General features: G+C 43.2%; 4 protein-coding genes and 2 non-coding genes across 12 annotated transcripts in view; 5 read left to right on the forward strand and 1 right to left on the reverse strand.

The window, feature by feature from the left end:
* The first annotated feature begins 5738 nt into the window (after positions 1-5738).
* Positions 5739-5820, forward strand: TRNAL-AAG. The gene has a single exon. It is a non-coding gene; the product is annotated as a tRNA-Leu (tRNA).
* A 178-nt stretch (positions 5821-5998) lies between these two features.
* POLR3E (RNA polymerase III subunit E) lies at positions 5999-37883 on the forward strand. 4 transcript variants are annotated; one of them, XM_039234413.1, is made up of 21 exons: positions 5999-6133; positions 12300-12373; positions 13652-13702; positions 16013-16090; positions 16809-16924; positions 17311-17393; positions 21617-21724; positions 22059-22108; positions 23756-23875; positions 24831-24916; positions 25269-25313; positions 25401-25492; positions 26482-26602; positions 29788-29869; positions 30958-31017; positions 31115-31272; positions 31781-31842; positions 32363-32889; positions 35208-35285; positions 36496-36621; positions 37278-37883. In XM_039234413.1, the coding sequence occupies exons 2-21, from the start codon at positions 12338-12340 to the stop codon at positions 37335-37337; spliced, it is 2139 nt and encodes a 712-aa protein (XP_039090344.1). In that variant the 5' UTR covers positions 5999-6133; positions 12300-12337; the 3' UTR covers positions 37338-37883. The 4 variants fall into 4 exon arrangements, with proteins under 4 accessions (XP_039090344.1, XP_039090345.1, XP_039090346.1 ...); XM_039234414.1 differs by having other exon boundaries at positions 37325-37883; XM_039234415.1 differs by having other exon boundaries at positions 22062-22108.
* A 13516-nt stretch (positions 37884-51399) lies between these two features.
* On the reverse strand, positions 51400-79601 carry CDR2 (cerebellar degeneration related protein 2). Of its 2 annotated transcripts, XM_039234457.1 has the most exons (5): positions 79225-79601; positions 69936-70048; positions 54721-54869; positions 54300-54464; positions 51400-53278 (listed from the first exon to the last, which is right to left on the reverse strand). In XM_039234457.1, the coding sequence occupies exons 1-5, from the start codon at positions 79301-79303 to the stop codon at positions 52414-52416; spliced, it is 1371 nt and encodes a 456-aa protein (XP_039090388.1). In that variant the 5' UTR covers positions 79304-79601; the 3' UTR covers positions 51400-52413. The 2 variants fall into 2 exon arrangements, with proteins under 2 accessions (XP_039090388.1, XP_039090389.1); XM_039234458.1 differs by lacking the exon at positions 69936-70048.
* Positions 79602-79736: 135 nt separating this feature from the next.
* Positions 79737-118447, forward strand: LOC120233278 (transmembrane protein 180-like). Its single transcript, XM_039234433.1, has 7 exons — positions 79737-80515; positions 83634-83808; positions 85056-85778; positions 93256-93410; positions 95016-95099; positions 100687-100809; positions 118123-118447. The coding sequence occupies exons 2-7, from the start codon at positions 83659-83661 to the stop codon at positions 118253-118255; spliced, it is 1368 nt and encodes a 455-aa protein (XP_039090364.1). The 5' UTR covers positions 79737-80515; positions 83634-83658; the 3' UTR covers positions 118256-118447.
* On the forward strand, positions 81807-81913 carry LOC120233302. Its single transcript, XR_005528784.1, has one exon. It is a non-coding gene; the product is annotated as a U6 spliceosomal RNA (small nuclear RNA).
* Positions 118448-138458: 20011 nt separating the features above from the next.
* METTL9 (methyltransferase like 9) overlaps positions 138459-143233 on the forward strand; it is a 46911-nt gene continuing 42136 nt past the window's right edge. Inside the window, exon 1 of one of the 3 annotated variants that reach the window (XM_039234395.1) lies at positions 138459-138537. In XM_039234395.1, coding sequence (XP_039090326.1) covers positions 138493-138537 — 45 coding nt within the window. In that variant the 5' untranslated portion in view covers positions 138459-138492. Of the gene's footprint in view, positions 138538-140451; positions 140832-143233 lie in introns of those variants that run through there. The other 2 variants (XM_039234394.1, XM_039234393.1) reach the window with 2 other exon arrangements.

Below are 143233 nucleotides of genomic sequence, written 5' to 3' on the forward strand. Positions count from 1 at the left end.
ATGTGTGGAAAGGATAGACAAGCTGAAGTTGAGTTAGGTACGAACCCATAGAAACTAGATATATTTTTCATAGGGTGGTTGTTAACTATAAAGTTTTTCCAGAACAGGAAAAATAACAGTTGAGTGTATAGCTAAGCTTGAGCTTAGTGCGTGGCATTTTACTAATTACTGCACAAATGAAATTATAATATGAATATTTGGAGGGCTGGGGTCAGGGAATGTTTGTGATCATGGAATTAGGGATGGTTAGAGTTCAGTTCTTACCTTATTCCTGACTGGTAGGAAACCAGTCAGGAATGCCTAAAATGGGGTGGGGGGAGACAATATAGTATGTTGTTTAGACATTCGGAAATAAACATCAGAAGAACCAGCCAAAAGTTGAAAGTGGTTACCTGGGGTGGAAGGGACAGGCAGGCAAACAGCTGGTTTTGATAACAAGCTTTATAGAATTGATATACACATCCACTTCTTTGATTAAAGAATTTAAAATACCCACTAAGTTGGGGCACCTGGGTGGCTCAGTTGGTTGAGCATCTGACTCTTGATATCAGCTCAGATAATGATCAAATGGTTTGTGGGATCAAGCCCGAGTAGGGCTCTGTGCTGAGATAACAGAGCCTGCTTGGGATTCTCTCTCTCTCCATCCCCTGCTCTCCTCTCTCTCAAAATAAATAAAACATTTAAAATAGAGGCACCTGGGTGGGTCAGTCAGTTAAACGTCCAACTTCGGTTCAGGTCATGATCTCACGGTCAGATCCCACATTGGGTCTGCTGACAGCTCAGAGTCTGGAGCCTGTTTCAGATTCTGTGTCCCCCTCTCTCTCTGCTCCTTCCCCGATTGCACTGGCTCTCTCTCTCTCAAAAATAAATATTTAAAATAGAATATCCAATAAGTTAAAAACACTAAATTAAATTTGCCAAGTTAAAAACTCACTATAGTAATTAACTATATTGAGCATCTACTATGTTTTATTGAATCTACGACACCATTGATCTTAAGATATACCATTACTTTATGACTCAGTAAGAAAAGAAACACTGAAAATAAACCATCTGCTAAAGATCATAGGATGCAGGTCAATTGTAGAGATATTAAAATGTGAATAACAAGTCTTAGAAACAATATACGGTATGTCAGACTTTGGGCTGCGCATATACAGTTATCTCTAACTCTGCAACAAGTGTCAGTATTATGACCATTTCACAGATGAGGAAAAATAGGCTTAAAGGGGTCATGTTGCAAAAGCATTTGCCAAGAATGTTTTAGTTAATCAGGAAAGAAAGTTGTGTACAGCTGTGTAGCCCAATCAGTTGAGCATCAGATTTTTTATTTCCGCGCAGGTCATGATCTCATGGTTCCTGAGATCCAGCCCCAAAACAGGATTTTCTCTCTCCCTCTGCTTGGGATTCTCTCTTCCTCTCTTTCTGCCACCCCCCCCCCCAAAGAAATAAACATTAAAAACAAAAAAAAGAAGGAAAGGTAAAAGTTTGAAGATCAGATCTGGTCATAGTTCCAATAGTTCAAACATAAACAATGCCACCTGCTGCTGCTGTTATTGACTACCAGCATCTTCCCAGGACACCAGGAGTGTGTTTGCAAAACAAAAATTTAAAGGAATTGAGGAAGGGTGCCACCACCAGCAGAGCCTGCAGCGTAATGTGACTCAACACAGGACATCTCAACTTAGGTGGGCATATGAGTGGTCAAGGGGTAAGGTTACCACATGCCCCAGTTTACCAGGGAGAGCCCTAGTTCACTCCTGTGTCCCAGTTTTCCTTCCAATTAAGCATTTGTTCCAGAAAAAAAAAAAGGGCTCTGTACACCGTGCTAAGGGTGTATGCTCTGCACAAGATTGAAGTGCATCTTCTGCAAGAACAAAGTTCCTTTGGGGGAGGGCCGGGTAATCATGTGGGTTCCTTGGTGGTAGTTAACTCTACACTGGCTAACTTTAGCAAAGAAGCAATTTGGGGGGAAGTAGCTTTTAACAGAAGGGAAGGTTACAGAATAAAAGAATCAGGCGTCAGAAAAGGAGGTACCCGGGTGAGTGTGCAGAGCGAGGAAGCAGAAGGTTAACGGATCATTTGGAAGTTCAGTCTATCACCCTGCTATTGAGCTAAACCTTCTGGTATCCAGATTCAGATTCCCAGGCTCAGGCCTCTGATTGATCCAACTGGGTCTTGTGCCTGCCCACTTAGCCCTGTGATGGATTGTTCCTCCGAGACCACAGGGAGATTTCCCCAAAGGAAGAACAGTATTGGAACCAGAAAATGGGGGAAAGGATTCTGGGAAGGCAAAAACAACAAATTCCCACCCAGACAGAGTATTCCCTTTAGCGAGGAAGAGGAAAAGGGCCTTGGAGATTAAAGGAGAGTGTTGAAGAAAATTTTCAGGTGGTTTTGTGGCAAGCCTATGTCAAAATTGCATTACAATCGTGCTGCAAGAATGCAAGAGTGGGTCCAAAGATTCATATTTAGTAGGAAAATATTCAAAAATGTACTTAATACAGTATCACTTATATAGAGTAAATTGCATAATCTGAAGTGTACAACTTGATGAACTTTGGACATTTACAGCATTCCGGAAAGCTCCCTCGGGCCCCTTCCCAGGCAGCAATACCCCCTCCCCGCCGTCCACTCCATCCCCACCCCACACAAGGTGACCACTCTTTTGGCCTCTATCCTGGTAGACACATTCTATAGGAAAAGAATGATTAAATTGAAAAGAAAAAGAATGCGCAGTCTTACTGAACATTCACTATGCTCTTGACTGACAGATGAGAGTCAATTAGGTGGGTAGAAAGCTAGCTTCACTGTACAAATCTGAATGCTATCGAATGTCATAAGAAGAAGCTTAAGCATTTTATCAGGAATGTTCTTTTCTTTCCAGAAGGAGATTTGTGTAGAAAGGTTTGGTCTCAGTCCAGATTTGGGATAATTTTCCTTTTATAGGAGCAAGAGAGTGAAGAATGGAGGGGATCCAGAACTGAGCCCCCATGCCCATCCTCACTGCGCACAGCTGAGGGTTTATGATATAGAGACAGCCAGCCTCCACCTGACAGTCCCTAGTTTGCGGGGGGGGGGGGGGTTAAATGGGTAGTGTTTGATCTGTGGTGCTTCTCCCCTCCAGCTGCCCCGTTAACCAGGGGCGGAGAAGTAGGCACACCAACGGATAGTCTAGGTTTCAGCCCTTCTCTCCATCTCCCTACTTAAAGCTGCTGGGACCGATTCTGTGGGCCCAGGAGTTCTGATGCAACATTTTGCTTTTCCTGCTTATTAGTTTCACACCTGATTCTCACAGACAGCTGTGTAGTAGGGCTGTGAGACTGCACGAAACTCCCAGACGGAGGCCCTGGGCTCTGCCTTTCAGAATTGACCTGCATCTGTGCAGCTCCCTGTTAAATACCCCCATCCAGTATGTAATAATAGGGACAGACGTGAATTGCTCCAGAATGTTCTGTCAGAAATATCTCTAGCTTCATTTGAGCCCCTACCATAAAAGGCGGGGGGGTGGGGGGGGTGTTATTTCTTACAATGGATAGCTACCAGGTAGCACTAGCTTTAGCAGGAAAGTGGCATTTATTGCCATGATAAAGGATGTCTCCAAGAATGTGAATCCCATTGGGTCCTAGGAAGGGTCTTGAGCTGGGAGCCAGAGAACCTTTAGGATCTTTCTATGACTCTGCTCTTATCGTATCATTGTTTCTATTTCTGTGCATTAGCTTTCTCTACTTCCCAATCCATTTCACAGAATATGGCCGCCCCAAATGCCCTTTTCTCCCTTGTTCCGCTAGTCCTGGACACTAATGCTTAACACTGTAACACTTAAGAAGGTCAAATTCACCAAATCAGGAACTCACCATGTCTCAGCTTAGATTCTCAAGAGAAAATTTGATTGGTCCAACCTGAGTCCTTTATTTACCATAGAGCCCACAGTCCATGGTATGGCTGGGCCAGGGGGTCACAGCACAATGGTGACTTCCAGGGATCCACTCTCTGGGCTGGTCAGGCAGTTTTAGAAAAGTGAGCTTAGGCAGAGATTTCAGCAGTTACCCTTCACCATGGGGATATTTCCTTTTGGAAAACCCAGCACACAACTCACAAAATCCCTCCTAGTACTAAAACACTGTGACTAAATTAATGTTGCTATTGATCTGAAGGACTATTCCTCATGTAGCTTTGAATCCCCCACAATGCCTAGCCTGTGTCCTCAACAGACAGCTGCTTCTGTATTTTTTAAAGATTCCTTTAAAAGCAACAAACTCTCCTGGTGCGATGAAATCTTTGCCTATCGATATTTATGTTAAAGGTAGGTGGGGAAAAAAACTGGGTTAAGGAGGACTCAAGGGAAGGAGAAATATTGAATGCCCAAATGTTAGGGTATGTGCCAACTGTTTATTAACTAGAAACTTGAATATAACAATGTAATATAATGTGAATATGTCCATATTCATATCACGGAATAAATTATATATGCATGGTGATAGACCTCATAATGTTGGAGTAGAAAAGCAAGTTGCAGAATGATCTTGGCATAATAATATTTATGTAAATGAAAAACATACAGAAGACCATTCTATATAGTGATTCCATATATTTTCCATGAGTGTGTATATATATGTATATATACACATACAAATATCTATATTTATATCTGTAGGTATTAATACAGATACAGACATATATATACACACAAAAATATCTATAACTATAGGCATATAGACATGAAAGTATAAGAAATGGATTGAATACACATCAAATCATAATAATAGTTATAGCCAAGGGAGGATGTTTGAGAAGGAGGCTTTATTTTTAATTTGTAATGGTCTAGTATATTTTCATTTGTTTAATTTTTAATTGTCTAGTATATTTAAATGGATTTTTTAAAGGATAGTGTATTCATACCATTTCCTGTGTACCTTTTAATAAAAAGCATATACATAGGAAAAGAATTGGAAGTAAAATGCCACAATATTAGGTGCATGGGAATGTGGATAATTATTTTTTCTTTGAACTTTCTCTGTATTTTTTACATCAACATGGACAGATATTTTAAAAGTATAATTGGGTGAAAAAAACAGTTGCAGATCAACAGTGATAGTATAATATTTATGTAAAAACCCAAACACAAACAGAAAACATCAATTTCCTATGGATATATATATATCCACATATCCACATAGCTATCTCTATCTATCTATCTATCTATCTATCTATCTATCTATCTATGATCTATCTCCACACAAATTCACAGCAAAAAATCCAGAAAGATAGATAGTAAGCTGAGAATAATGGTTATTTCTGTGGATGGGATTTAGGATGAGCGTCAAAGATAAAAGAGCATTTGTACCTTATCTGCAAAGTTTTCATATTTTGCAATACCTCACTTATTAGTTGAGTAACTAACAATTAAAACACACAACTTTTCAGAGGAAACTGCCTACGCCAGCTCCCTCGGTTTAGCCTTTTGAGCCCTCGGTGCGAATCACTGCAGCAATGCAACATTTCTTCCGGTGCTACGTGGCCCCTCCTGAGGTCAGAACACGGATCCTTAAACTGCTTTGTACTCTAAAATCCGTTTGAAACAAGTTGGGGTCTAAATATTGGAGCAAAGATTTTCTTTTAAATGCGTGATATATTTGAAACAGCTCTGCCGGAATCAGTTTAAAACATAGGACATGTCAGTAAAGTCTGCTTGTAAAAGTATTAAGTAGTTTCTCAGAAGCCAATTTCAACAACTGGGTAGCGTGGCCGAGCGGTCTAAGGCGCTGGATTAAGGCTCCAGTCTCTTCGGGGGCGTGGGTTCGAATCCCACCGCTGCCAAGATTGCTTTTTGTCCCTTCGGCCGGGCTCTGTTTCTGCTGTTTTTGTCGGTTCCTCAGCACCCCCTGCTGCCAGACCCGGCAGACAGCCGGTATGAATGGAGCGGCGGAGGGGGCGGGGTTGCGCGTTCCGGGGCGGCGCATTGTGGGTAAAAGGAAGCGCGAGGCCCGGCCCCGCTGCCCCCACGTGTCCGCTGGAGTTTCTCCACCAGCAACATGGCCGCTGCCTAAGAGAACAGCCGGGCCGCCGCCGCCTCTACAGCCCGCGGGTACCTAGGCCGTTGCCGCCGCCCGCGCGCGGCCCCCGCGGAGAGGTGAGTGCCGAGCAGACAGCGCACGCCCGGTCTTGAGCCGGGTGGCTCTCGCGAGGTGGGCCTGGGCTGGGCTGCCGGGTAGGCCGGGAGGCCCGCGCCGCGCCGAGCCCAGGGGCTCGGGGCCTCTCCGGACTCGGGCAGGAAGGATGGACAGCCGACCTCTGCTGATCCGGGCGGCCCGCGGGCCCAGACCTCGGCCCTGCCCGGGAGTCGAGGATGCCGCGGCCGAGGCTGTCGGCGGTGACTCAGGGTCTGGCCACCTTGCCCCGCCCGGCCCAGGCGGGCATCCTGTGGGAGCACCTGTCCCAAGGCAGCCGGTGTCCCGCCAGCTCGGCTGCCCGTGCGGATGGCTGCGTTGTTGGCGTGAGAAGGGGGCCTGACCACCCGTGAGGGAGGCGAAACCCATTGGACAGGGTGGCCCTTGGCCGGCGGCCCGCCCAGCTGGGCAGGGGGAGGGTACCCAAGCCTGCCCGGGCCCCTTCCTTGCCGCTGAACCAGATCAGCCTCCGCCCGGCCAGGCCCGACATTCTGTCATTCATCTATTCAGGCCACCATTCAGCGTTAACTGAGAGCCGGCAAAGTGCGGCGGATACGGCCCTGACCATTTGGTCGGAGGAGGTATCAGCAAGCACGTCAAGTAAACCAGTACATAAACAAGGTCGTTCAGTTCTGTTAGCTTTAGCTTTAGAATCGTTGGGTGATAGAGGAGATGATAGCCATCGCCACAGTTTCTTCGTCTGTGAAATGGGGATAATAGAATTTCCGACGTCGTAGGGCTGTTGATGAGGGTTAAATAGGGTAAGACGCGAGAAGCCCCAGCTGGCCGCGTTTGATTTGTGGCGGCGTTATATTCTCCTACATTGGAAGAAAACATGTTACCAAGTAATAACAAAGTTCCGCGCAGGTTACATTTATTACCTTGTTTAATTTTCACTGTGGTTCTGGGGAGGGTCGGTACTTTTATTATCCCCATTTTAGGGATGAAAATAGCGGGATTTTCCAAGATGAAGCGGCCTCAGGTGGACCACAGATGGGAAGTAGCTGAGGTGGGATTTGAACCACTGTCTTTCTGCTTTGCGTGTCCAGGCTCTTACCCACTATACCATACTGCCTTTTGCTCAAAAGGTGTGCAGCATAGTGGTTAAGAAAGGGATCGTTGACATCAGCCGGACCCAGGTTTCTGATCTGGCTCTACTTTCCTCCAGCACTGTGACCTTAGGCAAATTACTTACTCTCTGAATCTTCATTTCCTCCTTTCTTAATTGGGAACGATGAATCTTGACTTAATGACTATTGAGAAGACGAGAACATCTGTGAAGGGTCTGATGCTCAGTTAAGGGTTAATTAGTTCTTTTCTCGATGCTAACTCTTTAACTGAAGTAGAAACTGAGGGGACCCAGAGAGGGGAGATGCCTTGCCCAGGAGGCGCACAGGCCATTAGAATCCAGGCCTTGAGACTCTTTGCCTTGGGACACTTTCCTCTTAACTGCATCGTATTTTGTCCTCTCCCTCCAGTAGCTAGAGAGTCTTTGGAATTGCCTCTGCATTTATGATTGGCCGACAGGTTCGATTCCTGGGCACACGGGCATGCACCCAGGTGTGGCATTCAGGTATTTCCCTAGTCCCACCTGCTGTCTTTGTCCCCTTTCCATTTGTTGGCACCTCCCTGTTGGGGGAAATTTTGTGCGCCCAGGGCCATGGAGCCACTCCCAGAATGCCATTATGTATGGCTGCAAGATGCCCCGTTGAGGCCAAGGTGGTCATTGGTAGTCACTGCAGTTGGTTCGGAAACTTGACTTGTGACTGGGAGGCCTGCTTCTGCCTGGGCCACAGCCTCTGTCCGTTCTGCGGTATCCGTGAGGGCCAAACCATGAAGCCACCAGTCTCTGGTTGGGGCTTAGGCTCACTGGGTTAAGGGTCTGTAACCGCCTGATTTCACGTACTCATTTATTTCATTTGTACTGTATTGAGTGTCTACTTCATGCCAGGCACTGTTCTAGTCATTGGGAGGATAGTGTGAATTTTAAAAAGAGATAACAATCCAGGGGTCCCTGGGTGGCTTATTTGGTTAAACATCCAACTCTTGATTTCTGCTCGGGTCATGATCTTGTGGTTGGTGGGATCAGCCCCGCATCTGGGTCTGCGCTGAAGGTGCAGAGTCTGCTAGCCTGCTCGGGATTCTCTCCCTCTCTTCCCCTCTCCCCTCCCCCCTCAAAACAAACATACATTTGAAAAAAGATAAGAATCCATATAACAACTTGATGAAGTAAGTATAATCCTCTCCACTTTATGGCTGAGGTAACTGAAGAGCTGAGAGACCCATGTGGAGGGTACGTTCTAGTGCAGAAGGCAGACAGGTAGACTGGGTAGTTCCAGACTGTGATAAAAACCATAAGGGAAATAAAGTGTAGACGTGGTAGTGACTGGGGACCGGTTGGTGGGGGAGCTTTTTAAGATGGGTGGTCAAGGAACCTTTCTCCACCTGGAAGTGGGGGGGGCGGTGGTGGCAGTGATATCTAATGATAAAAGAGCCAGCTTTGAAAATACCTGGGGAAAATTGGTGGCGTGCAAAGGTCCTGAGACAGACTGCGGCCTAGCCTCTTGGAGGCCCAGCAAGTGGTTACTTGGCCTTGTAGCTAGTTGAGAGACAGCCACGGGCAAGATCATATAGGGCCTTGGGGCCATGGAAGGGAATTTGGATTTTATTCTGTGTGGCAGTTGAAGGGTTTTGAGCAGGAGAATGATGTGATTTACTTTTCTGCAGAGACCACTCTGGCTGTTTCTGGGAGGATTAGAGGTAGAAAAGAAGGGCCTCAGAGAAACTTGTTGAAGGGGTACTTCCTCTTCAAGTTTTTTGAGAGGGGGAGAGAGAGAGAAACAGAAACACTAGCTGGGGAGGGGCAGAGAGAGAGGGAGAGAGAATCCAAGCAAACTCCACAGGGTCAGTGTGGAGCTTGATGTGGGGCTCGAATCCACAAACCGTGAGATTATGCCCTGAGCCAAAACCAAGAGTGGGATGCTTAACCGATTGAGCCAGTCACGTACCCCCAAAGGTGTAATTTAAAATAGTGGATCAAGATTTATTAATAAGTGACACCTGGCTGGCTGAGTCTGTGGAGCATGCTGCTTTTGATCTCTAGGTGGTGAGTTCGAGCCCCATGTTGGGCATAGAAATTACTTAAAAAATAATAAAAATAGGGTGCCCGGGTGGCTTAGTCGGTTAAGCGTCCGACTTTCGCTCAGGTCATGATCTCGCGGTTCGTGGGTTCGAGCCCCGCGTCGGGCTCTTTGCTAACAGCTCAGAGCCTGGAGCCTGTTTCAGTCTGTGACTCCCTCTCTCTCTGACCCTCCCCGGCTCACGCTGTCTCTCTCTCTCTCTCCTAGAAATAAATAAAACATTAAAAAAAATTTTTTTTTAAATAATAAAAATAAAAAAAGTTTTTTAGGGGGAGATAAAATCACCTTAGAGGATTGTAACCAGCATGTTTAATTTTAATGAGCAAAGGTAGAAAACACCACTGCATCACATATAGTAGGGGCAGTTAGGGGTGTGTGAAGCCTTGGTTTAGTTACATGATTGTGTGTATGTTCTGGGTTGTGTATATGGAATGGATTTCTTACTCTAGGTTTTAGGCTGAAAACTTGGAAAGCCACCGAGTTGGATGATGTTGGCTGGGAGGCTGAAAGGAAGTGAGAACCCTGTGTCACCCTAGTCACTGTACTGTGGTGGGGGGTGGGTGTGGAGGAGTGCCAGGTCCCTCAGCCTCCCTGAGCTCCCCCGGGACTAGGGGAGAGGCCAGCAGAGCACAGCTAGGGAGCCCAGCAACAGCCGAGAGAGCCGGTTTCTCAGGAATGATTTCATCTGGGGAACCTCCCAGGCTATGCCTCTCGTACATGTGACCTGTTCCCTGACTCAGGTGGAAGTCCCCAGTCTCCGTAGAGGAGCGAGGTGCTTGACACACATCAGGGCACTTGGCAATCAGTGTAGATGTGGTGGGTCTTTGGGCTCTACCATTCGTCACCCCTGTCTCTGGGCTGGAGCAGGCACGTAAAGCTGTCGGTTTGGGGCTTCTGGTTTTCATCTAGTCTTCAAGCCAGAACTGTTGAGGTAGCCGGCTTCCAGCTAGTCTGCCTTCTTGCCCCCTCCGCGTCTTCTCCACTCGGAAATCTTTGGTAGCTCCCTATTAAATAGTCTTCCTGTGGCTGGTTTATTTAGAAAGCAGCTATGTGTGGAGTGCCTGCTCTGGGCTAAGGGGGGTACAGTAAGGGACAGAATAGAGCAGAGTCTCTGCCTGCGTGTAACTTACAGCGTAGTGGCAGCGGGCGTGGGGAGAGGTAATAAATACAGAGCTATAAACTGTCACATGGCGACGTGTGCGTCAGAGCCGGGACAGGAGTCACATCAGAGCAGGGACGGGAGTTGGAGGAGGGTGTTGCAACTTTGGATAGGATGGACAGGGAAGGTCTCAGTGATGACGTGACATTTGAGCAAAAAGCTGGAAGAGGTGAGGGAAGGAGCCTTGAGGCTCTCAGGGTAGAGCTATTCCCAAGGCCTGAGGTTGGGGGAGAGGGAAGAAGGGAGCCTTGGCAGGGAAGCGGCGGGGGGGGGGGGGGCGGGGGACAGGAGGCCTTTGAAGGCAGAGGTGTGACAGGCTCTGATGTGACTTTCAGAAGGATCACTGGCTCTGGCTGTGGAGATAGGCAAAGGTCATAAGGTCTGGGTGGGGCTGGGAGACCATTTATTTAGGCCATTGCTGTCATGCGGGCAGACAGTGGAGCTGGCTGGACTGGGGAGGTAGCAGTGAGGCCCAGACCCCAGACCTACCTGAAAGGTAGAGCTGACGGGAGTTCTGGTGTGGGGTTATGGGAACAGAGGTCTCAGGGGTGAAGCTGAGCAGGCCGAATCTAGAACATGTATCTGGAATGCATGAGATGATTTCAGGTGGTACAGCTCAGCCGTGGAAGCCCACTCCTGGTGAAGATATGTCCTTTTAAGTTTATTTTGAGAAAGAGAGAGCGAGAGAGTACGCACAAGTGTGAGCGAGAAAGCAAGTGCAGGAAGGGCAGAGAGAGAGAATCCCAAGCAGGCTCCACGTGACTTGGGCCTCGAACTTAGGAACTGCGAGATCATGACCTGAGCCGAAATCAAGAGTCAGACGCTTAACCAACTGAGCCACCTAAGTAAATGAGACAAAAATGGTGATGGTCTTACCCAAAACTAGGGGGCTGGGGGCTGCTGGAATTCTGAAGGTACCCATGTGGAAATATGAAGGGTCAGCCCGGAATTAGTCCCCTTCTGCTGTGGAGACCTGCGGCTTTTACTCTCCAGCTGCTTGAGGCAATTCTGGCCACCTGAAATCCCATGTCCGAATCCTTCTATCCCTTGGGTCACAGCCCAAATGCCCCCCCCTTCCCCTCCCTCTGAGTGAGCTCCTCTACCTGCAGTTGTTACCTGGAGTCAGATGTCCCGGCCTTGAAGTCCAGTGCATCCTCTTGTTCTGAGGCATGGCTGATACATTCAGAGCATCCCTGAGTTCCAGTTTCCCATTAGAAAATGGGGACAGTCAAGCCATCTTGCAGGTTTGTTGTGTTGAATACATTAAAGCATGTGAAGAGGGTCATTTTGTGTCTGTGACACAAAATGTGTCACACGTGACACGAGAATCCTCTCACACGGGCTTAGGCCTAAAGTTCACTCACTTGAAAGTCAAATATCAGAGTCAGAGTCACCCTGGAAAGCCTTGGGACTGCCTGCTCTTCCTCTTGGACCTCAGACTCGTCCTTAATGCTTCCTCGTGGCCCCCAATTAGTGCTCGAGTGTTTTCATCATGGCTGTGGACCAGCCAGCCTCCATCTTCCTGCCTGGCAGTGAACTCTACTTTGGGAATGGTGAAAAAAACCCTTAAAACTGATCATTTATTCTTCCCTATGGATGCAGACAACATGTGCTACCTCGGGTCCACCTGTCTGCACCCTGGGTTTAGTGGTTTCTCTCCCTTGTCTGGTGTTGGCCATCCATTGTTGACTCCAGGAAAGATGTTGAAAGAGGGTCAGTTTCTGTGTCTCAGGCTCTCCCCTCCCGGAGCAGGGCCCGTGGCAGCATGGGCACCCTGAGTGTTGGCTGAACGACTGACTGACATTTCAGGCCTCTTGCTCTCCCTTGCAGATTGAGTCTGAGGATCGTGCGGCTGGCCTCCCCCTAGTATGGCCAATGAAGAGGATGACCCAGTCGTACAGGAGGTAACTGCTGCTCTCTACCTTCTGCTGGGGTCAGCAGGGAGAAGTGCCAGCGATGAGTCCCCTTCTGTCCGTCCTCAGGCCAGCCTGGCATCTCTTGGCATCCCAGGGACCTCTAAGCCAGGCTGTTCCCTCTTCCTTCAGATGCCTGCCTGGCTGAACCCTTCACTTCCTCCCGGTCTCTGATCTAGCATCTCCTTGTCAAAGAGAATTCCCTGACTCCCCCCCACCCCCCCAAGTTATGTGGCATTCTCCTGTATGCCCTCCCTGGTCCCCCCAGACCCTTGACCTTGGCCGTGCCTTGTGCCTGATCACAATACTCACCATTCCCTGGACACAATCTCCTTCTACTAGAATGTAGGCTTCACAAGGGAGAGCTTCTATTCTTTCACCATTGTATCTGCAAAGCCAAGTTCAGTGCCTGTCACTTAGATACTCAGTGGCTATTTGTTGAATGTGTGAATGGGTTTGACAGTTCCCCCTTCCTGGGCCCACCTAGTAGAAGTCATTCACCAGTCGTTCACTGGACCCACTGCGTGCAGGGCCGTGACAGCAGTGAGGGAGGAAACCTATAGGCTCTGTGGGCAGGACTGACAGGAAGGAGTCTCAAGATGTAGGTGGTGGGGAGGTAGGTTCCAGAGGCAGCCCAGATCCGGACACGTCCTAGTGCCCCCAGGCGGGCCTTTGCACATGCTGTCCCCTCCACCTAGAATGCCCTTCACACAGGCCTCCCCTGCGCTGATGCCCTTCACTCCTCCTTTGGGCCTGGTGGTGGGAGAGAACATGGTTCATACGAAGAGCCGGGAAGCAGGGAGGTAAACCGCTGCGCGGTGGGGCGGGGGTGGTCATTGTTGAGAAGAAAAAAAGTTTGGCCGGATGGTTCTTGGAGGGGCTTGCGGACCACCCTAAGAGAGGTGTCACGGGTCATCCAGGGTAGGTGGCGGAGGGCCTGGGGAGGAAGTGCAGCCGTGTGGGTAAGCTCTCCTCTGCCCCAGCCTCATCAGAAACGCATTTAACCTAGTTCTAGGATGCATCCTGATCTGAGCAGCCCTGGGGAAGGTACATTTTTATTGAGCCTGGCAACTCTTGTCCCAGTCTCCCTGGGAGCTGTAGGGAGGGAGGCTGGAGACTTTGTTCCCTCTGTTTCTAGAGGTAGCTGAGCTGTTCCCTTCTCCCCCAAACTGCCTCTCAGAGCCACTACCCCTTCCTGAGAGCTGAGGAGTGTGGGCGAGCCAGGCACTGGTTCTGTCTCCTGCTTAAGTCTTCTTCCCTTATTCTCAGATCGACGTGTACTTGGCCAAAAGTCTGGCAGAGAAGCTCTATCTGTTTCAGGTAATGATGGGACCTGAGGGCAAAGGGAAACCTCAAGGTTTGGGGTGGTGGGTGAGGGGTTGGGGGAATGTCAGCCTCCTTGGGGTCCTGGGCACATAGTGTGCGATAAGGTGGTTTTCTTGGCTTTTGTGGGCAGGCAGGTTAATCTCTCGTTTTGCAGATGGGAAAACCAAGGCAGCTGTGAGAGGCAGAAGAGTCCTGCTTGGGCTCTGGGGACAGGCAGCTGCATTGAGGCCCAGCTCCATCGTGACTTAGCTGTGAACCCTCAGGCCAGGTCCTTAAGCCTGTGTGCCTCCGTTTTCCCATTTGCCAAATGGTGGCAGTAACACTACCTGCCCTGTAGGGTTGCCATTGGGGTGGGCTGCATCCATACTAAAGTGCTCCAAACACTGTCCAGCACGGGGCTCAGCACCACAGTCTATTTTAGGACAGTTTTGTCCCCTGTCTCCCTTCCTACCTGCATGCCTAGGCAACCACTAACCTGTTTTCTCACTGGATTTGCCTGTTCTGAACATTTCATACATACTGAATTGTGTCATAGGGTTTCTTTTACTTAGCATAATGTTCTCAGGGTTTACTCATGTTACAGCATGTATCAGTACTTCATTGCCTTTTATGGATGAATATTACTCCATTGTGTGGATATATACACCACATTTTTGTTTATCCATGCACTGATGGGTGTTTGGGTTGTTTCCACTTGGGGGCTATTATGAACGGTGCTGCTGTGGATAGGCATTGAATATGGACGGGTATTTTCATTTTTCCTGGGCATATCCCTAGGAGCGGAATTGCTGGGTCCATTAGATACTCTGTGTTTAATGTTTAGAGGAATAGACAGACTGCTTTGTACCAGTTTATATTTACAACAATATTTATTGTTGTAAGTATTTTGTCTCCTGTTGCCTGTGAGAAGGTAAGGCACAGGGACGCAGGTAACCTGTAGGGGGCCCTGGGCAGGGGGATGCAGAGGTAGCGCTCCAAGTGTGAGCTGGGAAAGGGCCCAGCCTCCTTCCTCCCCATGCCCCCAGGGTCTGCCTTTATAGGCAGTGTTGCTGGGGGCCTGTCCTTAGGCCTTCTGAACTGGTTTCCTTGACTGGTTGCAGAATGATGAGGGAACTGGCAGTGGTGACGGTGACCCCATATGTGTTTACGGTGTGCCAGGCCCTGGGCCCGTGTCCACCTTGTCTGCATCCTTCCCTGCCCCCAGCAGCCCTGTGAGGTGAGGACATTCTGTGAGGTGAAGAGCTGGCCTGAGGACACAGATTGCCAGAGGCAGAGCTGGGAGCGGAACCGAGGCCTGATTCTGTGCCGTTCACCATCACCCATACCAGCCGAGATCAGGAGATTACAGGGTCGCCCTGGACCTTGGCCGACCAGGAGCCTCCCAGGCTGTTGTGGGCAAGCCTGTCCCAGCCCGGGCCTTTTTCAAGGACTCAGTCCAGACCAGCCGGGCTGCAAGCTGTTTAACCGTACTGCCGCCCTAAGTTACCGCCCAGGAATTAGGGAGGAGTCAGTGTGTTGCTATTTGAGTGTAGTGTTTAGGAAATAATTGTTTCCTAGGGCCAGAGCGTAGCAGATCTGCAGTGGCCCCCACACAGAGGGTTCACTTTACACACTGCCTCGCCCTCAGCAGGCTCCTTCCAGACATGGTCTGGTCTGGGCATGAGGGTGCTCCAGATGGTGACTGTGTAGCATCCGTTCAGTGCAAGAAAAAAGGAAAGGGAAGGTGACCCCGGTGTGTGCAGAGTGAAGAAGTGACCTGAGAGCACTATGTTAAAGAGTGACATAAAATAACTTCACACATGGTGGCGCTGAAGCCCAGAAGGGGCTCTCTGAGCTGCTCAGCAGCAACTTTTTATTGCTGAAAAGTTCACAGTGTGGTGGAGAGGGAATGGGGGAGCGAGTCCCTCCTGAGCAGCCCACGACATGTCACCGGTCAGGTCTTCCCCTGTGCCTCCCGCAATCTCCTTTCCTTTGCCTTGTCCTTCTCCACCGGGATGGCCTGTAACTGGCAGCTAGGCTGTGGACCCTTCCTCTTGCCTCCGCAGCAGTACCCTGCGGGTCGCCAGAACCTTCAGGGCACTGTGTGCCAGGGCCACTTTGGGCTCCTGGTGCTTAGGCTTGCCCCTTGGAAGTCAGAGACATCTGAAAATGGTCCTTTGGGAGGAGGCGGGGTGGAGCCATGCGAAGGGGACCAGTGGGGGCTTCTGGTCTCTGCTTGGCGTTGAATCGTGGCTGGAGTCTCTGGGCCCAGCGCTGGGCCGGGCCGGGCCGGGCCTCGCGCACTGACTCCCTTCCCATCCCCAGTACCCTGTGCGTCCATCCTCGATGACCTATGATGACATTCCACACCTCTCGGCCAAGATCAAGCCCAAGCAGCAGAAGGTGGGCTGCCCTCTGATGGAGGTGGAGGAGGAGAAGGGAGGGGTGATATGGGTGGGGGCTGGTGGAAGAGAGCAGACGGCCCCCTGGGGACTAGAAGCCCAGAAAAAGAGGATTAGAGGGTTGAGAGGAGAACCAATCGCTTGCAGAGCCTAGAAAGCCGAGGAAGGAAAGTCTCTGGGAGGAAAGGGGATGGGCAGCTCCAGAGGGGCCAGGGAGTAACAAGGCTCGAGAGGAGTTAGGGACTGGGGATGGGGGGCCCATGCTCACAGGATAAGGCAGGAGCCAGCGGGCAGCAGCTCTGGAACAGGGGATAATCCAGTGCCTTGAGGGCTGGGGTGCTAGCAGCCAGGAGAACTGCAAGCGCACCCTGTCCGGCAGGTGACTGCAGCCCCCACCCCTAGAATTTTTAAGAGAAATTGGAAATGAGAATTTTTGTGAGAAACATCTCTTGATTTTTTTTAATGTTGGCACCCAGTTTAGATTTTGGAGAGTAGAATGGGAAAGGCAAACAAAACCACATGACCCCCACCCCTGCAGAAAGCACTCTGGCCTTTCTGTCGGGATTTGGGTTTATGGCCTTCATTGGAGACTGAGGCCTGGGGGCTTGCTTCTGGCCAGGCCTGAGACAGGCAGGGACTGGGGTCAGGAGGTGGCTGTGGCCAGGTTGGGGGGGGTCCTTGTGTTCCTCATACCTGGCGGGGGTGCTTGGTGCTTACAGGTAGAGCTTGAGATGGCCATCGACACCCTGAACCCCAACTATTGCCGCAGCAAAGGGGAGCAGATCGCGCTCAACGTGGACGGCGCCTGCGCGGATGAGAGCAGCACCTACTCCTCGTGAGTTCCCTGGGCCTGGTCTCCAGGCTTCGGTGTGCTCCACTCCGAGCCTTCCCAAGGCCTGCGGGACGCCTAAGTCCTTGTGGCCCTGTGCCGGGCTCCCCACCAGCATCCCAGCGTCCCATGCTTGGGCCTGGAGCAACCCTGCCCCGCGGCAAGTGTCTGCCCTGTGGAGAGGGGGATGGGGGCTTGTACCCACCACTGTCCTTGGCCACAGACCTCATCCTGAGCTTCCCTGCTGAGGCTCCCCTGTGCTGGGTTGGGGCCCGGGTCCCTGTCCCTGGGTACAGGATTTCAGAAGGTACCTGGGGTAGAGGGGCTGTGTCTGCCATGCCCTGGGTCCAGAGCTTCCTTCCCCTTGATGTCCCTTCTCCCTGTGCTCCCAGGAAGCTGATGGACAAGCAGACGTTCTGTTCCTCCCAGAGTACCAGTAACACAGCCCGTTATGCCGCCGCGCTCTACCGGCAAGGTACCCGCGCTGGGCCGCCGTGGCTCCTCGAGGCGTCTGGGGTGGGAGAGAAGCCGGATGGGGGCTGGGACAGGGGAGGCTGTCCCTAGCCTGGTACCCAGCTTGCTGCTTCCCACAAGCTGGATACCCGCAGGGGCCTGGCAGCTTGTAGAAATGGACAGATTGTGGGAGCTGGAATTGGCCACTGCCGAGGACTTCTGGCTCTTGATGCTGCCTGACCTGACAGGGATGGGGCGTCCGAGGCCATTGTCCTCCTGGGACACAGACATACACACACCGGAACTCCCGAGATAGGTGCCAGGATTTGGTTTTAAATTAAGGTACTTGCGCATGAGCGATTTTACTCCTAGACAGCATCTGTCCAAGAGAAATGCAATGTCCATCCACAGAAAAACTTGTACATGGATGTTCATAGCAACATTATTTGTCGTAGTGAAAACATAGACGCAATCCCTAAGTCCGTTAGCCGCAGCCGCCCAGCGGAACGTTACCTGGCCATGTGAAGGGAGGGCATGCTGATCCATCCTCTAGCAGGCTTGAGCCTTGAAAACATGATGCTAAGCGAGAGAAGCCAGTCACAAAGGGCCACCACACGTATGAGTCCCTTCACATGAAGTGTCCAGAAGAGGCAAGTCCGTAGAGACAAAGCAGAGACTGGTTGCCTGTGGAATGCGTTGTGACTGAGGGTGGGGTCAGGGCTTCCTTCTGGGGAGATGAAGATGTTCTTAGATTGATTGTGGTGCTGGTTGTGCAACTCCAGGAACATATGAAATATATTGAATTGTATGCTTTAAATGGGTGGATTTTGTATGCCATTGTGAATTATGGTTTAATAAAGCCATTGAAAAGTGCAAGGCACTGTAAGTATTTAGAGTTTATAAAAAAAATAGGTAAAACTAATTTGAACACTTAGGAAACAAACTAGAATAGACTCAAAAGTAGTATCAACTATGTTTTTCTTTTTTAAACCTGTGTTTCAAGGACATAGTTTGTTTTTTTGTTTTTTGTTTTTGTTTTTTTATGGAGAGAGTGGCATGTGCATGAGCCAGAGGGTCAGACAGAGCATCTTTTTAAAGTTTGTTTATTTTGAAAGAGAGAAAGCATGAGTGGGGTAGGGGCAGAGAGAGAGGTGAGAATGAGGATCCCAAGCAGGCTCTGCACCACCAGGGCTAGACTCATACTCATGAGCCCGTGAGGTCATGACCTTATCCAATGTCAGACACTTAACCAACTGAGCCACATAGGCGCCCTGAGAGAATCTTGCTCCATGCTCAGCGCGGAGCTTGATGTGGGACTTGATCTCACGACTGTGAGATCATGACCTGAGCTGAAAGTTGGACACTTAACCAACTGAACTGAGCCACCCAGGCACCCCTCAAGGACATAGTTCTTTTTTTTTTTAATGTTTATTTTTTATTTAAAAACTTTTTAATGTTTATTTTTAAAAGGGTGAGAGACAGAGCATGAGTGAGGGAGGGGCAGAGAGAGAGAGAGGGAGACACAGAATCCGAAGCAGGCTCCAAACTGTCAGCACAGAGGCTGATGCAGGGCTCGAACCCACAAACCATGAGATCATGACCTGAGCCAAAGTTGGACACCCAACCAACTAAGCCACTCAGACACCCCACGTTTGTTTATTTTTGAAAAAGAGAGATAGACAGCATGAGCAGGGGAAGACAAAGAGACCCAGAGTCTGAAGTAGGCTCCAGGCTCTGAGCTGTCAGCACAGAACCCCATGCAGGGCTTGAACTCATGAACCAGGAGATCATGACCTGAGCCAGTGTTGGATCTTCAACAAATTGAGCCACCCAGGCACCCCCAAAGGACATAGTTCTTCAAAGCCCGCCCTTTCAGGTGGGACCATTCATTTCTTTTAATTCTTATTATGGCAAAATATGCATAACATAAAATTTATCGTTTTAACCATTTTTTTATGTTTATTAAAATGTTTATTTTTGTTTTTAATGTTAGTTTTGAGAGAGCGCATGTGGGGGAGAGGCAAAAAGGGAGAGGGACAGAGGATCTGAAGAGGGCTCTGTGCTGACAGCAGATAGCCTGATGTGGGGCTCGAACTCCCAAACCGCGGGATCATGACCTGAGCCAGAGTTGGGTGCTCAACTGACTGAGCCACCCAGGTGCCCTTACCATCTTAACCATTTTAACCATTTTGAAGTATACAGTACAGTGATGTTAAGGGCATTTGTGTTGGCGTACAGCCATCACCACCATCTATCTCTAGAACTTTCACCGTCTTCCTGACATGATTGCATTTTTCTGTAGCCAAACTTACCTGTCCTTTTTTCTCCTGGGTCTCTTGTGTTGTTGTTTAGGATGCCATCTGCCATCCTAAGTTCATACAGAGGTTCTCCTAGAAATGTTTTTCTAGTATTTATAGTATTTTATACTAAAATTTTAACATATCTGAAAATTATTCTAGGTAGGGTGGTAAGATGGTTCTTTTTTAATTTTTTAAATTTCAGTACAATTCATGTACAGTGTTGTATTAGAGTCAGTTGTACAACAGTGACTCAGCAGTTTTATATGGGACTTAGGTGCTCATCACCATGAGTGTACACTTAATCCCCTTCCCTAGTTCACCCATCCCACCCAGCTCCCCTCTGGTAACCAGTGTTCTGTGTAGTTAAGAGTCTCTGCCCTTTTTTTTTTTTTTTTTTAATTTTTTTTTTTTTAATGTTTTTTTATTTATTTCTAGGAGAGAGAGAGAGACAGCGTGAGCAGGGGAGGGTCAGAGAGAGAGGGAGTCACAGACTGAAACAGGCTCCAGGCTCTGAGCTGGCAGTCAGCACAGAGCCCGACGTGGGGCTCGAACCCACGAACGGCGAGATCATGACCAAAGCGAAAGTCGGACGCTAAACCGACTAAGCCACCCAGGCGCCCCTATTTTAATGTTTTTATTTATTTTTGAGAGAGAAAGAGACAGAGCATGAGCAGGGGAGGGGCAGAGAAAGGAGACACAGAATCCAAAGCAGGCTCCAGGCTCTGAGCTGTCAGCATAGAGCCCAACATGGGCCTCAAACCCACGAACTAGCTCATGACCTGAGTTAAAGTAAGATGTTCAACCGACTGAGCCACCCAGGCACCCTCTTTTTTTTTCTTTGATTTGTTTCTTCTTTTTTCTTGTTCATTTGTTTGGTTTCTTAAATTCCACAAATGAGTGAAATCATATGGTATTTGTAGGATCTTTTGTTTCTTTACTCCTGACTGTGAGCATTCCAGTCCCTCTGGTGCCCAGAGAGCTTTCACAGAGCCACGTACCAGAGCCTTAGCATCTGATGTCTTCTCTTTCAAGCCCACATTGACTTGATAGAAATTGATGGTCTTTTATTTTTTATTTTTTTATTTTACATTTTTTTATCTTTGAGAGTCAGAGACCGCGCGAACAGGGGAGGGTAAGAGAGAGAAAGAGATACAGAATCCAAAGATAGGCTCCAGGCTCTGAGCTAGCTGTCAGCACAGAGCCCGACACGGGGCTCGAACCCACAAACTGTGAGATCATAACCTGAGCCGAAGTCAGACGCTTAACTGACTGGGCCACCCAGGCACCCCAGAAATTGATTGTCTTTGCACTGCTTCCCGGTGCACTGGTCTAATTCACAAGGAAGAGTCATGATCTTTGTCCGAGGCTGTATAGACACTCCTCCAGCTGGCCACACTAGGGGTCATTCCTCCAGCCACATTTGTACTAGCCAACTTCTCTGTGGATCAGGTGGAATTTTGATGAGCAGAGTTGGAGGGTGAGGAGGAGAGGCAGTTTGAGTGTGTGAGGAGCAGGGGGTGGGCATTGAGGGTGTCTGGAGAAGGCCTGGAGGGAAAGAACAGGTGTGAACAGTTGCCCGGTGTGGCCAGAGCAAGCAACCAGGGGAAAGGGAGTGGGGACCCACTGGGAAGGCACGGATTGCTTGTGGGGAGAGGTGTATGTGCAGGAGGCTTAAAGAAGTGGCTTTGAGCAGAAGAGTCTGGATTCACGTCCTGATGCGGTGTGTGTTTCGTGCATCCAGCAGGGCTGGGGGTGCTGGGAATGGCCGCTGGCCTGGTCGTCCCGAGGCTGTGGGACTAGGGGGCCAGAGCAGAGGTGGGAGGTGGTTTGACAGTGGGCCAAGGTCTTTGCAGGGGTCTAGGGCCCTTCACGACTACCGGGAGCCACGTGGGTGGGGCTGACCCAGGTTCCTGGAGTCGCGTCCATGCCCTTCTTCCGCTGCCAGGGGAGCTTCACCTGACGCCTTTACACGGCATCCTGCAGCTGCGGCCCAGCTTCTCCTACCTGGATAAAGCGGACGCCAAGCACCGCGAGAGGGAGGCGGCCAATGAGGGTGAGCTCTGGAGCCTCAGCCCTGCTGCTAGTGTGGAAAAAACTAGAGCGAAGATTTGGATTCTAGGGTGCTGAGCAGCACGGCTGGGTGCTACCACTGGATGCCCTATCACTCACCTCCACAGTTTTAACAACTGAAGCGTCTTCCCTGGTATCCGCGTGTCCGGGGGAGGGTGGGGGGCACAATCGCCCCCAGGTAAGAGCCACTGACTTGTGCAGCCGCCTCCGTCTAGAAGGGGAACTGGCAGATAGCCCTGCCTGAGGCCTTCCGTGCCAGTGGGGCTGGGAGTGGGGGCGCCACCGGAGGCTGCAAGCGGGGCCGCTTTCTCCCACAGCAGGAGACTCCTCGCAGGACGAGGCAGAAGAAGATGTGAAGCAGATCACGGTGAGTAGCTCCGGCCCCAAGAAGAGGGAGGGTGCGGCCTGCAAGGTGGCGAGCTGGCCTCGGAGCTCAGCTGCCTGGAGGCTGCGGGGCTGGGAAGGTCTCTGCAGGACGTGGGCTCCAAGGGGCAGACAGACCCCGAAACCGTGGTTCCTTTAGAGCTTTTCCTTGGTTACATGGCGGGATAACCGGGCCTCTGTCCAGCCTGACTCACCCCAGGGGGGAACGGGATAGCAGCCCTGGGCTTCTGTACAGTTGGGGGCCCAGGGCCCCGGGCGGTCCAGCGACCCCTCACCCTGAGCCACGAAGCCCATGTCCTAGTGGAGTGAAAACGCCTCATTAATTAACCGTGTAATTCTGTCTTTTCAGGGGTGTGCAGATGCAACATTTCTCTCTTAATTCTTATTCCTCTATTTCACACATTATTGGAAGAATATTGACCTTCCATTTATGGCTTATAAAGTTTCCTCTGTGTAAGCATAGTTAGGTTAAAATAAGCATCCAGAAAAGAGTCCTGCACAAATGTTGACCAGGATGACACACACGTGTGGCTAAAGTTGTGAGCATTTGCACATCTTTGAAGGATGGACAGATACTGACACAACCGGGGAGGGGGGTGCTCACCTTCACACCTGTTCTCTTAGTAGCTTATTGAGTGACCTTGGAACCCTCCTTCCTTCTCTACTCACCGGCCCTCGGTTAACACGGCACTCGTAGGCCCATGTCCCTTAAAGGAGCCGTATAGAATCCCAGGATGCTGGGGTGCCTGGCTGGCAGTGGAGCGTGCGACTCTTGACCTCAGGGTCAGGAGTGCAAGCCCCAGTTGGCTGTGGAGCTTAAATTCCAGGATTCCATAATCCTCTGTGCGGGTGCCCTTCACAGGAGGGGGGAGTCAGGGCTTCGTTCTGTCTGTACTGTAAGCAGCAGAAACCCAGATCTCCGTGGCATGAGGCCCCAGTGGAATGTACTGGTCCCTGTTACTGAAAAGTTGAGGGGTAGCTTCAGGTATGGCTGAATTCAAGTGCTCAGACTGTGTCAAGCAAGACCTGGTTTCTCCGTCTCCACCTCCAGGTTCTGCCTGCCTCTTTTGGCCTCTTTCTCAGACAGGGTGTCTGTCCCCAGTGGTACAGAGTTGTCCCCGCTCCAGGCTCACATCCTCCCAGCTTCCAAGACCCCAGGGGAAAAGAAACTTCTTTCTCATTACTTCTAACTAAAGTCCCAGACTGGACTCGTTGGCTTGGCCAACCCTGAACCAGCCCCTGTGGCTAAGAGGACTTGGTGCTCGGATTGTCCAGGTCTGAGTCACGTGCCCACTCCTGTGGCTGGGAACGTGTGTGGGGGTGGGGGTGGGGGAGGGATATTTGCTCCCCCAAACTGAGGGGGAGCTGGGTGTCTCCCAAAAGAAAACGGGGGTCCTGTTACCAGCGGGAGTGGAAATGGAGTGGGTGCCGGCAGGCGGAAGCCAGAGAACGCCTCTCCGGGGCCTGTGGTGGCAAGTCACAGAGGGATGTGGTTGGAGCTGTATTTAAGAGGCCTGTGTCAGGAAGTGGGGGTGGGAGGTGCCCCAGGTGTGGGGTCCTCCAGCCTCCTGGTGGGCGCGGGAGGCAGCCCAGTTGTGTCCCGGGCCTGAGGCCACCAACCCCCTCCCAGGTGCGGTTCTCCCGTCCCGAGTCGGAGCAGGCCCGCCAGCGCCGCGTGCAGTCGTACGAGTTCCTGCAGAAGAAGCATGCCGAGGAGCCCTGGGTCCACCTGCACTACTACGGTCTGAGGGTGAGCCTGGTGCCCGGGGCGGCCTCGCTGTCTCGCCTGGAACCGTCTCACATTCAGTGGTAGCCACTTGGTGGGAGCCTGGGGAGGGAGGATGAAGTCCTATGGGCAGTTTGTCCCTTGTTCCAGCCGGTCCACTGAGTGTGTGTCCCTGGGGGAGCAGGAGATCGAGAAGTGAGTCTGCTGGCTCCTGGGTCCGGGGTTTCGGCCCCCCAGACTCTCCCGAAGGGTGAGCATCTTACAAGCTCCGGGGTGGGGCTGGTGCTTGGTTATGGATTTTTATGCATCACGGGTCCTGAACAGAGGCGCGCTATTGAGAACCGGCCATCTCTTGACCAGGCCAAGTTCACCATGTATTTGCCAAGGGTGCTTTTGACTATACTTGCTTTTTATCTCCTGTGTTAGCTTTGAACCCAATCCTTGAAACTGTTGAGTAATGGAAACAATTGAATCAAAGCCAAAGACACCAGAGACTAGGGCTCCCTAACGTTTTTCTGGGGAAGGAACAACTCCCAGTTTCTCTGGAATCTTCTGAAAGATTCGTGTTGACGGAGCCTTAGAGTCAGGCTTCCAGAAGCTCTGGTATTTCCTTGTGTGTGACGGTAGGCAGTACCTAATGAGATAAGATGATGTATATACACAGCCATTGGACTAGAGCCTCTGGCACATAGTAGGTGCTCAGGGACTGTTAGCTGTTATTTTTATCATTGCTTTGAGTGGTCCTGTGTCACAGACAGGGCCCCTAGGCATGAGTGCTCGGGCTGTTCAGTCATAAAGCTGGAAATGGTTGAGGCCACATCACAGAGGCCTTGAATGCCATACTCAGGTGGTTGGATGGCTTTGGGGCAGGACAGTAGGTGGCTGGAGGGGAAGGTGGTACAGTGGTGAAAACTGGAGAGCAGAGGGGCTGGGGGAGGCGGTGGTGGAGGGCCCTCACACCCTGCCCCTCCACCAACAGGACAGCCGCTCCGAGCACGAGCGCCAGTACCTCCTGTGCCAGGGCTCCAGCGGGGTTGAGAACACAGAGCTTGTCAAGTCACCCAGGTGAGACCCTCCAGGGCAGGGCGTTAAGCCCATCAATGGCACTAGGACAGTCCCTCGGGTGTGGGGCCTTCCTAGGGACTGTGGCCCCTTCTGTAGCATGAGGGAGGAACATGGGGAGGGATCCTTTATTCTCGGGAGAGGGCCAGGAGAGCACGTGTGGGAAGAGATGGTTCTCCTTTCTCTACAGGTTTGGGGGAGGTGCTGAGGGAGGGTGGGGATGGGTTTCTGTCAGCCTTCCCACCCCTCAGCCCTCCCCTGGGGACACTTCAGCCTAGGTGCAGGGTGGGTTCGCAGGCAGGGGTGAGGCAGGGACAGAGCCGGGGAGCTGCTGACCCTGTCCTCTTCCCTGCAGTGAGTACCTCATGATGCTGATGCCGCCCAGCCCAGAGGAGGAGAAGTGAGTAGAATCGGGCCAGACACCATCCTCCCCACCGCACGCCTCCCCCACACCCCTTCCGTAACCCATCACCTCTGTTTTCAACAGAGATAAACCCGTGGCCCCCAGCAACGTCCTGTCCATGGCCCAGCTGCGGACCCTGCCCCTGGCCGATCAGATCAAGATCCTGATGAAGAATGGTGGGTGGACACCCCTTCCCCCAGGGGGCCCCAGCCCTGCCACCTCCTAGGGAAACAGTCTGGGAGAGACTGAGGTCGGAGCGGCGAGGCCGGAGGCCCCACCACCCAGAGCGGGCCCAGCTTTACAGCTCCGTCCTTGTGTGGAGGGAAGGCGCTGCAGCGGGCTCCTGCCCGGGCTCCAGGTGCTGCTCCGTCCCGGCCACTGCCCTGCAGCGTGAGCCCGGGCAGGTCACTAGCCTTCCGGAGCCTGTTTATCTATAAAAAGGAGCTAAGCTAGCTCCTAGGGGCTGAGACGAGCTTTCTAGGAGGCTTATGCGGAGCCTTGCACAGGAACATGAGCTCTGTTCGTTTGCTTGTACTGCTTTGAGGCATCCTCACCAGGCTCCACACAGTAGGGACTGGTCTCCTTTCTCACAGGACCTGGAGGGCTAGAGCCCTTAGAACAGATGTGAACCCTGAACCTCAGAGCCCAGTCCTAGGACCTGGGCTCCTCTTCTGAGATGCCAACTCAAGGGTCTCCAGGGGCCCGAGCAGAGGGGAGCTCCCAGGCCTGGGCTACCAGGGTGCCAGGCTGATGGCCTTCCTGCAAAGGACATGGGCCTTCCCCAGGCCCTTTCCTTTCTGGGCCTCAGTAGTAGTAATAGCCTCCCCTGTTTTTTGTTTTGAGTAGGCTCCAGCCCGACGTGGGGCTTGAACTCTTGACCCTGAGATCAAGAGTGGTGTGTTCTACCAACCCAACCAGCCAGGTGCCCCGTAATAGTTTTACCTTTAAGGAGCCCCCTGTGGCGTGTTTCCTCCAGGACTCAGTGAGGTACAGATGTGTGCACATAGCAGGCAGCCAGTGAAGTCAGCTGTTGATATTACCTGTGTCATCGGTGTTCTTCACGTGCTGGGGTGGTTAAGTGAACCTGAAGCTCTGTGGACTTGGCAGGGGAGAGGGACGGGCCCAGGCCCCCTTCCCTGTCTGATATCTTCTGTGTCCTCCTCAGTGAAGGTCATGCCCTTTGCCAACTTGATGAGCCTCCTGGGCCCCTCCATCGACTCTGTGGCTGTTCTGCGTGGCATCCAGAAGGTGGCGATGTTAGTCCAAGGAAACTGGGTGGTGAAGAGGTCAGTCCCTCTGTACTGGGATCATTTGATCCATTTAAATTCAGTACTGACGCTTTGGTTTTAAGTCTACCTTCGTGCTTTCTGTTTGTCCTGCATTTTATATCTGTTCTTACCTTCTACTGGATTCTTTTCTTTTATTCCGTTCCTCCCTGCTAATTTGGAAGTTATCCTTTCTGGTGGACTCTTAGTGATTCCTGTCCAGATTTCAGTGTGCATTCATAACTGATGACATTTTAACGTTTTTTTTAAGTTTATTTATTTTGAGAGAGAGCATGTGCATGTGCTTGGGGAAGGTGCAGAGAGAGAGGGAGAGAGAGAATCCCAAGCAGGCTCCACACTGTCAGCATGGAGCACGATGTAGGCCTCCAGCTCATGAACCGTGAGATCATGACCTGAACTGAAATCAAGAGTCAGATGCCCCGATCACAGTTTAATATTAATTGCTGTGTTTTACCCTCATCCAGAACAATTCGAAAGCCTTAGAATATTTTATATTTATTTTCTTCCTAACTCCTGTGCTGTTGTATTTATGTATTTTAACTTTATTAGCTTTTTAAATAATTTAAGTTTATTTGAGAGAGACATGAGTGGGGAAGAGGCAGAGAGAGAAAGAGAGAGAGAGGGAGAGAGAATCCCAAGCAAGCTCCACACTGTCAGCACAGAGCCTGACTTGAGGCTCAAACCCACAAAGCTGCGAGATCATGACCTGAGCCAAAACCAAGAGTCAGAAGCTTAATTGACTGAGCCACCCAGGTGCCTCTTAATTGTATTTTAAAACCCACAAGATATTATTGTATTTAGTCAGTATTCTTTAGATCTGCTCACATATTTATTTACCTTTTTATTGTGCTCATCATGCCTTTCTTCATCTGAGTTTCTGGGATGATTTCCTTCTGCTAAAAAGTGCTGTGGTATTTCCTTTAATGAAGGTGTGCAGATGATGAATTTCCTTGGTTTTCATATAGTTGGAAATAGGGTATTTTTTACTGAGTGTAGAATTTGAAGTTGAATGGGGCGCCTGGGTGGCTCAGTCAGTTAAGTGTCTGACTTCAGCTCAGGTCATGATCTCATGGTTGGTGAGTTCGAGCCCCGCATCAGGCTCTGTGCTGACAGCTTGGAAGCCTGGGGCCCGCTTTGGATTCTGTGTCTCCCTCTCTCTCTGCCCCTCGCCCACTTGTGCTCTGTCTCTCTCTTTCTCTCTCTCTCTCTCTCAAAAATAAACATTAAAAAAAAAAAAGAATTTGCGGTTGATTGCTTTCCTTCCACACGTGGATATAATTTCATTGTCTTTTCAGTCCCATTGTTCCTGGTGACAAGTCCACTATCTTTAACCTAGCTTCTCTCTTTTTAAGATTTTACTCTTGTTTTGGCTTTTTAACAGTTCATTAAGCTGTGTCTGAGTCTAAGAGTCTGAGTTTCCTTTCACGTATCCTGTGGGGTTCAGAGGTCTTGAGTTTGTGGCTTGATGCCTTTCAGTAGTTTCTCTTCTGTAATTCCTCCACCAGACTATCCGTTTCAAGAGGGTACGGACTCTCCCTCACAGCCTTGGTACTCCGTATAGTGCCTGGCACATCTTAGACCCTTGCTAAATAAGTGTTGCTCCCTGAATTCTGTTAATAAAGGCTCATTTTTTAGGAAGTATGGTGTAAGGCGAACAATCTATCAAAATGTGAATTGTTCCAAATTTTTTAAGTGATCATTGCAGCAGCTCCCATCATTTCAGTCGGTTGGCCAAGTAAATGGTAAAGGTATTCATGCTACTGCCACATGGTGGCGCCCTTACACTGGGAAACATGCTCAGTCTCTGTCTGTACTTTGTGGCTGTTGTCTTGTGCCGCACAAGTGTTTGGTTATAGAAGCCCTTTGGGTGAGTAGCACATACTCATTGAATGAGACACCCAGGTATATTTATGGCATGAATGAATGAGAGGATGCTGACCCAGAGAGGCAAAGACTTCCTAACCATCTGGCAGTAAGGCAGCCACAGAGCTGGGGTTTGAGCTCTCTGCCCGGACTGCCTGTGGCCCTGATGCCTCTGCCCTTCCAGCCTGGGGTGTGTCCCTGTGAATTGAAGGCCATGCGTGTTCTGTCCGTCCCAGGGCCTCGGGTCCTGCAGCAAGCCCACACTCCCACACCACGGCCTGTGGGCAGTGCTCCTTCTTTGCCCTGTCCCTTTGTGTTCTTGTGAGGAATTGATGCAAAACTCAAACTATTCAGTAAATATGGCTGTGCCCTGTGCTCCGCTATCAGTTCCGCGCTGTTTCTGTCCTCAGGAAATCTGTGGGGCGGAGGTGGCCTCCCTTACAGTTGAGTACAGTGAGTGCAGAGATCCAGGGCATGGACCCCATTCTTCCATTCATTCAGCACCCACTTAGCGGCTCCCTTCTGTCTGTGGCAGCGGTGAACGACACGAGCCAGGTCCCTGTCCCCTTAGTTATCCTGGGAAGGGAGGAGACAGAGCTCCACCTTGATGGAGGAGTGTTAGTTGGTCGCCAGGTGGGATGGAGAAGAGGAGGAGAGAGGCCTCCCAGCAGAGGCACTGCAGGCACAGGGCGGTCTGGGGTGGCGTGTGTGACACCCCACTGGGGTGTGACGGGGTCTGTGGCTCACCTCGGTCAGGGTTAGGCTTGTGAGCCTCAATACCCTGCTCGTTCACCCCGGGCCCTGACATTCTCTGAGCTTGACTGCTGGTCCCCTTCTCTCCAAAGGCTTTAGCCCCACTTGCGCCTCAGGGCCCATCCAGGCCCCGGCCCCTGACCCCTCTTGCCCCTGCTCGCACTGGCCGCCTCACCCCTTCCGACAGGTGGGGAAGGCCTCGCGTACCACTTCCCAGTCAGTCTCTTGGCCTCAGGCCTGCTGCATGTGGAGGACTCGCCGTCTCCCTGCGTCCTGGACTGGCCTCTTTCTGAGCCCCTGACTGCAGTGGGCCTTGGGGCTGGGCCAGTGTGTGCAGGGAAGGTCAAGAAGGGCCAGGAGGAAGAACTCTTGAGGGGGTGTGCGTGGGGGGAGGTGCTGCTTTTCTTCATACGTGTTCACAGAGCCAGGCTCCAAGGGTAAAAAGGGAGGCCCTGGGAAGCTGTATGAGCCTTTGTTGGACAGAGTGCTTGGCGCTGGGGGGTGGGCACTGCGGCAGGTGGGGGTGCTGAGGGATGGGACTGACCTGTGGCTCCTCCTCTCGTTGGCAGCGACATCCTATACCCCAAGGACTCCTCCAGCCCTCACAGCGGTGTGCCTGCCGAGGTGCTCTGCAGGGGCCGAGACTTTGTCGTAAGTGCTTGGGCTTTCTGGCCTTCACTCAGTCGGGCAGGGATCACGGGAGGGGTCCCGGGGCCGTGCAGGGATCACGGAAGTGGGGGCCAGGGCCGTGCGCAGCTTCCAGGGCCTCAGCTCCGGGCGGTGGGAAAGGGCAGGTGTGGCTCTGGACCCTATTTCTCCTTCAACTCGGAATCCTGGAGTCTTGGGCTTCATAGAACCTCTGAGTTCCTCTGGCCTGGGGACCCAAACCAGAGGCCCATAGGTAGACTCTGGCTAAGAAACAGGTTTCATTTGGCCGGAGTAGTGGTTTGTTTTTTGTTTTCTTTTTAAATGCTGACTTAAATTGAGTTTTACAATTCATAATCACCGTACAAACCACATTTCTAGCTTGTTGAGAATAATCGGACAGTCTGGTACCACTGGCCCAAATCCCTGTTGAGTGGGGCTGACCATCCTGTTCCCCACGGTCCCGGGCGCATCTGCTTCTCTCACGCGTGTTCCCTGCACTATTGCTGTAGGTGTTTGCTAGCTTGTTCCTCCGTTCCCTTGCCCTGCCCCACCCCCTGCGTTTATGCAGAACTTACGCCCCACCCCGGCCTCTCTTCAGAGGGCTTGAACCCAGGCTGTTGGGATCAGCACTGCCTCCCTTGGCCTCAGCTTTGTGCTTTGAGTTTGGGGAACTCGGTCTTAGCTTGTGCGCAGCGACCATGATGTGTTCCTGATGTGCCCTGCTCATGCAGGGCAGCCCTTGTGCTGTCTGGAGAGAGTGCCTGCGTTTTCCTTTCCCTGCTCCGATGTCCCAGCTCCTTTGGACAGCTAGTGTCTGGGTGCCTGTGCAGTTTATTTGGTCTCGGGTTCGAAGCACAGTGGTGATCCATGCCCAGGCTTGTTCACCAAAGCCTCAGCCACCCCTGCCTGTCAGCCCTTCTCTCCCAGGCAGATGCTGTCCGATGGGGCCTGGGAGGTCTGGTCAAGTCTGAGTTCTGGTCGGCAACAGCCTTCCCTCCCCTCAGACCCCCAGGACGACTGCACAGGTTTCGGGGGATCGTCTTAGGAGCGATCCATCTTTGCCCCCTGGAAACATGCTTTTTCTCCCTCAGATGTGGAAGTTCACACAGAGCCGGTGGGTGGTACGGAAAGAGGTGGCAGCAGTGACTAAAGTAAGTGATGTTCCCCATCAGAAGCACGGGTCCTGCAGGGAGCGGAGGCAGGGGTGGGCTTTCAGGCCTGCGGGGTTCACTCCATCCCCTCCCTCAGCTCTGCACAGAGGATGTGAAGGACTTTCTGGAGCACATGGCTGTGGTGAGAATCAACAAAGGCTGGGAGTTCATACTGCCTTACGACGGAGAGTTCATCAAGAAACATCCAGATGTGGTTCAGCGGCAGCACATGCTGTGGTCGGGCATCCAGGCCAAGTAAGGGCTTGCCGGGCCGCCCACAGCCACCTGGTCCCCTAAGCCAAGTGTGGGCTGGTGAGAGCATACGCGGGCCGCATGCACCCCGTCTTGCACACCAGTGGACGTGGTGGATTGATCCGGAACCCCCTGTTCCCCTCCTCCCCCCTCCCCCCTCCCCCCTCCTCCCTCCCCCTCCCCTCTCCCCCCCAACAGGCCTGGTATAGCCACCGCTGCTGATCAGAACTAGCAGGTGTGCTATTAGGGGTCGGGAAGGAGGGCTGCGGGTGGAGAGCAGGCGCCCGGGTGTGCGTGGCCCCAGGCAGCGGGACGGAGACCAGCCGGAGAAGGGAAGGCTGGGCCACGGCCACCCACCACCAGCCCGTGTGCTGTGGGGAGGGCCGGCTGGGCTCTGTGCACACGGCATCCTCGGTCACCAGGATGTCCCTGGCTTCAACGGGGGACGTTGCTTTAGTGAGGCAGGTGACAGGCAACATGGTTTAAAGTTAAAGTTTGTTCTTCTTTTCAGATTAGAGAAAGTCTATAATCTTGTGAAGGAAACCTTGCCAAAGAAGCCAGATGGACAATCAGGTGTGCGGGGGGGGGGCTTTGGACTGGGCAGGTCCCTAACCCGCCCTGGCTCCAGGCGGGCTGCTCTGCTGGGGCTCATTGGGGAGAGCCACACACCCCTCTCTGGGCCCATTGGTTTTCCTTTCTGTGCTTTCCTCCCCCTTCCCCACAGACCTCAGCTTAAGGCCTGTCTAGTGTCCAAATGCTTGGCCTCAGGGACTGAGGGCCAGTGTGTTCTGGGGCTCTGCTGGGTTCTGGCCCTTCTTGAGTCAGCGGCGGGGGGTGGGGGGGCAGGAGAAGCTGTCAGGGACCAGGAACCCATCCTGGTTGGAGTCTCCCAACATAGAATTCTGACTTTCCCCAGTTCTTTCTTTCCCCTCTGCTGGGGTAGCTCAGTCTCTGCTGGGTGAAGTAGGAGTGAAAGGCTGGCCTGCGCCATTTCCATCCCCTTCTTCTGGGGGACGGGGGGTGTCCGCGGGCGGGGGGCCCCTCTCTGTCCTGTCTCTGTGCCCTCCTGAGCAGCGCTGGCCTCTCCCCGCAGGGCCTGCCGGGCTGGTCTCTGGGGACCAGCGGGTCCAGGTGGCCAGAAGCAAGGCCCAGCAGAACCACGCACTGCTGGAACGGGAGCTGCAGCGAAGGAAGGAGCAGGCGCGGGCATCCACGGTCCTGCCCGGCGTGCGGATCAAGGAGGAGCCCATGAGTGAGGAGGGAGAGGAAGAGGAAGAGCAAGAAGCAGACGAAGACGAGGAGCCCATGGACACCTCTCTCGGTGGCGGCCTCCACAGTAGGCTGGCCAACGGGCTGCCTGGCGGGCGGGCGGCAGGCGGGGACAGCTTCAACGGACACCCGCCCTCAGGCTGTGCCGGCACCCCTGTGGCCCGGGAACTGAGGGCCTTCGTGGAGGCCACCTTCCAGAGACAGTTTGTGCTCACGCTGAGTGAACTCAAGCGCCTCTTCAACCTGCACTTGGCCAGCCTGCCACCTGGTCACACGCTTTTCAGCGGCATCTCGGACCGCATGCTGCAGGACACGGTGCTGGCCGCCGGTTGCAAGCAAATATTGGTGCCTGTAAGTAGAGCCTGCGCCGGCCTGATGGGCACACGGAGGAGGCCGCCCTCCGGCCCCTCAGGACGGCTCCTGGGTGGGCAGCGCCCCTCGTGACGGAAAGGAAACCAGCCCGGTCACTCCAGAGTGGCCTGTGCCCTGCTTGCTTTGGGGGGAGTCAGTTTGGAGGCTGCCTGGGAACTCAGGAGGACCACCGACCTTGGTTTGGACCTTGGCTCTCATGTGGTGGCTTTGTGTGACCTTGGACCTCTTAGGCTCTGTGTCATCCTCTGACGCGGGCAGATGTAGGCTTTGGTCTCCTGGGACTTGGGTGAGGGCCCCTGAGGTGTCTGAAGGCGCCAGGCCACTAGGCCTACCGCAGGGCCTGTCCGTGCAAGTTCCTGGTCTGGTTTCCAGCCCCCACTCTGCTGGCACCTCTTCCTGTTGGTTTTTCAGGATGATTTTTTTTTTTTTATAATGTTTGTTTATTTTGAGAGAGAGAGAGAATGACCAGCAGGCTTGGCACTGTCAGCAGGGGGTTTGATCCCACAAACTGTGAGGTCATGACCTGAGCTGAAATCAGGAGTCAGACGACTGACTGAGCCCGCAGGTGCCCCAAGAGGACTCCACTTCTATTATTGTTTGATTTTCTTTGCCATTTGTAGGTACAGAAACCAAGTTCCAGAGGAGTGAAATTAGCTTGTCTCATATACTCAGGAAGTGATAGAGCTGGAATTTGAACCTCCCTTTAGTGGCTGCAGTTAGAGAGAACGAGCTGGGGAGGGGCAGAGAGAGGGAGAGAGAGAACCCCAAGCAGGTTCTGCACTGTCAGCACAGAGCCTGATGTGTGGCTTGAACCCACAAACCATGAGATCATGACCTGAGCTGAAATCAATAGGCACCCAACTGACGAGCCCCCAGGTGCCCCAGGAGTGAAACCTTTCCTGCTTTAATTGAGATGAGCTGACTGTTTCACCAGAACCCACTGCTTGTGCGTGGGCTCTGGCAGGCCTTCCTGGCTAGAGGTTAGCTGGCCAGCATGGTTGGCACTTCTGGTGCCAGGCCTGCACGTGGCCGCTTGCCCCCCTCCCCACACCCTCCGGGCTTCCTGTCCCTGCATTGAAAGGGGCCCCGGAGCAGGTGAAGTGTAGGAGCAGAGCGTATGGTGTGGGCCATTTCCCTTAGCTGAACATGAGAAGTGTAAGGCTGTGGCTTTAGGAGGCGGTGCTGGTCGTTTCTCCTCCTAAGCTCTGCCAGGACTTGGCAGACCTGGTGACGTGCAGCTAATGTGGGGCTGTGGCTGCCTCATAAGGGAGCATTGACGTTTGCAGTCAGAGGTCAGAAGCACGTGCAGCCTTGGGTGAGGAGGTGAAGGCCCGTCTCTGTGTATGTGAGAAACAACCTAGGACGAGAGGCCTGGGACCCCGTGCTGGTGGGGCTGTCCCAGGAGATCTGGCCCTCATGTCAGGGAGCCACCTTGGTGTGGTTTCCTGTGGAAGGTATCGGGGTTTGGGGGCACTGTCAGGAGCACTTCACCCACCCAGCAAAGGGGTCTAGTTAGCACCAGGCTGTCCTGTCTCTGAGCCAGGCCAGTGTCAGCCAGGCCGTCTTGGGTGCTGTGTGGGTGGGAGAGGGCTGCTCTCAGGCATCCTGGCCCTGCTCCTCCCTCCTCGTGGGGCTGGGATCTCTGGGAGACCACGGCCCCGCTGCTGTTCTCATCGATCTCCGCCCCCCCACCCCCCATGATCCTGATGGAGGGAGCATATATCGTAGTCCCCTCTGAGAAGGAAAAGATCTCAGCTGTGTATGCAAGGATGCTGAAGTCCAGGGAGTTAGGAGTAGACACACGCTTGAGTTTAATCCCATTTTTGCTACTTATTAGATGTTTGACTGTGGACAGCATATAAATCTCTGAACTGGATTTTCTTCCTGGAGACTGGAGGCTACAGCCCACTGCTCCCACCTCTCTCATTTCCGATGATCAAATGAGATTGTACATTTTTGGGTTCCCCCACCTTGGCTTTATGTGGTGGCAGCCACCACTGTTGTGTTGTGTCAGGGCTGGAAACCACTCTACCAGGTGTCCTGAACCTGGCCACCCTTTTCTTGGTCCCCCAAGAAACAAACAGCAGAACTCCCTTCCCCACCTTGAGTGTATCTGGGGCTTTGAGGTTGGGTGTCTCCCACTCCCTCCCACTGAAGCCCTAGTGAGTGGCAGGAGCTGGCACTGGAACCCACGGTCTTAACGTGGGCTCTGTCCCTGAATAGGGCTCATGTGGGCTGGGAGGGGTGGGTGGACCCACGTGGTAAAGACAAACTACTAATGCCTGGGCCTCGGTTAGTTTCCCCCACAGACTGCTGCGTCCCCGGATGAGCAGAAGGTGTTCGCCCTCTGGGAGTCTGGAGACATGAGCGATCAGGTGAGGTGACCTCTGCCACCATCTCCCCAAGAGCAGGGAGGTGGGGTGAGGCTTTTGGGGAGACCCAGAGTATATAGCACACACTCAGATTTTCCAGCCACTTCCCAGTTTAAATATTCTGGCTCTGTGTCCCCGTGTAGTGTTAAAACAAGCTGGATGTGCCAGTCATTTGACTGGAACCAGTGGTCCCCTATTGCCATCTGAACCGGCTGCGTCCGAGTCCTCTCTAAAAAATCTACCTAGACTCTCAGGACCATCCCCCGAGACTTTGTTCAGTTCCGTAGGAAAGGGGCAGTATCCTTGGTATTTAAACTTGGACAAAGCTTTCCAGAGGATTCTGCCACCCAGCTGGGGTGGTGAACCAGTGACAGTCCACATTTCTCAGGGGGCCCCCAGCACTAAGAATCAAAAAGATTCCTTATCAGATTTCAGGTGCTGGATTTCTAAGTGGGAGAAATTGGTCCATTTTGCCTCCTGTCACCCTGACAGGAAGGGTCCTAAGCCTAGAGAATAGGAATTGAAACAGCAGCAGTGTCTGCATGGACCCTGAGGTCCAGAAATTTTCCTTCAATCATGAACTTGCTCAAACTTTAAGGATTTCAGATGAAACTGCTGAAACAGCAGTCTGCCGTCTTCTGAGCCCTACTCCTAGGGTGTGGGGAGGAAGGGCGACCCCTCTTCTGCCTCAGAGGGGCTGACGGGCAGGTGAGGACAGACAGAAGGGCCTCTGAGCGCATCTGCAGGGGCTCTTCCTGTGCCAGCCTGTGGGCTCTTGGCCAGAATAGGAGGCATCTGAGTTTTCTAGTCCTCAAGGGGTAGGAAATTAGAAGATTCAAATTGTGAAATTCTTTTAAGGAGAAGAAAAGTGTATTATTTTTTAAAATAAAGGAGACAGAGCTTTATGGGTAACAATCCAGCCCTGTCTTCATGCAGCTTAGATGGTGACTTTCCCTGCCTCTTAAATCCATTTTCACTCCTGTTTTGTATCCTGAAACCCCATGTCTAAACTGCTTATCCTCTGCTGGCACTTGCCTGGTCCTCCTTGGGGCCTCCGGGGACAGCAGATTGGGCAGATGTATTTGTTTCTACAGCAGTCCTGGTGCACACAGACTGCAATGCCAAGTTCAGGCCAGAGCTTTGGAGCTCTTGTTCGGGGAGGTTTCTCTTTCAGGTGACCGTTTCCCACAATAACATATTTTTGCTACTAAAGCACCGACAGGTTTTGCTTGAAATCTTTTCCAAAAATTACCGGGTACGCCGGAACATGATCCAGTCGCGGCTGACTCAGGAGTGCGGAGAGGATCTGAGTAAACAGGAGGTGGACAAAGTGCTAAAGGTACATGGGCTCTGGGCCACTGCCTGGGGGCGCCTGGCTCGTCCCTGCCTCGGGTGGAGGCCAACAGCCTGTGGAAATCCTACCCCCGTGTTTATCGGGTTTATTAACTCAGGCTTCCTCTGGTGCCCCTCCCCTCGCCCCCCTTCAAGCAGTAGTGCGGTGGGCCATCCCTTCAGGTGACCGGGCCTGAGTCCCCAACTCCACTCCCCTTTTGAATTTTGTACCACTTGGCTTTCAGTAGAATCAATTTTTAAATTTAAAAGGAAATAATGTATGCAGGTCCTTAAGTATACTACTTATAATGCTTTTATGAATGGACTACAGTACAAATACCATATTGGCAGAAACACTGGAACACAAAAAGCTGATGACCATTTCTTTACATCTTGATTTATTGTCTCAAACATTCAAGGCCGTCTGTAGTGCTATTTATGAGGCACCTTTGTTCTGAGTCAGCTTATTAGCAGTTTATCTTGTGCTTACAAAGCACATTCACTTATGGTTCCCCACTTTTCAAACGCCCCTGAGAGGAAGAGGGCCTGGGGCCCAAGCACTAGAGAGCCCAGCAGTTACCCCAACATTGTATCAGGCAGCTCTTGATTTCCTGTTTGTGTTCTATCCATTAATCATAAACCGGTTTGTGATGTTCTGTACAGGATAGAGTGGCTGCCTTTCCTGCTGAACACATTTCTCTACTCCACAGGACTGCTGTGTGAGCTATGGTGGCATGTGGTACCTTAAAGGGACAGTACAGTCTTGACAGTAGTCCCAAACAACTCGCCCAGTGCATCAAAGCCCCAGGAAGGACGGCGGAGCCAGCGGAGGTGGACACAGCCTCAACTGCTTCGGAAGCCATGGAGCAAGAGGAACTGACCGTCCCGCGGCTGGGGCGTCGTGCTGTCTGCTGGACAGCGGGGGTCACCCTCAGCCAGTGGCAGGGTCAGCTTCAGTTAGGTCGCTCCCAGAAGAGGGCAGCCGGGACCTTCTTTACAGTATAATTTGAAATTCCTGATGTATTTTGCTTATTATTTGGTTTCATTCTCATAATAAAGAGAGTGTATACTGACCACAGGCAGGCTGATGAAAATCATGGTTTAATATTTTACTTTTCAAACTTAATGCCAACAAGGTCTAAGTTATGTTTACAAGATGAACAAAACCTCAAGGTTTTAAATATTTTAAATGTCTAGAACCCAGTGTGTAGTTTTCAATTATCTATCTGCTAAGACTTCTGCCAATTTCATTAAACAAACCAAATCGAATTGTTTTACTGTTGGGTTTCTGTGGCCACTTTACCTTTTAAAACAACTTACTTTATGTAGCAGTCTCGACTGTTTACATGAACCATAGCAAAAAGTCAGAATCAAATCCATCTATTAGTGTTTGCATAAGGATGCAGACAAAACCAGGTAAGTATGGAACAATGTATAAGTGAGGTTATCACACTTTGATGTAAAAATTTTCTATTTTGTGTATTTTTAAAATAAATGCTAACACTAACCTGGCATCCTGGTACTGCTGTCTTCAAAGGGTCACAAGAAGGCAATGTCTGTGGTCAGGGCCTTGAGTCCGCCAGGGGAGGGAGCCCACTGTGGGGGGCAGGGCACCAGCTGAGCAGCGCCGTCCAGCACAACCATGCAGCCATAGGTGTAACTTGTAAATTTTGACAGTAAAAAGAAACTGGTAAAAATATGTTATTTAGCCTAATATGTAGCTAAAATGGCAACCTGTAGGTAAAAATGTTTGTTAGTACAGGGGCCCTGGCTCAGTTTGGAAGCATCTGGCTTCGGCTCTGGTCATGATCTCACAGTTTGTGAGTTGGAGCCCTGTGTCGGGCTCTGTGCCTCCCTCCCTCTCAAAAATAAACATCAAAAAAGTGATAAAGTAATAAAAAATGTTAGTACAAAAAAAAAGTACTAAGTTTTCAAGATCTGTTACCTTTATACTTATGACACTTGCAGTTTGGGCCAGCTGCAGTTTAAGTGCTCACTTGGGACATATCGCTAATGTCGACCTTATTGGATGGTACAGCCCTAGAGGATTAGGAAGACAGTAAGAGTAAGCTGCGAGGGGGCAAGATGTGAACTTTTACTACCTAGGTCTTTTTCCATGATCTGTTTTGGGCAATACAGCCACTGGCATCTGAAGGTTTAGGTGATGGTCTGTGCATGCTCCACACTGAAAAGAGAAACATTTGGTAATGTAGTTTAACAGGACATTTGTGTTCTTGGTACTGTTAACATGAGCCTGAAAAGAGTAAAAAATTACCAGAGTTGATTATGTCCAGCTGTTGTATAAGCACCTTACAAAGGAGAGACCCCCCTCGTGGTGTATGGGAGAGAACGCATGACCAGAGAGGGAGGTTATGGGGCTCAGTGGCGAGTTAAAAGTGAGCTGGAAAAATTAAAGTAAGATCTACCAACATGAACAAAATGGCATGAGCTTTAAAACTGGTTGGAAAGAAAATTACAACAGACTGATTATTAGAGAAGAAAAGGTCTAGGAATTTTCATGGTTGAACTATTCTCACATCTTTACTACAAGCACAAGGGTTAAACTCCAGCATGTAACAAGCCTCTAAATACTTTGGAAGCACTGGTTTAAAACTTGACAAAGAGAGTCACCTGGGTGGCTCAGTCAAGCATCTGACTTCTGCTCAGGTCATGATCTCGTGGTTTATAAGTTTGAGCCCCGCCATCAGGCTCTGTGCTTACAGCTCAGAGTCTGGAGTCTGCTTCAGATACTGTGTCTGTCTCTCAAAAATAAACTTAAAAAAATAGTAAGTAAAACCTGATAAAGACAGCATGCTATGAATACAAATCCTAAGTAGTAGATTGCACTGGCATGTTCAAGGAAAGAAAAAAGCTACCTTGGGGTGTTTGGTGGTTTGGTTGGTTGAGCGTCTGACTCTTGACTTCAGCTCAGGTTATGATCTTGCAGTTTGTGAGACTGAGCCTCGTGTCAGGCTCTGACACCACGGAGTCTGCTTAGAATTCTCTGTCTCCCTCTATAAAGATTTAAAAGATGTCTTGCAAAGTGTGAGGATACTGGGAATAACTACTGTTAACAAACATGCAAGGGTGGTATCAGGGCATCAACACTGCAGCTCATAAAGGAAGGGGGAAAATTTTCAGGGATCAAGAACTTTAATTCATTCCAGATAGAAGTTCTTAAAATTAGGAGTAGATGGATTCTCATTAACCTCAAACAGTAAAAAGTTATTATGCTAAATCAAACATTGGACATGCACCTTAGGATTGCGACATACTTACCATAATTATTTCATATCCTGGGTATGAAATAACTACTTAGAGCAGTTAGACAAAAGATAAAGTTAAAAATTACACAAATTGGTTTTCTTTTGTCTAGCAAAGAAGTTAGACAAAAATAAAGGAGCCAAAACATTTTTTTTCTGATATGTCAACAGAATCAACTAAACTAAAAGCTGTTCTCAATAAGCATTCAACTAAATAGCTGGAATCAATAGCTTTTCTATATGCAACTATAGTTAGAAAATGTAGCAGAAGATTTTTACATTCAGGAGGTGAAGCTTCTAAAGTCTGTCGGACTTAAACTATAAAAAAATGAGAACTGAGAAAAGACCACTGGAATAAATGGGAAAGCATAAACCCATGTTTTAGATCACAATCTGTGTCAGTCTGTATTTAATCTAATTTTTCAACTTAATTCCAATAACGATTTATCACCAAGAACCAGACAAGCCAACTTTAAAAGTTCATATTGCAAAAAGCATGCAACAACAACAAAAAGAATCCAGTGAAATTCTGAAGGAGCAATGAGGGCAATACTCTGACCAGTTAGGAAAATATCAAGCTGTATAGCAATTAAAAACTGCCACAGGTGAGGGGCGCCTGGGTGGTTCAGTCAGTTAAGCGTCCAACTTCGGCTCAGGTCATGATCTCACAGTTCATGGGTTTGAGCATCCAGCTCTGTGCTGACAGCCATCTCAGAGCCTGGAGCCTGTTTTGAATTCTGTGACTCCCTCTCTCTCTGACCCTCCCCTGTCCTCACACTGTCTCTCTCTCTCTCTCTCAGAAATAAACACTAAAAAAAAAAAAAAAAAAAAATTAAAAAAAAAAAACAAACTGCCACAGGTGCACAAGAACCAGATCCTACAACAGAAGTAGGTTCAAATTCATGTAGAAATTTAGTACTGATTTGGGTGATTTCAAGTGATGGGGAATAGGTGAAGTTTAGGAAGATTCTGGAAAGATGGTGGTGTGATGCAACTATTTTACTTATTTTTTTAAGTTTATGTATTTGTTTTTGAGAGAGACACAGACAGCAAGAGCAGGGGAAGGGCAGAGACAGAGAGGGAGAGGGAGAATCCCAAGCAGGCTCCATGCCATCAGCACAGAGCCCAATGTGGGGTTCGATCCCATGAAACTATGAAATTATGACCTGAGCCAAAACCAAGAGTCAGACGCTTGTCCAACTGAGCCACCCATGTGCCCCTGATATAACTATTTTAGAACCCCGGAGTCTAAAGGCTTGCAGCTTCCAGGGAGAATAAGGACTGTCAATTGCAGAAAATTTTGGTCAATTTCAGCTCTTGGCACATTAGTTGGTACTACTAGTAATTACTACTACTAGTAGTTGCTACCTCACCACAAGCCACATTCATGGAGCAACAGTTTGCAGGAACCTGGTGGGCAAATGATCCTGTTCAAACACCAGGACTGTGTGCTCTGATTGCAGCTTCTGACCAGAGGTGCAGAGGTGAGCAGCCACTGTTGTCTCTCCCCGCTGTTGTCCCTGCCCTCGTGTTTGCAAGCTTCTACATCTGAGGCTGAAGTGACTGCCAGGGAATTTTTAAAGGGCCGGAATGTTCCCCATTCCCCTCATTTTTCACTTTTTTCCCTTTGTGAGCTAGACATTAAAAACTAGGATAGTCAAAAAATGATTGCATATACAGAGAAAATTAGGGAGTTGACCATGCATGCCCAGGGAAAGGCTCACAAGAAACCTGAGAAGACCTCAAGTTTACACCTCAGGCTGACCCTCAGCAGACGCAGTCTGCAATCTAAGGAACAGAAACAATAACCAAGAAAACCAGCAAACCCTGGGAAAGGAGAGAGAATCTGATTCCCAGAGTTATTATATTATTAGATTCAAATGTCCAGGGTTCAAAAAGCCACAAGACATACAAAAACCAGGAAAATACAGGGCACTCAAGGGAAAAAGTTAATCAACAGAAATTGTCCCTGAAAGACCCAGTGGCAGGTAGATGAAACCAAGACTTTAAGACAACTCTGTTTTAAAGACATTCAAAAGAACTAGAAGATGTAGAGAAATCAAGAAAATGTGTGAACAAAATGGAAACAAGAGAGACCTAAAAAAAAGTAATAATACTGGGCATAGAATTACACAGAAAAGCACAGTAATGGAAGTGAAAATTTCATGAGAGGGATTCAAAGGCAGATTTGAGCAGGCAGAAGAAAGAATCAGCAAACTTGAAGATGATGGAAATTATTGAGTCTGAGGAACAGAAAGAAAAACAACTGTGAAGAAAAGTGAGCAGAATCTAAGGGACCTGTGTGACACCATTAAAAAGACCAATATACACATTGTGGGAGTCCCAGAAGGAGAGAGAAAGAAGTGGAGAATATATGAAGATATAATGACTGAAAATTTGTCAAACTTAATGAAAAGGCATGAAGATAAACATTCAAGAAGCTCAATAAACTCCAAATAAGATAAACTTGGACCCACTGAGACACATTATAATCAAACTTTCAGAAGCCAAAGAGAATCCTGAAAGCCTCAGAAAAGTAAATTATCACATATGGGCAGGTGGTAGGGGGGATCCTCAATAAGATAATCAAAACACTTCTCATTAGAAACTTTGGAGGCCAGAAAACAGTGAGCCAATATATTCAAAGTGCTTCAGCAACAACACTAACAACTGTCAACCAAGAACCCTAGATCCAGCAAACCTGTCTTCAAAAGTGAGGGAGTGTAGATGTCCCTAGGTAACAAAAGAAAAGCTGACAGAGTTCATGACCACTAGACATGTCCTGGAAGGTAAAACATAAAGACACTAGAAAAGAACTTGAAGCCATACTGAGAAGCAAAGATTTCAATAAAAGTAAACAAAGATACCGACAATTATAAAAGTCAGTGTAACCATAACAATGTTTTGTAATAGTACTTTTTGTTTTCTACATGATTTAAGAGACTAATACATTTGGGATGTCTGGTTGGCTCAGCCAGTAGAGTATGTGACTCTTGATCTTGGCATTGTGAGTTCAGGCCCTACACTGGGCATAGAGCTTAATTAAAAAGAGAGAGAGAGAGAGAGAGACTCATACATTTAAAGAAAATTATTTGTGTAAAAGTAATATTACTATAACTTTGATTTGTAACTCCAAATCTGGTCTTCTCTGTAAAACACTAACACATTTTTTTTTTTTAAAAAACACAGTAGTTTATGTATTTGGGCACACAATACATAAAGAGGTAGCTTTGTGACATCAATAATCAAAAGGGATGAGGGTAGAGCTGTAAAGGACCAGAGTTTGTTTCTGTTTTTTTAGGTTACTGAAGTTAAGCTGGTATAAATTTAAATTAGTGTTATAACTTTAGGATGTTAAATATAATCCCCAAGCCAGCCATGAAGAAAATAGCTATAGAATATACACAAAAGGAAATGAGAAAGGAATTTAAACATCTCATTACAATAAAAAAAATCAACTAAACACAAAAGAAGACAGGAATGCAGGAAATGGAGGACAAAAATAGCTGTAAGGCATGTAGAAAAAAACACAATGAGAAAATTTCCTCCTTATCAAAATTACTTTAAATGTAAATGGATTTAACCCCAATCAAAGGCAGAGATCAGAATAAAAACACACGATCCAACATGGATAGACCTAGAGGGTATTATACTAAATGAAATAAGCTACAGAAAGACAAATATCATAATTTCAATCATATATAGAATTTAAGAAACAAATGAACAAAGAAACAAACAAATTAGACTCAAATAAAGACAAAAAATTGGTGGTTGCCAGAGCAGAGGGTGGGGAAGGGATGGGTGAAGTAGATAAAGGGATTAAAAGTACACTTGCCTTGAGCACTAAGTTATAGAATTGTTAGATCATCATATTGTACATCTGAAACTAGTAACACTGTATGTTAATTTTACTTCAGTTAAAACGCACACATGATCCAACTAGATGCTGTCTACAGGAGACTCGCTTAAGACCCAAAGACACAAACAGGTTGAAATTGAAAGGATTAAAAAAAAAAAAAAGATATATTTTTTTTTAAAGGAGAAAACTTTTTTAAAAAATTTTTTTAAATGTTTTATTTATTTCTAGGAGAGAGAGAGAGAGACAGCATGAGCAGGGGAGGGTCAGAGAGAGAGGGAGTCACAGATTGAAACAGGCTCCAGGCTCTGAGCCGGCAGTCAGCACAGAGCCCGACGCGTGGCTCGAACCCACGAACCGTGAGATCATGACCTAAGCAAAAGTCGGACACTTAACCGACTAAGCCACCCAGGCGCCCCAAAGAAAAGATATTTGAGGGAGATTGGGAGACTTTAATACCCCATTCACAATAATGGACATAACAACCAGACAGGAGATAACTAAGGAAATAGAGGATTTAACACAATAAGCCAAAAAAATCTAGCAGATATATAAGGAACACTCCACACAACAGAATACACATTCTTCTCAAGTGCAGATAGGACATTTTCAAGGAGAGACCATAAGCCACAAATTAAGTTTCAACAGATTTTAAAAGATACACAAAGTATCTTCCTTGATCACAATAGGTGAATTTAAAAATCAGCAACAAAAAATTGGAAAAGTCACAAAATTGTGAAAATTAAACAACATACCTTTAACCACCAACGGATCAGAGAAGTTGAAGGGAAATTAGAAAATACTTAAGATGAATGAAAATGAAAACCCAACATACCAAAACTTATGGAATACAGCAAAATTGATTCTAAGGGGGAAATTTAGTGCTGTCAATACTCACATTAAAAACAAGGTGGGGTTCCTGCATGTCTCAGTCGGTTGAGTGTCCAACTCTTGATTTCAGCTCAGATCATGATCTCACAATTGTGGGGTCAAGCCCCACCTTGGGTTCTGCACTGGGCAAGGAGTTTGCTTAAGATTCTCCCTCTCCTCCCTCTGTCCTACCCTCCTTGTTATGTGTGTGTGCTAAAAACAAAAACAAGAGAAAGGGCATCTGGCTGCCTCAGTTGGTGGAGTCGGCATCTCTTCGTCTTGGGGTTGTGGGTTTGAGTCCTGCATTGGGAGAGAGATTACTTAAAAAAAAAAAAAAAAAAAAAAAGTCTTGGGGCCCCCAGGTGGCTCAGTTGGGTAAGCATCTGACTTTGGCTCGGGTCATGTTGTCACAGTTCATGGGCCGGAGCCCTGCATTGGGCTCTGTGCTGACAGTTCAGAGCCTGGAGCCTGCTTTGGATTCTGGATCTCCCTGTCCATTCTCCCCACACCACTCATGCTCCCTCTCTTAAAAATAAACAAACATTGGGGCGCCTGGGTGGCTTAGTCGGTTAAGCGTCCGACTTTCGCTTAGGTCATGATCTCGCGGTTCGTGGGTTCGGGCCCCGCGTCGGGCTCTGTGCTGACTGCCAGCTCGGAGCCTGGAGCCTGCTTCAGATTCTGTGTCCCCCCTCTCTCTCTGACCCTCCCCTGCTCACGCTGTCTCTCTCTCTCTCTCTCCTAGAAATAAATAAAAATATTAAAAAAAAAACAAACATTAAAATATAATAAAGTCTTGGGGCACCTGGGTGCCTTCATCCATTAAGCATCTGACTTAAGCTCTCTTGTGGTTTGTGAGTTTGAGCCCTGAATCAGGCTCTGCACTGACAGTGTGGGGCCTGCTTGGGATTCTCTCCCTCCCTCTGTCCCTGTCCCATACTTGCTCTCTTTCTCTCACAAAATAAACTTAAAAAAAAAAAAAAATTAAATCTACAACTTAATTTTACAACTAAAGAAACTAAAAAAGGTACTAAACCCAAAGTGAATGGAATAATAAAGAATTCAGAGATCAAGGAGAGAATATAAAAGCAATAGAGAAAAATCAATGAAACCAAAAGTTGTTCTTTGAGATCAAAAAATTGAAAAACCTTTAGCTAGATAGACTGAAAAAGAGAGAGGAGACTCAAATTACTAAAATCAGAAATAAAAGTGGAGATTCTACAGAAATAAAAACGACTGGGGCACCTGTGTGGCTCAGTCCTTAAGCATCTGACTTCAGCTCAGGTCATGGTTCCTGAGTTTGAGTCTCACGAACACAAGTCCTGCTTTGGGTGAGCCCCGCTTCACTCTCTCAATCTCTCTTTCACTCTCACTCTCTACCTCCCTCCCTCTCACTGCCCGTTGTGGGAGTCTCTCTCTCTGCCCCTCACTCACTTGCACCCTCTCAAAAAAGGACTATAAGAGAGTAGTATGGTTATAGGCATTGAGTAATATATAGAATTGTCCAATCAATATGTTTATACCACTATACTGGGGGACCTGGTTGGCTCAGTTGATGAAGCATGCAACTTTAAAAAAATTTTTTTAATGTTTATTTACTTTTTTTAATATTTTTATTTATTTCTAGGAGAGAGAGAGAGAGACAGCGTGAGCAGGGGAGGGTCAGAGAGAGAGGGAGACACAGACTCTGAAACAGGCTCCAGGCTCTGAGCTGGCAGTCAGCACAGAGCCTGACGTGGGGCTCGAACCCACGAACCGCGAGATCATGACCTAAGCGAAAGTTGGACGCTCAACCGACTAAGCCACCCAGGCGCCCCTAATGTTTATTTTTGAGAGAGAGTTAGAGAGCACAAGTGGGGAAGGGGCAGAGAGAGAGGGAAACACGGAATCTGAAGCAGGCTCCAGGCTGTCAGTACAGAGCCCAATGTGGGCCTCAAACCCATGGACCATGAGATCATCACCTGAGCCAAAGCTGGATGCCCAACTGACTGAGCCACCCAGGCTTCCCTGGAGCATGCAACTTTTGATCTTGGGGTTGTACATTCAAGACCCACACGGGTGTAGAGATTACCAAAAAAAAATTTTTTTAATAAGATTTAAAAAATAACGTAAAACCACTATAGACATTGCTGAGAGAGAACTATAAACGATTGTATGCCAACATATTAGATAGCCTAGATGAAAGGGACAAATTCCTAAAAACACAAAACCTACCAAGACTAAATCACAGACAAAATCTGAATAGACCTATAAATAGTAATGAGTTGAATCAGTAATGAAAAAAATCCTCCCAACAAGGAAGAGCCTGATGGCTTCACTGGTGAACAAAATACTAGCAAACAGAATTCAGGAGCACATTAAAAGGATTATACATCCTGATCAAGTGGGGTTTATTCCTGGAATGCAAGGATGGCTCAACATATAAAAATCGATCAACACAATATGCTACATCAACAGAATGATGGAAGAAAAAACACACGATTATCTCAAAGGAGGCAGAGAAAGCATATGGCAAAATACACCTTTTCGTGATTAAAAATTAAAAAAATACACACTCAACAAACTAGGAAGATAAATACAATAAAAGCCATATGAAAAACCCACAGAAGGTACTTGGGTGGCTCAATTGGCTAAGTGTCTGACCGTGGCTCAAGTCATGATCTCACAGTCTGAGTTCAAGTTCAGCTTAGGGCTCACTCCTGTCAGTATAGTGCTGGCTTCAGATCTTCTGTGTGCCCCCTCATGCTCTTTCTGTAAAGTAAACATTAATGCAGTGCTTAGGTGGCTCAGTCAGTTGAGTGTCTGACTTGGACTCTGGTCATCTCACAGTTCATGGGTTCGAGACCCACATCAGGGTCTGTTACTGACAGCTCAGAGGCTGAAGCCTACTTAGGGTTCTGTGTCTCACTCTCTTTCTGCCCCTCCGCTGCTGTCTCTCTCTCAAAATAATAAATGTAAAATTATTTTTAATAAAAACATTAAAAAAAAAAGAAAACCCCACAGTGAACATCATACTCAAATTTGAAAAACTGAAACATTTGCTCCAAGATCAGAAACTAGGCAAGTATGCCTGCTTTAACCGCTTCTAATTTAACAGTGCTCAAAGTTCTAGCCAAAGCAATTAGGCAAGAAAAACAAAGAGAAGTCACTCACGTTGGAAAGGAAGAAGTAAAATTAGCTTTTTTGCAGATGATATGATCTTACTTGTAAAAAACTCAAAAGACTCCATCAAAACACTGTCAGAATAAATGAATTCAGCAAAGTAGCCAGAAACAAAGTCAACACACAAAAATTAGTTACATTTCTATACACTAACAATGAAGAATCCAAAAAGGAAATTAAAAAACAATTCCATTTAAAATGGCATCAAGGTGGGGCACCTGGGTGGCTCAATGGGTTAAGTGTCTGACTCTTGGTTTCAGCTCAGGTCATGGTCTCACAGTTCATGAGTTTGAGCCCTGCATTAGGCTCTGTGTTGTCAGTGCAGAACATTCTTGGAATTTTCTCTTCCTCTCTCTCAAAATGGATAAACTTTAAAATAATAATAAATTCTTAAAATATTAAATGACATCGGGCTTACTGCTGTTAACATAAAGTCTGCTTCGGATCTTCAGACTTCCCCTTTCTCTACCTCTCCCCCACTTGCACTCTGTCAAAAATAAGCCTTAAAAAAAACTATCCTAAAATTCATATGGAATCTCAAGGGATACTGAATAGCCAAAACAATCTCCAGAAAAAAACTGGAGGATTCATACTTCCTGATTTCAACACTTACTACAAAGTTACAGTAATCAAGAGGGTGGTACTAGCATAAAGAGAGGCACATCGACCAATGGAATACAGAGAGCCCAGGAACAAACCCTCACATATATAGTCAAATGATTTTTGACAAGGTTCCAAGACTGCTCAATGGGGAAAGGGCAATCTATTTAGCAAACGGTGCTGGGAAAACTAGATATCCACATGCTAAAGAATGATGGTGGACCTTTCAGTAACACCATGTTGCAAACCTTCCTAACATTAGGCTCGGCAGTGATCTCTTGGTATGACACCAAAGGTACAGGTAACAAAAGGAAAAAACGAATTGGACTTGATGAAAATTTTAAAAAGTTATGCATCAAAAGACAATGGACACCTAGCTAGCTTGGTGGAACAGCATATGACTCTTGATCTCAAGGTCGTGAGTTTGAACCCCACGTTAGGTGTAGAGATTACTAAAAAATAGTAATAAACTTTAAAAAAAGACACTATCAATAGAGGAAAAAGGCAACCCCCAGAATGGGAGAAAATATTTCCAAATCATCTGATCTGATAATGGATTTTAAAAACATTAAAAAAATTTTTTTTAAATTTCGGGGGGAGAGAGAGACAGCGTGAGCAGGGGAGGGCCGGAGAGAGGGGGAGACACAGAATCCGAAGCAGGCTCCAGGCTCTGAGCTAGCTGTCAGCACAGAGCCCAATGCAGGGCTCAAACCCATGAACAGTGATATCATGACCTGAGCCGAAGTCGGATGCTCAACGAACTGAGCCACCCAGGTGCCCCTATAATGGATTAATATCCGGAATGAATATATATATAACTATTACATATAATACATACATTACATATATACATATTTATATTTACATCTATATTACATATACATTTTATGTTACACACATACACACACACACACACTCTTTTAAAGAGAACGACAACTTTAAAAATAGGCAAAGGATTTGAACATTTATCCAAAGAAAATCGCCAAACGGCCAAGTGCATCAAAAGTTGTATCGCTAATCCTTAGAACAGTGCAAATCAAAACTACAAGATACCACCTCACACCCATTAGGATGGCCACTATCAGAAAGCACATTTTGGGGAGGATGTGGAGAAACTGGAGGGAATGTACACTGGTGCAGCCACTGTGGAAAATGGTATGAAGGCTCCTCAAAACATTAAAAAACAGCAATTCCACTTCTAGTTAAAGGCCCAAAAGAATCTCAAAGAGATCTCAAAGAGATATTTGTACACACGTTCATAGCCGCATTTGTCACAATAGCTAAAACATAGGAGCAGCCCACGTGTCCACTGATGGATAAACAAAATGTGGCATATACATATAGAACAGTATTCAGCCTTAAAAAGGAAATTCAATTATGCTACAACATGGATGAAACTTTAGGTCATTATGCTAAGTGAAATTAGCCAATCACAAAAAGACAAATTCTGTAGGATTCCACTTAAATGAAGTACTTAATCACAAAGACAGAAAAGTATAATGGTAGTTGTCAGGAACTGAGGGGAGAATGGGAAGTTGTTATACTGGCCTAGTTTCATGTTTAAAAATGAAGAGAGTTTATGGGGATGAATGGTAGTGATAGCTGCACAACAATGTGAATGTATTTAATACCACTTAACTATACACTTAAAAATGGTTAAGACGGTAATTATTACATGTGTACTTTTACAAGAAAAAAATGTTCAGATGAATCAATTACCTGTCAAACACAAAAAGGAAAAGTATTACAAGATTAATATGACCACATAAAAAGTTTGCTTGACAAAATGACAAGGTAAAATTAAGATAAACAGAATATTTGTGATTTATAATTGCAAAGTGAATTTCCTAAATGCTAGAGCTCTTCAATAGGAAACACAGGCAAAAGACAATAGAAATGGCTTACCAGATTACAAAATATTCAACCTTAATAAATGAAGTTTAAACTACAAGGAAACTCCATTTTTCTTCCATTAGTTTGGCAAAAGTCAAAAAGTTTACAGGCACAAGTGTGAGCTACTAGGCATCTTCCTATATTGGGGTGTGGGGGGTAGTCAGTAAACTTCTATAAGATGGTAATAGCAAAGTGCTCTTTACCTCACTTCTAATGATTTACCTTCTAGATTAAAAATGTCCAAAGATATAGGGACTGCTGAAATGAATTTTCATATATGAATAGATAGGATATACATGTGATGTGTGTATGTGTGTATATATACACATCAGCGCACCAGCCAGAGGCCAGTTTGTCGTGGGATTTCCTGAGGAGCTTAAACATAATTGGATTATAGAACTGACAGCAGCAGCCTCCTTCTTCGCTGTACACATTAGTTAAATATACATATGGAGTTTATCTATGTCCACAGATGTAATACTATGGGATTATCATAAAGAATGTAAATGATCAGACAAATGTTTCAAAGACACATGGTTCAGTGAAAATGGAAGATACAGTGCAGGTTTATAGTATAGTCTTTTGTTTAAAAATAGGGAGGGATATAAACATACCCATGTACTAACATATGCACAGAATATTTTGGAAGAATATACAAGAAACTGGTAACTAACTAGTTGATCCTGGGGAGGAGAGGTGGTGGGAAGTCAGGGACAACAAGATGATTTACTTCACAAACTCTTTGTACTGTCTCAAAAAAGGATTTTACCCATTTTTAAATAATCCAAAAGCAAATTTAGACTCAGAGCTCACTTTAATTTTTAAATGATCAAATGTTTTGAGTCAAATGCTATTAATTCTGAGCCAGGTCTGGCATTTCTAAACTTGTGATTATATAAAGTATGTATATATATATATATATATATATATATACACACACACACACACACATTTGAAAATATTTTTCAACCATCTGGTAATTCTAATGAACATATTAACACGTGAATCCCAAAGAATAGGGAATGGAAATTTTTAAAAAATCATTATCAAATCTCAGAGATAACCTGTTGGAAGAAAAAAATCAGACAGTTGGTTAGAACTTTAAAACAGCTTCAGCTTAAAATAAGCAAGTGATCCATTTGTTCATTTTCATAGTTTTATTTGGTTTTTAGAAAAATATATACAAGTGTAACTTCAGTTCTCTTAAATAGCTTTAAATTAAAAGTATGCAAGTGAGAGGATGAGTAGATTCCCAAAGAACAATACTGTTTAATAAAGTAGCAGGAATTTCTGCATCAAGTCGAAAACATTTACAGGAACGACAGGAACTGAATAAGGGGAGCCTGCGGCTGTCAGCTTAGCCAGCTTGGACAACACAGGAGTGAGGGGTTTGAGCTTGCTTTTTTAGTTTGACTTTAAGAATGATTTACATATTTGCCTATACTAACCACTATAGCTTAGAGTTAAAAATATCTGAAGATGGGGGTGGGGGCCCGCCAGGGCCTATGCTAACAAGCCAGCCTGGGTCAAACCAGAGCTTGCCTCTAGATTGAATTTAGATTGAGTTGGATTTAGACATATTATCATTCCTTGTCAGTTACAGCTCTACTGGTAGCAGATGTAACCAAACACAAGGCTTTGAGCATTTGTTAATGCCACTGATTTTGGATTAGACCCCTGCTTTCTCCTGGACATTCACAGTATCCAACAGTGCTTGTGAAACCATTTCAGGTTGGCAGCCATCTGACTCCTACATGGTTTTGAGGAGCGAGGAGGCAGTAGCAGTTGCCTTAGTTTTGTTTCAACTCTGCCCTTTCCCCCAGTCCACTATACACACTCTATATACTACATATATAGTGACTCCAGGCCTACTTCTCTAGGAACACATCTATCCCTCCACTGGTTCTGGGGCTTTTTAAGGAATCACAACCCAAAGCAGCGCACCAGCCAGAGGCCAGGTTGTCATGGGATTTCCTGAGGAGCTTAAACGGAACTGGGTTATAGAACTGACACCGGTTCCCGTGGTTTGCTGCTAAGTAAGCAAAACAACGAGGCGAACATCATGAGCCACCTGGTGTTGGGGTTTACAAACACTGGTCGGAGTGGGAGAGAGAGGTGAAAGGAAATGGGCAAATTAGTCGTAGAGTTGGAGGGTGAATTAGGAATGAGAGGAGAGAGACCGGTATTTTGTTCTCTGTTCATCTATTTCTTGCTTTGTTTTCTTGATGCAGCTAAAGATCTCTTTAAAAAGCGCTTTGTATTCCGGAGGTGTCGTGGTGGTGGGAGAACTGACGGGCTCTGGGCTGACGAAGGCTGGTTCCCAGCCGCTGGTGCCCGCCTCAGGCTGGGCATTGGTCGCCACCAGGTCTTTGGCTAGAGCCCTGGAGGTCTGCACAGCCTTGTGGGACAGGGAGTCGTCCCCATGCTGGCACTTCTTCAGCAGCTCCTCATACTTCACCTTCAGGGCGCTGTACTGAGTGTCCACTTCATGCAGAAGGGAGATGCCCCTCTGCTTCACAGCCCTGGCCCTCCGGATGCAGGTCTCCTCGTGGCCCCTCACGATGTCCCCCCCGGCCAAGCTGCTCAGCACTGTCTCACTGCTACTGCGCTTGAGAGGCTTTCTGTGTGCTTCCGGCACAGGCAGGAGCAGCTCCTCCAGCAGGCTCTGGCTGTGTTCTTTGAAAGGGATGAACAGAGAGTCCGGCACCAGCTTCTCAACGCCATTCACAAACGGATGCTCCGACTGCAGCATCTGCCGCATCTCTGCCACCTCGGCCTCCAATTCCAGAGCCCGGGCTCGGTAGGCATCCGTGGCTCCCAGCTGCTGCTCCAGTTCGCTGTTCTCCTTCAGCACAAGCCCGTACTCCTCCTCCATCGTCACCCGCTTCTGCCGCTCCAGGCTCAGCTGGGCTTGCAGCATTGTCACTGTTTTCTTCAAGTGCTCATTTTCTTCCTCATCGGGGCTTTGCTGACTTTGTAAGGAAGTGATCTTCTCGGCAAACACATGATCATACACAAAGTGTCTAGGAGAAAAACGTTGAAAGAATATATTATGTAGGTTGACTGGGAATGAAAAGCGGGAGATTGATTTTTTTCAACTAAATATCTTTGAGGAACAGTGATGGTGTTAATTTTTTTTGCCTATTCCTAGGGTAGTGGCTAAAATGAAATTGTGTAAGGCTAGCAAATAAACATATGTAAGAAAACAATTTTTGTGACTACTCTTTTTACCCATTAAAAACCATTCAGAACACCTATTTTAAAAGCCCAGTGGTATGACAGATATCTTTCAAGGAAATGAGAATGGCCCAGTGGCTCTCAACCTTGGCTGTGCATCAGAATTATCTGGGCAGCTTTTTACTTGGACCTAGAGATTCTGATTTAGGCCTAAGGGACTCATTGGCACTGCAGTTTGAAAAACTCCAAAGTGATTTGATAAATAGTCAAGGTTGGCAACCACCAAAATACAGAAGCTGATCTCTCTTGGGCATAGTCCTGGGCAACTTGTAACTCTGTTTATCTGTGTGATGATTGTATCTGCCCCTCCCTGAGAGTGCAAGTGCAAGGGCAGGAGCGATGGTGTCTATTTTGCTCACCACTCATGTCTGGCATAGCACCTGCCATACAACAGGTGCTCAAGAAATAATTCTCAAATAAAGATTCAGTCTCAACTCTAAATTATAAAGCCATCTCTATAGGCAAAAAACTTGTTTTATTGACATTTCAATTTTTTCACTCTAATATGAGGTACAGCTCCCAAATCTATCACAAGTACTGCACCTTAATTTAAACGAAGACTTAACACATGAAAAGCACTGAAATGAGCACTCCCAAGACTTTCTAAATAAGCTTTTGCAGAATTACTAAGACTCAAGAACTCTGTTCATTGTATGTTTAAGTTAAATGGTTTTGCTCAAACCACTGGTGGTCTAATAATCAAGTAGCATTTCTTAAAAGGGTACTTTTAATCTATTGGAATCCAGGATGTGTCTCTGGCATGAGATGCCCCCCTGCTCATAATCCCACAGCAAGGCAGGCTCTTACTGGCGGAGGTCATAGAGTTCCTTCAGACACGAGAAGCTGGGTGCCGATTTCCCCTGGTTACCCTTCCCCTGGCTCTTTCTTCCTTGGCCAGATGACTTCAACTCCTCCACTTGGCTCTGGAGGTGATCAATGTTCGTTTGTAGGCATTCGATGGTTTCAGTCAGACTGTGAGGAACAGATAGAAGCCATTTGTTGCTTGTCATATTAAATTAAGGGCATAAGCAGTGAGAAGAGATTAGTTGTCAGCCATTCAAACTGGGTTTTCTTAATTGGAAAGGACTTCTATTTAAGCTCTATTTTCCATAAAGAAATAAGTTAAACCATACCCCGTCTGACCCAAACTCTCTATGGCCATGTTCTATTTTAGTTTATACTAAATGACGTACTCTAGGACTTCCTCAATGGATTCTAGAAAATTTACCTCAGAATCTTTTGCTGTGAGGCCTTGCTGTCTGCAACTAGCTTTTGATTGGTTTCTTCCAGTTCCCTTGCTGTGATATCTAATTGCTCGTAAACTTTTGCGTGCTGCTCATTCATCTGCCGCAGAAGCTCCACCTGCTTGGTCAGGTACTGTAAGAGAAGATGATTGTGACTAGGTTACACATTAAACAGAAAAAATACCTGCAGTATCCCAACACCAACTTGCCAATTCGCTAATACCTACTGGGTTTCCTACAGTTCAGTTCTGACACTACCTTCCTGTAGTGACCCCAGAGGTTAGAAGGGCTCAAGTTCCATGAAACTGTCCCACTTCAGACACCAGTTGCAAGGCTCAGAGATCACCTGTACTTCTGACAAACCAGCTATAAATATGAGGGTTTCCATGACCTCCTCTCAGGTTCAAAATTCACTACAACTCATAGAACTCAGGAAATCACTTTATTTACACTGACTGCTTTAAAGGAGAACTCAGGGAGACCACATGGGAGAGATGCAGAGGGCAAAGTACGGGGATGCAGAGTGGTGTGGGCTTCTACGCCCTCTCCAGATGCACCACCCTCCCAGAACATCGATGTGCTCTGGTTTCAGGCTTTTACTGAAGCTTCGCAGCATAGGCATGATTGATGATATCACTGGCCATTGGTGACTGAACTCAAGCTCCAGCCCCTGTCCCCTCCCCAGAGGTTGGGGGTTAGACTGATGGTTCTAACCCTCTGATAACATGGGTGTGTTCCTTCTGGCAACCAGTTCCCATTCTATCATTCAGGAAATTCCAAGGATTTTAGAAGCTCTGTGCCAGGAACTGGAGACAAAGATCAAATCTATGCTTTTTATTATACCACAATACTACAGGTTAATTTTATGAAAAGAAAAACTTTAAAACCCAATTAAAGTACTTATCTAGTAGGAAATAAACATAGGCCATCCTTTACACGTTTACTTCCCCTAATGCTTACCAATATCCTATTTATCATATAAGGCTGATCTACTCTTACAAAGCACAACATATGCATAAAGTTAAAACTCAACAAGAAAATCTAAAGTGAGCCTGATAATCCCACAAGAGAGAAAATTATGGAACACGTGATCAGTATTTAAGCAAAAATACCATGTATTTTTCTCTCTCTAAAGTAGATAATTTTACATGATTTTTTGCTTGGAAAAAATCAAATTTTCTTTTCCAAATGAGGTATCCTGAACCCCCTCCCCCCAAAAAGGGGAAAATAACAGTGATTTAATTAGAGATATTTAGCTTACTATGATTCAAAGACTCTTGTTATTTCTAATGCTATGAGAAGCTTATCACCACAATCCTCCTCATTCATAAAAAATTTGCCAGATTATTCTGGTACAGCTAAGACTGCTTTCTAAGCGGACCTTAAAAACACTTTTCCTGGGGCGTTTTATACAACTGTACAGTTGATGCTTGAACAATGTAGGGGTTAGGGGCACTGACCCCCACACAGTTGTACAAAATGTAGAACTTTTGACTCCTCCCAAACTTTAATAGCCTACTGTTGACTGGAAGCCTTACTGATAAACAGTTGATTAACACACATATCTTGTCCATCATATGTATTATATACTATATTCTTATAATGAAGTTAGAGAAAATGTTAAGAAAATCATAAGAGAAAATACTCTCATATTACTCTGTATTTATAAAAAAAAAAATTCTTGTGGAAGTGGACCCATGCAGTTCAAACCTGTCTTGTCAAGGATCAACTACACAACTTTATTGCAAAGCTAACAGATTTCCTTCAAAGAATGTGCTAAATGATTTTCAATGGGTTCTTTAAATGACAATGTGGCAGAGTTGAAAAACAAAGCATATATACCTTTTAATTAATTTTAAATGTTTATTTTTGAGAGAGAGAGAGCGCGCGCGAGAGAGCGTGCGCACGAAGGGGAGGGGCATAGAGAGAGGGAGACACAGAATCCGAAGCAGGCTCCAGGCTCTGAGCCATCAGCACAGAGCCCAACATCAGGCTCAAACTCCCAAACCGTGAGATCATGACCTGAGCAGAAGTCAGATGCTAACCCTAACCCTAACCTACTGAGCCACCCCAGGCACCCCTCTATGACCTTTTTATATATCTAATTATATAACTTGGTAGCAAGGTGTTAAGAAAACACTGAACTCTCCTAACTTCAACTTTCTCCTCTGAAACTCTCAAGGCCAAAAATGTTTTAGAGAATTCTTAGATTTAAAATTCTTAGATAAAATTCTAAAATTTTAGAACAACATGGCACACATACCATACACTTCATAGCATCCTCAATGAGGTACAGGCAGCACCCTATAATCAAGCACTAATATTTCTTTTTTTTAATTTTTAAGTTTATTTACTTATTTTGAAAGAGGGAGAGAGCACAAATGGGGGAGGAGCAGAGAGAAAGAGGGAAAGAGAGAGAGGGAAGGAGAGAGAATCCCAAGCAGGCTCCGATGCAGGGCTCGAACTCACAGATGGCAAGGTCATGACCTGAGCCACCCAGGCAGGCACCCCTAGAGCATTAATATTTCTGCATCAAAAAGTATGAATAAGGATTATAAAACAGCCTCACAGCAGTTCAGCTCAGGGTTTGCTGCCAAATGAATCTGCTGCAAACTTAAAAAAATCTTGTTTTACAGAGTCTTTTGGGTTTGGAATTGAAAACAAGGAATTGTGGATTGGTTACTAACCTATCTTGTAGGACTTAAAGTATTAAATAAGGTAAGTGAGCACACAGCACAGTCCCTGTAAAAGCTGGTGTTTATTCTTTACTCCCTCCACCCCTACCAGCTTCTCCAGGAGTAGGCCCTCAATCCTGCCCTCTGGTTAGCAAGATCTAGAAGGTTCCCAACGATGATGATGATGGGAAGGTATTCAATCCCTTAGGAACAAAGATTTAGAATACAGGAATACATATAATAGCTACAGAAATTTCACAAGCTACTTTTATATCAAGTAGAGGTCTTAAGTATTCTTCTGGAGGATTCACATCAACCTGAAAAAGGCTCACACATAGACCAGACACTAAGTATTAATTTACAACAGGAGTGGTCTCTGCCCTGAGACTAGAATATTCACATTCTCTCTAGGACACATGTGCCTTATAAAGGGCAGTGAGAGGTCAATTCTCACAGATATCTTTTGGTGGGCATTGGATCAGAGAAAAGAGCCTGGTGGGAGGCTGCTGTTTGAAGTTCTACTTTACCACTTCTAACCAGGTGACCTTTGGCAAGTAACTTAAGTTTTCTATGGTGAGATTTCCGCATCACCTACCTCACAAGGGCTGCTATAAGATTAAAGTATGCGAAGGGCTCGGCAGGCTATCTGGCATACGGTACAACTGCTCGATAAGAGGTAGCTATTCTCATCTTTACCTACAGTTACAGTTTTCAAACTTTAAATGTGTTAAGAGTCATCTGGGGTATTAAACTATAGGAACCTGGGCCCCTTTCACCTAAAATTCAGTAAGACTAGGGTAGAGCTAGCATTCTGCATTTTTAGCAAAAACCCCAGGTGACATTAGTACAAGTGGTCCATGGATCACACTTATTAGAGAAATATTGTTCTTGGACATGGAAAATCCTGAAGGTCTTTCCCCAACCCCTAACCTAATGTCTCTTTCTCTTGGGTCAGGGAGGCATCAGTATTCACTTGGATCAACAATGATTCTTAAGCTTCATGTTTACTGCTTCCTTCCTCAGGACTTGGTTTAGTCAGAGTGCTCCACGAACATTAGGCTGTATTATAACTGCCTCAGCAGCATGTTACCCTTCGATGTTCTCAGTCATACTTCGGGGAATAACATATTAGGTGTCTTGCTTCCTAAATTCTTAGTCTACCCAAGCACTTACTCTTTACAGATGGCTAGTATCATGTCCTACATTTTAACACCTTTTTAAGGGAGGGAGGCAAACCATAAGAGACTCTCAAATAATGAGAGCAAACTGAGGGTTGATGCAGGGTGGGGTAAAGGGGAAAGTGGGTGATGGGCATGGAGGAGGGCACTTGTTGGGATGAACACTGGGTGTTGTATGGAAACCAATTTGACAATAAATTATATTTAAAAAAATAAAACCTTTGTATTATGGATAATTTCAAACATAAGTACAGAAAAAAATGGTTTAATGAGCCTCCATCTATCCATCATCCACTTTTAACAATTATCATCGATTTGTCACACCTCTACTTTTCTACTCTCCTCATCTCCAATCATTTTAAAGCAAATCCAAGACGGCTTTTTTTTTAGGTTTATTTTGAGAAAGAGATAAAGAGTGAGAGAGAGAATATGAATCCCAAGCCGACTCCACACTGTCAGCATCTTCCCTGACACGGGTCTTGATCCCACAAACCATGAGATCATGACCTGAGCTGAGTCAGACGCTTATCCTACTGAACCCCACAGGTGCCCCATAAATCCAAGACCTCTTAATTGAGGTATATGTATTCATGTATTTCTAAGAGAACTATTTTTTTTTTTTTTTTTTTTTATGTTTTATTTATTTCTAGGAGAGAGAGACAGAGACAGCATGAGCAGGGGAGGGCCAGAGAGAGAGGGAGTCACAGACTGAAACAGGCTCCAGGCTCTGAGCCGGCAGTCAGCACAGAGCCCGACGCGGGGCTCGAACCCACGAACCGCGAGATCATGACCTAAGCGAAAGTCGGACGCTCAACCGACTAAGCCACCCAGGCGCCCCTCTAAGAGAACTATTTTAACTACAATTTTAATCATACCTAATTACCTCAATAATCCCCTATCATTTATGTTTCAGTATTAATTAATATTTTCCCAACTCCCTCTCATATAGCTTTTCCAGTTTCACCAGAAAGCTACTGATTCTTCCTTCACAGGGGTACCTTCACCTTAAAACTGCAGATTTGCCTTACTCTAAGCAAGCTCCCCCTTCCTTTAGGGATATGTTTTTCCTGCTGGCTCCATTTAATCCAGCAGTTCTTAGCATGGGGTCCTCAGACAGAATTCAGAGGGTCTGTGCACTTGGATGAAAGAGATATTAGGTGTTCCTGGTCTCTAACTTCTAACTGAAATTTAGCATTTCCTTTGATTTTGAATGGAGGCAGCAGGCCATCAGTAGTATGATGGGGTACCTAGGACTTCATCACCAACAGAAATCACATACATTTTCATATGTGATAATGACCGCAGAAATCTTGATTCATTGGTTACACTCATCACTATTTGAAATTACAGTTTTTAGACTGACATTAGATCCTAGTATTTAATGTTATTAATACAGAAACTTATTACTATATCACACATTCGTTTTTTCAACATTTTGTTTTTATTTTAAAAAAAATTTTTAATGTTTTTTTTTTATTTATTTCTAGGAGAGAGAGAGACAGCGTGAGCAGGGGAGGGTCAGAGAGAGAGGGAGTCACAGACTGAAACAGGCTCCAGGCTCTGAGCTGCCAGTCAGCACAGAGCCCGACGCGGGGCTCGAACCCACGAACCGCGAGATCATGACCTAAGCGAAAGTCGGACGCTTAACCGACTAAGCCACCAAGGCGCCCCCGTTTTTTCAACATTTTGATAGGCATTTCAGTTTAACAGATTCCCTTTGTAATTCTATGTATTTTAAAAGGATCATCACACAGGCCTCACTAGACAGCCAAAGGGACCTAGGACAAAAATATTTTATTTTCTTCTGTTAGAGAGAGAGAGAGAGAGAGAGAGAGAGAGAATGAGACTCTTAAGCAGGCTCCATGCTCAGCATGCAGTACAGCACAAATTTAGACCTCTGTTCAAACATAACCTGTTCAGAAGCCTTTCCAAACCACCCCCTCAAAAGCAGTCCATTAATTTGCCTCAAAACAATGCAATAATAAACCAAATTGCTTACTTGTTAGTATCCAGTCTTTCTAACCCTCCTTGAAAAGGGAAGCCTATTCTGTATACCTAGTCCATTTAGCACAATTCCTGACACACAGTAGGGACTAAAAATACTTTGGCTAAATGGCAATTTCTTTCTTTCTTTCTTTCTTTTTTTAAGATGTAGGCTCTACTCCTACCGTGGGGCTTGAACTCAAGACCCTGAGATCAATACTCATATGCTCTACCAACTGAGACAGCCAAGTACCCCTAAACAGCAATTTCTAGACTTCTAGACAACAGCTTATTGTGCTCTCTACACAACTAGGGCCACTGAAATGTTAAGAGACTTAAATGAAAGGTTTTGAAAAGGGATTTGGTTCAAGGCCTCTTGGGAAAAGTTCCTGTTAGCCACTAATTCTCTCCTGTCTAGCCCCATTTATAAACGATTCTGATTTACTCTCACGGCATGAATACCTCTCAGTAATCTGAAAGACCTTTATAATTCCTACCAGCTATTATGTGGGACCCAAGCTGTTGCCGCCTTTTAAAGATATACTGTTCAAATTAGAGTTGTGGTCAACATAAAGGAAACAAACATGCAAATAAGTACAAAGAGGCTAGGGCAGTCCTTCTTTATCCACTGAGGATACATTCAAAAACCCTCAGCAGGTGCCTAAATGATGTTTGGTGCTAAACCCTAAATATATGACTCTCTTCCCCCCCTGTACATTTATGCCTACCTATGATAAAGTTTAATTTAAATTTGGTATAGTGAGAAATTAACAGTAACTAGGGATGCCTGGGTGGCTCAGTCAGTTGAGCTTCCGACTTCGGCTCAGGTCATGATCTCACGGGTTCGTGGGGTTCAGCCCTGTGTCAGGCTCTGGGCTGACAGCTAGATCAGAGCCTGGAGCCTACTTCGGATTCTTTGTCTGCCTCTCTCTCTGGCCCTCCCCTGCTCATGCTGCCTCCCTCTCTCTCTCTCAGAAATAAATAAAACATTTAAAGTTTAAAAAACAGTAACTAATAATAAAAGAGAACAATTGTAACAATACACTGTAACAGAAGTTATGTGAATGTGGTCTCTCAAAATATCTCATTGTCCTGTACCACCTTCTCGTGATGATGGGAGGTGATAAAATGCCCATGTGAGGACGCAGGAGGTATGACACAGCAGGCGGTGTGACACAGCTGTTAGGCTAATAGTGACCTCCTGACGATCCATTAGGAGGAGAATCATCTGCTTTGGACAGGGGCTAACCACAGTAACTGAAAGTACGGACAGTAAAACCACAGATGGCGGTGGTGGGGAGTGCAGAAGACTAGCATATTAAAAAAGAAAACTACTGTTAAGTCCCCTTCATTTGACATATCAACCTGTGATAAAAACACAATGAAACCATTTACAAAGAGGTTGTGATGTTTTGGTCTTAGAGGATTTGGCTTTAAGAACAATCCGAAGAATGGCAGGGAGCTTGTTTTCACATGGTAGTAGTTTAATCTTATTATTATTACATCAAAACTAATCAGAAAAGCCCTTGACTTTTCCAAGGATCTGCATGTAATAGGTTACCGAACAAAGAAGTCTGACTAACTTGGTCAGCAACTTAAAAGAAATATTAATAGATCTCTCAGCAAGTATGGATATGGGGCCAGAGAATCCAGACTCTGTGTATGTGGTCAAACACTGCTTTACACTTGGCCTCTAAGTTTCAAATTAGTTTTATCAATTTTTTTCTGAATTTAGAAGGAAATGGGTTAGCTCATTTTCTGCCCTTCATTTAAAGGCATAGATATGCTACTAACGGTATTCGCCATTCAGAATCTTTGATACACAACCTCAAATAAATTTGATGGGACTGCCAATATCCCCAAATTCAAGTGGCAAAAACTGCTCAAGTACAAAAGTATCTGTCATATTAAACAGTGGAAAGGGAGACATTTAAGCAAAACATTGGGAGGGGAACATGATAGCAAACACACACACACACACACACACACACACACACACCCCAAATGTTAACTTTATAGGCAAAAATATCAAAGTTTAAGTTCTGTGGGTTATCATATGTGTGTCTTAGAATTTGCATAGAAGGTCACCTTGACTGTGAGTACAATGTTCAGGTTATGCACAAAAGCTATAAACAGGTCACCTTAACAATTGAGGCAAATCTTTAAAAAAAAAAAAAAAAGGCTGGCAGGATTGTATTAACACCTATTTGCAACTGTAGCCCCCTGACCTAGAATGCAGGGAGAGACAGACAACCCCAAGTAAAAATGCATAAGGAATGGAATGGAATGGAAATTTGGCTTTTATGCAGTGTTGGGATTATCCTTATATTAAGGATTACAGCCCAAATCCTCTGAGTTTAGTATCAAAATGACCTTCTACAATACTGAAGAAAGATTTCCTATTACCTTTGAAAAACCTCTTTTCCCTGATTAAAATATTTTATTTCCCCTGTAGGAAATTTAAGTTGGAAAAAAAGGGCAAAAATATGAAAATAAAAACCACTTATAATCTCACTATTAAAAGTTTGGCTTGTTTTTAAGATCAATTTTCCAGTAACTGAAAAAGATTTATTTTTCTGAATTAAGATTCTTTCATTACTAAAATTTTTTTTAATGTTTTATTTATTTCTGAGACAGAGAGAGAGAGAAAGAGAGAGACAGAGTGAGCAGGGGAGGGTCAGAGAGAGAGGGAGACAAAGAATCTGAAACAAGCTCCATCCAGGCTCTGAGCTGGCAGCGGGGCCCGAACCCACGGACCGTGAGATTATGACCTGAGCTGAAGTTCAACGCCCAATCGACTGAGCCACCCAGGCGCCCCATTACTAAAATTCTTAAAACATGGATAAACTGTGCAGTAATTTATACTGTCCAAAATACATACATTTACATAATCTCATCCCCTCAGAACAACCCTGTACTAATGTAGTACAAGCATTCTTATCACCATGACACAGTGGAGCAAACAGGATCTGAGAAGTCAGTCACATGCCTCAAGTTTCCAGCTATTTGCCACAGAATTGAGGGATCTCTAATCTTCTAATGCTGAATCTTCTAATGCTGAGGCCAGAGCTCCTTCCATCTTCTAAAAAATTCTCCAAAAACAGCTTAGCAATCATCAGAAGCACATTGCAAATTGTTTATCTGTCCTCTCTTAAGATACTGATTTCAACATGATGGTCCACCATGGATAAACACAGCAACAGCTTCAATGTTGCAAAGAGAAACAGGTGTGGGGAGGAGGAACTAAAACAAATCAATGAATGTAATATATAGAATACTGGTGAATGTAGTAAAGGAAGCATAAAACGACTTAAAATTCCTAAGGAAAACATAACCGCTTGATGAAAGAAGGAATGCCTCGAAGGCCAGACTACTTTGAGTGGGAGTGACAAGTCCTGTTGGGAATCATGCATATTTTCAAGCAGAGAGGTAACAAAAACACAAGGCTGTAGGCTTGCTTATGTGATTGTAGGAATCTTGAAGAGAATCTGATTGTGTCTGAGGGTGTCAGAGCTCATTACCCTCCAAAGTACTCTCTCCTCCCCCTCAACCAGGAGAGAAAAACTTACTGTGCAGATCAACACTGAAGAGAAGTTACATAGGCTGTAGGTATCTCTGAAGCCAATCATTACTTTCAATAGTTTAAATTTTTTTTTTTTTACATTAAAAACAATCTCTAAAAAAAATACCGATCAATTTCTACTAGGATTATTTGAAACCCACCAAGTCTTTGGAAGCACACTTGTACTTCTACTTTCAAGATACCCTCTGACAGTTTCCTAGTTGTCTATTTCTATAATGTCTATAACAAGTCCAGTTTGGGGGATTTTATCCTAGTATTATTACTAGTTCTGCAATATTGTTTATCCATTTTAAGTAGTTTGTACCAGTCCATTTTTCTGGATTGTCTCATTTCAAATTTTTCTGGGTGGTAGAATAAGGGCTGACTTTTTGTTTGCAATTATACCATTTACTAACTTCAAAAAATGATCATGTATTACATTTTTAACCAGGAAACCTCCCAATAAACATTCTGAAAAGTTAGTTTAAAACTTGTACAAGTCGGGGGCTCAGTTGGCTGAGTTTCGGACTCTTGATTTCAGCACAGATCATGATCTCACTGTTCAGGTTTCCAGCCCTGCGCTGGGCTCTGTGCTGACAATACAGATCCTGCTTGGGATTCTTTCTCTCCCTCTCTCTTTACCCCTCCCCCACTTACTCTTTTGTGCTCTTTTTCAAACAAATTAAAAAATTTTAAGAAAAAAAAAAAGTGTCCCAGTGGGGGGCACCTGAGTGGCTCGGTAGTTTGAACATCAACTCTTGATTTTGGCATAGGTCATGATCTCATGATTCATGAGATGGAGACCCACGTCAGGATCTGAGCATGGAGCTTGCTTAATTATTCATTCTCTCCCCCTCAGTCCCTCTTCCCAGCTCGCAGTCTCTCTCTTTAAAAAATAAAAAAACTAAAAACTAAAAAATTAAAAAAAAGAAAACTTGTACAAAGTTCCAAAAGGCTAAACTAATCTAGGTGTCAGAATGCTGGTTAGTGGCAGTCGTAACTGGCAGAGCTGATAATGTTCTCATTTCTTATCTGGGGTGTTGGTTGTATTTAATATGTTTACTTTATGAAAACTCATTGAACTATAATTTAGGATCTGTGTTTTCTGTATGTGTATTCCAATAAAAAAGTTACTTAAAAGAGAAAAAGAAACTGATGGAAGATCTGAATTAAGGAAAGAACACTTACAAAGTTTAGGGGGTTCCTGAAGGTTGCAATAAGAGGCACATAATGCAAAGATCACCTTTTAGTAGGGAATTGGGCTCTTTGGCTGCCTACTTACTTTTATAAGAACAACAAGCCTTCCTTATTTTAGACTACTTCAAGTCTATGTTGTGATCTGTAAGTCTACACAGGAGCAGATGTGAACTGAGCAGGCAACAAGGCCAGTTTGTAGGGGTCCTCTTGCTGGTAAGTGGGCTTAACCAGCACTGCCATTTCATCTCCCTATTTTGTCCCATCCCCATTGACTTTCATAAAGTGATTTATAAAAAGAAGAAAGTCAAGTGCAATGGCAGAAAAGAAATCTATGAAAGTGTTGTTCTGAGCCAAAATACAGCTTTGGATAAAGAGTAAAATGTTTAAAGCTACAATGCTTGGATCTAAGAACCAGGGGACTGCATGCTCTATTATGGAAACAAGAGATTCATGAAAACATTTCTGGAATATTCCAGGCTAAATTTATTTGAATAGCTTATATACATATTTAATTTTGTATTTATTTAATCATTAAGATGTGAACTGAGTATAAGCACTTCATTTCCATCATGCTTTACAACATCTTAAAGAAAACAATAGATGGTAGAATGTTCCTTTAGATTTGGAGAATCTCAAAGATCTGTGGATTTTTTTTTTTTTTAGAATGTTAACTATCTGTCTTAACTGTTTAAATTCCTCAATACAACAGGGGGAAAAAGGTAGAAAATAAGTAACTTAGATCATAAAGCAATTGTATTTGTGATCTCCTGTGGTGGTAGGAAATAGATATTATTCTCTTAGTATGCAAATATCCTTTTTTCATCTATACTTGGGAGATATTCTAAAATAAGTATCAGTTATAGAATTCAGTTACAAGGATTTATAGGTACTTTTCATAGAAAACATCATACAATGTATTAAGACTATGCTTCTGCACAAATACTGATAGATTTGATAGATATCATATATTCAAAGTATATGATAGTTTTCATGGATATGCCCCAAGACTACTACAGGACATCTTCTGATGAGTTGTAAAGCAAAGTCTATAACACAAAGCAAGTACGAATTCCTTGAGCATGTACAACATTTAGCTAGTTTTAAGAGTTTTTTAAAATTATCCTGGTATTTCCGGGGGGCACCTGGGTGGCTCAGTTAGTTAAGCGCCCAACTCTTGGTTTTGGCTCAGGTCATAATCTCACAGTTCATGGAATGGAGCCCTGAGTCAGATTCTGTCAGGTTCTCTCTCTCTGCCCTTCCCCCATTCACGTGCACATGCTCCCTCCCTCTCTCTCAAAATAAACTTTCAAAAAAAAAGAATGGTTTTTCTGCATTTTTAGGTTTCTGACAAACTGTATAGTAATTACCTCTAATTTTGGGCATGGCATGTTCTATGCTCTTTATTTTTATTACTTTTTAAAAAAAAAAATTTAAATGTTTTATTTATTTCTGAGAGAGACAGCATGAGCAGGGGAGGGTCAGAGAGAGAGGGAGACACAGAATCTGAAGCAGGCTCCAGGCTCTGAGCTAGCTGTCAGCTTAGACCCCGATACAGAGCTTGAACCCACGAACCATGAGATTATGACCTGAGCCAAAGTCAGACGCTAAACCAACTGAGCCACCCAGTCGCCCCATGTTCTATGCTCTTTTGAAATAGAATGTGCTAAAAGTGGCAGCTGGTGACTAATATCATTACAAGATATACCTTCCTAGAATCATAAAAGTGTATTTCCCACATAGCCAATCACATTATTGGCTATATTCATAAATCCTAATGAAGAGGCAGATCTACCATATATACACATCTTAATTATGGCTACTATGTAAAACTAAGGACACAGATTATGAATTTGCCTTAGTTTTGATGGTAGGTTTATTTGTATTAAAAAATTGAAGTTTGTGTAATTTTGATTGCTTAGAAGTCAAGAACTATATGATTCTACTTTGCATTTCTAGCACTTGGTTCAGTATATAATTAAACTCAGTAAGTTCTGATCACAGTTGTTTCTTTAAAATATTTACCTATTTTGGGGCGCCTGGGTGGCTTAGTCGGTTAAGCGTCCGACTTTCGCTTAGGTCATGATCTCGCGGTTTGTGGGTTCGAGCCCCGTGTCGAGCTCTGTGCTGACTGCCAGCTCAGAGCCTGGAGCCTGTTTCAGTCTGTGACTCCCTCTCTCTCTGACCCTCCCCTGCTCACACTGTCTCTCTCTCTCTCTCTCCTAGAAGTAAATAAAACATATAAAAAAATATTTACCTATTTATTGAGGGGGAGGGAGGGAGAGGGAGCGGGAGCATACTCATGAACAAGCAGGCACAAGTGGGGGAGGAGCAGAGAAAGGACAGCTCCTTGCTATCAGCACAGAGCCTGCAGTGGGGCTTTATCTCACAAACCTGTGAGATCATGACTGCAGTTGAAATCCAGAGTCAGACGCTTAACTGACTGAACTACCCATGCACCCGTGATCACTATTCTAAGGTCTTTTACACTCACACAAGAGTGGTTTTAATGTGCCAATTTGAAGGGAAGGAGTTGTAATTTAAGTGCAAAGCTTTTTTTTGGGGGGGGGGGCGAGGGAAGGGGGGTGGGAGCATGGAGAAAAGTATTCTAATCAGACAACTTTTGGGTTAATATCCAAAATTATCATCTTTACAGTCACGTGGCTTACACATAACTGGGTTACTTAAATGGGACCATTTATAAGATAACACCTTGCATTTTTAAAGCCTTAATCTAGTATATTTCATTGTAGTTGTTAAACTAGGGGGAAAAAGTACTCTTAGTTTTAAAAATCTACTAAAAATGTAAATAAAGATCATAGGAGGGAGAAAGAAATATCTATTTTATGATTAATTTTTTCTTTTCTTTTTTTATAAGTTAGCTCTACCCACATGGGGCTCAAATTTAAGACCCTAAAATCAAGAGTCGCATGCTTTATTGACTGAATGGACCAGGCATCCCTGAATAATTCTTTGAATGTCACAAGAAGTTTATTTATTTATTTTGAGAGAGAGAGACTGCAAGTGAGTGAGCATGAGCAGGGGAGGGGCAGACAGAGAGAGGGAGAGAGAGAAAGAATCCCAAGGAGGCTCCACACTCAGCACAGAGTTTGACTCAGGGCTTAATCTTATAACGGTCAGATTACGACCTGAGCCGAAATCAAGAGTCAGATGCTTAATTGACTAAGCCACCCAGGTGCTCCTGAATGGTATAAGAGGTTTAAACACATTATAAAATCAGGTACTATGATTTAAAAATTCTTCCATCTGGGGGCACCTGGGTGGCTCAGTCGGTTAATAAGCGTCTGACTTCAGCTGAGGTCATGATCTCGTGGTTCACAGGTTACAGCCCCGCATTGGGCTCTGTGCTGATAGCCTGGAGCTTGCTTCAGATTCTGCATCTCCCTGTTCACACACTGTCTCTCTCTCATTCTCTCTCTCAAAAATTAAAAAAAAATTAAAAAATAAATAAAAATTAAAAACAATAAAAATTCTTCCATCTAGGGGCGCCTAGGTGGCTTAGTCGGTTAAGCGTCCGACTTTCGCTTAGGTCATGATCTCGCGGTTCGTGGGTTCGAGCCCCGCGTCGGGCTCTGTGCTGACTGCCAGCTCAGAGCCTGGAGCCTGTTTCAGAGTCTGTGACTCCCTCTCTCTCTGACCCTCCCCTGCTCACGCTGTCTCTCTCTGTCTCTCCCCTAGAAATAAATAAAATAAAATTCTTCCATCTAAACCCAAATTTAGGGGAGGGGCTCCAATCAAGGAGGGAGCCTCAACAGTGTGGGTATTTTTTTAAGCTGGGTGGTGGGTACACAGTTGTTCACTGTATTATTCCTATACCTCTTGGCATATCTGAAATATTGCATAATTCATTTTTTCAAAGAAAAAAGTTAAAAATGAAGTATAATAGGGGCGCCTGGGTGGCTCAGTCAGTTAAGCGTCCAACTTTGGCTCAGGTCATGATCTCACAGTTCGTGGATTCGAGCCCCGCGTTGGGTTCTGTGCTGACAGCCAGCTCAGAGCCTGGCCTGTTTCAGATTCTGTATCTCCCTCTCTCTATGACCCTCCCCTGCTCACGCTGTCTCTGTCTCTCAGAAATAAATTTAGGGGCGCCTGGGTGGCTTAGTCGGTTAAGCATCCGACTTTCGCTCAGGTCATGATCTCGCGGTTCGTGGGTTCGAGCCCCACGTCGGGCTCTGTGTTGACTGCCAGCTCAGAGCCTGGAGCCTGTTTCAGTCTGTGACTCCCTCTCTCTCTGACCCTCCCCTGCTCACGCTGTCAATCTCTCTCTCCTAGAGATAAAAAAAAACATTAAAAAAAAATTAAAAAAAAAAGAAATTTAAAAAAACATTAAAAATTTTTTTTAAAAATGAAGTAGAATATTGACAACGTTATTGTGCTTCACATACTGGTAAATACTGGACCATTTACTACACCAAGGGTGAAGAGAGAAATTTCTTTCATCAGACTTCTTTTTTCTTTATGCTTTCCCAACATAGAAATCAACCTCCTCACCCTCTCCGATGGTTCTTTCAAAGTGCAGAACACGATTGGTACAATAACAGCACCAAGCCAACCTCAAAGTGTAACTCTCTTAATGAGTAAATTACCTCAATTTCCTGTAACTGCTCCTGATTGGTTGTGTACATTTGCTGAAGAGATTCCTCCAACTCTGTGTTCCGATCCAATAATGTCTTCCCAAGTTCAGCAGCAAGTTGGAGATCTAGCACAACAAATGAATCTTAGAATAATGCAAATGATCTCACTTCAACCTTTTATATATCCCAGTCCTTAAAATAAGAATGAATCAAGACCTAACCCAAAGTTTCAGTCAGATCCCAATAGAAGGTGAGATGGCACAGAAAGAAACCTGAGTTCTACCTAAAATTCAGTTGAACTGGGTTCCTCTACCTGGTAAGGTATGCTCCTGTGTATCCCTACGTGTAAAACTGAAGAACAGTGATCTCCCTTATGGAGATGTATTCATTCGTTCAGAAATGATCATTCATCACAGTGACTCCTAACATCTTAATTATTTCCTCATGGACTGAACTTATTCATATCCTCATTGTCTACTTTTTTCTGGAAGACCCTTGAGTCCAAGTATAGGCAGATCTTTCAATAGTTTCTAGAGTTCCCATGAAATCTGGCTGTTGTGAATCTATCAAAGCAATGTATGTATTAAAGATCCTGGCCTCCTAAGGAGACTAAAATTAAGTCAAAAAAAGGAAAAACAGGGGCGCCTCAGTGGCTCAGTCGGTTAAGCATCTATCTCTTGATTTCGGCTCAGGTCATGGTCTCATGGTTTGTTGATTTAATCCCTGCACTGTCACTGTGGAGCCTACTTGGGATTCTCTCTCTCTCCCTCTGCCCCTCCTCCCTTCAAAATAAACAAACTTTAAAAAAATACTTCAGTAATAAGAATACTGCCCCAGGTCTCTCATTTTTTTCTACTTCTCTTCATGTCCTTCTCCAAGATGAGCACATCAGATAAGCAATATAGTGAGTTTTTAAGGTAGCTTAAACTTTGATTTAGCACAAAAACATATTCCTGTTTTTAATTTTTTTAATGTTTTATTATTTATTTGAGAGAGACAAAGCGTGAGTGGGGGAGGGGTAGAGAGAGGAGGAGACACAGAATCCGAAGCAGGCTCCAGGCTCTGAGCTGTCAGCACAGAGCCCTACGCAGGGCTCAAACTCATCAACTGTGAGACCATGACCTGAGCTGAAGTCAGACACTTAACTGACCAAGCCACCCAGGATCCCCCACCATATTTCTATTTTAAACCTAATTTTTCAACTCTCTCTCTTCTTAGGTATATATGTACCTAAGATGGGATTTGTTTGTATTATACAGAATCCCAGAAATAAAAATTTAATGATACAAAAAAAGGATGCTAGTTCTAATGTAAGTAACTGAAACAGCTATCTGCATATTAAGTTTCATAGGAGTTCCTTCAATATAGTGAGAAATGCACTGAACTGAGTAGGAAGGTCTGGGGTCCAGTTCTGACTACCATTTACCAGGTTAACACTTTTAATATGGTGACTTTAAAGGTCCCTACACTTAGTATTGTCTAGAGAGACGGCGGTCCTATCGGTATAAGATTATAAAAAACAAATGAAATAATATATAAGGAAGTACTTCAGAAACTAAGCTGTACACAAAGTCAAAGTATTATTAGTATGCATTGATTCACAAATTAATGTTTTTATTGCTAGGCACCATGCCAAGTTTTGGCTATAGAATGGTGAATAAGATGGATGTCCCTGTTATCCTGACACTCCCAGAGATGAATGGGAAAAGCCAGATAGCAAATAAGAAAATAAATTAGCCAAATATGATAAATATTTTTCATTCATATGTGCATGCATACCTTCATTAATAGACACTGTTCTGGACACTAGGGATAGAAGAATGAACTTAGGTAAAAAATTCCCTGCCCTCATGAAGCTTATATTCTATTGGGACAAACAACATGATAAAATAGAAAATAGACAGCAATAAGTGCTAAAGAGAAAAAAATAAACCAAGTTAGGGGGATGTGAAGAATGTGGATGTGGGAGGTTGAAATTTAAGAACATGTGACCAGGGTGACATTAGAATTAAGAGGTGGGGGCACCTGGGTGGCTCAGTTGGTTGAGCATCCAACTTCGGCTCAGGTCATGATCTCACAATTTGTGAGTTAGAGCCCTGCATCGGGCTCTGTGCTGACAGTTCAGAGCCTGGAGCTGCTTCAGATCCTTCTCTCTGCCCCTTGCCCACTTGCACACTCTCTTTGAAAAATAAATATTTTTTTAAAAAGGAATAAGATGTGAAGGAACTGAATAAATGACCCGCACAGATCTAGAGGACCACCATTCCAAGCAGAGGCAAAAACAAGTCCAAAGGCTCTGTGATTGGAGCTAATGAGGCTGAAGCAAAGTGTGCATGGGGGGCAGAGAGGGTGACAAGTCAGAGGGGCTCTAAGGTTGCCAGGCCAGCTTGTATAGGACCTAACTAAGAAGGTCAAGATTTTGGCTTTTACTCTGAGTAAAATGGAGCCAAGTGAAGGTTTTTGACAGTATGAGTGTCTGCTGTGTAAACCAACTGAGCAAGATAGAGATGGAAGCAGGGTGACAGGAGGAGACTGCAATCATCTGGGTGAGAGATGGTGGCGTCTTGGACTACAGTGGCTGAGACGGAGATGGAGACGGAGACAGGGGTAGGAATCCAGATACGGTTTAAAGTAGAGCTAAAAAGAGTTGTCGACCATTTGAATGTGATGTGTGACAAAGGAAAAAATATAGAACTGGTGATAATGAATAAAGTATCTATTTTAGAAAGAGAGGTCACAAGAAAAGTCTGAGGTCTGAGGGGACATTTTAGCTGAGGCTTGAAGAGTGAGGAGTAAAAAAGTCAGACAGGTACTTCAAGAAAGAAGCTGGCATAGTCTACGACCTGACAAGAAGCCAGTGTGATACAAGCATGAGAGGAAGAGTGGTAAGAGAGGAAGCTGGAAGGTAGGCAGGCGCATACAAGATCTTAAAGCCATGGTAAACAAAGTTTAAATTTTACTCTAAGTATGATGGAAAGTCATTTCACTTAATGTCATAAAATATTCATTATGAAAAAAATGTTTATGATGAAAACCAGGAAACCCACTACATATGCTTTTTAATTTTTAGGGGTACTTGGGTGGTAAACATCTGACTCAGGTCATAGATCTCATGGTCATGAGAACAAACCCCACACTGGGCTCCATGTTGGGTGTGGAGCCTGTTTGAGATTCTCTATCATTCTCCCTCTGTCCATCTGACTCACCTCCTACCTCTAAAAACCAAACAAAAAAAATCCACCTTTAAACCTAATTTTTAGAGGTTGACAAATAAGGTTTTATGTTTATTCATCAGTGTCAACATTAAAACTTAACCTAAAGTGGTAAAAGAAAAGCAGTAATTTTTGTTACATGGTACTGTCCACTAGAGTGCATAATTAGTATTCTGCATGATTAGTTTTTCCTCATTAGGAATAAACAAAGCAGTGAAACCTACCACACACCAGCTCATTTTAAAACATCTTACACCCATTTATAATAAAACAGTATATATGTTGGTAGATAGGTGTTAAAATACATTCTCTCATGATTTAAATATTAAAAAGCCTATTAAAGAACTTAAGACTTAAGATAACAAGTCCATGAAATAACATCTTCTATTTACAAGGCAAGGAACCTTTACAAACAGCTCAAAGCATTTAAGAGATACTAACCTTTCTATCCTTTCAATTTAGCCCAGATTTTCAAATGAAACAACCTGAAGCACAAAGATGCTACCTGACTGACCAAATCTACATGGTGAGTCATAGCAAAACAACAATTACTGTCAACAGTTTCTGACTTCACTTACATCATCCTCTACATCTTTATACTGGGAGGTCCACACACCTCTTTGTTTGGGGTGGAGAGTAAATTTCCCTCTTTGAGGTACTTAATCTTTTCATTTGTTTTTATAGATGGCGATGAGAAGCCAGAGTTGAGCTACTTGTCTTACTGCCTGCTCTGCCAGTGAAATCACATACAACCCCCAGGCAAGTTAGTATCTTGTTTTCACTAAACGCAGAAGGAACTATATACCGCGTGTAGATGCTCCCAAATAATTATTTTGTACTCACAGGGTGTGTAATGTGTATACACAGTGCCCCCACAGAAGCCCACCATGCTTATTAAAGACAAAGCATTAAACATTACCTAGACATTACTTAAGTTTCTCCTGGCCTGTTCTAAGGTGGTAATTACTCACTGGGAAGGACCAGAGACTCATCAAAGGTGTTCTTAACTAGAGATCCAAACCTGAGCTAAAACCTCTTCCAGAATCCAATCTAACTAGAGGCCATCTTCAACTACTTGCATTCAGTTAAGAAACTACCCACCACTTAATACGCAGCCGGGAGCAGCTTTCCTTCTCCTGCTGCTGCACAAAGAGAGGCCAAGCACAGCGATCTTCCAGTAAACAGCGAGAAAATAATTTGAGACTTGCCCTTATCTCGATCCTGATATCCAATTAAACAAAGCCCCAACCTGGTTCAGTAACCTGAAGTCTCAATCTGCTAAATATTTCATAGATGTTTAGGATAGAATTCTGGCAAAACAAGTCTCAACTACAAGTAAGTGTCTGTGAAGTCACACTGCATAATAGGATATTACTTCATCTGTTAGTTTAAAAACAAGGGTCTTTTTTTGGTCTTAAAAAAAAATTCATTTCCTGTTGTGTAGCATCTGGCTTCCATAACCAAAAGAAGCCAAAAGCTGGCAGGAAGCCCAAAAAGCATTTGTAAGTAATTAGTGGGGGGAATAGGAGAATATTCAATGTCCTTATATTTTAAAGTAAGACACAGTATCATTTTGAAGCCTTATGTACTTGATCATCTCTAGTTTACAGCAAGGATTTTCATTTAGACGTTGTCTTTTCTAAATCCTATTGAATTTACTGATCTAGGCAGCCACTAAAAATACCACACATTGGGGCGCCTGGGTGGCTCAGTGGGTTGAGTATCTGACTTCCGCTCAGGTCATGAACTCACGGTTCGTGGTTTCAAGCCCTGTGTCAGGCTCTATGCTGACGGCTCAGAGCCTGGAGCCTGCTTCCCATTCTGTGTCTCCCTCTCTCTCTCTCTCTCAAAAATAAACAAACATAAAAAATAATAATAATAAATAAGGGTGCCTGGGTGGCTCAGCCAGTTGAGAGTCCAACTTTGGCTCAGGTCATGGTCTTGCAGTTTGTGGGTTGAGCCCCGCGTCAGGCTCTGTGCGGTCAGCTTGGAGCCCGGAGCCTGCTTCAGATTCTGCGTCTCTCTCTGCCCCTCCCTGCTGGTTCTGTTTCTCTCTCTCAAAAATAAACACTAAAAAATTTTTTTTAATAATAAGTAAAAATACCACACATTTCCTGTCAGTTTGAGAATTACAGCCTGTCCATATCTTCATATATTTAATATTTTCACTAATCTTTGCATGTGATAATAATCTATTTTAACAGTATAAACTGTAAGGTTTAAACAAGTACTGTACTCAGTGCTATTCCTTAAGCAAAGGATTACCTCTGGCAGCTGAGTGATTTTTTTTTAAGGATCTTTCTTCCAGAATTCTGAAACCTTTAAATTCCCTGTATTTTTATTTTACTTCAGTTTTTCATGAACCATGAGGACAATATATTCTCACGTTAGCTGAAGTCTGCAGCAGTAATTCAACAACATTAAGGCTGAAAGCTTTTCTTATTACAAAATCAGATGCGTCATTTGGTGATGCTTCTGTGTAACGCCTGTTGCCAACGTTACTATAATTGGGAAAGTGAAAAAGCCGAATATAAACACCAAGAAAAATGGTGGTGCCAGTTTTAATGACCCTTCAACAATGATTCAGCAAATTAGTTGTACACATGGAAAATGTACTCAATCAGGAAAATAAGAAGTCAGAGGATTCCTTTAAACTAAGATTTCATTTGCTGATCCATATAGTAGAAACTTGAAACGGTATTCTAAGCTTGCATAGTTCACCAAATGACAATTATAATAGCAGCTGGACTGAAAGAAAACTCAGTCTCTGAAATCTTTCCACCTTGTTCTCAGGGGCACATTTCAAAGCAAGCACCATCATTACCTGCACAGAAGGCTCCTGCTGTCCCAGAAAGGATCTTACCCATAGAGATCATTGTCAGTATTCTTACTGTGACAACTCAGGTCTCTGACAAAAGACAGTCTCTTTATCAAAGTGTTCGGCAAAAGCAAAGGGTTTTCTCCTTCTGCCGGCACAAGCTTTACATGTTTCTAACAAGGTATAAATGGTGGACCAGACCCTTGTGAGGTTAGAGTTTTTCTGCAATTTTAATTTAAAAAAGAATGCCCCACCAAACTTTGACATGGTTTATCTATTTAAATAATACTTCTATTGCTAAAGGAAACAAATTTGTAGTTTAATGACTTTGAGAACAGGATCTTAAAAAGTTGTTTTAGCAACTCTCTCTAAACAAGGCTTGCTCAGTAAGGTTAATAATGAGGACTTTTTAAAAAAGTTTTTAAAGTTTTTATTTATTTTTGAATGAGAGAGAGAGAGTGCAGGGAAGGAGCAGAGAGGGAGGGACAGAGAGAGAGAATCCTAAGCAGGCTCTGCACTACCCACGCAGAGCCCAATGTGAGGCTCAAATTCACAAACAGTGAGATCATGACCTGAGCAGAAACCAAAAGCCGGAAACTTAGCCAGCTGAGCCACCCAGGTACCCCAATAATGAGGATGTTAAAAAAAAAAAAAGTCTGCACTTGATAAAAATCCGACTAGATGGGCTTATCAATCTGTTTAACAGGACAGACTTGCTCCCAAATCATATTCAGCAGCAAATACAGGGCCTACCATGGGCCAGGCACTGTAGTTGGGCACACGCCAGGAGGCAACATCTCCAGGCTTCTCTAGCAAACAGGTTCCTACACCATCAACTCCAAGGACAGGATCTTGTCTATCCTACCCTGTGGATAGGCATTGTGGCCCCAGTGCCTAGATGAGTACCTGGCACAGAGTAGATAATACATTTGTCAGAAATTAACATACTTAAAAATTCGTTAGAAGTTTAGGTGTTCTTTAACATAATCTTTAAAAACTGGGACAGAGGAACCTGGGTGGCTCAATGGGTTGGTTAAGTGTCCAACTTCAGCTCAGGTTATGATCTCACAGTTGATGGGTTCGAGCTCCATGTCGGTCTCTGTACTGACGGCTCAGAGCCTGCAGCCTGCTTCAGATTCTGTCTCCCTTTCTCTCTGCCACTCTTCCACTCGCGCTCTGTCTGTCTCTCAAAAATAAAAATGTTAATTTTAATAAAAATAAAAATAAATGAAAACTGGGGCAAAGCTATCCTTTTATTTATTCACATCGCAGATGTTATTCTTTTACAGGCCACATTCATAAGTTATGAGACTGCTGGAATTTCACATCTACTCCTACCCCACACACTTGGTTATGACATACAGGGCTATGTCAAAGTCCACTGTAATTAACAGATGTGAAAGTCTTCTGAAAAGCAGAGAGCAAATTCCAAATGCAAACTGACATCAAGGAGGTTTAGATCTGTGCTCATTAAGGTTTCATTAAACACCTGATTTTGTTTTTATTATCAGAGGTTAAAGAGTTCCACGTGTAACCCCAATATGTTGCATTTGCTTCCTGTAGATTTAAGTATTACAACTTAAATCTGCTCTTAACAACTTCCCACAGGGTGCAAGTGCAGTGTGGACTAAAGCACCTGATGGAAAAGAGCCATGAAAACAGTGTGAGAGACTCAGTTCACCAAATATTAAAACTGAGCCTCTATTATGTGATCAGTATTATGCTAGATTTTTTAGAAAGGGCCTGTATAGATCTATGCTTGCTAAATAAAAATATTTAGCTTCAATTATATTGTAGGGAAATGTTGCAATGGTGCAGTAATTGACTCATTAATCCTAGAGAAAGTATCAAACTAGGCCATCAATCCTTATGGGGAATTCTGAAAAGGGGTTAAAATGTAAGACAAATTTGCCTTGTGGATAGTGAGAACATGATGGCAAATCATGCACTACTTGGCCTATAGTTTGGACTATAAAAGTGAGCTTGTGAACCACCCTGATTCAAGTGACCATCCACGAAATAGCAAAAACAAAAAAGGAAACCCACCTTCCCCCTCAAAAGAGTTGCTTGTTTTCCTTTTCTAAGTACAAGCCACTCAAACCCACACCCTTCCCCACCTCCACCCCAAGTTCAATGATGAGCATGAACAAGAATCATGGCCATTTAATATTCAACTAAATGAGATGTTAATTTGCAGTGCCATTTTAGAGCTGAGAAAGTGGATTTGCACAGAATTGCAGAAGCCGAAGATGCCTGGAAAAAATACCTAAGGAGTATCCGGTATGGTGGTTAAAAAGTTGGCTCTGGAGTTTGGAGGGGAATCCTAGTTCCCCTAGTAACAGTATCTACTACCTCCCTAGCTTGACAGGCGGACTAAATGGGCATCAGTGTTAAAAATCCACAAAAAGCGTTCCCCAGTTGCAAATGCCCGCTATTAATATGCAAAAAATAGTGCGGGCACGGACTCCAAACTGAAGGCTGCTTTAAGATTTTTCTCTGAGACATCTTCAGCAAGAAATCCGAGGCAGGCCCATATCTGAAAGCCTATTTTCAACTAAAAAGCGAGTGTGCCAACTAGGAGAAGTGACAGAGGCAGAAGTGCCTCAAGTCATTTTCACTTGGCATCTGGTGTACGATGCATAAGCAAAAAAAGTTTTTCAGCCTTCTGACATCCAACTTAAGAAGCTGTAAGCCCGTGATAAAGGAGAGATAAGTTCTGGGCAGTAGCTAGGTCTCCTCTTTCCGAGTGTAAGTGTATGCTTACCCCCACGCTTGACTTGAGGGAGATCATTTGACGGGTTAGCCTCGTTTTCCTCATCTGGGAAATGGGGAGAAGAGAAGCTGCCCTCCGATTAAGGTGTGGGGTGGATGAAATGCGTTCCGCCCCACAGCCCTGCTATCCCTACCACCTGCAGCAGCTCCCACTGGGCGTGGGTCGGGGGTGCCCCCCTAGAGGCGCGGAGGCCGCGAGACGGGAAGGGGCCAACCAGAGCCTCCAGGTAATGCGGTGAGGATTCAACTGCTAATCGCGGAGGGGTTCCCAGCGGTGCCCCCGCGCAGTGAGCACACCACACGCAGGGATGGTGATGGTCACTGCGCGGAAGCGGCCTCCCGGTGGGCTGGGCGCCCTGCCGGTCCCCACGCCAGGTGAGCGCCGGACCTTCCCGCACCTGACGTCCGCCCGCCGCCAGGGAAACCAACTTTTTAACGGTTTCGCGCCCGGGAACCTCCCGGGCCAGGCCGCCCACCCGGGGAGCGACCGCGCCCTCACCTTGCTGGAGGTCCCGGTGGTCATACCATGGCTCGTCCTCCTTCATCTCAAACTCTTCCACCAGGTTTTCCGCCAGCATCTCGGCCGGCTCCTCCGGGGACAGCGGCCCCCGCCGCCACCGTCCCGCCTCAGCCGCTGCCCCGGGCGCTCCGCCGGCCCCTCCGCCTTCAGCCAGAGCCGCCTTCGGGCGGGACGCGCCGCCGCCCAAGCTCCGCGGCGCCGCCTGACCGGAGCCGTTCCCCGCCGCCGCGGGCCGGCTTGCCGACTCGCTTCGTGCTGCCCAACTGCCCCAACGGCCGGCGATCCAGCGCGAGCGCCGCGGCCGGAGCCTCAAGCCGGTTTCTCACGCCGCAGCCGGGCCCAACGTGGCACTTTGGCAGAACCCTCCCTGGCCGGGGCCGCGATTCAAACCCCCGGCGGCGTCCCGGCCAATCGCGAGCGAGCCACTGGCCGAGCGGCAGTGACGTCGTCCAATCCTGTCTCACCGTAGGTCCGCGGGTCGCCCGGTCTCGCGGGCAGACAGCCAATGGCGACTCCGGAAGAAACAAAGAAGGCGGGGGAAAGGTGAAGGGGTGCGGCCGAGGGCCCCGCCCTCCCTTTTTCTGAGGGTCGCTCTTGGGCCAGTGTTCCGGGCGCTGGGTGTGGAGGTGGCGACCTCAGCGGCGCCTGTAGTGGGTGTCCGGCCGGCCAGTTAGCCAGTGGACTCGAGAGGCGGGAGTCCGGCCTCCGAGCAGTGGGCGGTTGTCCTGGGGGCACCCTTCGCGCAAGCGGAGGCGCGAGGCGTGCCGGAAGCCCGGGGTTCGCTGCCAGGATGGCCCCGTTTGACTCTCAGATTTGCTCTTCTTGATCTGGGGAAATTAAGGGTCGGTCGGCAGTTTAGGGCTATTAGCTGTCTTCTCCTTGATTATCTGAACTCTCATCTCCGACCCGCTGAGAGTTGTACTCACTTCCCCTGAAACAGAGGGCCCCGGACCTACTTGAATATCTGGCGCAGAAAAGGGGTGCACTTGAAAGTATCTTCTTAAAAAAAAAAAGTTGCAAGCACCTTTGCATACGATTTTTAAAAGATTCATAGACCACCAGTTAAGGACCCGGACATTGCACCTGGAGGGAAGAGAATGCAGCCCTAACACCTGATGGCCAGCAAGGCAGTGAACTTCGTTCTCCATAAAGTTAGTGATACTGCTGTTTCGGGGGCGCGGCTTTTTACCATCATCGTGCAGACAAAACACAGAAACTCCTACATAGGGTGACAGACCAGAAGGTCAATGTTCTCGACCCTGATGTAAAGGTAAAGATACAGCTGAAAGAAGACAGCAGTGCTCTCTCTTATAGTAGAATGCCAACCAATAAATGTAGAAGGAATAATGGTGTTAGAAAGTAATAAAAGAGGAATGGTAAACTCACAAATGCTTTTTTTCTGAATCCAGATATACTAAAAGACAAAATGTTACTGATTATTTTTAATTGCTAGATTAACAAAGTAAGAAATCTAGGTTACCTTAAAGCCTTTACTGCCCTAATTGTCAAAATTCAGGTAGAGATATAGTCCAGAGCCAAAAGAAAATAATTTAAAGCCAACTGTCTTAATCTAAAAGTAGCTCACTACAAATAGAGGGAAAGAGAGATGATTGGATTTAGGATTTGCTGACGGTGGTTTGCAGAAGCTGAGGGCTAGACTCAGGCATCTGACCTTCAAGGGATTCATCTTCCATAGTCACTGATCCGCAAGATTGAAAGTGCTAGCTTTTTCTCCATGGCAAATAACTCATTTGACTCCAGATCAAATTGGACAGTGTAGTGAAACGTCCTTTCATTTTTCTCCTTCAAAAACAAAAAAAGAGAAAGACGTGGAGAATTAAAGTTACTGATAATTGTAAATGGCAAAAAAAAAAAAAAAAACCAAAAACCCCACCCAAAAAAACAAAACAAAACAGCAAAACAAAACCCACAACAGACTATGTCTTTAGGATTAGTGGGTTCTTTTTAAGAACACCTTTTGGGGAAACTTGCACAAAAATTGCATTCAGAAAGACATGTTAGCTTTCACTGTTTGAAGCCATGCTTTGGAGGGGTCTCCATCATTCTTTTACAGTCTACATAGTGAAAACAGAGGTGCAATCATGAACAGCCTCTTCAGTGACGTTAATATTACTTGGTTTAGTAGTAGATTAGTGAATAACAACCCAGGTTGATTCTAAAAGGAGGGTTTTGGGTTTTCATTTAATAATTCATGGGTATATTGTACACCTGCCCAGCCTAATCACTATACTATTTTGCTACTTAAACTCTTCTGTTATGAAACCTTTTGTGGTAAAGAAGAGCCAGTGTCAGAAGTCTTTTGTTGCTGCTCATAAAGATAAAATATTCTTCTTTGTGTCTTGTTGCTACAGTAAAATCAGGTAAGGAGAGTTTTTAGAGAGCAGTGGTGGCTTTAAAAAAATTCTAAGTGATTTTCAGTTTGATACTTACTGAACAAGTATTTACTATGATGAAAATAGTCTAAAACAAAATATTGATAGTTCCTTTCCAAATGAAAATAAGAGGGATTTTACTTCCTTCTCAGTATATATAAACAAAGAGTGCTTACTTCGGCAGCACATAGACTAAATTTGGAACAATGCAGAGATTAGCATGGCCCGGGCTGAAGGATGATGTGCCAATCAGTATATAGAAACAAAGAGAAGTTCAGGCTATATGAGTTTTTCATAATGTTATTAAAACCTTATATTCACATGTTTCAGACAGGATGGGTGCTTAACTCAAAATCTTTTTTAAAAAATTTTAACTTAGTGAGTTTATGACCCTTTGCAAAATTCTGAGTTTATAAATATCCACCTTCTGACTTAATGATAGATCAGCGCAGAATGCGTGGCAGGCTTCTTGTTTCAGCATGCCTGAAATAAAACTAAGAAAAAGAAGAGTGCCTACATTTTGGTGGGCTAAATTTGTATCTTGGCTTTTGGTTCAACTGAGTGCCTTGTTTGGGCCTTCAATCTTCATTCTCACTTAGGCCAAAAGTAACTCCCTAGAGTGGGGTCTTCACTGGTAGTTCCCAGTTTTTTCAAATCTGAAAATTGTGTTTAAAGCCAAAAATGTTGGCTGACCTCTACATAATAGTACTTGTGCTTTTCAAGTGTTTGAGCACTGCATAATGACAATAACAAAAAAATTCAGGTGAAATCGTTATAGCAGGATCTACAAACATTTAAAGAATACTAGTACACATAGGAGCAAAATAGTCTTTATTCAGTCTACAGACAGTGCTTCGTCTGCATATGGGTTTAATAACCCCTTTTAATTGTAGAGCCCTACTTCCCATAGAATTAGAATCATTCTTGGATACACCCAATGCAAAGTCAAGCTCAGAGACTTAGATAATTTGGTCATTTGAACCCCGCTTCTAGCTTGCCCTCTCCTTCCCTAAGAGATTGGGCAGGATAGACAGCAGTACCTGCTTAATTCCTGGGGCTATAAAAACAAGTAACATCTCTTGAGTTATCTGAATATTTGTCTGTTTTGTGATTCAGTAAGATAGTGGAGACCTGGCCAAATATTCCAGTAAGAAAGGAATAAAACAGAAAAATCATGGTATTGTCTTAAGTTATAGTCAGGATTAAAAGGAAGATGGATCTGTACTTACCTCTTGCTTGGTTAACCTTTTCCTATTTTCCAGTTGGATAAATCAAGTTACTGAAAGGGTAAGACAATAGGCCAAATTTAAGAGGAACATCTACATCAGAGCAAAGACTAGAATGTGTGTTTTTTATATCCATCTTAGATAGGTCCTGTGGGCCAAAGTTATATAGTCTTTCAGGAGAAGACCAAGAATAAATATTCCAATGCAAGTCTGTAACTAATGCATGGTCAACTTTATACTAAGATGAGGATTCTATTCCTTCTGTCTGACTTTAGCTAAAGGATGTCACCTCATCATTCTTTTTCTGTTGTTCCTTTTCTCCCAAGAAGGGAGGACAATAATGCCATAAACACATCTTTCTGGCCTCTAATTAAGCATATTCAAATTCATAGATAAATCTCACTTGAATAACTTGGAAGAGTTCATAAAAATATATTCACTGGCATGAGCCTGGCTGGCTTGGTTAGAGGAGCACGTAACTCTTGATCTTGGGGTCATAGGTTCAAGCCATGTATGTGTATATATACACACATATATACTCAAGTAGAGTCACACTATGCAAATTAGGGTTCCTGGCAACTTCTCAAAAAAGGTTGAGTAAATGGATAAGAAAGTAAAGTCTTAAATCTGATGACCTATGCACAGCTAGTGGTTTGGAACTCATAATTAAAACTAAGCCAGTGTCCAGTGGAACTTTGCTACCCATCAGCTATTCTATGCAAACAGTGGATTTTAACCATTTTCCTTTTTTTTTTTTTTTTAACAACAGGAGGAAGAATTCCTTTGCATAGAAAATGACACTTTTAAATATCAAACCCATTGCTTGGGCATATTCTATGATAACATTAGGGACTGAAATGCTAAATTCTGTCTTCAGTTTCTACTATGTGAAGCTGTTTTTACATCTGTACAAGATTTCAGAAGTGGCCTTTTACCAAGCCCAGGTGAGATGGAGCCCTTATTATCTGGGACAGAGTTTCTCTTTCCCCACAGTTGTGTTACTGTGATTTTCCAAAGAACTAATTCTTCACACAGCTCAAAGAGTTTTTAAGGAAAGGTTATCCATGTCCAAGATCCTCTGATTGAGGGCAAAGAAATTTTTAAAAGATTGCCACTTAAAACCTTAAAGCTTTGAGTTTAAAGAGTAAGCTTTGGTTATTTGGAAAATTCACTTATATGGAACAGTTAGAATTATTATTACGATCCCTTGTCTTGAAAAGGTCCATTGGTAATCCCAAATTGTACTGAAACTTATTACCAGTTATGTGGTCAGGGTGGATAAAGTTAATGGTCTTAAACCCCTTATATTTTGTAATGTTACTCCTTTATTACCAACAACAATGTATTTGACTAAATTAGCATTTTTGGCATTTTGCAATGGCAAACGTTGATATTTTAACTTTTCCTAATGAAATTGTGTAAAACTATGCCATACACATGGGCTCTCATTCTCTGCAGAGGCATGGCCCTGGGTGCCTTATGGGGAAGCAGTCTAACATGATTCTGGGGCCATCTGCCTTGGCTCAGACCCTGGCTCTGTTGTTTATAAGGTAGGTAAATTGATTAACTTCTCTGGCCATCAGTTTCTTCACTGTAAAGTAGGGATAATAATCACAGTCCCTGCTTCATAAGATTATTTTAAGGATTTAATTAATTGATTCATGTAAATATTGTACAATGACTAAATACAAAGTGAATGCATATTGCTTTTGGGGTAACATTACCTGCTGTTATTATTATTAAATTATGGGATATATGGCCCCTGCTAGTCCTGAAAGCAGTGAGGGTTTTTTTTTTTTAATTTTTAAAAATTTTTTTTAATGTTTTATTTATTTCTAGGAGAGAGAGAGACAGCGTGAGCAGGGGAGGGTCAGAGAGAGAGGGAGTCACAGACTGAAACAGGCTCCAGGCTCTGAGCTGGCAGTCAGCACAGAGCCCGACACGGGGCTTGAACCCACGAACCGCGAGATCATGACCTAAGCAAAAGTCGGACACTTGACCGACTGAGCCACCCAGGCGCCCCAGCAGTGAGGGTTTTGAGTGTGTGTGGCGTTTTCTTGTTTTGTTTGTTTGTTGTTGTTGTTGTTTTTGCGGATAATTTTGGTTACCTCACATTAAGTAAAAATTCAGGAGTCATTTTCATCAGTATAAACCACACTAAAATAATACCTGCTTTTTTTTTTTCTTCTAGATGATTTTAATGATCTGGAATGCTCTTAATGACCTGACTGGGTATTTTCATAACTCTCAGGCTGACTGCTGTTCTGGTCATCACAGTTCTGTTTTGTATGGTGCCCCTTTGTATTCGATAGCCTTCCTGCTTCCTTGGTTCCCTTGGAAATACTATCACGAAGGTGACTGGCTCAGTGGACTTCATCTGGTGGTGTCGTTATGTGCTTTTGATAGTGCGCTTACCTTTGTTCAGCAAGCCCAGTGTACACTGTTTGCAGAGATTTTCACTAGACATGAAAGTCGGCTTCGGCTTATTAAAATTAACCAAGTGGCATCACTAGTAGGATCCACCAGTATCCTCTTCGGTGGCCTCATCTCTGATAACATGGAAATGTTATTCAATTTTCAGGCCTTTGCTGTGCTCATTGCCATTCTTGCCACAGCCAGCCTTTACACTGGCACGTACCACATGAGTCGCTTGGGACCTAAAAGAAGCCCCGAGGAAAACCTTTTCTCTGAAAGTGAACAGGATCTCCCCTGGACCGCCGTTGTCTCATTGATGAGACAGCTCTTGACCCAGAAGAACTTTTGCCTTTTTCTGATCATGAGTTTCTTTCAAGTCTTCCGTTTTACCTTCTTCAACAACTTCATGATGATCTTTGCAGATAATCTCATTCCCAAGGATGTTCTTCCTTCTTTCCTAAGGAGCATCATGTATGGGGCAGCCTTTATTTGCCCACAGGTATGTGATGATTCTTCCCATATTTTCCTCTGGGGATTAGAGGTCTAACTCCAACCAGGCTGAGGAAATTAAAAACCTGATTAAATCAGTAGTTTGACAAAATGATGCACATAAGAGACCCAAAGAGAATATAGTCAGTGATACTGCAATAATGTTTGGTGGCAGATGGTAGCTACTTTTGCACTGAGCATAGTATAACATACAGACTTGTACAACCACTATGTTATACACCTGTAACTAATGTAACATTGTGTGGCGACTGTACTTGGATAAAAAAAAAAAGAGAGAGAGAGAGAGACCCAAAGATTCAGAGCCCCAGTTCATTTCAGTATTCAGTTCAATATTTCCATTATGTTCAGTAGAAACATAATAGAAATAAGAAGTGAAAGGAAAAAAGAAAAGTGAACCCAATGAGAGCTGAGCAACATGATATTTGAAACATCTTAGCTATTGAATTTTGTTCTTCTAAACTTTCTCACTTAAACCTTAGCAGAGATATGGAAGGAATTAAATGGCAGTTTTGCTTTATAGGGGCAGTTAATATTCCTGTAACCATTATAAGAAAGAAAGTTACTGATCAAGAATTCTTGAGGCTCCTGGACGGCTCAGTTGTTTGAGTGTCTGAATCTTGATTTTGGCTCAGTTCATAATCCCAGGGTAATGGGATGGAGTCCTGCGTGGAGCCCTGCATTGGGCTCTGCGCTTTGCATGGAGCCTGCTTGAGATTCTCTCTTGCTCCCTCTGTCCCACTCTCCAGCTCACAGTCTCTCCCCTTCTCTAAAATGTTTGTTTTTTTTTTTAAAGAATTCTTGAAGCCAGGTTTCAAAACACTTGGCTAAAAGACTGAGTCCTGGAATTCCAGAGCATTATTGAAATTCCATTCTCATGACCATTACTGGAAAGGGCATGTCCTCCTTCAAAAAAATAAACCAGCCTGCTGGGTATTTTTTTTTTTTACAGCATTTAGAGAGTTGATGAATCATATTGCCTTCCTTCACCTAAATATATCACCCCAAAATATGACTTTACATAGCCTATGATACAGGTTTTTCCCATTTTCATAATTAAATGATAATTAAAATTAGTTACCTTTTTAGAGAATAAGTCATTCAAGATAGATGAGTTTTTACTGTTTACGTGTTTACCTGGTTTCAAAAATATTTAAACCATGTTGGATAGAAATAGTTCTAAAATATTTTAAGTGTTGACATACTTCCTTATACAGACTTTATAGAATGCAGTTTGTCTTTTCAACCATTAGCTCCAGGCCTTTGTCATGGTTTGGTTACTGTATATATCATAATAATGGAAAGTCACATTGGGTGCTTACTATGTGCCACAAACTATCCCAAACACCTTGTACACATTATCTCACCTAATCCTCACAACCGCCTTCAAGGAAAAGACTCTTCTTATCCTTACAGATGAGAAAAGGAATGTTCAGAGGCACCTGCTTTTAGAGCTGTGAACTTTTAGATTCTGTCTCTAAAAATATACTGTATTTACATGGTTTACATAGCAGAGTATACCAAATGAGGTACCATTTTTGGCTTATCAGAATAGTCCCAGGTCCTGGGTATGTATACTGAAATGATGCTATTCCTTCAGGACAATTTGACGTTTGTCTAGCTGTTTGCTCCTATGTTTAATGACCTAGGATGAGGAGCTGTTTGCATTCCTATCTCTGATTTATCAGATTCTAAAATACATAAAATATATATCTTCCCATTTTTAATCATGTACTTGCCTATAGTATCTCCTCCAAGTAAAAAAAAGTTTGTTAAACTCTTATGTTAAAAATAAAAAGAGTAGATATGGGGTACCTGGATGGCTCAGTTGGTCGAGCATCTGACTTGATTTCAGCTCAGGTCATGATTCCCAGGGTCATGGGATCAAGCCTGGCATCAAGCTCTGTGCTTAGAGTGGAGCCTGCTTAAGATTCGCTCTTTCCTTCTGCCCTTTTCCCCCTCTCATGTGCATTCTCTCTCTCTCCCTCTCTCTCAAAATAAAAATAGGAGTGCCTGGGTGGCTCAGTTGGTTGAGCATCTGACTCTTGATTTCAGCTAGGGTCATGATCCCAGGGTTGTGGGATTGAGCCCCACATTGGGCTCTGCACTGAGCGTGGAGCCTGCTTTGGATTCTCATTCTCTCTCTCTCTCCCTTTCTGTCCCCTCCCCTCCTTCTAAAATTAAAAAAAAAATTGATATTGTTTTGACTATTCTGGGTACCTTGAAAATCCATGTGAATTTTATTATTTTTCTCTTTTTTTCAAAATTTTATTTAAATTATAGTTAGTTAACATATAGTGTAATATTGTTTTCAGGAGTAGGATTTAGTGATTTATCACTTCCATATAACACCCAGTGCTCACACAAGTGCCCTCCTTAATACTCATCACCCATTTAGCCTACCCCCACCCACCTCCTTCCATCAATTCTGTTTGTTTTTTATCATAAAGAGTCTCTTACAGTTTATTTCCCTCTCTCTTTTTTCTTTTTTCATTTTTCTTTCCCTACCCTTCCCCTGTGTTCATCTGTTTTGTTTCTTAAATTCCACATATGAGTGAAATCATATGATAGTTGTTTTTCTCTGCCTTACTTAGTTCGCTTAGCATGATACATTCTAGCTCCATCCACATTGTTGCAAATGGCAAGATTTCATTCCTTTTGATGGCTGAGTAATATTCCATTATGTATATGTATATTTACATATATACACACCACATCTTCTTTATCCATTCATCGGTCAATGGGGATTTGGTCTCTTTCCATAGTTTGGCTATTGTTGGTAATGCTGCTATAAACACTGGGGTACATGTATCCTTCTGAATCTGTATTTTGTATCCTTTGGGTAAATACCTAGTAGTGCAATTGCTGAGTCATATGGCAGTTCTATCTTTAACTTTTTGAGGAATCTCCATACAGTTTTCCAGAGTGACTGCACCAGTTTGCATTCCCACCAACAGTGTAAGAGGATTCCCCTTTCTCCGCACCCTCATCAACAATTGTTGTTTCTTGTGTTGTTAATTTTAGCCATTCTGACAGGTATGAGGTGGTATCTCATCAGGTTTTGATTTGTATTTCCCTGATGATGAGTGATGTTGAACATCTTTTCATGTGTCTGTTAGCCATCTGGATATCTTCTTTAGAAAAGTATCTATTCATGTTCTGCCCATTTCTTAACAGAGTTATTTGTTTTATGGGTGTTGAGTTTGAAAAGTTCCATATAGATTTTGGGTAAATTATAGATTTATCAGATATGTCATTTGCAAATATCTTCTCTCATTCCATAGGCTGCCTTTTAGCTTTTCTTTTTTATTGCTTCCTTCACTGCAGAAGCTTTTATCATGATGAGGTCCCAATCGTTCATTTTTGCTTTTGTTTCCCTTGCCTCTGGTGACATGTCTAGTAAGAAGTTGCTACAGCTGAGGTCAAAGAGGTTGCTGCCTGTTTTCCTCTGTAGAATTTTGATGGTTTCTTATCTCACATTTAGATCTTTCATCCATTTTGAATTTATTTTTGTGTATGGTGTAAGAGAGTTATCCAGTTTCATTCTTCTGCATGTTGCTGTCCAGTTTTCCCAGCACCATTTGTTGAAAAGCCCTTTTTCCATTGGATATTTTTTTATGCTTTGTCAAAGATTAGTTGACCATATAGTTGTGGGTCCATTTCTGGGTTTTCTATTTTGTTCCATTGATCAATGTGTCTGTTTTTGTGCCAGTACCATACTGTCTTGATGATTACAGCTTTGTAATACAGCTTGAAGTCCTGAATCATGATGCCTCCAGATTTCTTTTCTCTTCAGGATTGCTTTGGCTATTCAGGGTCTTTTGGGGTCTATGTGAATTTTAGAATCAGCCTGTCAATTTCTACAAAGCAGACAGATGGGATGCTAATAGAGATTGCACTGAACCTGTAGATCAGTTTGGGTGGTATTGCTATCTTAGCAGTGTTAAATCTTCTGACCTATAGAGTGTTTTCCATCTATTCTAATTTTTAAAATTTTTTTCAACAATGTTTTGTAGCTTTTAGAGGATACATTATCCCCTTCCTTGTTAAATTTATTCCTGAGTATTTTTTTTTTTTATTTCTAGGAGAGAGAGAGAGAGAGAGAGAGAGACAGCGTGAGCAGGGGAGGGTCAGAGAGAGAGGGAGTCACAGACTGAAACAGGCTCCAGGCTCTGGAGGAATATGCTCCCATATTCCTGAGTATTTAGATAGGGACACCTGGGTGGCTCAGTCGGTTAAGTGTCCGACTTCGGCTCAGGTCATGATCTCACGGTTTGTGGGTTCGAACCCCACGTTCGGGCTCAGTGCTGACAGCTCAGAGCCTGGAGCCTGCTTCAGATCCTGTGTCTCCCTCTCTCTCTGCCCCTCCTCCACTCGCTCTCTGTCTCTGTCTCTCAAAATAAAATAAAGACATAAAAAAAAAATTTTTTTAAAGTTCCTAAGTACTTAGATAGATTTTTAGTGAAGACCTGAGAGGCTATTTCAGAACAAAGTACATGAGCTTTACTAAGTGAATAGATTTAGTGGCTTTATTATTATGATTCCCATAAATGTTTTTGTTTCCTCTTAGTTCATAGACATGTTCTGGGTAGAGATCACCAGATGGTTGAATTCTGATGGAGTGAAGGGCTATTGTGCTTCTGAGAAAACCATAACAATTTTTTTCTTTATTTTTTTAACAAAAGTAATACGTATTTGCTGTAAAGATTCATAGACTATTGAAACATCCATGATTTTTTTTATATCCTGCTTTTTAAACTTAATAAGTTATGGAAATTACCATGTCATGTATAAGTCTACTTTTTAAAAATAGCTGTGTTGGGGTAAATTACATCAATGTTCCATAACTGAACCGCCAGATCATGACCTGCACCAAAGCTGGATGTTCAACCAACTGAGCCACCCAGGTGCCTCATGTGTTGTAACTTTTAAAAACACCACTAAAGTGGGGGCCCCTGGGTAGCTCAGTCAGTTGAGCATCTGACTCTTGATTTCAGCTCAGGTCATGATTTCAGGGTCATGGGATTGAGCTCTGAGTCAGGCTCTATACTGAGCATGGAGCCTGCTTAAGATTCTCTCTCTCTCTCTCTCTCTCTCTCTCTCTCTCTCTCTCTCTCTGCCCCTCTTCCCTGCTCATGCTATCTTTCTCTCTCCCTAAAATAGTAATAGTAATACTAATAATTATTATCTGTATTATTAATAAATAACTATAATTATATTTATTATTATTATTATTATAACAATAGCAACAACAATAGGTCTGTGATTCTTCTACATCCCACTCCCATCAGAGAGGCAAGATAGTAAATGGGTTAAGTGCACAGAGTCTACCAGAGGGAAGTCTTGCTCCCCTCTTACTAGCTGTGTGAGCCTGGGCAAGTTACTCAGTGCTTCTGTGTCTCAGTTTCCTCATTTGTAAAATAAGAATAAAAATAGTGCCTAACTAATAGAATGATTATGAGAATTAAATGAATCAAAATATACAAAGTACTTAAAATGGTTCCTGGTGCAAACTAAACACTCTAGAAATGTTAGCTCTGATTATTAAGACGCCATGAAGCAAATATTTTGTTCAGTTTTCTTCACAAGCACACACTGACTTTATCTGTTTTGATTTGGGTTTCTTTGGCACAGGCTGCCAACGTCTATGCTAAGATTCACTGTTCACAAACTGCTACTCAATAAACATGAATGGAGAGCCAAAATCCTCAGTTTGTGAAACACTTTATTTTAATAAATGAAAAAGTAGTATCTTTCATAATTTTTATCATTTATACCATTGGCTCGTATCTTTTTATATATTGGACATCATCATCATAACTAACAATTGAATACCTTATATGTTGAGTGTGTACTCGATGAGAGAAACATGGAACGAGAGACAGTGAGAGGCAGACACACACAGAGAGAGTGTTAGTTGGACGAAATGTTCCTTATGTGAGGTAACTTGTCCATGGCCACACAGCTGGTCAAGTGGCACAGCTGGGATTCAAACTGTGGGACATCTGATTTCAAAATCTTGCACTTTCCACTCTGCCACATATTCCTTACATTAATCATTAACTTCTTGCATTTTATATGTTTATGTATTAGAGAGTGAGAACAAGAAGCTTCATTTCAAACTTATCCACAATATTATTATCATGTGGAGGAATATAATGGGACCTCCTGGGGTGTTCTATGTACTTGCTCTTACAGAACTCTAAGAAATGCCTGGATCACATCAGTCTCTGAGCTATTGTTTTTAGTATGCAGAAAAGGAGCTCTTGTTCCCTGAAAATAGAGAAGTAAGCCAAAAAGTTAGGGGGAAAGAACCTTTTGTTTATTATAGTACATTTGCATTCTACTTACATCATTCAGAATTCTCTTGTAATTGTAATGTATGTACATTTAGTTAATGAAAACTTTTCAAGGCTAAACAGTGTACTTTTTAATTGAAAACAAAGAGTATCTTCTAATCTTTCTTAATGTACATATGCGTATTTAGCACAAACTTTTCACTCTAGAATAATGAACTTTTTTACTGATAGTATGAAATGCAGAGAAAAATGTAAGTCTGAGCCCTCAACATGAATTTACCAGAATTATAAAAATATGTAAGAGTAGGCAGGAAACAAAACCCAAAGAAATGTGGATAGAATCATAAACTATTGTTTATCTCTGGTACTTGATTTTTTGGATAAAAAGTACAGTTCAGATATATTACAGTAAGAAAAATAGTGAAATGTATGTTCATTTATTCAATAAATATTTGTTTTACCTACTATGTGCTAGGTGAATTCTGGACTTTAACCCCAAATTTTGTTTCATTTCATTTATGTATTTAATGTTTATTTATTTTTGAGAGAGAGACAGAAAGAAAGAGAGTGAGCAGGGGAGGGGCAGAGAGAGGAGACACAGAATCTGAAGCAGGCTCCAGGCTCTGAGCTATCAGCACAGAGCCTAACATGGGGCTTAAATTCATGAACCATGAGATCATGACCTGAGCTGAAGTTGGACGCTTAACCGACTGAGCCCACTCAGGCACCCCTAACTCCAAATTTAAAAATCTGGATTTATATTAGATTCTAATTGGACCTTTCACATCACCATAAAACAATGCTGACTGTTTCTATGCAATGGATTCTTTCATATGGTTGGTTTTAGTAAAATTTCTTCATAGTAGTGTGAAAATAGAAATGTAGGAAACCATTTCCTGGTTTGTTCATTTTAAAGGAAATAATAGCTTTTTGTTTGTTATTATGGAATATTACTATCCTTAATTAATTTTCAATAGATATATATGGTTAACAACATTTCTAGTCACAATAGATGTTTCAAAATAGTGAACACAAAATCGTGTTTCAACTGATATTACCATTCAGACGCAAACGTATTTTCTGCTGAGCACATTTATTTTGTCACCAGCAAGAGTAAGCATAATTCGTGGTGTTCCATCTTAACACGATGTCACTCTGTTTCCATTTCAGTGCCTTGTACTTATCAGTCAGTCCTGGCTGAAGAAGTTTGGTTACTATAAAATTATCTTAATTTCTTTCTACCTAGAAGGAACAGCCTCCATTGTCATGTTACTTCTTGGACAGCAATATTATTACTTTTTGGCTCTTTATCTCACTATTATCATGTAAGTAAACCCAAATGCCAATCGCAAAATTACACTAGGTCTCTCCATTCACCCTTTCAAGCAGTGAAACATTTTTTATCTGAACTATGTTGAATATTCATTTCTAGGCAGTCATTGTACCTTTCTGGCAAACTGAATGTTTACAGTTTCTTTTTTGAAGAGATTTCATACATTAGATTTTGCATTAAAGTTACATTACTCTTTTTAATCTATTAAAGTGCATCAGTTAGTAAATGTTGCTGCCAAATAAAGACCTGGACCCCATGGGGCACTTGGGTAGCTCTGTTGGTTAAGTGTCTGACTCTTGATTTCAGCCCAGGTCATAATCTCTTGATTGTGAGATTGAGCCCTGCATTGGGCTCCTTGATGGGCATGGAGCCTGCTTAAGATTATCTCTCCTTCTCCCTCTGCCCCTCCCCCACTTCTATTTTCTCTCTCTCTCAAAAAAAAAAAAAAAATCTTGCCCCCAAAACATGTTCTTTGCCTTTGTCCCCCATCTTGGGCAACAGCTCTACCATTTGTCAAATGTCCAAGTCAGAGACTTTGTCTTCTCTTTCTTCTTTGTCATCTATGTCCAATATGCTACCAGTTATTAGTCCTGATATGTCCTGAATCCATCTCTTCTCTGATTCCATTAGCTCAGGTCCTCATCATCTCTCACATGGAGCAGTATCTGGCCTCCCATGTGGTTCCCTTGTCTCCAGTTTCCAGTCCTTCCCACAACTTCGTCCACACTGCTCCCAGAGTAACATGTCATTCCTTAATGATCTTAAGTAGCTTGTCATTGCTTTCAAGATTTATATCATGAAATTATGACATATGAGATTTTTTGTTATAATCTCTGTTTACTTCTTCGTCCTCATTTCTTATCATTCTTCTAGTTCCACTGTACCCCACACCAAATAGGAATATTTTGTAGTGTAGACACCTCATGTCTAACATGCAGCATTCTGTGCCTGGAAAGCTCTTTCTCTATTTCTTGCCTGGCTCTCTCCTGGTGTTTACTTTCTTTTCTTTTTTCTTTAAATGTATTTATTTTGAGAGAGAGAGGAGAAAAAGAGAGAGAATGAGCAGGGGAGGGTCAGAGAGAAGGAGAAAGAAAATCCCAAATCCCAAGCAGGTTCTGCGATGTCAGCATGGAGCCCAATGCTGGGCTCAGGCTCACAAACCGTGAGATCATGACCTGAGCCAAAATCAATAGTTGATCGCCTAATTGACTAATTCACCCAGGTGCCCCATGATGATTTTCTTAGTCACACTTTCTTTTCTCTAGCTTACTTTATTCTAAGAATGAAGTATGTAATACATATAATATACAAAGTATGTGTTAATCAACTGTTTATGCTATTGGTAAGGCTTCTGGTCAACTGTAGGCTATTAGTAGTTAAATTTTCAGGGAGGCATAATGTATGTGCGAATTTCCCACTTCCCAGGAAGTCAGCACCCCTAACTTCTGTGTTAATCAAGAGTCGACTGTACATTATTTCATTTTTCCTTCTTATTAACAAAATTTCAACTTTCATTTGATGTTTATTTTTTTTAAACAAAATCTGTGCTTCCTAGTTATATGCATATTTTATATGTATGTTTTAAAATTATTTCTAGGGTAATTGTGCAAGCTTCTTTTTGCTTGTTTAACCTGCCATTAGCTGACGTGGTGGATGCAGATTTACTGAAGTTCAATCGGCAGTAAGTACATTTATTCAAATATCAACTATAAGAATATCACAGGGAAGCAGAACTGATCAGAGTCTGCCTTTTATTTTGTCACTACAAATCACCTATCTAAGAGATGATCATAAGAGGCATCATTGGGAATTAGAGAGCAGAACATAGTAGGATGTTCATAATTGTTTGCCCTGGGCAACTTCTCCCTGCTTCTGAAAGGGCATCATAATTTTTTATACCTCCGGTTCACACAGCCAGTGCTATGACAGAATTAGATCTCTAAAACCAAAGTGAAATCTCAGATAGCTTTATGTTCTATGTATTGCAGTATGCCTTATTACACTGGACGTTGAAGGCAAAATTGTCTTTTCTCTGTGACATTGCAAGAATTAAAATTAAAGATTAAAAATCTTATCTTTTTTTTTAATTGAAAAAATATAAGGGGCTGCTGATGAGAGGTTTTGTTCTTTGGTGTGGTTTTTACATCAGCTATAAAATTCACTTTATTGGTAAATGTTTTCTAATCCATGCCCTTTTTTACAGATTAGAGAGGAATGTGTTTCCTAACACAGGTGTATTCTTTTTTTAAATGTTTATTTATTTATTTATTTATTTAGAGCATATATGCGCATGTGCACATATATGCAAATGTGGGAGACATAGAGAGGGAGAGAGAGAATCCCAAGTAGGCTCCATGCTCAGTGCAGAGCCCAACCTGGGGCTTGATCTCACAACCAAGAGATCATGACCTGAGCTGATTATCAAGAGTCTGATGCTTAACCAACTGAGCCACCTAGTTGCCCCACAGATAAATTCTTTATTAGCTTTGTAGAAAAATTTAGACTACATGGCCTCTTTTTTTTTTTTTTTAAATGAAGTTTATATTGAGAAAAGCCTTGTCAATCCAACTGCTTGATGTCTTCTTTATATAATTCCTATTCTGTTTCAGGGTTTTGTTGCTAAGTTATGTTTGGAGGATAAGCAAAATGGTGAGCTTATAGTGCAGGCGACCCTGTCTTCTTTTATGTCTCTAGTGTCTAGAAAAGTGACTGACTCGAATCACTCTTTTTAACTGAAAATTTAAGGAGTACCTGGGTGGCTCAGTTTGTTAAGTGTCTAACTTTGGTTCAGGTCATGATCTTATGGTTTGAGTTTGACCCCTCTGGCAGGCTCTGTGCTGACAGCTCTGAGCTCAGAACCTGGAGCCTGCTTTGGATTCTTTCTCCCTCTCTCTTTGCCCCTCCCCTGCTCATGCTCTGTCTCTCTCTCTCCCAAAAATAAACATTAAAAAAATTAAATAAGTAATTTGACAAGAAGAAACCTCAGTAAACATCTTACAACTCTCAAATTCTTTTTGAATGAGACTGGATACAAGTAAATAAAATGTTTCAAACAGTTGGAAAGGAAAAGGCATCAGCATTTACCACACACCAGTGTGTGCAAACATTATATGGCTTTTGCTCATTCAGGCAGCCTTGTGTGATAGATATTATTTACTCCACAAATATGTATTTCCTCCTAATGTGTCAAGCACTGTGGTAAAGGCTAGAGATATGATATAGGAGGCCTTGCAACAGAGTCCCTCTAAAACATACTTTTTCTTATTTTTTCTTTTTAATTTTTTAAGTAATCTCTACACCCAACGTGGGGCTCAACCTCACGACCCTGAGATCAAGAGTCGCATGCTCCATGGACTGAACCAGCCAGACGCTCCTAAAACGTACTATCTTATGCACATGGCATGCTGTATGCTCCGATGAGTGGCTACTCTAGAGGATACCTGTGCTTTTCTGCTGGCATAAGTTGTATCCTTACCAGGAGTTAGCACTTTTTATTTCAGATCTGTTAAAGTCAGCTGCAATGGTTATTGTAATGACAACAGTTAAAGGGTGCCTGGGTGGCTCAGTTGGTTGAGCATCTGACCATGATCTCCTAGCCCATCTCCTCTCTGCCCCCCCCCCCCCTTAGAGAGAGTCTATGTCTCTCTCTCTCTAAATAAATAAACTTAAATACTTAGAAACTATAAGGTTGAGATGAAAGTTATATCTGTGAAAACTAAGTTGAATACTTGGATCTGACAAAGGTAAGGTATAAAAAAATACTATCAGATCTGATGCAATGAGAACTATAAATGTTTTAGGGGAAAGTCATAAAAACCTAAAGGTATTGTGTACTCAGGATGCCTTATAAATTGTCGCTCCTCTCTATAACTGACAGTAGAAACTGTAGATCATGTAATATGGATACTGTCCTCGCGAGAACAATGGCACAGCACTTTCACCCATGGGCCCTTACTCAAAGGAAAAACCTAAAGAAAAATTGATGAACCAATACATTTCACTTAAAACAGAATGGCTAATGTCTCTTCTTCTGAAAAGGATTGTTTTGGGAGTGCTTGGGTGGCTCAGTCAGTTGAGCATCTGACTCTTGATTTTGGCTCAGGTCATGGTCCAAGTGTCATGGGATCAAACCCTGCATTGAGCTCTGCACTGAGTGTGGAGTCTGCTTGGGATTCTCTCTCTCCCTCTACCCCTCTCCAACACACACACATGCTCTCTCTAGAAAATGAAAATAAAAAATAAAAAATAAAAAAGGATTGTTTTGCTCTAGCCAACTGTCCTCCTGATCATGTTAGATAAGAACTTAATACAATGAGCCAAAATAGATATAGTCCTCACATTTGTGGCACTGACAGCCTAGTGGGGAAGACAGACAGCAATTGTATTATAATATTATATTATCATACAATCATAAGTATCCTCATTTTTAGGAAACTAAGACTCTTGAGGGGTTAACTTGCCCAAGGTAATATAACCAGCAGATTGAAGAGCTAGGAGTGAAACCCAAGTTCTTTCTGTCATATCAGACTTCCTTCAGTTCTCTGGCCTCTTCTTTCTTCCTGTCTTTTTCTTTCTCCTCCTCTCCATTTTCTTCCTTTTTCTTCTCTTTCCCACTTTGGCTGTAAGGTTTCTACCATTAGTTGAAATATGACAAGATTTCACTTTATTCAGTCAATGCACTGGATTTATAGGTTTATTTATCTGACGTAACTTAGTTATCAAAAATGATATGGCAGGATGGCACAAAAATAGACACATAGACCAATGGAATAGAATCGAGAACTCAGAATTGGACCCACAAATGTACGGCCAACTAATCTTTGACAAAGTGGGAAAGAGTATCCAATGGAAAAAAGACAGCCTCTTTAACAGATGGTGCTGGGAAAACTGGACAGCAACATGCAGAAGAATGAAACTAGATCACTTTGTCACACCATACACCAAAATAAACTCAAAATGGATAAAGGACCTGAATGTGAGACAGGAAACCATCAAAACCCTAGAGGAGAAAGCAGGAAACAACCTCCTTGACCTCAACCACAGCAATTTCTTACTTGACACATCCCCAAAGGCAAGGGAATCAAGAGCAAAAATGAACTATTGGGACCTCATCATGATAAAAAGCTTCTGCATGGCAAAGGAAACAATCCATAAAACTAGTAGGCAACTGACAGAATGGGAAAAGATAGTTGCAAATGACATGTCAGATAAAGGGCTAGTATCCAATATCTATAAGCAACTCACCAAACTCCACACCCGGAAAACAAATAATCCAGTGAAGAAATGGGCAGAAGACATAAACAAACACTTCTCCAAAGTGGACATCCAGATAGCCAACAGACACACGAAATGATGCTCAGCATCTCTCCTCATCAGGGAAATACAAATCAAAAACCACACTGAGATACCAGCTCATGCCGGTCAGAGTGGCGTAAATGAACAAATCAGAAGACTCTAGATGCTTGTGAGGATGTGGAGAAACGGGCACCCTCCTACACTGTTGGTGGGAATGTAAACTGGTGCAGCCCCTCTGGAAAAACAGTGTGGAGGTTCCTCAAAAAATTAACAATAGAACTCCCCTACGACCCAGCAATAGCACTGCTAGGAATTTACCCAAGGGATACAGGAGTGCTGATGAATAGGGGCACGTGTACCCCAATGTTCACAGCAGCGCTCTCAACAATAGCCAAAACATGGAAAGAGCCTAAGTGTCCATCAACAGATGAATGGATCAAGAAGACGTGGTTTGGGGCGCCTGGGTGGCTTAGTCGGTTAAGCGTCCGACTTTCGCTTAGGTCATGATCTCGCGGTTCGTGGGTTCGAGCCCCGCGTCGGGCTCTGTGCTGACTGCCGGCTCAGAGCCTGGAGCCTGTTTCAATCTGTGACTCCCTCTCTCTCTGACCCTCCCCTGCTCACGCTGTCTCTGTCTCTCTCTCCTAGAAATAAATAAAACATTAAAAAAAATTTAAAAAAAAAAAAAAAAAAGAAGACGTGGTTTATCTATACGATGGAATACCACATGACAATGAGAAAGAATGAAATCTGGCCATGTGTAGCAACATGGATGGAACTTGAGGGTGTTATGCTGAGCAAAATAAGTCAGGCAGATGCTTCAGATTCTGTATCTCCCTCACTCTCTGACCCTCCCCTGCTCATGCTGTTTGTCTCTCTCAGAAATAAACAAAACATTAAAAAAAATAAGACAGGCAGAGAAGGACAGACACCATATGTTTTCATGTATAGTTGGATTAGGAGGAACTTAACGGAGGACCATGGGGGAGGAGAAGGGGAAAGATAGTTGGGGAGAGGGAGGGAGGCAATCCATGAGAGACTCTTGAATGCTGAGAACGAACTGAGGGCTAATGGGAGTGGGGGAGAGGAGAAGGGGGGTGATGCGTACGGAGGAGGGCACTTGTTGGGATGAGCACTGGGTGTTATATGGAAACCAACTTGACAATAAACTATAAAAAAAAATGATATGGCATGATCCATACTTAGAGTACATTCAAGTAATCCTTAATGAAATCTGGGCTGAGACACTTAGGTGTGAATCCCAGTTCTACTACTTACTAGCTCTGTGACGGTGGACAAGTTAATCTATTCATCCTACTCTAAAATAGGAATGACAGTGTCTTCATAGGATTGTTGTGGGGTTTACAGGTTTGCATTTTTTAAAAAGTAGGTTCCATGCCCAATGTGGGGCTTGAATTCATGACTCTGAGCTCAAGAGTCACATGCTCTACCAACTAAGCTAGCCAGGTGCCTCTGTGGTGGGATTTAAATGACTTACCACAGGGGTGGTTGGGGGCTCCAGTTGGTTAAGTGTCCAACTCTTGGTTCTAAATCAGGTCACAGTCTCACAGTTTGTGGGTTCAAACCCTATGTCAGGCTCTGCACTGACAGTGTGGAGCCTGTTAAGGATTCTTTCTCTCTCCCTCTTTCTCTGCCCTCCCCAATGTGAGCTCTCTCTCTCTTTTTTTCAAATTAAATAAATAAACTTTAAAAATTAAAAAAAAATGACTTAACAGTACAGGGCACATACAGCTCTCATTAATTGAGCATGTAAGAGTCTAGATCTCTTTGATCTGTTTCTTCATTGAAATAGTTTTGTTCTTCTAACTTTATAACCACTGTGACTAAGAGGTTAATATTCTATAGCTACTATACTATTTCTATTATTGTCTAGTTAGAGTCAAGGAGGACTTAATTGACAAAAAGGTCCTTGATTTCTGTGTGATACAGACCCATGCTATCTTTGCCTGTTTCAGGTCACCCCTTTCCTCAATGGTTTTTGGCATCAATGCTTTGTTTACCAAACCTGCTCAGTCTTTAGCTCCCATGATGATACTCTTTAAGCTAAAACAGTATGGATACGGAAACCCAGATAAAAGGTAGAGTAAAAATGCCTTTGAAATAATGTAAAGAAACTATGAAATGAAACTCAACCTTTTACATTGATTACTAGGCAATTATCTTGGACTTTGGATATTATTAGTCATTAATTCATAGATCTTGATTAAGCTATAGTAGAGAGTATTAATGTCAAAGGAATTTCCATAAGAGTATCTTTAAGGGTATTCTTTAAATTATACTACAGGGGCGCCTGGGTGGCTTAGTCGGTTAAGCATCCGACTTTCACTTAGGTCATGATCTCACGGTTCGTGGGTTCAAGCCCCGCGTCGGGCCCTGTGCTGACTGCCAGCTCAGAGCCTGGAGCCTGTTTCGGTCTGTGACTCCCTCTCTCTCTGACCCTCCCCTGCTCACGCTGTCTCTCTCTCTCCTAGAAATAAATAAAACATTAAAAATAAAATAAAATAAAATAAATTATACTACAAATATCAGGGTGCCTGGGTGGCTCAGTCGGTTAAGCATCCGACTTCGGCTCAGGTCATGATCTCATGGTTCATGGGTTCGAGTCCCAAGTTGGGCTCTGTGCTGACAGCTCAGAGCCTGGAGCCTGTTTCAGATTCTGTATCTCCCTCTCTCTCTGACTCTCCCCTTTTCATTCTCTCTCTCTCTCTCTCTCTCTCTCTCCATCTCTCCATCTGTTCCTCCCCACCCTTGCATGCCCCCTGTCTCTCATAAACTACCAAAAAAAGGGGTGCTTGGAATACAAGATGAATAGGAGCCTCTAAGGAGTCCCACAGATTATAAAATACTGTGGTAAGGGCTCTACCAGAAGCATAAAATTGTGCACAGTGATAATACAGACAAGAGATTCCTCATTCAGTCTGCCTGGGGCAGGGAGGCACCTCAGAGAAAAGGGGGTTCCTGAGCTGAGCTTTGAGTGCTGAGTTGGATTTCACCTCCTGAACACTGAAGAACATCATTCCAGGCAGAGAAAACAGCATGGAAAATGTCTGGAAGCACAAGAGAACTCTTAATAAGCTATTCATTTATTCACTGAACAAACATCATTGAGAGTCTACTATGTTCTAGGCTCTGTGATAGGGCAGTGAACAGCAGTGAATGAGACAACAGAAATCTCAGCCCTCCTAGAGCTCAGGTTCTAAGTGGGAGACAGGCAGACAAAAACTTAAATAAAATACATAGTATGTTAGTTGGCAACAAGTTCTTTGGTGAAAAATAAAAGAAGAAGGGGAATAAGAAGGGTTGGGGAAAACTGCATTTTTAATTAGAGTGATGGGGAAGGCCCCAGGAGATGACATTTGAATAAAAGCAAGGAGATGGGAGGGTACCTTGGCAGCTCTCTGGGGGAAGGGTATTCCTAGTAGAAAACACAGCAAGTGCAGAAAACAGAGAGCTACCATGCCTGGCTTTCTAGATCTCACAAGGAAGCTGGTGTGGCTGGAGCAGAGGAAGCAAGAGGAAGCCAGGTCTAGTAGGTCCTTACAGCCCTGCTTTGTTACTTTGGTTTCACTATGTCATATATGGTGGTAGTGAAGTGAGGCAGTGGAGGATTGATTTATTTTTTTTTTATTTGCTTTATTTTTTAGAGAAGTTTTAGGATCACAAGAAAATTGAGCAAAAAGTAGAGTACCTGTATATATTCGCTGCCCTCCACTAGGTACAGCCTCCCCCACATCAACAGAGTGGTACACTGGTTACAATCAATGAACCTACACAGATACATCATTATCACCCAAAGTCCATACTTTACATTAGGATTCACTCTTGGTGTTGTACATTCTGTGGGTTTTAATGCATGTGTAATGACGTGTATCCACCATTACAGTGTAATAGAGAATAGATTTACTGCCCTAAAAAATCCTCTGTGCTCCACCTATTCATCCTACTCTCCACCTTAACTCCAACAAGCAGTGATCTTTTTACTGTCTCCATGATTTGCCTTTCTCAGAATGTCTGATAGTTGGAATCATATACTATGTAGCCTTTTCAGATAGGTTTCTTTCACTTAGTGACATGCATCTAGGTTTCCTCCATGTCTTTTCATGGCTTAATAGCATGATTAATATTCCATTGTTTGGATGTACATTTCATTTATTTGTTCACTAACTTAAAGACATCTTGGTTGCTTCCAAGGTTTGGCAGTTATGAATCGAGCTGTTATAACCACCCATATGCAGCTTTTTGTGTGGATATAAGTTTTCAATTCCTTTGGGTAAATACCAATGAGCACATTTGCTGAACTGTGTAATAAGAGTATGTTGGGGCACCTGGGTGGCTTAGTCGGTTAAGCGTCCGACTTTCGCTTGAGGTCATGATCTCGCAGTTCGTGGGTTCGGGCCCCGCGTCGGGCTCTGTGCTGACTGCAGCTCAGAGCCTGGAGCCTGTTTCAGAGTCTGTGTCTCCCTCTCTCTCTGACCCTCCCCTGCTCACGCTGTANGAGCCTGGAGCCTGTTTCAGAGTCTGTGTCTCCCTCTCTCTCTGACCCTCCCCTGCTCACGCTGTATCTCTCTCTCTCTCTCTCTCTCTCTCCTAGAAATAAATAAAACATTAAAAAAAAAAAAAAGAGTATGTTTAGTGTTGTAAGAAAGAGCCAGACTGTTTTTGAAAGAGGCTGTACCATTTTAAATTCCCATCAGCAAAGTAATAAAGAGTTCTTGTTGCTCCGCCTCCTTATCAGCATTTGGTGTTGTCAGTGTTTTGGACTTTAGCCATTTTAACAGGTGTGTATCTCATTTTAATTTGCAGTTTCCTAATGACTTATGATGTGGAACATATTTTAATATGCTCATTTGCCATTTGTATGTCTTTGGTGACGTGTCTGTTCAGGTCTTTTGCCCATGTTTTAATCAGGTTATTCATTTTCTTTTCTTTTTTTTTCTTTTTAATTTTTTTTCCCAGTGTTTTTATTTATTTCTAAGAGAGAGAGCGTGAGCAGGGGAGGGTCAGAGAGAGAGGGAGACACAGAATCTGAAACAGGCTCCAGGCTCTGAGCTGGCAGTCAGCACAGAGCCCAACGCGGGGCTCGAACCCACAAACTGCGAGATCATGACCTAAGCGAAAGTCGGACGCTTCACCGACTAAGCCACCCAGGCGCCCCAGTTTATTCATTTTCTTGTTGTTGAGTATTAGGATTTCTTTGCATATTATGGATAACAATCCTTTATCAGATATGCTTTTTGCAAATATTTTCTCCCAGTCTGTGGCTTATCTTCTCATTCTCTTGACAATGTTTTTGGCAGAGCAGAAGTTTTTAATTTTTTTTAATTTTTTTAATTTATTTCTAGGAAAGAGAGAGACAGCGTGAGCAGGGGAGGGTCAGAGAGAGAGGGAGACACAGACTCTGAAACAGGCTCCAGGCTCTGAGCTGGCAGTCAGCACAGAGCTCGACGCAGGGCTCGAACCCACGAACCACGAGATCATGACCTAAGTGAAAGTCGGACGCTTAACCGACTAAGCCACCCAGGCGCCCCAGAAGTTTTTAGTTTTAATGAAGTCCAATTTATCAATTATTTGTTTCCTAGATTGTACTGTTCGTGTTGTATCTGAAAAGTCATCACTATACCCAAGTCACCCAGATTTTCTCCTGTGTTAACTTCCAAAATTTTATAGTTCTGTACTTTACCTTTAGGTCTGTGATATGTTGTGGTTAATTTTTGTAAAGGTATAAGGTCTAGATTCATTTTTCACATGTAGATGTCCAGTTGTTTCAGTACCATTTGTTGAAAAGACTACTTTTTTCCTGTATTGTATTACCTTTGCACCTTTGTCAGAGATCAGTTGATTACATTTATGTGGATCTATTTCTGGCCTCTCTATTCCATTACATTGATCTATTTGTCATTTTGCCAATACCATACTATATTGATTATTGTAGCTTTATAGTAAGTCTTAATGTCAGGTAATGCTGGTCCACTGACTTTGCTCTTCTTCAGTATCGTGTTGGCTATTGCCTTTCCATATAAATTTTAGAATCAGTTTGTTGATATCCACAAAATAACCTTCTGGGATTTCGATTGGAATTGAGTTAAATCTATAGATCAAGTTAGGAAGAACTGACATCTTTTCTTTTAAGATAGAAATTTTTAATTTATTTTTATTAATGTTTTATTTATTTCTAAGAGAGAGACAGCATGAGCAGGAGAGGGTCAGAGAGAGAGGGTGACACAGAATCCGAAACAGGCTCCAGGCTCTGAGCTAGCTGTCAGCACAGAGCCTGATGTGGGGCTCAAACCCATGGGCTATGAGATCATGACCTGAGCCGAAGTCGGACGCTTAACCAACTGAGCCACCCAGGTGCCCCGAAAAACTGACATCTTGACAATATTGAATCTTCCTATCCATGAACATGGAATATCTTTCCATTTATTTAGTTAATTTTTTATTTCTTTCATCAGAGTTTTATAGTTTTCCTCATATAGATCTTATACATGTTTGTTATATTTATACCTAAAATCTTTATTTATTTTTTATTGTTTGTTTATTTCAGAGAGAGAGAGTGTGTGTGTGTGTGTGTGAGCAGGGGAGAGGCAGAAGGAGATGGGGAGAGAATCTTAAGCAGGCTTCATGCCTAGCATGGAGCCCAATGCGGGTCTTCATCTTATGAGCCATGAGATCATAACCCAAGCTGAAATCAAGAGTTGTACTCTGAATTGACTGAGTCACCCAGAGCCCCTAAAGTCTTTCATTTTTAGGATGCTAGTGTAAATTGTGTTATATTTTTAATTCTAAGTTTCACTTGTTTATCACTGATATATAGGAAAGCAATTGACTTTTGTATATTAACCTTATATCTTGCAACCTTGCTATAATTGCTTATTAGTTCCAGGAAGTTTTTGTTGTTGATGACTCTTTTGGATTTTCTATTCTATGTAGCCAAGGATTTATTTTTTAAAGTTTTTCTTACAGGGACACCTGGGTGTCTCAGTCATTTGAGCATACGACTTTGGCTCAGGTCATGATCTCACAGTTCATGAGTTCAAGCCCTGCATCAGGCTCTGTGCTGACAGCTCAGTGCTGACAGCTCAGAGCCTGGAGCCTGCTTCAGATTCTGTGTCTGTCTCTCTCTGTCCCTCCCCTGCTCTCTCTCTCAAAAATAAATAAACATTTTAAAAAGTATTAAAGTTTTTCTTACACTCCCTCATTTTATTATGAACATTTTCATTTACAGATATACAAAAAAAGTTGAAAAAGATGTCTAGGGAAGACTCATATATTCACCAGCTAGGTTCAACTATTTATATTTACCTATATTTATTTTATCACATATATTTCTTAAAGTTTTATTTATTTATTTTGAGAGAGAGAGAGAGCAAGGGAGGGGCAGAGAGGGAGGTAGAGAGAATCCTAAACAAGGCTCTGTGCTGCCAGTGCAGAGCCTAACATGGGGTTCAGTCCCCTGAACTATGAGATACTGACCTAAGCTGAAGTCGAGTTGGCTGCTCAACTGACTGAGCCACCCAGGTGCCCCCTCACAACTTTTTATTATGAAAAATTTCAAACACACAAAAAAGTTGAAAAAATATAGAGAGAAATCCATATACCCACTCCCTAGATTCAACAGTTGTTAACGTTTTGTCATATCAGCTTTATCAGTATCTATGTGCATATGTGTTCTCAGAGCTATTTTAAGGTTAAGTTGCAGATGTAGTGGCACTTCATACATCTTATAATTTATATATATCTTATAGTTTAGTATACACCTCTTAGAAATAAAATCATTCTGACTGGAGAGTTTTTATCTGAGTAATGACCTAATTTGGTATACACTTTAACAGCATCCCTCTGGCTGCTGTGTTGAGAATAGACTGGATGAGGGAAAGGAGTAAGACATGGAAACCTGTATTAAGTAACATATGATATATCATGCTGATGAAAGCTGGAGGGAGGTAAGGCTGGAAAGGAAATCAGGGGCTGATTAAAGAACCTGTATGCTAGATTTAGATGTTCTTAATCTTATATATCAGGGTTTCCCAAATATGATTACTTTTTTGGCTTTTGTTGTATGATTACTCTCTGTACTGTTATTTGCTAAATATTTTTTTAAATTATGAACATAAAAAAAATCTTAAATGTCTTAAGTAATTTAGACACAAAATAATTCATTTGGTGGGTTTCACTCTTTTCTAACACAAAACACTTAACCATTAGACTAAAAAGAGCAATTGTGTAACATCTGAAATTTGTCAGATGTACTACCAGGAATACAGATGTTGTTCTTTGGGAAAGACTGCTATAGATAAAGGAAATCATTGGAAGTTTTTAAGCTGGGACAGACATAATCTGAATTTTGTTTTAGAACATTCTGGCAATTGTATAAAACAAGGATTAGAGAAGGACAAAAGTTAAAGCTTTGTTACTCGTTGCCTATTGTGTAACAAGTGCTTTGGATACAAAGTAAATGAAACAGATTGCTGCCATTAAGGAGCCTAGAATCTAGTAAGGGAGACATGAGGATAATTTCAGTACGGAGTGGAGTTATTATAATTAAAACTATATGCAAGATATAATGGTGGCTAAAAGGTGCGTATTATCAAGTCCAGGAAGGTAACACAGAGGAAAAGGTACTTCAGTTGGGTTTCAATGGAGGTGTTAATAGGGTAGAGATTGGAGGTAGTGCGGGAAGAGTAATGGTACATGCAAAGCATGGACATGTAAAATGACACTGTATTCATTCAACGAATATTTACTGAACCCTTACTATATATCAGGTTCTATAGAAGCCCTAAAGCACAAAAAGACAAAAGATGAAGCCCCCACTCTGAATAAGATCAGTGTCAATTACAGTGAAAATCATAATTCTATATGTTAAGTATTATTGATAGATGTAAGCATGCTGTGTGTGTACACCTAACTAAGCATGTAATTCAGACTGGGTCGCAAAGAAATGATCTTTCAGATAAATTTTGATAATGTAAAAGGAGTCTGTGCATATACAGAGAGGCATGAGATCATGTGACATGGCTGGAGGAACCTAAATGGTTTAGAAGGACTTGAGAAGTGTGGGTTTGATCTTAAAAGGAATGGAATATTATTATTATTAAATCAAGGAGTCATAATATCAGATTTGCTTTTGAAAACATCACCCTGCAGTGTAGATAATGGTTTGAAAGGAGGTTAGCAGAATTGCAAAGAACAGTTTGAAGGCCAATGAACTGCTTTTATATGAGAATACTAGTGTGGGCCTGAACTAAAGCAATGTAACATGGAAGGCAAAGAAGAGATTGACATGAGAGAAAGTGAGTTAGAATCAACAGAACTTGGTGATACTTCTTATAGAGGCATGACTTACAACTAGATAATTGTGTGTTGGGAAATGAGTTGAGTATACACAGGAATTAAATGTGGACTGTTCTGGACAGCATTTCTTCTATAGAATCTGAAGGAATTCTTTCTTAATCCCAGCTTCTATGTCTACTAAGTCAATGTTTTCCATCTACACTGGGGAAGTTGCTTGAAATCTGGGTAACATCAAAAGTCTCAAGCAGTGTTGCAGAAGAAAACCATGGTTTTCTTCTTTCATGGCTGAAAAAGGAGAGGAACAGAATCTGGGGTAGAAAGGATTCAAAGCTCATTTGTTGATAGATGTAAGAGAAATAATAAGGGGTGCATTTAACCTGTGTCCCTCTACATTTTTCTTGAGAATAGAGGCCCTAAAGTAATGTTTCTCAACCTTGTGGCACATTAGAATCACTTGGGGCTTGAAAAAGTCCTGATGTCCAAGCCATACCCTAGACCTGTTAAATCAGTATCTCTGGAGTGTAGGATCCAGGCATCAGTATTATTAATTTATTCATTTAAACAAGGTTTAATCACTATTTTTGAGAGAGAGACAGAGAGAGAGACAGAGACAGAGTACAAGTAGGGGCAGGGCAGAGAGAAAGAGACACATACACAGAATCCGAAGCAGACTCCAGGCTCTGAGCCATTGGCACAGAGCCTGATGTGGGGCTCAAACCAATGAACTGCAAGATCATGACCTGAGCCGAAGTTGGACGCTTAACTGACTGAGCCACCCAGGTGCCCGCCATCAGTATTTTTTAAAGCTCACTAGCTTATTCTATTGTGCAGCCAATGTGGAGAACCTAGAGATTTATTTCCTTGGAAACAGAGGCTCTACAGACTAATTCTTGTTGATTTGGGCATAGATACTTGACAACCAGGCACGTTGGCAAACTAGTCTCATGGTCCAGTAAGCAATTTTAGAGATATAAACTTATTTAGGGCACTCAAGGACCATTTATCTTTGAGCGATAACTTAACATTTAGCATCTGGTGGCCTTACGTAGCTAATGCTAATCTGAGAGTGTCTGACTGAAGTCCAGAGGCCAACTGCACACTTAACAGGATATGGCTAGGCTATTAGAGAGTGCTTTGAGATTCACAGTATGATGAATTTAGCAAATGTCTATTTGAAATAAATTTCATTCTTGTAGGGGAATTTTCTAATATCTGATTCATATTTTACTGTTACAATATGCAGAACTGTATGGTTCAAGGGTATTTTTCTTGCCCCTGCCATTTTTGAAAGATGGTCTGTGATTTCTTGATATAGTTAGAGAAATGTTGGTTCTAAGGGACATATTATTTTATCAAGTTTGATAGATCTATTTTCTTCTTACTGACCTACAGTAATACTACTCAGTAGCCCATAAATGTAATGGTCAGTTTATTGAGAATGGAGATTCATAAATGGGGTACTTGGGCAAGAAAACCAATGTGTACTCTCTCCTAATTATAGGGGGATAAGATACTTCATGTCATAATATTAGAAACTGCTTCTCTTAATCATTTTATGCATGGATCTTCTCTTAAAAGTGCAACAAAGTCCACACTTTTCACAAGAAAATAACAATGAAATTCTAGTATATTATATTTAAAAAGGCTATTCCTTCTATTTGGCCACTTAAGCATGCTTTGCATTCTTTCTTCTGCAAACATTTGTGGAGGAGCTACTAGGTGTTAGCACTGAGCTACAGTTAGCACCTGAGATACAAGGAGGCGTAAAGCATGAGGCCTTTCGACCCTTGGGAACTCACATGGCGTTAGTGGGGGAGGCAGGCCGGAAGGTGTGGTACAATAAGCTAAGTCCAAGGTTGAGATAAGACCAGAGTGCAAGGGGAACACCAGCTGGGCACTCGGCTGCTTGTTACAGGACAGTGTACAGCACTGACTCCGTGTGGTAGCATTGTCTTGCAGTCCTGGCCCAATTCCTGCTGCTTGATAAGACATTCTGGAATGAAAAGATGCATTTCCCCAGGAGTCCAAATCTGCCAATTTATTTGTTGAATTACACGTCATCTGTGGATACTCTGCCGGAAACCAAAACAAAATCCATCACTTAAAAAATAGTCTTCTAGGGGCGCCTGAGTGGCTTAGTCGGTTAAGCCCCCGACTTTCGCTTAGGTCATGATCTCGCGGTTCATGGGTTCGAGCCCCGCGTTGGGCTCTGTGCTGACTGCCAGCTCAGAGCCTGGAGCCTGTTTCAGAGTCTGTGACTCCCTCTCTCTCTGACCCTCCCCTGCTCACGCTGTCTCTCTCTCTCCTAGAAATAAATAAAACATTAAAAAAAAAATTTTAAAAATAGTCTTCTAGATCTATATAGCCAAGTGTGTTTAAAATTTTTTTTAAATTTATGTTTATTTATTTTTTAGAGAGAGAGCACAAGTGGGGAAGTGGCAGAGAGAGAGGGAGACACAGAACCTGAAGCAGGCTCCAGGCTGCTGGCAGCACAGAGCTGAATGCAGGGCTTGAACTCAGGACCACAAGATCATGACCTGAGGGGCAGTCAGATGCTCAACCAACTGAGCCACCCAGGTGTCCATAACTAAGTATGTTTTCAAATGCCGTTGTACAGCTTTTCCTTTGCTTCTCTTTTGTCTGAAAGCCTTAAAATACTTCAAAAATTACACTTGCAATAAAAGTTTAGAAAATGGCTTGTCCTGGGCCACCTGGGTGGCTCAGTCAGTTAAGTGCCTGACTTCGCTCAGGTCATGATCTCATGGTTTGTGGGTTCAAGCCCCGCGTCGGGCTCTGTGCTGACAGCTCAGAACCTGGAGCCTGTCTTTGGATTTTGTATCTTCCTCTCTCTCTGGCCCTCCCCTGCTCACACTGTCTCTCTCTCTCAAAAATAAAACATTTTAAAAAATTTTAAAAAAAAGAAAATGAATTGCTTCAGGGTGAATAATTGACAAATAAAAAGTAACCTCAAGGTTTTGTCTTTTAAGTAATGAAAATATTCTTAGTGTTTAGTTATATGTAGCTAATCATTAAAATCAATTTTAAAGCTGTTTTTGGAAAACAACTGCTTTCTGTAGTGATTTTCTATAGCAACAGCCTGGAAATTTTCAGGCAAGGACTCTCTTCTGCTTATTTAATGAATTTGGTTTCATATTAGGACTGAATTGGTGGGTTTATTCAGTATTAAAGATTAGGTTACCTAGACTAGAAGTGAGCTAGTCTTATGTATTATACTTGGTGCTGGTGAATTTTGTTCTTTCAAGCTGTCAATTCAATTAGCATACTGTTGATTCTGAAATACTTATTGTAAATTCCTTGATTACTGTTTTTTTAAGTTTTATTTATTTATTTTGAGCGAAGGGAAGGGCAGAGAGAGGAGAGAGAGAGAGAGAATCGCAGGCGGGCCCTGCACTGTGAGCTTAAGACTGATGAAGGGCTTGAACTTATGAACCGTGAGATCATGACCCGAGTCAGAGCTGGACACTTAACTGACTAAGCCAACCAGGTGCCCCTTTTTGATTAATGTTTTTACATTTCGTGACCTAGGAAGCCATTGAAGCATAGAGATTTGAATAGGAAAAACAAATAAACAAACAACCCTTTCTCTGAAAAGCGCATGCAGTTTACTATAAGGACCCCTGGGAGAGCAAGAAATAGTCAGCAGTTGGACACTCCATGCATTCAGAGCAAATTGTAAGATATGATTTCCCCTCCCACATCACTGTTTGGGAAGATAAGATTAAAAATGTATACAAAATAGGGGTGCCTACGTGGCTCAGTTGCTTAAGTGTCTGACTTTGGCTCAAGTCATGATCTTACAGTTTGTGGGTTCGAGCCCTGCTTCAGGCTCTGTGCTGACAGCTCAGAGCCTGGAGCCTGCTTTGGATTCTGTGTCTCCCTCTCTCTCTGCCCCTTTACCTGTTCAAGCTCTCTCTCTGTCTCTCTCTCTCTCTCTCTCTCACGAAATATAAATAAACATTAAAAAATTATTTTTAAATGTATATAAAATATTATAGTTGCAAAGAAGTGTGTACATATAAGCATATACATTTGTTGGGATTGCTAGAATTTGGGATAATCAGTTTTTAACAGTGTTCCATGCTAAGTCCATTTGCCAAGTAACATGAACATGAGCACGTGTAACATTCTAAATTAAGAACATTTGGCCTAAAAGATTATGATTTAAGCTAAATCAGTTTACTCATGGTGTATCAGAAATGGGGTTGTGATGGGAGATTTTGTTAAGGAAACTATCCACAAATTTGTAGGACCACAATAATATATATTCTGTGTCTTACCACCACAGAATTATCAATGGTTTTGATTTCTTTCCTATTGGCTGCTTCTTTTCCTCTGTATATAAGAGTTATAATGTTGTCATTTGCAACAACATGGAAGGAACTAGAGTATATTATGTTAAGGGACATAAGTCAGAGAAAGACAAATATATGATTTCACTCATATGTGGAATTTAAGAAACAAAGCAGATGAACATAGGGGAAGGGAATGAAAAGTAAGATAAAAACAGAGGGATGGAAACCATAAAAGACTTAAATATAGAGAACAAACTGAGGGTTGCTGTAGGGGAGGTGGCGGGGATGAGCTAAATGGGTGATGGATATTAAGGCACCTGGGATGAGCCCTGGGTGTTATATGTAAGTGATGAATCACTGAATTGTAGTCCTGAAATAATACTACACTATATGTTAACTAACTTGAATTTAGATTAAAAAAAAAAAAAAAAAGAGTTATGTTCCATTGCAAAGGGACCACCTGAGGACAAGATTATGTCCAAAAGAGGAGATAATCAACTTCAGGGTTTCGTTTGTTTGTTTTTGGGGGGTTTTCCCAGTAAATATTATACTGCTGCTTTTTCCTAGTCTTTTTTTTTTTTTAATGTTTATTTATTTGAGAGAGAGAGAGATTGGGCATACATGAGAGCAGGGGAGAAGCAGGGGAAGGGGGACAGAGGATCTGAAGTAGGTTCTGTGCTGACAGTGCAGTTGAGCCTGTTGCAGGGCTGGAACTCATGAACTGTCAGATCATGACGTGAGCCAAAGTCGGATGCTCAAGTGACTGAGCCACCCAGGTGCCCTTCTAGTTAATCTTTATAGGTGGAAACATTAACAATAACTCCCAATGCCTGGTGGCTCAGTCTTGATCTCATGGTTCTTGAGTTCAAGCCCCATGTTGGGCTCCATGCTGACAGTGGGGTGCCTGGTTGAGATCCTCTCTCTCTTGCTCTCTGTCTCTCAAAATAAAAAATAAACTTAAAAATAAAAATCCAAGATAAAAACACAATAGCCCCAACCTCTGGCAAAGAAGTGTAGGGATATAGACCCTTACCCTTCCACATCAGCAATGTGATCATAGTTAGTGTTCTTGACATTTGTTATAGTCCATTGACTTTCATTCAGATCTTCTGAATTCATTTCTGTGGAAAGTATATGACTTTATTCTTTTTTTTTCTTAATGTTTTTTTATTTATTTTTGAGAGTCAGAGAGAGAGACAGTGCGAGCAGGGGAGGGTCAGAGAGAGGGAGACACAGAATCTGAAGACAGGCTCCAGGCACTGAGCTAGCTGTCAGCATGGAGCCCGACATGGGGCTCGAGCCCACAAATGGTAAGATCATGACCTGAGTTGAAGTCAGATGCTTAACCAACTGAGCACCCAGGCGCCCCATGACTTTATTCTTTAAAAATGTTTTTTTTTCATCTAAATTCATATTATAAATTCCATTTTCTCGTGGAGAGATTTTTAGTTCACATTGAGATGAGAAACCCAGCTCCAAGCTGTGGAGCTTCAGGCAAATTTGTTTTTAACTTTTTTAGTTTATTTATTTATTTTGAGAGAGAGAGAGAGAGCGAGAGCGAGTGAGCAGAGGGGCAGAGAGAGAGAGAATTCCATGCAAGCCCCATGCTAACAGCATAGAGCCCAATACAGGGCTTGAACTCACAAACCGTGAGATCTTGACCTGAGCTGAAAGCAAGAGTCAGGTGCTTAATTGGCCGAGCCACCCAGGCACCCCAAACTTTGGGCAATTTAATTAACCTAGTTAAGCCATAGTGTCTTCTTCAGGGTTATTGTGAAAATCTGTAGCAGTGACAAAAAAGCGTCAAATAGGGCCAGGCACATACAAACCTGCAATACATGCGATGCCATCACTATTCTTACAAGGGGCTCATCAGGCTGGCCCTAGAAAGGAGAAGTTACCTTTCTCTTCTTGAGAGCAAAGAGGGACTCAAAATTTCCAAATCTTAATTCAGAAGTTTCTATATTGCCACAAAACAATATTATTATTTAGCAGGTGTAAGACAAGAAAATGAAGAAAAAGACACCAAACGACAATATTTTAGAATGTTCTAACCTGCAGGTAGGTACTTCTTTTTGTGAAAGCAGAACATTATGAGAGCATATCAGGTGCAAAAATTTTTCCATAAGTAAAAGTGCAATTGCTATTATTATAAGATAACATTAAAGATATGTGTTTATTGCCTCTTTGCCTCCACTACAATATATATACACTTTGTTGACGGTAAGGATCAGTGCTGATTTACTCCATAGGGCAAACACTTCAAACAGTAAGTGTGCAATAAATATTTATTAAGTGAACAAAGCTATAAGCGAGTCTTAGGAATTATTTTTCTACCAGAGATTCATTCAAAACTGTGAAGGTTAGAATTGACATTCTGAAAGCATAAAAGCCCAACTGGTCAATAGATTCAACCATATCCAGGTAGAGTGAACATAATGTGAAAGAGGAAAAGAAATTCTCTAAATCCTGGGCATCTTTTCCAGATTAGAATGACATTTTAAGAGAATGAGAGGGAATCTTAAGAAAGGAGCAGAAAGACCAGGGAGACTTTTGAAGAGCATCAAGTGATTCAGTGAAGTGGTAGGGAAATGACCTTTGCTCTGGCCGGCATGAAACATTAAAATGGTTGCAGCTTCAGTAATAACAACGTAACCCTGCAAGAACTAGGTCTTAAGCCACAACATGGTAGTTCTCAGCTTGCTTTACTCATCCCGTTCATCCCCCTGCCTTTTCTTGAACTTTTAGCCTAAGGCTTTCTGTCTGCAGTATTGTTAGCATGCTCACAGGAGGCTTTGCCTCTGCAGATTACCACAGGTGTCCCCCACGCCCCCGCGGCCAGTGAAAAAAAGAGAAAAAGACCGTTCTGTCTTGGAGAGCAGATGTCTCCCAGAGAAAGCCCTTGGCAGCCGAAATCCAATTTTTTGATATTTCCGAAACTGGGATCTGTTATAACTAGAAAATGCTGAAGGATAATGGGCTCCTGCTGCTAACCAAACACTCAGATAAGATGCACAGAAGTGCCTTGGCCAAGCAGAAACCAGTCTTTTCATAAAACACTGGGCTTTTGAGCACACATTTTAGTAATTCTGTGACTAGCAGCTCATGGTCATGGCTCTGTGGTTCTTTTCTCCTTTAAAGGTCTTGATGAGGCCAATTCCTTTCTTCTTTGTGTTTGAGAAATGTGTGATTTAGGCTGCTTCAAACTGAAACTTGAGTTTCCATTACTTTTTTGGCATCTCATACCCATTGTCTGTCTGGTTCTCTCTCATCTGGTCTTGTGGTTCTAATCAGTGAACAAAGGTGGTGAGAGAAGCATCATGCTTGTGTGCACCTACGTCTTGTTCAAAAGTACAACCATGACCTTGTCTTCTTCTCAATCTCGAAACCTGTGCTCAGCCGTTTCAAACCTCCCGTGTCCTTGTTAGTAATGGCCAATTAGAAATCACTGAATCTTTTCCCTATAATGGTCAGAGTCTGCCAATTTATGGTAATTTGGATATTCATGCCAATTGGGAAAGGTACATTATTCAAGTCACTTTGGCTGTAAGTGACAGAAGCCCAATGCAGGCTAGATTAATAAAAAGAAACTTGCCAGCTCCTGTAACTGAAAGGTCAGGCAAACGTGGATCTGGGTAGCTACTCGGATGATGATAGGAACCTGTTTCTCTGGCTTTCCTTCTATATTGAGTGCAGTCTTTTACCATATGGCTGCAAGATAACTCCAGGCTTACTTGGGCCCAACAGCCTAAGATCCTAAAGGAAACAAACATGTACATTTGTTCTATTCACACAGCAGAAGTCCTCCGGCCAAGGTTTCTATTCACAGAGCAGAAGTCCCCCGGCCAACCTTGAAAAGCTTTATGTGAGTCACGTGCCCATCCCTGAGTCAGTAGTTGTAGCCCGAGGCTGGAGTTTTCTCTGATGAGGTCTGACCTTGTGCCTGATCTTAGGGGTGGGAGCTGGGCAGTCAGTTGGTGTGGGAAAAGGGGAGAGGATTTTTCTTAAAGGAAGGAATGCAGGGCAGACACACCACCACATGCCCCCCCAAAATGAGTTTTTTCCATAGATAGTTTGGGTGGAGCAGAAGAGACACCACATATCAGTGGCACCCTTAGTGCCTCTGTTACTTCCAGAGGCTGTAGTAGGTATGTGTTGATGGCCCAGCCTATGACCCAAGCCTCTGTGTTTGTCTCAGAGCCCAGAAAGTAGCAGCACAAGAACAGTGGGTCGGGTAGGTCATTATCAATCACTTCTTGGACCAAGTAGGACTTGAGATGAAGGCTGGTCTTGTGGAACACTGATTGGGCCAGTCCTAACAAATGCAGTCCAGCCCAGAGCACCAAGAGCATTCCCAGCTATGGCTTCTGAGAAGGAGGTAGTGATAGTTGGAGTTTTTGCACATAAGTCTAAGTATAGGCCTTCTAGTTAATGCCTACTAACCCTTCAGATCTAAGCTCGAATATTGCCTCCTCAGGGGAGCCTCCTCTGGACTCCACTTGCCAAGAGCAGGCCAGACCCTCTGGTTATGTGCTCCTGTCTAATACCATGTGCTTTTCCATCACAGCACTTAATGCAGTGACCTTTGTTTTTAATAATTTTTTTAATGTTTATTTATTTTTGAGAAAGAGAGACACACAGAGCGTGAATGGGGGAGGGGCAGAGAGAGAGAGAGAGGGAGACACAGAATCTGAAACAGAGCTGTCAGCACAGAGCCTGACATGGGGCTCGAACTTGGGAATGGTGAGCCGAAGTAAGACATTTAACTGGCTGAGCTGCCCAGGCACCCTCTTAATGCAGTGATCCTAGTCACCATATGTAGATCACTCTTATCTGTGACTGCTTGATTGAGGTCTGGTTTCTGCACCAGGAGGTGAGCTCCTTGAAGGTGGGAATTCTCAGTGTTGCCTACCATTGAATACCCCGTACTTAGTCTAATGCCAACACATTAATAATCACATAGTGCCGTTTTTTAAAAAGATGAATGAGTGATACCTAGTCTTTGGTAATAGTAGCTGATTTTAGTATGAAAATATAACAAACCACCTCTCCTCCTTCCTAAACTATCAGATAGCTTGACCTTTTAAATTAGTTCCTCACTTGGCTGAAGGAATGAGGATATATTCGAGATACACTAGGTGACCACAAAGCAACTGAAGACTGGATAATCAGTCCTCAAATAATCAGGAGCCCTCTGTTAGTGTATGTGATTTAAATGAAGGGAAAAACAAAAAGATCTATCAGGAGCTTAATGAAGAACCACAGGATCTGGGAGCTTAGTGCAAGTTCTTGGCAGAAAACCAGGGCATGCTACTCCTAAATATTACTATTAACTGTAGTTTCTTTTTGTAACCTCTAATTGTGTTGGATGGAGGTAAGTTTACTGATAAATATGAATGCCAAATCCCCACCACTTTGTTTAAAACATGTTGGAGGGTAATTTCAAGACTGAAGTATTATGAGCGTGTGCGTGTATGTACCTATGCCTTGCGCCTTACCTCCACCCTCCGTCTTCCCGTGTACTGTGTGTGGTCCTTCAGGACAGCTGTGTGACTTCCCATCAGGCATCAAGACCACCCATTTACATGTCAGACTCCTCTGGTATGGGCAACTGGAAGGTAGGGATTATTCAATTATTTGGGGAAAAATCTAGATTTAATAAAATTTCTGTTACTTTTTGAAAGCAAAACTTTTCTGAAGCCTTTTGTTATATAGTTTTGGATTAGTAAGAGATAACACTAGAGACACTAATTATGTTTTAAATCTTTTTTTTTTTTTCCCTAGTACAATTTTAGATCTTCGTGATGCTATGTTTAATTTGATTTGCCTGGTGCCCCTTGGCATTGCAGTAATTCAGATTCTGGTTTGGAGTCCATTCTCGATGAGGAGAAAGACAGACTACACAGGGGCTCTTTAAGGGCAATGCTTGACTAGCATGGGATTCAAACAAAACCTCAGTTGTTTATCTATTCTACAGAGATTACATTCTACCAGAAGACAAAACTGTATTTTCTAACCCCTAATTTGTTTAGAAAATAAAACACATAAAACAAATACAACATGTTTTATGGCATTTTGACTACTATAATAAACTAATAAGAAAGTTAAATATGAGTTCAGACCTCTCTGTTGGCTGTTTCCAAGTGGTCTTGCGGCCTGGTCACAACCTGTTACTCTTTACCCTTGAGTTGCTATGTGAGTTCCTTCAGTTTCCCAGAGTCCGCCTGATTGTGCATGGCATTCCCTTTATTTTTATTTTATTATTATTTTTTAAGTAGCCATCATGCCCAGTGTAGAGCCCAAGGCGGGTCTTGACCTCATGACCCTGAGATCAAGATCTGAGCTGAGATCAAGAGTCAGATGCTTGACCAGCTAGGCCACCCAGACTCCCCCTACTTCCTTTTATTTTAAGACTCATACTGATTCTTCAACTGATTATATTAGTGAAGACATCTTTCTTTCTTTTTTCTTTATCCTTTTTGTTAGGTAATGCTGCAACACCATCATCTGTAGATTCTCCTGTGACTGATAGTCGTCACATTTGGGAGATTCAGGGGCCAATATAAGAGAACCCTGTGACTGGCTTAGTCACAGAGCTTTTGGTTATGAAGGAACAGGAATTCAACTTCAGCAACCTTAAATAAAGAGGGGATTCTCGTTAGGATTACAGTAGGCAAATTCATAGGCATCAGGGACAGGAAATAAAATAGAGTTGATTCATACAAGGACTAGAGTGAGAAGGGGGAGCCTGAGGTAGCTTTCTTTGCCTCTGACATCTGACATCTTTATTTCATGGTTCTCTCTCTCTCTCAAACACACACACTCAACTGAGCACCAGACCTTTCAGATCAGTTGCTCACCTTCATCTAACTGACTCAGACTGTGTGCCTATTAGATTTCTCTCTCTCTCTTTTCATTTTTTTTAAATGTTTATTTTCGAGAGAGAGATGCAGACAGAGCACAAGCAGGGGATACATAGCATATGACTTACAAATAATAATAATAATACCTACTCTTTATTGTAAATTTCACATACCTATGATGTCAGTGTGATTTGTTATTTCTTAAAAATTCCACTTAAAAGGTTTTATAATTCATAGCAATAGTCAGAAATCAAGAACTATGAATAAATGCTTGATTACTATTCAACAAAGAAGTCACTTATGTCAAAGGCCAAGGTATAGACAGTAACAATCTAAATGTTTTATATTTTTGTTTATCCTAACCAGTAAGACAAAACTGAAACAATAAAGACATACTTCAGAACTTTACTCATTGATGATGTGAGCAACTTCTTTGATTAATTGAATGATAAGTTTTGAATACTGGAAAGAGTATGTCCTCAATTCCTTGTGTTTTTCACAGTGTCACAGCTATAGAGATGGTAGTTTTGAGTTTCATCTGCATTGTTAACATTTTCTTTATTACTTTCTTAAGTCTAGACCAGAGGTTGGCAAACCTCTTTTGGCCTGCGAGCCAAATCCAACCTGTGGTGTCTTTTTGTACAGTCTGAGATCTAAGAATAATTTTGTATTTTGAAAGCCTGTCAAACAAATAATTATTGTGTGACAGGAACTGTATGTGACTCAGAAGCCAAAAATATTACCTGGCTCTTTATAGAAAAAGTTTGCCAACCCCTGGTCTAGAAAATCAACAAAGCAAAACAATAATATAAACTGATTTCCATGGCATAAATACAACCACTATGGCTAATTTCAGGCTATAAATGTGATATTACTGAACACAGATTTAGGGGGAGAGATGCTCAGTATCATGCCATTGTAAAATTAAAAAACAAAACACATAATTGTAACACCATGTGCACATATTGTATTACCATACAGGTATGGCAGATATTAAAAACATTAAAAGCATAAGTAACAGTAAAATGTAGCAACTAGAAAGTAATGTTTTGACTACTTATCACTTTTGTTTTTAATATCATTTAATCATAAAATTACATAAGTTAATTTTTAACAATTGCTGTGTTTAATTTTTTAAAATATTTTTAATGTTTATTTTTGAGAGAGAGAGAGAGAGAGAGAGAGAGGGAGAATGAGTGGAGGAGGGGAAGAGAGAGAGGGAGACACAGATGCAGGCTCCAAGCTGTCAGCACAGAACCCAATGTAGGGCTCGAACCCACCTGCCGTGAGATCATGACCCAAATAGAAGTCAGCCACCCAACTGATTGAGCCACCCACCCAGGTGCACCTAATTTTTAATTTTTTTTTTTTTTTTTTTTGAGAGAGACAGTACGAGCAGGTGAGAGGCAGAGAGAAAGAGACACAGAATCCAAAGCAGTCTCCAGGCTTTGAGCTGTCAGCACAGAGCCCAACGTGGGGTACGAACCCACGAACTGAGAGATCATGACCTGAGCTGAAGTCGGACACTTAACTGACTGAGTCACCCAGGCACCCCCCTATTTATTTATTTATTTATTTAACAGTTGCTGTGTTTAAAACCCAGCTTGAGAAATTTCTGAAAAGTTGACAATGCATCTCACTACCAGCCAGGATGAGCAGGCTCTAGCCTACCACAGGGTGCACATCATAACAGTACTCACTGGGTTGCCACTACTTGGTCTTTTGGTATGTTCAGTAAGAATTGGAAGCAGTGTAGGCAGAGTAGACCTGATTCATATTCTGAGTTCTCTGATCCAAGCCAGGGTGTTGCAGTAAGAGCATATAAAATGGTGTATTTCCTGAATTTGTTTTCATTTTGCCTTTCCCTGAAATCAGCAAAGTTCTTTCAGGGGCTGGAGATAAGGAAAACTAGGGATGGGGATAGTGACTGTATTATCTTTCAGAGTGGTCTATTAATTGTAAATCCACACTCAATTCTGAAGGGGGAGCTAAAGATGGTTATGAAGTTTGAACTTGTGCAAACTTGAATATGAAGAGTGTCCCATGAGGAAAGAGTTAGTGAACTTGAAGATATATCAGTAGAAATTACTCAAGCTGAAACACAGATAGAGTGAGAATCAAAAAGAATAGAGTACCCATGAGACTTGAGACAATATGAAATAGTCAAGTGTATTTTAATGGAATTCTTCCCATCCCAAAAGAGAATGGAACAGGTTAGAAGAAATATTTGAAAAGATGATAGCCAAGAATTTCCAAAAAATAATGAAAGACATCAAACCCAGAAGTTCAAGATCCAAGTAGCTCAGAGGACCAGGAAAACACCGGGATAAATATTGAAAACCCCACCAAACATACAAAACAAAAAACACCTAGACACATCAAGCTACTGAAAGCCAAACATAAACATAAACCACTAAGGTAGCCTAAGATATAAAATACACTACATAGAGAGGAATAAAAATAAAATAAGCAGCAGACTTTTCACCAGAAACAATGCAAGACAGAAAACAATGTAATGACATCTTTAAAATATGAAAGAAAAAAACCTGTCAACCTAAAATTTTATACACATTGCAAATATCTTTAAAAATTAAGTGAGGGGTGCCTGGGTGGTTCAGTTGGTTAGATGTCTGACTCTTGGTTTTGGCTCCTGTCATGATCTCATAGTTTGTGAGAGCCTGCATCAGGCTTTGCATGGACAGCATGGAGCCTGCTTGGGATTCTGTCTCTCCTCTCTCTGCCCCGCAACATAAATAAATAAACATTAAAAAATTAAATGAAATACAGACTTTCAGACAAGAGGCTGAAATATTTCATTACCAGCAGAGGTGCATTACATGAAGTGTTCAAGGAAGTTACCAGATAGAAACTTGGGTCTACACCAAGGAATAAAAAGATCTCTAGAAATGGTTAAAATGGAGGTAAATATAAAAGAGTTCTTTTTAATTATTTTTAAAATAATTTTTAATTAATTAATTTTTTATTTTCAGAGAGATAGAAAGAAATAGAGTGTGAGAGAGGGGTAAAGGGAGAGAGAATCTCAAGCAGGCTCCATGCTCAGCATAGAGGCTGATGTAAGGCTTGATCCCACACCCTGGAATCATAACTTGAGCCAAAATCAAGAGCTGGACACTCAACTGACTGAGCCACCCAGGCACTCCTTATTTTTAATCAATTTATTTTTATTCAAATATTTTAAACATTTATTTTTGAGAGAGAGAGGGAGACAGAGCATGAGTTGGGGAGGGGCAGAGAAAGAAATAGGTAGACACAGTATCTGAAGCAGACTCTAGGCTCTGAACTGTCGGCATAGAACCCAATGTGGGACTCAAACCCATGAACCCTGCGATCATGACCTGAGTCCAAGTCAGATGTTTAACTGACTGAGCCATCCAGGTGCCCTTTTAATCACTTTAAAAGGTGATTGTGGATCACCCATACATTGCTGGTGAAAATGTAAAGTGGTACTGCCACTCTGTAATACATTTTGGCAGTTGCTTATAAAACTAAACATGTGATTACCATGCAACATAGCAATTGCTCTTTGGGGCATTTATCCCAGAGAAATGAAAACTTACATTTACACAATAACCTGTAAATGAATATTCATAGCAACTTGATTTATAATAGCCCCAAACTAGAACAGCTGAGATGTCCTTCAACAGATTAATGGTTAAACAAACTGACATATAGAAACCATGGAGGGGCACCTGAGTGGCTCAGTTGGTTAAGCATCCAACTTCGGCTCAGGTCATGATCTCACGATTTGTGATCTCACGGTTCGTGGGTTTGAGCCCCGCATCAGGTTCTGTGCTGAGAGCTCAGAGCCTGGAGGCTGTTTCAGATTCTGTGTCTCCCTCTCTCTCTGCCCCTCCCTTGTTTCCACTCTGTCTCAAAAATAAAATAAACATTAAAAAATTTTTAAAAAGAAAGAAACCAGGGAATACTACTCAGCAATAAAAATTAACAAACTATTGACACACACATCAACTTGTATGATTTTCCAGGGAATTATACTGAATGAAAAAAGCCAATCACAGAAGGTAACATAGCATATGATTCCATTTATGTAACATTTGTTGAAATGAAAAAATTTTAGAAATGGAGAGCAGATTAATGGTGGCCAAAAGTTTAAGATGGGAGTGGAAAGTGATAAGGATGATTATAGTTATAAAAGGGCAACACATGGGGCGACTGGGTGGCTCAGTTGGTTAAGCATTTAACTCTTGATTTTGGCTTAGGACATGATCCATGGTTCGTGAGATCAAGCCCTGTGTTGGGCTCTGTGCTGACAGTGGGAGCCTGCTTAGGATTCTCTCTCCCTCTCTCTCTGCCCCTCCCCTGCTCATGCCCTCGCTCTCTCAGACTAAATAAATAAACATTTAAAAAACATAAAAAAATAAAAGAGCAACACAAGAAATCCTGGTGGCAATGAAATTGTTCTGTATCTTGGTGTATCATCTGACTATGGTGGTGGCCATATGAACCTACATGTGATAAAACTGTATGGAACTAAACATACACACACACACACGTAAAGCTCTGGAAATATGAATAAGATTAGTGGATTGCTATCAGTGTCAAAATTCTGGTTGTAATAATGTGCTATGTAATTTGTAAGATGTTACCAAGATTACATGGGATAATTCTGGACTATTTCTTACACAACAGCACATGAATCTCCAATTATCTCAACAAAATTTTCAATAAAAGATTATTGACTATCTAAAGTAAAAATAGCAGAAGTGTATTTGGGAATTATAGTATATGCAAAAATAAAATATAGGATGGGTGCCTGGGTGACTCAGTCAGTTAAGCGTCTGACTTGGGCTCAGGTCATGATCTCACAGTTCGTGGGTTTGAGCCCCATGTTGGGCTCTGTGCTGACAGCCAGCTCAGAGCCTAGAGCCTGTTTCAGATTCTGTGTCTCCCTCTCTCTCTGAACCTCCCCTGCTTATGCTGTCTCTGTCTCTCTCTCAGAAATAAATAAAAAACATTAAAAATAAAAAAAATAAAATAAAATATAGGACAACAATACCCTAAAAGATTAGAGGGAAGAATTTGTCATATGTTGTTAAAAGGTTCTTATACCATATGGCAGAAGTATATTATTATTTTAAGGTGGGATGTGATTAATTGAAGATGTATATTATAAGCTTTAGAGCAACCATTAAATATATATATTAAAATTTTTTGATGTTTATTTTTGAGAGAGAGAGTACGAGTTGGGGAGGGGCAGAGAGAGAGGAAGACACAGAATCTGAAGATCCAGACTCTGAGATGTCAGAACAAAGCCTAAGGCAGGACTTGAACTCACAGACTGTGAGATCATGACCTAAGCTGAAGTTGGACGCTCAACCAACTGAACCACCCAGGAGCCCCATAAATATCTATTTTCTTAAACTGAGGTGTGAATAATAAGCCTATAGTGGAGATAGCATAATAAAAATTATTCATTCTAAAAGCAAGCAGAAAAAGCAGAAAGAAGACCAAGAATAGAACAGATAGAAAACAACTGGCTAGGTGTTGATCAATATTACATTAAATACAAATGGTCTAAACATACCAATTAAAAGACAGAAATTGTCAATTGGATTAAAAACAAAAGAGGTTCCAACTACATGATATGTACCAAAAAATCGTATTCTAATATGAATACATAGGTATGTTTAAGGACCAAAAAATGTAACATGTAAGCAGTAATCCAAGGAAAGTTGGAATGGCCATGTTAACATGTAAGTCAACTTCAGAAGGAGGAATATTACCAAGGATAAAGGGAGAGCTTACCTAATGATAAGTGGATCAATTTACCAATAAAATGTAATTATCCTAAATATGTATGTACTTAGCAATGGAGCTTCAAAATGCATGAAACAAAAAATAATGGAAGTGAATGGAGAAATAAACAAATCCATAATTTCATAAATTTTTAAATAATATTTTTAAAGTAAATGCTACCCCCATGTGGGGCTCAAATTCACAATTCTAAAAACAAGAATTACATGCTCTACCTACTGAACCAGCCAGGTACCCCCCCAAATCCACAATTTTAGGTGGGAATTCACTTCTTGTAATCAATAGGGCAGTTAGAAATAAAATCAATAAGAATATAGAAGAAGTGAACAATACCATCAAGAAACTTCACCTAGTTGCCATTTATAGAACAGCTTGTCCAACAACAGCAGAATGCACATTCTTTTCAAGTGCAAATGAAATATTTACCAAGTTAGAACATCTTCTGGGCAGTAAGAGAAATAACAACATATATGAAAGAATAGAAATCATATAAAGTAAGTCTTCTGATTACAATGGTATATTCAATTAGAAACCAATAACAAACATACCTGGGAAATCCCACCCCAAATCTGTAAGTTAAAAACACACTTTTATTTATTTATTTATTTATTTTTAATATTTTTTATTTATTTCTAGGAGAGAGAGAGACAGCGTGAGCAGGGGAGGGTCAGAGAGAGAGGGAGTCACAGACTGAAACAGGCTCCAGGCTCTGAGCTGGCAGTCAGCACAGAGCCCGACGCGGGGCTCGAACCCACGAACCGCGAGATCATGACCTAAGCGAAAGTCGGACGCTTAACCGACTAAGCCACCCAGGCGCCCCAAAAACACACTTTTAAATAACTTATGGATTAAAGAAAAAGTCACTAAGGAAACTAGAACATATTTTGAACTGAACAAAAATGAAAACATGATACAGTATATCAAAATTTGTGGAATACAGTAAGAACGGTGCCTAGAATAAAGTCTCTGGCATTACATGTGTATATAAATAATATAATACACCTATGCCTATATATTATATATATATATTATATATATATATAAAAGAAGGGTCTGAAACTAATAGTCTATGTTTCTACCTTAGGAAACTAAAAAAAGAAGAGAAAATTAAACCCAAATCAGGCAGGGGGAAATAATAAACATCAGAAATCAATAAAAATTGAAAACAGATGCCTATTTAGTTATCACCAAAAAAATTAGAGATAAAAAAATGTTGGTGAGGCTGTGGAGAAAAGGGATCCCTGTGCACTGTTAATGGCAAAGTAAATTGGTGCAGCCACTGTGGGAAACAGTATAGAGGTTCCTCAAAAAATTTGAAGATAGAACTACATCTGAAGGAAAAGGAAACACTATGTTGAGATATCTGTACTCCCAAATTCATTGCAGTATTCTTTACAGTAGCCAAGACAGAGAAGCAACCTAAATGCCCATAGACAGATGAATGGATAAAGTTTTGGTATATAGACGCAATGGAATTTAGTCATAAAAAGAAGGAAATCTTAACATTTGTGACAACACAGATCGACCTTGAGGGCATTATGCTAAGTGAACTAAGTCAGACAGGGAAAGAGAAATACTATATGCTCTCACTTACATGTGGAATCTAACAAACAAAAGACCAACAACCAAAAAAACCCAAAACAAAACAAAACTCAGAAAAAGATCAGATTTGTGGTTTCCAGAGGCAGGGGTGGGAAAGGAGGAATTGGAGGAAGGTGGTCAAAAGACACAACATTCTAGTTATAAGATAAATAAGTACTGAGGATGTAATGTACAACATGATGATTGTAGTTAACACTGCTGTAGGATATATTTAAAGGCTGTTAAAAGTAAATCCTAAGAGTTCTTACACAAGGAAAAACACATTTATTTCTTTTTGTATCTATATGAGGTGATGGATGTTAACTAAACTTATTGTAATTATTTCATAATATATGTAAATCAAGTCACTATGCTGTATACCTTAAACTTACACAATACTGTATGTTGATTACATCTCCATATGAAAGAAAGAGAGGAACGCCTGGGTGGCTCAGTCCATTAAGCGTCCGACTCTTGATTTCGGCTCAGGTCATGATCTCATGGTTCATGGGATGGAGCCACGTGGGCCTCTGTGCTGACAGTGTGGAGCCTGGTTGTGATCCTCTCTCTCCCTCTCATTCTGCACCTCCCCCGCTTGTGCTTGCTTGCTCTGTCTCTCTCTCTCTCTCCCAAAATAAACTTAAAACAAAACTTAAAGAAAGAGGTGTCTGCACTCCCATGTTCATTGCAGCATTATTTACAATATGCAAGTATGGGAAAAAACTAAGTGTTCACTGATGGATGAATGGTTAAGATGTGATATAGATATAGAGATTATTCAACCATAAAAAAAGAAGAAAGTCTCATCATTTGCACCAACATGGATGAACCTGGAGGACATTATGCTATGTGAAGTAAGCCAGAACAGAAAGACAAATACTGTACGGTCTCACTTAAAAAAATGGAAGCTTAAAACACTGAACCAGAGAACAATGGTTGCCATGTCATGGGGAGTGGGGAAGTAGAGAGATGTTGGTACAAAGGCACCATCTTTCAGTTATAATAAATAAATTCTGGGAATCTAATGTACATAATGGTGACTATAGTTAATAATACTATATTATATACTTGAAATTTGCTAAGAGAGTAGCTCTTAAGTGTTCTCACCACATATGCACACAAAGGTACCTATGTGAGGTGATGGATGTGTTAATGAACTGAATTATTATAATTATTTCACAATTTATATTAAATCATCCCACTGTACACCTTTAAAAAATCACATTGTACAATCTACATATATACAATTTTTACTCATCAATCATACATCAGTAAGTCTGGAAAAAAATTAAAACTCCTGATCTTTGAAAAACATTATTAAGAAAATGAAAAGTAAGCCATAGTCTTAGAGAAAATATTTGCAAAATCCCTATTTGATAAAAGACTTGCATATAGAGTATGTTTTTTAAATTCTCAATGAATTAAAAGATAAGAAACAACCCAATAAAAAATGGATAAACGTTTGAACAGACATTCCACCAAAGAAGATCTACAGAAGGACAGTAAGTACATGAAAAGATCTTTAACATTATTGGTTATCAGGAAAAGGCAAATTAAAACCACAGTGAAGAAGTGTCTGGGTGGCTCAGTCAATTAAGCATCCAACTCTTGACTTCAGACCAGGTCATGATCTCACAGTTCATGAGACTGAGCCCTGTATTGGATTCTGTGTTGATAGCATGGAGCCTGCTTAGGATTCTCTATCTCCTTCTCTCTCTTTGCCCCTCCCCTGCTCATGCTCTGTCTCTCTAAATAAATAAATAAATAAATAAATAAATAAACATTAAAAAAAAACATAGTGAAATACCACTATGTAACTATTGGAATGGCTAAAATAAAAACTGACAATATCATGTGCTGACAAGACTGTGGAGCACCCAGAACTCTCATACAGTCCTGGAAGAGTTAAAAGGGCACAGCTGCTTCGGAAAACAGTTTTGACAGCTTATTAAAAAGTTAAATAGTCACAGAATCTGACATAAACCAAAACCTGTGTTCATAAAACATGTACACAGTTGTTCATGGCAGCTTTAGTCATGATCACACACACACACACACATACACACACACACACACACACAAACTGGAAGTTACTTAAACGTCCTTCAGTGGGTTAACAGGCAATCAGCTTGTGGTACATCCACATCATGGAATGACACAGGACAGTAAGAAGACAGATTTACTGATACATCAGCCGTGAATGAATGCCAAGTGCACAATGCTGAGTGAAAGAAACCAGACTCAAAAGGTTATCTACTGTATGATACCATTTTATTTATTTAAAAAATTTTTAAATGTTTTATTTATTTATTTATTTATTTTTAACATAGTTTGCATTTTATGTTTTATTTCTGAGAGAGAGAGACCGTGTGAGCAGGGGAGGATTAGAGAGAGAGGGAGACACAGAATCTGAAACAGGCTCCAGGCTCTGAGCTGTCAGCACAGAGCCCGATGGAGGTCTCGAGCCCACAAACCGTGAGATTGTGACCTAAGCCAAAGTCGGACACTCAACCAACTGAGCCACCCAGGTGCCCCTGTATGATTTCATTTTTTTTAAACAAATAGTTTATTGTCAAGTTGGTTTCCATATAACACCCAGTGCTCATCCCCACAAGTGTCCTCCTCCATGCCAATCTCCCCCCTCTCTCCCCACACCCATCTAAATAATGTTTTGGAAAGGGTAAAACTTTCAGGGGAGCAAATACATTAGTGGTTGCTAGGATCTAAGATGGGGAGAGAGGTTGACGACAAGGGACACAGAATTTTTTTAGGAAATGGAAATATTCTGTATTTTGACTGTGGATATTGGTTACACCATCGTATGCATTTGTCAAAAAGCCAAACTGTGTACTATAGAGGTTGAATTACTGGACTTAAAAAATATTTATGGACCATAAAAATTGTTTTCACTTTATTTTTGGAAGATTGTTCTGAAGTGATTACACAAGTGACATTTGACATTTGACTTGCTATTCAGAAAAGTCATTTTCTTCTTTTAGGTTATCTCAACACTTTAAAAATAATTACCACATTAAAAATGTTATGACTATTGAATACTGTTTTATTAATACTTTTCATTAAAGTACATATTGCTTCTGGGGCACCTGGGTGGCTCAGTGGGTAAAGTGCCCGACTTTGGCTCAGGTCATGATCTCATAGTTCGTGAGTTCAAGCCCTGCATTAGGCTCTCTGCTGTCAGCACAGAGTGTGCTTCAGATGCTCTGTCTCCCTCCCTCTCTGCCCACCCCCCCACCAGCTCTCTCTCTCTCTCAAAAAACAAAAACAAAAACAAAACATTAAGAAAAGGACATATTGTTTCTGTTAAGGATCTCTTCCCTGCCTTCTCCCTGTGAGCCATATTACAAATTTCCGATTTACCGCAAGATTCTGAATCAGTACACACGAATGACCCAGGAACCTGCAGTGTAACTAGCACCACCCGGGATTCTGATGCTCCTGGGCTGAGGATGGCTAAAACGCTAGGAGGCAGTAGAGCATTGTGTGAAGAATGTGGGTTCTGAAATCAAACTGCCTGCTTTAAAATCCTGCCTCAACCATTCATTGGCTGTGCAATGGAAGCTTTATGTGCCTTGGAATCTTCCTCGGAAGGAAGGAAGGAAGGAAGGAAGGAAGGAAGGAAGGAAGGAAGGAAGGAAGGAAGGAAGGAAGGAGAGAGAGAAAGAAAGAAAGAAAGAAAGAAAGAAAGAAAGAAAGAAAAGAAAAAAGAAAAGAAATAACAATAGTATCAACCTTGTTAGATTGTAAGGAGGATTAAAAGAGATGACACAGGAGCACGTGGATGGGTGGCTTAGGTCACGATCTCTTAATCCATGAGTTAGAGCCTGCTTCGAGCTCTGTGCTGACAGCTCGGAGCCTGGAACTTGCTTCCAATTCTGTGTCTCCCTCTCTCTCTCACTGACCCTCCCTCGTTTATGCTCTCTCTCTCAAAACAAAACAAAAAAACTTAAAAAAGAAAAAAGAGATGACACATGGGGACACTCGGGTGGCCCAGAGGGTTAAGCATCCTACCTTTGCTTTTGGCTCAGGTCCTCTTGGTCATGATCTCCTCTGTGGTGAGATAGAGCCTCCCTGCACTCTCCACACTGAGCTAGAGTCCTGCCACCAGTTGTGCACTGAGCACAGAGCCTGCTTATGATGCATTCTCTCCCTCTCCTTCTGCCCCTCTGCAACTTGTGTGCACAAGCGTATGTGCTCTCTCTAAAATAAATAAATAAAAGAAAAAAGAAAAAATTTTTAAAAATAATGAGATGACATATGTAAGACACCACAATGTCTGGCATCTATTGTGAGTCATTGTTGTTTTCAGTGGCATGGGTGGTACTCTTGCAATGCTCTTTTTCATAGAGTGAGGCTGTGGCCCAGATCTGGAATTTCATGTGGTAGAAATAGATTCATTTTCATTCCTAAAGTACATTTCCTACTGAGCACCTCTTCCGAGGGGACCGGGCAAGACTCACACTAAAGGGGAGAATGACTGATATTGGGAGGAAGAAATGCAAGGATTTTGGTTTCAGGTCATAAGAAGCTGACAATTTGTCAAGCACCCAACTGTCAAGACAAAAGATGGCTCCACTCACAGACTTTGTCACAGGTATGTACAATTTGCAGTGAATTATTTCCTATTTTGTGGAGTGCTGTGGAACTCCACAATTTGTGAGATTTCTTGTTAAAGTGTGTGGGAAAACAGAAAATGATACCACTTCTCTTGTGTGCTACAGAAGTACAGGTATGTTTATTATTAGCCCTTGGGGAAAAATCCACAGAATCCATAATTCATGAAAGAAAGTAAGCAGGTAAGTCGGGTAAGCATCCGACTTTCGCTTAGGTCATGATCTCGCGGTTCGTGGGTTCAAGCCCTGCATCAGGCTCTGTGCTGACTGCCAGCTCAGAGCCTGGAGCCTGTTTCAGTCTGTGACTCCCTCTCTCTCTGACCCTTCCCTGCTCACGCTGTCTCTCTCTCTCTCTAGAAATAAAAAAAAAAAAAGTAAGCAGGTAAAGGAACAGATCCTATAACAGGAAGAGTCTCTAATCCAGGTGCATATGTACAGGTGGTCTTTATTAATTACCATTTTTACAAACAAAATAATGAAGGTTATGTGATTTTCCAAGGTCACTTGGAAAATGTCGGGGATGTAACTAGAATTTGAGTTTCCTGTCTTTCTTGTGAGTGTTCACCCTGTTTTTGCTGATAAAGATGAGAGTTGGGTAAATGGACATGGGTTTCAGGGACGAGGAATGTGTTGTGGGGCAAGAAAGACCTTGAAAGAGAACCGCAGGCATGCCCCAACAATCTGGGAATGTTCTCATTCCTATCCGTTGCACTTTTCAGGTAAGTGAGGTCTGTCTGATATTTGTTGGATGAAGGAAGACTGGCTAGCCATCTTCAGTCCTCATAAGGAGCATGATGTGGATAAGTCATCATTGCCTAAGATTTTGCTGGTATAGAAACTTGATATGTGGGTATACTGAGAATGGAATCATCTCCCACAGGCACATTAGCATAGACCAAATTCATAGACCAATGCAAAAAAACAAAAACACCCAAAGCTATTTACTAACTTATAGTGAGAAACTTACCAGTGAGACACATCCTTGTGTTTTTCATCAGCGCATCCCACCGTGTGGTGAGCATGGAATGAGAGATGCAGCCATTTAGAATGATGTTAATGGATGGTGTCATGGAGCCTGGATAAAATGGATGCACCCATCACCATCCCCACAGAGAGACATCTGCAGCATTGTGCAAAGTGGAGGATACCGTCCCCTGGGCTGATGATGGGGTTCTACTACAAAATCGGCCTGCCTTTCCATTTCCTAAGGCTGACACAACTCCTCCCCACCTCTACCCCCAATGAACTGTTTTTTCTGTAGATATGTAATGATCTTCCTTCAGTCAATCTGCAATCAAGTCTTGGCTTGGGGACCTGCCTATCTATCTATGTATCTATCTATCTATCTAATCTATTGATTTAGGCTCCACACCCAGCACAGGGCCCAACATGGGGCTTGAACTCAAAACCCTGAGATCAAGACCTGAGCTGAGATCAAGAGTTGGATGCTTAACCCACTGAGCCAAGCAGGCACTCTTACGGACCTGCCTTTTTAAAAGGTGACTTTATGGGGCGCCTGGGTGGCTCAGTTGATTGAGTGTCCAACTTCGGCTGAGGTCATGATCTCATAGTTCGTGGGTTCAGACCTCACATCAGGTACTGTGCTGACAGCTCAGACCCTGTAACCTGCTTCAGATTCTGTGTCTCAGCCTCTCTCTGCTGCTTGTTCACTCACACTCTAACTCTCAAAAATAAAGCAATCTTAAAAAAAAAAAAAGGTGACTTTACATTTCTTTGCTCTAAACCATTATACATACTCTTACACAGTAGTTTTATTTCCCTATTTCCAGACTTTTTTTCAGGACAGAATTAATAATCAACTGCCTGGGCAGCTCAGTTGTTAAACATCTGATTTCAGCTCTGGCTGTGATCTCAAAGTTTGTAAATTTGAGTCCTACATTGTGTGAGCATGAGACCCACTTCAGGTGGCACAAGCCCTGCTTTGGGTAAAACACGAGCCGGGGATGAGCCTTAATTCTCTCTCTCTCTCTCTCTCTCTCTGACCCTCACTCACTTGCACTCTCTCTCAAAAAAAAAAAAAAAAAGAAAAAGAAAAAAAGATCAACTGCATGTACCACCTATCATGTCAAAAAGATCTGACTTAATTTATTCCTAAAACATCTTGAGGGGTGCCTGCCTGGCTCAGTTGGTAGAGTGTGTAACTCTTGATCTCTGGGTCATGAGTTCAAGCCCCATATGTGGCAGAAAGTTTGCTTAAAATTAAAAACAATTCTTTAAACTATATGTCAATATAATGTATTCCTGATACTTTGTGTCCAAATAGAAATTCTAAATGAGGAAAAGAGCTAATAAATATTAAATGTTCTCAAATATGATATGGTTTACCATGTATCAAGATGAGAATATTCCTATGTATATGTTGCTATTTATAGTATAACAATGGAGAAGTTCCCATCCATTTATCAACCAGGATGTTGGAGACTCTAAAAATTCATCCACTGTTCTATTAAAGTCTACAAAGAAAACTTAATTTTTTTCCCCTAAAGCCTCATTCCATTGAATCATCATAAGCACTGTAGATGTGGTGAAAATGATCTATAAATGTCTCCTAATGAAAATAAAAACAATGCATGCAACTAACCTAAGGCAATTTGTTTAAAATTATGTCTGTTTAAAAAGCAGCAATGTCATTTATAGTTTTGGTTATAAAATGGGCTTTTCCTGGAGGGAGAATAGCCTGTTCTATACTCACAGATAACAAACTACACTCTAGTGAGGTCCTTGAGCAAAGCTCGCTTCTCCCATCCCACCCGCCAGACCTGGTGTGGGAGTCTGGAAGAAGAGGCAGAATCTGAGCTCTGTTGGTGGAAGGAAAAGATGATGGCTTTAATGCCTGTCCCTGTCATATCTAAAACTTTACTCAAAAGACTTGAGGACAGAAAGCTAAAGAACTTGAAATAAACTTTCTACTGTAGAATAGTTTTATAGCTGTTCTCAGTATTGACTCTTGATTTTAGGAAACTATATGGAACAAAAGGAATCTTGGTAAAGGGAAACCATGAACTGAAGGAAAACAGCTGCAGGGGTCTCACAACGCTGAGGTTTTGGTTACTTAATAGTCAAATGCCTTTCTTCTTGGTTTAATGATTTGCATGCACAACACGTTTAAGGAAGATCCTAGGTTAAGTTGTAAAGCAAACTCACATTAGTTGTGGCTATTAAAAAAAAAAATCAATCACTGTTTTCACCAGAGAAGGGAGATAGTTCTATCTGATTTTCAGGTTGCTTGACTGCTCAAGTATCCTCTTTCATAAACGTATTCTTCCTCGTACTCAGATCAGTATGTGGTTGTACAAAAATAAAATCATCGTCATCTTTCATACCAGCAGAGATGTGGTTCTGTGCTATGTTATACAAACTCTTTAAGATCGCTTATGTTTATGTATGTACATATATATTTTGTCTACTATGAAATATTTAGATTTTGTTTTAAAGCTTTCTCATTGTACCGTGCAATTTTTTCATGTATTTTGTATAAACCATAAGTTTGAGTGTTTTATACTTATAAAACAAAAAGACTTTATAGTTTCAAAATAAGTATATAAAAACACAGTGGCATGAAGTGACATGGCACGTTGGGTGGAGAGGAAGTGGCCATTCATAAGACCAAACCCACATACATGCAGGAGACAGCAATTATGAGGCCAAGGATAGGGATGTTTTGAAAATATACTTAAAACAAGATCAAAGACCTTTGGACCTTTGAAAATGCCCCAGAAAGTGAATGAAAAACAACAGCCTTCTCTCTTTTTTCAGAGCTCTGACTCAGACCTCCTACTAGAAGGCCACTGCAGAGTTGAAATATGTATTTTTTAATTTTTTTTTTTTTAATGTTTTATTTATTTCTAGGAGAGACAGAGAGAGACAGCGTGAGCAGGGGAGGGTCAGAGAGAGAGGAAGTCACAGACTGAAACAGGCTCCAGGCTCTGAGCTGGCAGTCAGCACAGAGCCCGATGCGGGGCTCGAACCCACGAACCGCGAGATCATGACCTAAGCGAAAGTCGGACGCTTAACCGACTAAGCCACCCAGGCGCCCCATAAATATGTATTTTTAAATAATACACATATTCCTTTAAGTGAGTTAAACTATTACGTGCAGACTTTTTTGAAGGGTCCTAAAAGCAGTCATAGATGTACAACATAATTACGTAAGTGGCCTCCTGAGTCTTCACATCCCAGAAGGCTCCAAGAGCACCCCTATTTCTTTTCTCACAATTACTGGGGGCACCTATAATCCAGAGGAACTTGGGCAACTCGGAAGTTCTCAAGCTTAGCAAGGAGATGTCAAAACAATGGCCACAACACCATACTTCCTCTGGGCAGCTTTTACTGAACACTCCATTCTCCTCATGCTGGTCAAGTCAGATTGCTCTGTTCTTTTTTTTTTTTTTAATGTATATTTATTTATTAATTGTTTTATTTATTTTTGAGAGAGAGACAGAGACAGTGTGAGCAGGGGAGGATCAGAGAGAGAGAGAGGGAGTTACAGAATCCTAAGACAGGCTTCAGGTTCTGAGCTAGCACAAAGCCCAACACGGGGCTTGAACCCATGAACCGTGAGATCATGACCTGAGCCAAAGTCAGACGCTTAACCGACTGAGCCACCCAGTTGTCCCTAAAATGTTTATTTATTTTTGAGACAGAGAGAGAGAAAGAGACAGAGACAGAGTGTGAGTGGGGGAGGGGCAGAGAGAGAGGGAGACACAGAATCCAAAGCAGGCTCCAGGCTCTGAGCTGTCTGCACAGAGCCTGACATGGGGCTCAAACTCATGAACCTTGAGATCATGACCTGAGCCGAAGCTGGATACTCAACCAACTGAGTCACCCAGGCACCCCTGAGATTCCCCTGTTCTAAGTTCTAACAATATCCAAGTCTTTTCTAGCACTCAGCTGTTTGTAATTATATATCCATTTTTGATTATTTGGACAGGTCTACCTCCCTACTAGACAGACAGACAGCAAGCTGTATGAGGGTGAGGCACTGAGTTTGTTTCTATCCCACGCAGTCTAGTGCCTAGTGTGTGGCATATATTCAATACATATTTACTGACACACGAAAATGGTATTTCTTTGTCTTCCTGATGTTATTCCTGACATCAACTGAGACAGGTATGAGATCGCCATGGTGTGGGGTAGAGGGAAGCTGTGGCGTTCCAAAGGTTGTAAGCAGGTGAAATTCCATAGTTAGTATGGAGTTCTATATATTAGAGGGGGAAAGGCTTTCCTATGAAGAAGATAGGCATCCTTGACAAGTAGATGGTTTCAGTTTGCTGCCCGATTTTGTAGTTTTAGGTTTCAATGTTTTCTAGATTTGTGTTCTCTTTCCTCTTCTCAACTTTCCTCCCTTAGTTCCAAGTCTCAGGAAGGAGCCTGGGAATAGACACATAATGAGCAGGAGCTCTCATCAAGGACTCTAGTAGCTTTGCAGAGATCATAGTCACGTTAGGACCGAACATCGTTATTATGATAATCTTGGTTGAGACTTTAAGCTCATCTGAGTTTTGTAGGTGTATTATTAAGTAGGCAGCTCAGAATCATGGCCATTAGTTTATGGATAAGGAAAGGGGATGATCAGAAGAGGTTGAATTATCCAAGTTATGGTAAAAACAAGAGCAAATTAACATATTTGGAGAGCTCTCTGCCTCCTGAGGCACTACACTAAGTCCCTTATATTTACAATATATATTTTAATCCTTACTACATCCCCATGAGATACGTAACAATTATTAGCATTCCCATTTGACAGATGAGGAGACTGAGACCCAGACAGTCAAGTTATTCACCTCAAATTGCATTACCAAGAAGCACAGAGCCAGCCTTTAAACCCAGCTGGTTGGTCTCAAACCACTATGCTGATGAGTAGCATTGGAAGATCTCCAAGAGTACACTGTGTTATTTGTACTTGCCTCTATGGGACTGACTCCTGGTTTAATTCTGCTACCTTATGTTGCCAATTTTTTTCTAATCTGTTTGCAGTTTCACCTGAATTTAGAATTTATCCATCAGAGATCACAATGATCACTGTGATCATTGACTGAAATTATATCAACCAAGTTCAGATAAAAAATGGCCTATATTTACTAAGTACAAAAGACTGTTGGGGTGCCTGGGTGGCTCAGCTGGTTGAGCATCTGACTCTTGATTTCAGCTCAGGTTGTGATCCCAGGGTTGTGGGATGGAGCCCTGAATGGGGCTCTGTGCCAAGAGTGGAACCTGCTTAGGATTCTTTCTCTCTCCCTCTCTCTCTTCCCCTCTCCCCTACTCTCACTCTCTCTAAAAAAATAATAAATAAAAAATAAATTGTTGAATACATTTACTAATTTTATTTTTTAGAGGTGCTCATTGCTTAATTACCACAGGGCACATCTATACTGGGAAAACCTTGCACCATTCTCTGACACTCTACAAAACATTAAGTATAAAAAAGTCATGAAAACATGTGATTTTTGGGTGCTTTTTACACTATTTAATCTCTTCAAGGAGATGACAATGACCAACAGTGACTGGCACATTTTGGGCCTCTCAAGATCCAACTCTCTCTCTCTCTCTCTTTCTTTCTTTCTTTCTTTAAGTTTGTTTATTTTGAGAGAGAGAGATCAGGCAAGGGGCAGAGAGAGAGAATCCCAAGGAGGCTCTGCTCTGTCAGCAAAGAGCCTGATGCAGGGCTCCAACTCATGAACTGTGAGACCATGACCTGAGGTGAAATCAAGGGTCAGATGCTTAACCAACTGAGCCAACCAGGAGCTCTCCAAAGCTCTTCATGGATTCCCTTTACATTATATTTTGTCACTGAAAATATAACCTGTAGCTGATAAGAACAATTACACCAAAAGGTACCCTTGCTTAGAGTTCTAGAGAGGAAAGTGATCCACACAAGATTTGGGGCCTAGGTACAGCGCTGACCCAACTTTGACACCTGAGTTCCTGGTCAGGAGAGCAGTGAGCAGAGGTCAATACGGAGGGTGTTATTTCTGTGTTTTCGGAATATGACTGACTGCATTTGAAAGCCACGTTAGAAGGGATACGGCTGGTTTTCAGCTTCTTGTGTTATCTGTGCATCTTCCCCTCTCCATTATGGATAACTGAGGTTTTTAATTGAGGTTTTAATATACAGTAGTGACATTCTAGTAGATGAAGGAAGGGGGCAGTCCCCGAGGGCAATCTGAACTTCTGCTTAGTATATTTACTCTTGCTGTTTTCCTTCCTCCTCATTTGTAATTCAGGAGGCTCTCTGAGAAGAGAGAGACGAGGAGGCTTCTTACATGGATCGAAGGATCACAAGCTGGGATACCAGGTTCTATGAAAAGGTCTGCTATTGAATTTGCTCTGCTTTTAGGCAAATCATTTGATCATGCTGTTCTTTGGTTTCTTCCTGTGTTTGCTAAGGGTAAATAACATGTATTTGACTATTTTGTGATTAGTATAGAGTATTTTAAATGTGTGGGTGATTTATTTTTCCAGGCCAGCTGCTCAGGTATAAAATGAAAATCTGCTCCTTTGAGATGCTAGGCTCCATGGACATCAACTGACCCCCAAATCCTTCAGAGTTCAGCAGCCATCTAGTTGCTTCTTGTTCATCTGACACACTTTGCAGTCTCTGTGCTGTGACTCCTCAGGTTTTACTCTATAGGTGGGGGGCATACCTTTTGTCTCTTTTGTTTTCAGAAATGAAATATGTCACTTTATATATTCTTATTGCTTTCACCCTTCTCCAAAAAGATGAAGACTGCTTTATCTGACACTGATTTCATGAGATAGGAGGGACAGGTGACATGGTAAACAAACTGAGTTATTTAGACTGGTTAATATAGTTTCCTTTTGATGACTTCGGTCAGGACCACTAGAGGTTTGGATTAGATTTAGTAAGGTTCAGGCTCTTTGGAGTTTTAGCAGGAAACAGTCAGGTAATATACTGAAAAGAGAGAACACAAAGTACCCTCCCCCTTTCCCCTTTTTGTTTGTTATAGCTTACCTCACATTAGGCAACAAGATGTCCCTGTTACCAAAAAGTGCCAAGCTAGGATTTTTAGAAGCTAATAAACATGTTTGTGGGTAAAATACGATTTTGTTCCTCATCAGTGAATCACCATACCACTGCTTCATAAATGATAATCTCTGAAGTGCAATACTGGAGTTGGTGGTAAGGCTTATTTCTTTTGAACTAAAATAAAATGTTTTACATTATTTCTAGTGCAGTTAAATTAAAAGCAGTTTCCAAACAAACCTGGAAAAGGTGTTGAAGCTAGAGAACCCATTAAATATATTACTCCTTAGTTGTAGCTTGGTGGTAGCAGCAGGAAGAACTTCAGACACAGGAACACAGCGTAACCCTTTGGTTCTGAAACGTTGCTAGGTCTCCTCATGCTAGAAATGATCAAAGAAACATCCGGGTAAATACTGCTCCCGGAGCTTAGTTCGCTTTAAGACGTGTTGGGTCCAACTTCCGTCTGTTAGTTGAAGGAAACAAGCAGCAAGGGACTCTGATTTGGGGGGGGGGGGGTCTTCGCTCTCGGGCAGGGTCATCAATACATCAACGTATTACTTGCAGGTGCCTGAGCTGCAGTAGCTTCCAACAAAGGCAGAGCTTCACGGATGCCTCTTAGAATCATATAGCCAGAATCTTGCCAGGCTTGGGGGACAGGACTGGGAAGAGCGGAGGACTTGGTGACATCCTTTCCCCCTAAATTCCAGATTGCTTTGTAGCTCCTACGGAGCAGGGTGGAGGCCCTTGGGGTGGGGTCTGGCTCATCGGCTCTAAATAAGACACGCAGCTGAGCTAGTGACAGTTAACTGGCAGCGTCCGTCTCAGGCAAGGTGTTGTCTGACAGTCTGGACGTACGAACGGCAGGAGGCTCCCTCTTCTCACCCTCGGGTCAATCTGCACAGCAGGATGGAAGTCCTGCCGGGGTCGGGGGTTTGGGGGAGGGGACTGAGGCGTCCAGAGGCAACGACTAAGGCGAGGGACGACTTCAAGTCCTAAGGATACCACCTTGGAGGGACTGGGAGGCTTCAGTAACTGCCTTCGGAAGTATCTCCCTTGCCGTCAAAAAATGAAAATCATCTCCGCCATTACGTGGAGCCGTGGCCCAGACAGGAGGCGGTGGCGCGCGCCTGGCGAACGCGCGCTCCCTTTGTCCCGCCTCCCAGCCGGCAGCTCAGTCCGCGCGCGAGCGCGCTTCGGCAGCTCGTAAGTCCTCCGGCTGGAAACTGGCGCCGGCGGCGGCGGCGTTCCGTGGGCGGAAAGGAAGGGGGAGGCGGGAAGGCAGTGCGCCGCCCGCTCCTCCCCACCCCCCGCCTCGGCCCTGAAGGGGCTGGATGGGCAAGTTGGGCGCGATGGCTCGAGCCCGGGCGGCGGCGGCGGTGGCCGGAGGCGGCGGCACCTCCTCCTCCTCGCCCCGGCGCCGGCGGTGATCCGAACGAGCGGCCGCGGCCCCCGATGAGACTTTTCGCGGGCTGGCTGTGCCTGAGCCTGGCGTCCGTGTGGCTGGCGCGGAGGATGTGGACGCTGCGGAGCCCGCTCACCCGCTCCCTGTACGTGAACATGACGAGCGGCCCCGGCGGGCCGGCGGCGGCCGCGGGCGGCAGGAAGGAGAACCACCAGGTACGCGACCAGGGTCGGGCCCGGGCCCGGCTGGGGCGGGGGCGTGGCGGCCCGGCCTTCCCGCGCTCGGCCCGGCTATTGTGCGGGGCGTCGCGGCGAGAGGGCCTCCCCAGGCCCTCGCCCCGCCGCCTCGGCCCCTCGGAAAGTTTTCCCTACGTCGTCCCCGCCGGGCGCTGGCTCCGTGAACCCCGAGCGTCCGGCCCGGGCCCCGCGGCGCCTTTTGTTCCCGGGAGCGGGTGGAGAACGGCCTCTGGTTCCTTCCCGGGCGGAGTGCGGGCGCCCTGGCGCCCCGCATTGTTCCCGGGTGCCAGGCAGAGATGCAGGCGCCGGGCGGCAGGGCGCAGGAACTTTGGGGCGGGCGCGTGGCCACGGGCATCCATCTGGCACCCGGGCCTGCGATGTAAACGACCAGACCAAACCCATTACCGTGGACCGCCTTCATCACCCCCCGAGAATCAAAGCGAAAAGCAAGTCCTTTTTGTGTGGTTAAATCTCTGAACATACAAAGGGCCATAAAGAAATTTAACCGTGCTTCGTGAGCCTTTTAACCCTCTGGGTTTATTCGGGTGACATTTTCCCTCAGCAGTTAAATGTGTTTGACAGGTCCTCACACTCCCATCCTTTTGAACCTTCCTCTGCCACCAAAGAGAGATCTGCTTTTAACTTCGATGTTGGTAGCCGACCAGAAAGATGTGGTAAGAAGAAAGATGATGCAAGCTTTTCCTGGAAGGGTTTTTAAAACAATTAGGGAGGAGTGAATTCTTTTCAGAGTTGTGGATCATGAACGACGCGATGTGACCGGTTGGGTAGTCTTTTCATTAGCTTAGTTTGGTGCCACTTACAGAAGAATGTGCAGGTCAGCTGTAGAATTAAGAGTGATATTTCATTTTTTACCGTAATATAGTTTGTGGTTAACCATTGAAAAGAGGCTTTTAAATTCTGCCAGTGTTGCCTTATAATTGCTAGCATTTATAGTGCATCTTGCCTTTCGAGAGAGCAGTAAGTGGTTACTCCCCATCTTGTGTCTTACCATTTTCATAGATTTCTCATTTTCCTATGTTACATTTCTTATTGTGCCAGGTGTTCAGAGAGTTTACACTCGGGTTGATTTCATGTGTTTTAATGAAAATAAAGAATTATCTAAGGACATAAAGCAATTCATTAAGAAAAGCAGCATATAGTTTTTATTTAGTAAATACTACTGATTGTGACCCCTTTTCTATTTTTAAAGGAAGTCATATATTTTAGTAATTTTTTTCTGTGATCCCACAACTGTTGCAACTTATAACGTAAACGTGCCTATGATATTGTTAGCAGTGTACTTAAAATCAGTAGGTGATCTTAAGTCGTAAAACCACATTCTTTGCTACAGTTTATTTACACTAATCGTTCTTAGAGAAACAATTCTAAAGTTCTGCAGTGATAATGTACAGTTACCAAATGTCACATATCCATATGGAATATGGATAGGGGCATAAAACAATGAATCAGAAATGTCATTTTCAACAATTGGTAGAAATAAGGATAAAAAGGAGACTTACTTCCTTTGATGTGGAATTATGGTTGAGTCTCTTAGCTATAGGTGTTTATGACACTTGTGATTACCTCTACCGTAACATTTGATGTATTTTACCTCTTACCTATAACAAAATACATCAAATGTTGTTTCTATGTATTTTATATGTAATATATTTATATATATAATGCTTCTAAAAGAATTGGTTATATTTTAAAAACTGAAAAACTATTTACATGATTTGATTTTCATGGAGTCTAGGTAGAATATAGCTCGATATATAGCCTCAGAATCAATTACCTCCTAACAGGAGATACTTTCTAATTGTGCACCTTTTAAAAACTGAATCAGGTTCTAAAGAAAACTGAAACTGGTTTCAGATACCTCATTTACTTTGTTACGCTTCTGAGATACTGGGGTATGTGTGTACGTGTGTGTGTTTTAACCAGTTGGATCAACAATTTGGCCACTAATTTCTCCAAGGTGAAGACTAACCTGGTACTTTCTGAATATTTAGGGGGCAGGTTGGCTCTTTCTTTAGAGTGATCAATCCAGACATTATTTTGAGGTGATGCATTGACATTATGAAAATATTGCCCATGAATAAAGATTAAAATGAACAAAAGAAACGTGTGTATAGAAACCACTGTGAGATAAAAGTGTAAGAGGAGACTCTCCTCTCTGCAGAGTGCCTGGGATGATGATTTGTTATCTGCTTCCTATATAGTCCAGGATCCTAGGTTTGCCTTATGAGCTTTCTAACTCGTGAAGTAACTTAACTGTAACGCTCTTTCCTCCTTCACATTTATAGTTTTATACAGGGTTTTCTGGTGTTCATTTGGGTGTGTGGGTTCCATAGCTAGCCACATCTGGTTCTTCTGGGGTT

Source organism: Hyaena hyaena, unplaced genomic scaffold (assembly GCF_003009895.1).
Source record: "Hyaena hyaena isolate Hyena2069 unplaced genomic scaffold, ASM300989v1 scaffold_88, whole genome shotgun sequence".
In the NCBI taxonomy this organism is placed as follows: Eukaryota; Metazoa; Chordata; class Mammalia; order Carnivora; family Hyaenidae; genus Hyaena; species Hyaena hyaena.

Coding starts and splice junctions, on each gene's coding strand:
- POLR3E (XM_039234413.1), top strand. CDS start 12,338: ATGGCCAATGAAGAGGATGACCCAGTCGTACAGGAG. Junction 12,374..13,651: donor ATGACCCAGTCGTACAGGAG/GTAACTGCTGCT, acceptor CCTTATTCTCAG/ATCGACGTGTACTTGGCCAA. Junction 23,876..24,830: donor TGCACTACTACGGTCTGAGG/GTGAGCCTGGTG, acceptor CTCCACCAACAG/GACAGCCGCTCCGAGCACGA.
- CDR2 (XM_039234457.1), bottom strand. CDS start 79,303: ATGCTGGCGGAAAACCTGGTGGAAGAGTTTGAGATGAAGGAGGACGAG. Junction 70,049..79,224: donor CCACCGGGACCTCCAGCAAG/GTGAGGGCGCGG, acceptor TTGTTGTGCTAG/ATCTCCAACTTGCTGCTGAA. Junction 53,279..54,299: donor GAACTCTATGACCTCCGCCA/GTAAGAGCCTGC, acceptor TTTTTCTCCTAG/ACACTTTGTGTATGATCATG.
- LOC120233278 (XM_039234433.1), top strand. CDS start 83,659: ATGACACTTTTAAATATCAAACCCATTGCTTGGGCATATTCTATGATA. Junction 83,809..85,055: donor TGGCCTTTTACCAAGCCCAG/GTGAGATGGAGC, acceptor TTTTTCTTCTAG/ATGATTTTAATGATCTGGAA. Junction 100,810..118,122: donor TACGGAAACCCAGATAAAAG/GTAGAGTAAAAA, acceptor TTTTTTCCCTAG/TACAATTTTAGATCTTCGTG.